At 44.0% G+C, this 144,179-nt stretch overlaps 1 non-coding gene across 1 annotated transcript; it reads left to right on the plus strand.

The window, feature by feature from the left end:
- The first annotated feature begins 123,009 nt into the window (after positions 1–123,009).
- LOC115029296 (small nucleolar RNA SNORA17) lies at positions 123,010–123,141 on the plus strand. Its single transcript, XR_003834871.1, has one exon. It is a non-coding gene; the product is annotated as a small nucleolar RNA SNORA17 (small nucleolar RNA).
- Positions 123,142–144,179: the final 21,038 nt, after the last annotated feature.

A 144,179-nucleotide genomic window follows, 5' to 3' on the forward strand; every position in this document is an offset into this window, starting at 1 on the left:
CTCCTCCTCCTCCTCCTCCTCCTCCTCTTCTTCTTCTTCTTCTTCTTCTTCTTCTTCTTCTTCTTCTTCTTCTTCTTCTTCCTACTACTACAACAAATAAAGCTAAGGAAGAGAATCATTTTCCATGAAGTGTAGTTGGTGAGGAATAAGTGACCCAGGAAAACTCACTTCAGGCATGTAACATATAAGCAAACCCTGGAAGAATATTGGATTCTAGTCTTATCATTTCATTCTAATGCAACTCACATGCAAACATCATTTATTATAGTGGATGACATTATAGTGTTTAGTAGACACCCATTCATTTGCAAGAATCACAACCCCTGGAGGTTGCTGCTATGCCAGCCCTATACGCTGACTTTCTCAAATGAAATATTTAAACATGTCTTTGTTTTAAAACCAGCTTTAAAGTAATTGCTTTGGAAGTATTGGTTGAGATTTATTTTTTATTTTTAATTATATGTGTGTGTGTGTGTGTGTGTGTGTGTGTGTGTGTTCATGAGTGCAGAAGCCCAGGAAGACCAGAGGTGACAGACCCTCCAGAGCTGTAGTTAGTTACACACAGTTTTGAGCCACCAAATGGACCTGGTCCTCTGCAAGAGTAGCAAGTGCTCTTAACTGCCAAACCATATCTCTAGCCCAATCTTGGCATCTTAGATGACAACTATAGGACTAATTCTGATTTGCTATATAGATGATAAATTAGATCAACTCATTTTCTATTATCAAATCATTTTTCCCAGTCCTGATTACACTGTTGCTCTTTATTTAAAATAATATGCTTGCATTGGTTAGCTAGTTGAAACCCAAAGTAAAATTGGTTTACATAATATTTTTATTTTTAGCAGTACTAAGCTTGTTTTTTTTAAGGCATGAAGCATGTTGAGATAAATTGGAATAATTTTATTATTTTTGTAGCTTATGTAACAGGAGAAGATTGTTTTCCTTGAAGAAACCTAAACCTGGCTCGTGAACTCTTTCAGGCTTAGTGCATGGTATGAGATAATCCTTTGACAGCTTTTCTGTTTTACTGATGGTTACTGGTTGTGGAGTTTTATTTCATCTTATGTCAACTTTATTAGTTCAAACTTTTCTCCATAAACAGTCATTGTGCTGAGCAGTTCAGGTTGATTAGCACAGAATCGCACACAGTCCTAGTTTTCGTCTTTTAAACTAATTTAGTATATATTTTGTTACGCTCTAAGTGACTTGATTCTTTTTCCCCCTGAAAAAACAATTCTTGGATTTATGACTAATTTTCCATTAGTATGCCAAATTTAGCTTTTGTCTTCCTTTTTTTTTTCCTCACAGATGTTCTTTTAAAGGGTGGCACAATGATGGTTTTCTATTTTAATTCAACTGGAATTTGTTTATGTTTTACATGTTAGTAGTGTAGTGATCTGAGATATTTATCCTCTCGCTGATTACAGATTTTTACCACAACCTACTCATTCAAAAAAAATTTAAGTGTGTGTGTGTGTGTGTGTGTGTGTGTGTGTGTGTGTGTAGCATAATATGCATGTAGTAGTCAGAGGACAACTTGCAGATGTGGGTTCTATCCTTCTATCATTTGGGGGCTCAAATTCAGGTCACCTGGTTGGTAACAAGAATCCTTTTTCCCAGTAAGCTGGCTCACTCAACTGTTTTTTAGTGGTGATTCTCTCTACCTGAGATGGACCCTTCCTGGTTCATGGATGCTGTCTTCTCTCTGTCTTCATATGATGGAAGAAATAAGGACATCAAATCTCCTTTACCAAAACACTTATACTACTCCCAAACTCCTAGCACCATCATTGTGTTGTAGGACCCTACATACAAACTCATAATTCAATGGGAAAGATGATGTTTCCTTAAGATACAGTCTACTATTAAAGTCAATGTAATTCCATCATTGAGACTCTCCAGTCATACATCTTTTCTACTAACCAATCACATCAAGGACTGAGACAGCTATGATCTCCATTCTACTCAGCTGTTGACTCCTGTGTTGTAGAAGAGCTCTGTGGTCCTACTGAGATTTACTCTGTCTGCAATGGCTTTGGACTTTTCTGGCTATTTCTGGGATTCCCAGGACAGCTGATTCTGAATTTCGCTGAAACAGAAGTGACTGAAGAACCTCCAATGAGAGCTAAACTACTGCCCTCATGTCTACCTTCCTCTCCTCAGTACCTGTCCTCCTTAGTTAGTTCTTATTGTCAACTTGACAAAACTTTGAGTCACCTGGGAAGAGGAAATCTCAACTGAGGAATTGCTAAGATCAGATTGTCCTTTTCCCTGTCTCTAGGAGACTGTCTTGATTGGTAATTGATGTGGGAAGGCTCAGCCCACTGTGGGCGGCATCGTCCCTAGGCAGTTAGGATTGGGCTGTATAAGAAAGCCATCTGAACAGGAAACATGGTTTCAATTCCTGCTCCAACTTCCTCTGTGATGGTCTGTGACCAAAGAGTGTAAAAGAAACTTCCTCAAGCTACCTTTGGTCAAAATTTGAACTGTGTCCTGTGTTTTAGCAATGGTTCAAGTTTTTTGGTTTTTTTATTTTTTATTTTTCTAGTTCCCTTTGCTCTGTATTCCTTTGGCTGAAACAGTTCAAGTTAAAAATAGGAAACAAATTTTAATGCAATGACCACTGTTTCAGAAGGTCAGGCAGTTTTCTAAGGAAGATGAACCTACAGTGTCTAATTCTGTAAATACCACACTCTCTCGCCTGTTAGCACATTGTTCTCTGCATGTGGGGACTTGGTGATTTCTTTTCTTTTTTTTTTTTTTTTTAAGATTTATTTATTACATGTAAGTACACTGTAGCTGTCTTCAGACACACCAGAAGAGGGAGTCAGATCTTGTTCAGGATGGTTGTGAGCCACCATGTGGTTGCTGGGATTTGAACTAAGGACCTTTGGAAGAGCAGTCGGGTGCTCTTACCTGCTGAGCCATCTCACCAGCCCCTGGTGATTTCTTTGTTTCCTGTTTGATGCTGTGCCTTGTGAATTCTTTTTCTCCAGGACTGAGAAGTTACTGTATCCTGTTGTTGATTATATACTGTGTAGCTCTGTCTGTCAACTGTCTAGTTACTTTTCTTCTATTATGTTTTTAACAGTTCATTTCCACTTGCTCTCTTTTTAAGACAGAGTTGTCCTGGCTTGAGGTTCTGTAATATATCAATCATATTGGTAATTTTTTGCCTGTTTTTCTTTTTTTATTAGATATTTTCTTTATATACATTTCAAATGCTATCCTGAAAGTTCCCTATTACCCCCCCCCCCGCCCTGCTCCCCTACCCACCCACTCCCACTTCTTGGCCCTGGCATTCCCTTGTACTAGGGCATATAAAGTTTGCAGTACCAAGGGGCCTCTCTTCCCAGTGATGGCCAACTAGCCCATCTTCTGCTACATATGCAGCTAGAGATACGAGCTCTGGAGGTACTGGCTATTTCATATTGTTGTTCCACCTATAGGGTTGCAGACCCTTGGTGCTTTCTCTAGCTTCTCCATTGGGGGCCCTTCTATATTTGCCAGGCACTGGCATAGCCTCATACGAGAAAGCTATAACAGGGTCCCTTCAGCAAAATCTTTCTGGCATATGCAATCATGTCTGGGTTTGGTGGCTGATTATGGGATGGATCCCCGGGTGGGGTAGTCTCTGGATGGTCCATCCTTTCATCTTAGCTCCAAACTTCGTCTCTGTAACTCCTTTCATGGGTGTTTTGTTCCCTATTCTAAGGAGGAATGAAGTATCCACCCGTTGGTCTTCCCTTTTCTTGATTTTCTTGTGTTTTACAAATTGTATCTTGGGTGTTCTATGTTTCTGGGCTAATATCCACTTATCAGTGAGTGCTTATCTAATGACTTCTTTCCTCATCTTTCCATCTAGTCTCTAACTATTCCTCTAGTTTACAGAATATATTTTGCACAGTCTCCCTCCTCTTCACCTTTTTTACTTATAAAATAATTATGCTCAATCATGACTTAATAACATGCATCCAGTTGGCATATACAGTTTGATAGGTTTTACTGACTCTCTATCACTAAGTCAAGACATGTAGAAAGTTTCCCTTGCCACCAAACACACTCTCGTGCCCCTTGTTGCCAATTTCTTCACCCCCATGTGAAAACAAAAGACATCAGTTTTATGCCTCTATAATTAACTTGCCTCTTCAAAATTATATATTAATTATTTGTTTATTTATGAGCACAGGCATCATAAGTTTCAGCCACATTTTTCTATTAGTAGCTCATTCCTTTTTCTTGAAGAGTAGTAGTCCTGGTATGAGTGTACAATTTAGCTCCCCCTCCACCTGCCAATAGACATTTGTACTTTTTCAAATTTTGACTATTATGAATCAAGCTCTATGGATAGACACACACACACACATATATATGGCGGTCATTTTTTTTTTATTTCTCTTGAGTACAAATCTAGAGATGGTATTTCTAGATAATATAAGAAATACATGCTTACTTTTCTAAAACAACTATCAAATTGTTATACCAGCTTCATTCCTACCAGCAACACATGGAATTTTGAGTTGTTCTTTTCCCAACCAACTTCATATTATCAACTGAGTGCCTCAGTGTAGCCAGGTCAGTAGCTACACAGTCTATCATATTGTGGCTTTAGTTTGTGTCGTCTTCATGATGATGATGATGATGATGAGGAGGAGGAGGAGGAAAGATGATAAGAAGGAGGAGGGAGAAGAAGAGGAGGAGGAGGAGAAGGAGAAGAAGAGGAAGAGGAAGAAGTAGTGGTGGAAGAAGAAGAGGAAAAGAAGAAAGAAGAAGAAAACGAAGTTCCCCTTCCTTGTGGCTCTATTGATCATTTATCTTTTTTTTTTTTTTCAAACAAAGCGCCTGGTCAGTTCAAGTCCCATTTTAATGGAGTGTTTTATCTCTTTATTGTTGTGTTCTTCACGTTTTTATTCATCCCAAATGCAAGCCTATTATCAGCCACGTAATTAGACATATTTTCTTGTAGGTTGTGTGGCTTACCTTTTCGTTTTCTTGATGCACTATTTTCTATTTTGAGATTAAATGTAGAATGCCACTGGAAGAAATGTACTCAGTTTCTCCCAGTGCCAACACCTTGGAAAAGCTGCAGGACACTAGACAACCAAAACACAGGCATCAATATAACCCATCATCTTATTCCCTCCCTACAAATCTCCATCGCATGTACGAATACATAGTTTTGTGCAATTCTATCCATGTAAATGTTTGTGTCTCCATCCCTGCAGGTGAGAGACAGAACATCAGGACCCTTTGTGTTGCCTCTTAAAGCCTCACCCCCTCAGCACCCCCGTGCACACACTCTGACGACCACTAAGGTCGTCTGATATCTCGTGTGCCATGGCAACAGAGTTATGGAGATGAGTTCCAGTGCCTCAGCTTTGGGGATTCTTTTCCCACCTGGTGTGGTTCCCCCTGAGGTTCACTTAAGTGGTTGTGTGCATCAACAGTTTGTTAATTTTTAATGCTGAGTAGTATTCTATATTGGTTGTTTTATTATTCGCTCATTAAAAGCCACACAACTTATTTCCAGTTTGTGCCACTATGAAGGACACTACTATGGTAATTCATGTACACATCTTATAAAAATGCACGCCCCTCCCCCTTTCTAAGATTAGTTCCCTGGGAACACAGTTGTCCAGTTGTAGGAAATCATGTCTACTAGTATAAGGCTCTCCCCAGCTGTGCTCCAATGTGCCTGTACTCTCCATTTTACACTCCTACTAGCAACACCCCAGAGAAGCAGTTTCTCTGTAACACTGCAAGAACTTGCCACTGGCTTTTCTTTTAGATATTACGGTAGGTATGTGATGGTTTCCACTCTGTCTCTAATTTACACCACCCTAACTGCTAATAAGGTTAAATTTCCTTCATGTTCTCAGTCGCCATAGAAATACTATCTTCAGTATACTGTTTCTTCATGGTATTTGCTTATTATCTAAGTTTTTTGTTCTTATTTGTTGGTTTTTGTGTGTGTTTGCTTTGAGAGTTCTTCATATATGCTAACTAGCAACACTTTGCTGTGTAAATGGCTTCCAAGTGTCCTCTGTCAGTTTGTCAGTCTGCACCTGTCTTTTCACAGAATATTTTATGGAGCAAAAGTTCTAACTTTAATAGGATCCAGTGTTTCCAGTCTTCTTTAAGGATTATAACTATGATGTAATGCTTAAGGGTACTCCATCTAGCAAGGATATTAAAATTCTGCCCTACATTTTGTCCATAGCTCATTTCCTACTTTCAGGCCTATAATCCATTTTGAATTCATGTTTGTGAAGGGTGTGGATTTAGGTCAGGGACAGTTTTTCCACCTGTGGATAGCCCGTGGAAATGTTCCTTGAAGGGGGGATGTTTTCATCTTTGGTGAAATATACTTTATAAATCCATCTTAGATTTGTGGACAGGGTTTTCTGCATCCTGAGCAATCAGTGGGCCTATTCAGTGGTTCCCTTTGTTTTTAGTCTCTGAGGTTTCATGCATGTATTACAATGAAATATGATTCCATCCACTGCCATTTCCCCTAGCTCCCTCGTGCCCCTCCAACTTGCCCCACCCAACTGTACTTGGGGTAATACATTGGAAGTTCTGAGAGATCTCTGATTGATTCTTACGCCTCCCCTTTCCCTCCTTAGAACAGTAATTTTCCTTAACTGCTTGAACCTTTTACAATAGCTACTCTGAAGTTCTTTCAACTTCAGGTTTCCTAAAGCTTCGGGTCCTTTTCCGCAGACCGACTTCTTCCTGATGATGGCTCATCTCCCTGCTTCTGTGTACCCTGTAAGTTAGCAGATTCTAAACGTTGTAACTACCGCATTGCTGAGGGTTTGGATTTTGATATCTTCCGTTAAAGAGTGTTGATTTCTGTTTTAAAAGTCAGAATTACCGGCTAATCTATTTGATCCGTTGTGAATTTATTTGAACCTTGCAAGGGAAAATCTGGAATAGTTTTTACTCTGGGGTCAAGTCATGTTTCTAAGACTCTGTGTATGTGTGTGTGTGTGTGTGTGTGTGTGTGTGTGTGTGTGTGTGTGTATAGTGTGTATTGTGTGCATATTGTATGTGTATGGGGTGTATGTGAATGTGGTATATATGGTATGTGTGTGGTGTGGAGCGATGTGTACATGTGTACGTGTATGTGTGTGTTTGTGTGTGTGGTGTGTATGGTGTGTATGGTGTGTATGGTGTGTATGGTGTGTATGGTGTGGCATATTGTGTGTATGTGGTGTGTATGTATGTGTATGTGGTCTATGTGGGGTGTGTGATGTGTATGTGTGGTGTGGAGTGATGTGTGTGCATGTGTGTGTGTTGTATGTATATGTATGGTATGTATATGTGTGCATATTGTGTGTGTGGCGTGTATGTATGTGTATGTGGTATATATGGTATGTGTATGTGCGCACGTGGGGCAGAGGGTATAGGGGAGGGGGGAATAAAGGGAGTGAGAGAAAACCCCTGTCCCGTCAGTTTCGGTGCTCTGGGCCGATGGACATGGAAGGACTGCAGCATGCTTTCCACATGGCCCAGAGTAGGTGTCTGGCTGTGTGAAGCCACTAAACCCCAGCTTGGCAGGGGGTGGACAAGGGGCAGCCCCAGGCACCAGGTTCTCAGCCTTGGGCATCCCACGCTGGATACCACGGCAAAGCTGAGAACAGAAAGGGGGTCCCTGGGGAGAACCCACAGCAAAGGGGATCTGGGCTTTGACTGCTGCACAGAATAAGAAAGAAAAACAAGGCACAGCGACTTCACTGGCCAGTCCTGACTCACAGTGCCTGTCAGCAGTCCAGCCAGGACTGGGTGCTACAGTCATCTCAATGTAAATCCTGCCACACAGGGTTCTAGGAAGAGGTCTCTTTTCAATCAGGAACATAAACTTCCCTCACAAACAGCAGCCTTTCTACTGGTTGGCAATAATGACCAACACCCCAGGCTGGGTTTTTGGGTGAGAACTGCTTCCAAAAGGAATGTGTTAGTAGGGAGAAGGAAGAGAGGTTGTAGCAAAAATGATTTTGCCATCTGCGACGCATGTCTTGGGACCCTGTGGGCAATTCCTTCAGAATAGACCAAGATATGATGCCCACCTACAAAAAGCTACAGCCTCCTTCCCGTCCCTGAAGAAGAAAGGACCCATATGACCCAAACAAGCACCAGGCTGGGTGAAACCTATAGTGCTTTTCTCTCTCATATCCCTTTCTCTTGTAGTTTCAACTGACAACTTATAAACCTGTAGGGATGAAGAAGGAAGGTCATGACAGCGAGAGGCAGAAGAGCAGCTATGCCACCTATGAGTCTATTCTCCTCGTTATGGCCAGAAGGCTCCTCCTCCTCCTTCCTCTCCTCTCCCCTGCCATGCCCTCCCCTCCCCTGCCATGCCCTCCCCTTCCCTGCCCACCCTTCCTCTTCTCTCCCCTCCCTATACCTTTCCAATGCCTCTGTCAAGGGATGAGGAACCCTCAGGCTGGGATCTGGAAAGGATGTCTTGTGATAGTCACCTTCAGTCAGCCAGCCCCAGAAGACCCCTTCCTGCAAAGGCTAGGGTGACACAGGAGAGCAACAAATCAGGGAGAGCTGACAAGGACAAGGGCCACAAGACCTGTGCATTGTTTTCCTCTACCTCCATCAAAATCCACCTGAACCCCAGAGGCCAGTCTTCTGGACATCACCACATCTATCTGTTTTTACTTCTGAATTTAAAAATGTGACAACTGATCATCCTCTCTTTTCCCATTCCTCCTACATACAACACGTGAAAGAATTCGGGTGCTGTGTAGCCACAGAGCCCTTCCCATCCTACCTACATGAAAATAAACAGAGCCCTGTACCTCTGTAAAGATTAAAATGTATATCTGACAAACGCTTTCATCTACAAGGGAATTCATATCTCTCTGTGTCTCTCTGTCTGTCTCTGTATCTCTGTCTCTCTGTCTCTGTCTCTGTGTGTGTGTGTGTGTGTGTGTGTGTGTGTGTATCTGTCTGTCTGTGCACATGTGCTTGCATAGGGATGAATGTGCACAGACCCACGCAGAGGCTTAACCTTGGGTGCTAGTGTCTAAACCAGATGATTTTTTTCTTTTTGGTTGTTTTGTTTTTTCAAATATGGCTTCTGCAAGATTCAAACTCAACATGCTGTGCATGTTAATCCAGGCTAGGAATTAATTTGTATTTACTTGTTGGTCTATTTATTAGGCAGTGTTTTTGTTTTAGAGGTCAGACTGTTCTTGAACTCACTATGTAGCAGGCTGGCCTCAAACTCGAGACCATCCTCCTGCCTCAGTGTCATGAGTGCTAGGGTTACCAGCATAGATTACCACCTCCAGCTGAAACTTCTTTCTTTCTTGGGGTTCTGGTGAAGGAACACAGAGTCTTGCACACGCAGGAGGCAAGAATTCAACCATTGGCTATGGCCTTGGCATGTGACTTTATCATTGAGAAATGTTTCTGCCAAAGCTTCATAATTAAATTCTACTTAGTTAAGAATGCAACAAAGCATCTTGGCTGTAATGAATGAAATTATGTAAAATTCATGACACCTTGGAAGAGATAGGCCAAGGTCACTGTAGATGCAGGGAACAGGATTCGAAAGAAGGCGCTCTGTACACTTGCCAATTACTACCTAGTTTTAATTAAGTGTGTAGGTTACGTTAAAGAGGAAAGCCTTTCCTGTGTAAGGCTAATAACAGCAACAAGCAATACACTGGACAGCCCTCTGATCATCTCAGAGAGCTTTTGCATAAATTACCTTACTTAATCCAAGCCATATGTGTAACAACAGTCATACATACCAAGGCAGAAATGTCAGGATTAATCAAGTTCAAATTCTCTCAAATGGTGCTCCTTGGCCCAGCCAGGTCCTGATCTTCTCATACACATGTTCCCAGCCCACAGAGGAAGGTGACCCAGGACTGAGGGAGGGGAGAGGTCAGTGGGACCTCTCACACCTCAGGGGAATGTCTCCAGTTTCAGGTCAGCAGGCTGGACTCCCTATGGTTAACTTGTTCCCTCTGCTCCAGATAACTGTGGATAGAGCAGCAACCAGGGCACTATGAAGGGGCATGGGAGTTGGGGGTGGGGGAATGAAGGTGGGAGCTAGGGGGTTGGGGGTGGTGGTAGTGGTGATGGTGGTGGTGTGTGCTTTTAATGGAGGGTGAGGTAAAAGTGAGGAACTTTGACACCGGCAGATTCAGCTAAAGAAGCAGAAGTCCCCTGCAGTTCAGACCCAGTAAGAGCCAGGGGCAATGGAGAGAGCCAGGGGCTGTCCCTGAGGCCCACAGCCAACCTCAGCTGTGCAGGGGAAGCCCAGGGGTGAGCTGCTTTGGAAAACTAGACAAAGGGGGACTGTTTCGTGCAGGAGAGACCTAGAAGTCAGGCTTTGGCCAAGCTCAGGGGTTGTAGGCAAGGTTCTAATTACACTTTGGGTCAGCAAGGCAGAAGCAGGTGACATGGTTCATGGAAAGAGGCTTGCAGAAGGCAGGATGCAGCCCTGTAGGTATGTAGTAGCTGGGAGAACTCTGCTGTCTGTTTACTGGACTGCGATCTTCAGATTTAGGAGCTATCAGAGCTTCAAACACTGTCTTTCTGCACACAGTAAGACATCTATGGATATCTCTCACCAAGACTTCTGTTTTGAACAGCAAACTTCTCTAAGGTCCTGCACTGGCTGGTTTTGTGTGTCAACTTGACACAAGCTGAAGTTATCACAGAGAAAGGAGCCTCCCTTGAGGAAATGCCTCCATGAGATCCAGCTGTAAGGCATTTTCTCAATTAGTGATCAAGGGGGGAGGGCCCAACCCATTGTGGGTGGTGCCATCCCTGGGCTGGTAGTCCTGGGTTCTATTGGAAAGCAAGCTGAGAAAGCCAGGGGAAGCAAGCCAGGAAGCAGCACCCCTCCATGGCTTATGCATCAGCTCCCGCTTTCAAGTTCCTGCCCTGCTTGAGTTCCAGTCCTGACTTCCTTTGGTGAAGAACAGCAGTATGAAAGTATAAACTGAATCCTTTCCTCCCCAACTTGCTTCTTGGTCATGATGTGTTGTGCAGGAATACAAACTGACTAAGACAAGTCCTTTCTCTTTGTGGGATTCTGTTGTATATATCTATCTCTACCTCTATCTCTATCTCCGTATCTGTATATACCTACGTATATATCTATATCTGTATATATCTATATAGAGAGAGCTATAATAATATAGAACATATATACTATATATATCATTATAGAACACATATACTATATATTATGATATATAGTATATATGTTCTATATTATTATAGTATAATTGTTCTATTTTTAAGAAGACCTATTTATTTGTATGTTATGTGTATGACTATTTTGTTCACATGTATGTATATATATATATATGAAGTGTGTGTGTGTATATATATATATATATATATATATATATATATATATATATATATATTTCATGCATGCAGTGCCTGAAGAGGCCAGAAGAGAGAGCCCGTGGAGTTACAGGCTGTTGTGAGCCACACGTGGGAGCTAAGAAACAAACCCAGGTCCTCTGAAAGAACAGCAAGTATTATCAATTGCTGAGGCCCCTCTCCACCTCCTATAGCTGCTCTATGTTACTAGTTGCTTTTGTTTCTCCTTTACTGTGCCCAGTTTACCAACAAAAGCTTACCAAAAGTGAGTGGAGAAAAGAAATGGTTCCTTTTAAGGCCCAGGACTTTGGAATCTTAAACCATGCCCCCTGTGGATACAGTGCTTCTGTAAGGACATTTGACATTACTATCTGGGATGGCTAAGGAGATTTCAAGTTTAGTGCACCCCGAAGGAACTTGTGTGCGTTGTGTAATTGTGTGTGTGTGGACTCATTCAGGAAGGTATGTGTGGCAGACAGAAATTGACATTGCAATGCGTTGCTCAATTAATTTTTTTTTGGGGGGGGGGGAGGGGCAGGATCTCTTAATGTACCTGGAGCGTGCTGTTTTGGATAAGGTGGCTGGCCAGTGGCCCTTGGTATTCGCATGCCCACACACACAAATATCGGGGTTATATGCACAACCAAACCTGGCTTTTGCATGGATGCTGGGGATTTGAACTCAAGTCCTTGGGCTTGCATAGCAACCACTGACCCATTCACCTTCTTCATTTGTTCCTCCCGTATTATTATTATTATCATCATTGCATCAAACACAATATCTAAGTATTGAAAGTCATCCTTGATGCTTCCTCTTCCTTGACTCCACATAACTTCTCACCATAAAAGTGTGTGGGGGTCCTGCCACTGCCTATCTAGAGTCTGTCACTCTCTCCTCATTTCCTCAGCCACTCATCAAGACACACCTCTGCTCGATCTCAGCCACTCTTGAGGACATCTAAGATATCTTCTTGCTTCTTCTCTCCTTTGCCCAGACACCCTTCACAGATCAGTGGGGATGGCTCTCTTAACACTGTAGACCGGGTGGGATCTTATTCCCTTCCCACACATTCTATTACATCCCACTGCATTTAGGATCAAATCCAAAATTCTCCCTACTGCTTCTCAGGCCTGGGAACCACTGACACTCCAGTGTGCGGAGTTTCCCTCCTGCTGTCTACTTCTTTAACTCAGCAACTGTAACTAGTCAGTGTATATCTTTATGGCTTCCAAACACTATAGGCTTTTCCTACCCCTGGGTCTTTTCACATGTGATTATGTGGCCTTAAATATAGTTTCCTCCCATCTTTGGTCAACTTCAACATATGATTCGTTTGTCATCAAAAAATGCCACACCCTCTCAGAGAGGCCTCATCTAAGTCTCATAATCTAAATCGTGCCTCAGTAACCATGGAGGCTTGGGGCTACAAGCACATAACAGAGCTGACTGACCCAGGGGGAAAGAGAGTTGATTGAAATGTGCTGTGATGTCACTCCCAGATCCCCAGGAAAGCTGGAAAACAGGCTCATGAAGGTCAGAGGCCTGGATACATGAGTACAGATGGCAGTAACTGTTGATGTTTATATGGAGACAGGAATGTGACCGAAATCCCATGGATATATAGAATGAGATGGATGGACAGACAGATGATAGGTAGATGGATAAAAGGATGGAAGAACACATAGATGGGAGACAGACAGACAGACAGGTAGATGGGTGAATCTTTTGTTTTGATTTCACTCCAAGGGTAGTGTCCAGGGAGAGAGTTTGATTGGTTAGACTCAGACCACGTGATAAGAGTGAGCTGCAGGAAGCTTTGAAGGAGCACTGCTTACAATGAAGTAGGCCATCTCATAACTTGATGGACAGGCATTCAGGCAGAAGAGAAAAGGGAGTTTGATGTGGATCCAGTGACCATTTCTATTACAAGGTGGCATTGTGTCATCTCTTCCCTCTGTAGCACTAGCCACCATGTGTAACACACAGTGTGTCAGGCAATGGACAAGCCCATTTTTTTCTTTTCCCTTTTCCCTTCCAGCATCTCTTGTATCGAGAAAGGAGATCCATTTTAGTCAGTGGAATATGGGAAAATGACAGGCACTCCTTCATCTCTCCGTCACTATAGTGTCCCACATGATCTGTGTCTCATTCTTTTGGCCACACAGCTGAAGACTGAGTCTAGAGCCACGGAACAGCCTGTTTGGCTTAGCACATGGAAACATCAGGAGTCTAACTGGAACATAGATGGGTGGATGGATGGATGGATGGATGGAGAGACAGACAGATGGATAAAAAACATAGATAAGAGTCAGAGAGATGGGCGATAGACTGACATATCTATAGACTAAATGCAAAGATGCCAACATTGGAAATGGATTTCTTATAACCAAGTTGGTGCTAACAGGCACCAACTACCCTGCCTGTTACAAAGATTCATTTGACTTATTGTGGTTTAACTTCTGTTTCCTACAAAGCCTGTGAGTAGCATGGCATCCTCAGCCAGAGTGAGACAGTGGTGTCCAATAAACAGTCACTGAATAAATAAATTCTCTTTCTCAAGAAAAAAGCTAAGAGGGTAAAGAGACTTCACCTCCCACTTTGTCCCTCCCTTCATGAAAGGCTTACTGCTGGCCACTGGGGTCATAGGCAAGAAGCTCTAGGCCATTTCTTCACTTCTATGTCATCACAAGAGCCACATGGATTTGCTTAGCACATCGGGCAAGCATTAAGGATGTGATTGAAACCTAACAGCAGGCTACCTGTGACGCTACAATCACTCCAGTCATTTCTTTGTCTTTAAAATGCCATATAATTGCTAATGTAATTAGTAATGTATACAGAGGGGCTTGTGCAATTACTGAGTCCTAAGATCAAGTAATTAATGTTCTGTCAACAAAACAGCAACTGTTTCATTAACAACTGCTTGGATCTGGAAACAAGCATAATCAGATGCAGGCAGACCAACCTAAACGCTATCAACCCAGCTGATTTTGTTAGCCACTAAAATGTCAGCCCCACCACAATGAACATAATGGATCTTTCGTGACATATTTTTTGCAGCTTCAACACACACAATTTAATGGATATAATAAAATAGACCAGAGGTGGATTAATAGACAGATTCACAAATATATAAGAGATAATACAGAGATATAAGATAGATAGATAAGCAGATAGATAGGTAGATGATAGGTAGGTAGGTAGGTAGGTAGGTAGGTAGGTAGGTAGGTAAATAGGTAGACAGATAGATGGTAGGTAGGTAGATAGATGATAGCTAGGTAGGAACGTAGATAGATAGCTAGATAGACAGACAGACAGATAGATGGTAGATAGGCATATAGATAATAGGTAGGTAGGTAGATAGATGGTAGATACCCAGTTATCCGATAGATAGAAATGGTAGATGTAGATAGATAGATAGATAATAGATATAGACAGATCAATAGATGATAAATAGTTATATACACACGCATACGGAATAGATGGATAGACACACAGAAAATAGACAAGTGATAGTTAGGGATCAGGCAGGCAAACCCAAATTGCCCTGCTTTGTTTTCAGTCCCCGTTATCAAAGGAAACTGAATTCTGAGTCATGGAGGATAAATGGATTTTAACTTCGGCTGTGCCTCTGTCTTCCCCAAAATGACTTTATATATAATCATTTCCTCTAACTGGGTCAGTCTTCTCACCTGGTAAGCAGACTGGCAGTCAAGGGGTCGGGGGTGACTTGAACACCTTCACTTCGTTTCAGTAACCCTGAAGCATAAGAGACTTCACAAATCCCCATGGGGTTCCGCTCAACCCGAACCCTCCATCCTTGCCCTTGGGTCTGTAGGTCTGCACTCTGACAACTCTGCCCCAGGCTGGGCTCTGGATGTACTGCATCTGTCTTAGAAACTGGCCTCAAGTGGCCAGAAGTGGGAGCAGCTTCCTCTCTGGCAGAAGGAAGGCGCCTAGGAGCCAATCCCAACAGCCCACCCAGGGCTCAGTGCTACTTTCCTGTGTGCTCATACTTCATTGGCCAGATAGGTCACGTGGCTCAGCCCACCCACGATGCAGGGAAGGTACCCCTTCAGTATGAGGCTACTGTCCCACCACAAGGTTTCAATGTAACATAACTTTCAACTTCTCAGTTGTATGGTACATTTCAAATTCCCTATTTTCGGCGGGGGGGGGGGGGGGAGGGAAGGGACCAAACTAGTCAAAATAGTTTGTTATTGATATTGCTGTCATTTATTCCTCTTATTCCTTAGTCCAAGAAAGATGATGCAATCTCTGAAACAATGGGAATAGAACTATATTGGAAGGTGGAAGACCTCTGACATTTCACTTTTACTCTTAGCTAATTATGTGACCTTAACTGAACCATTACTGGCTTCAGTTTCTTCACTTACTTTTAAGTAAGACAAGTTGACCAAGTGACTATGTGTGCATATAAGGGTACGGGTACACACCTGCATCACGTCTGTGTGGACACCAGAGAACAACCTCTAATGTCAAGAATTAGGCTCCTTCCTTCTTTTGTTAAGGGTCTCTCACTGGCCTAGAACTTCACCAAGTAAGCCAGGCCGTGAACTTCTAGGGATCTGACTGCCTCTTCCTCCCATCTCTATCTCCAGGAGTACAGTGATGTTGGGCTTCTTAGATGGGGTTTAGGGATCAGAAACCCAGGGTCTCATGTGTACAAAGCAAGCACTATACCGACTGAACCATCTCCCCCTCTCCCCAATATCTGTAGTATGGAGTGACTGTTTGCCATGGAAGAGACCAATGCAACAGCAGCAGATATGAAAGAGATTCTGCTTTGCTGGAGAAAAATAAATAAATTTAATGAAATGTGTGTGGTGTGTTTTTTAAAATCAGATTGCCTTACATGAAGTCCACCCCCAATACTACTTTATAAGGCTTAATACAATGTGAATGCTATACAAATTATTGCTGTGCTATAGATTATATAGGAGTCTATATGTCTTCAGTAGAAATGCAAGATTCTTTTTTGATATTTTCATTTTGATGTTTGCCTAAATCCATGGGTGTCTTAGTCAGGGTTTCTATTCCTGGACAAAACATCATGACCAAGAAGCAAGTTGGGGAGGAAAGGGTTTCTTCGGCTTACACTTCCACACTGCTGTTCATCACCAAAGGAAGTCAGGACTGAAACTCAAGCAGGTCAGAAAGCAAGAGCTGATGCAGAAGCTATGGAGGGATGTTCTTTACTGGCTTGCTTCCCCTGGCTTGCTCAGCCTGCTCTCTTATAGAACCATGACTACCAGCCCAGAGACGGCACCACCCACAAGGGGACCTCCCCACTAATCACTAATTGAGAAAATACCCCACAGCTGGATCTCATGGAGACATTTCCCCAACTGAAGCTCCTTTCTCTGTGATAACTCCAGTCTGTGTCAAGTTGACACAAAACTAGCCGGTACAATGGGCATGCTGCTGTAGAGGTCTCACTGAGCTTCCAGAGGGGTATCTTTGGAACATGTAATGGGATGTGGCACAGGGTGTGTCATGGGATAGAAAACATCCAATTGTTCTGGGGGACCAATAGTTTTAGCATATTTAACTAATCAAGTGATTCTATTTGCCTATTCTCTCTTTAGAACTGGAGAGGACGGCATCACAATCCAGGACTGACACCTACACATCCTTGGATACTACTTTAGACAGTCATGGATCCACTCAAGCAGACCTCAAGCCTTTGAGAGCCACCCCTGTGAACAAAGATTTTCACCCAAGAACCTGCTAACCCTGCTTTGGGATGGGAGTTAGGAGCTCAGCCTTTGAAAGCCTGCCATGGTGCATATTCTCTTTGCAGATGTTCACCGACTGAAATGTTAAGTATAAGTTGCATCCAGTCTGTTTAAAAAAATTTAACTCTCCCCTACAAAATGAGTAAATGAAGTCAAGACAGCTAAGCATCTCACTTACCATGCCCTTCTTTCATCTAGCCGGGTACACAGGGTACACAGTCTGAATTGAACAAGTCAGATTATGCCAGTCAGAACTGGCTTCCTGATCTGCATCCTGAGGACAGAAGATACTGTGTGTGTGTGTGTGTGTGTGTGTGTGTGTGTGTGTGTGTATAAGTGTATATGTATGTGCAAGTGTGTGTTGTAAGCATGTGTATGTATGTGTGTGCATGTATGTGTGTGAGTGTGTATATGTGAGTGCATATGTATATGTGTGAGTGAGTGTGTGTGTATGTGTGTGTGTGTGTGTAGGTGTAGGTGTGTATGTATGTGTGAGTGTGCGTGTTATATGAGTCAGCCAGCAGAACACACCAACAAATCACCAGGATCAGGGAGAGTCATGGCTGCATGTCCATCCTGTCACATGCATCCAGCCCACAGCTGTCAGCCCCACGGGAATGTTGGTTTTCAGAGTTGGAGAGCAGCAGCTAAACGGTGACTCCCATGTCAGCCCGGATTTTCTCCCAGGAAATACCGAGCCTGCTCAAAGCAAAACAGAGACTAGAGAGACTCTACTCCACAAACCAGCTCCTGGCCCACATCACCACCTCTTCCTTTCCTCGAGGACCACTCAGAACACACCCACCAGCCCACAAGTTAATACCCTACAGAGGGAAATCTGACTTTCTCCCTGAGGAGGAGGGGCAGGATTCACTCCCAGAGCAAACTAGAGAGCCTTGTTCATGGAGTCTCTGCTTCCAGTGAACCAGTGTCAGGAGGCAGCTGGCTAGAGAGTCTGCAACATCACCGCTTAGGATCTGAGAGAAAGGAGTAGAGGCTGTGTTAGTTACCCTCATGAAGCCCTAGGTTCAGTCTCCTGTACCACACAAAAATAGGCATAAACCAGGCATGGTGGTGCATACCTGTGATCCTATCACCAAGGAGATGGAGGTGGGAGGATCAGAAGTTTGGGGCCATCTTCACTTGCATGATGAGTTAAAGACCAATACAAAATAGAGAGCAAGGGAGAATGACATCAGCCGAGACATCAACAGGACGATTATACCTAGACTATAAGCAGAGTACCCATCCACTTATTGAAATTGAGCATTTATTAAAACTCATTTTATGCCAGCCATGTGCTAGTAAGATATAAGAAATGCTACCCTAAGTAAAACTTCCCAGCTCTTATGCAAAAAGCCAAGCAGGGTGCTAGTCACATGTTATCCAGCTCAGGGTGGCAAAGACTTGAGGATCCCTGGCCAGCTAGTCTATAGGAATCACAAGCTCCAGGTTCATCGAAACAGTAAATAAGCAGAAAGTTATCAAAGTTATCAAAGAGAACACCTGACACCAACCTCCAGACCTGGGCACGGACACATGCATGTATAACTGTGCATGAGCACATGCACACACACAGAGATGCATGGAGAGAGAGAGAGAGAGAGATACACACAGAGAGACATGCACACACAAAGACATGCATGCACAGAGAGAGACAGAGAGATAGGCACACAGAGACATGCACGCACACACACACATAGAGACAAGCACACACAGAGAGATGCACACACAGAGACATGAATAGACACACAGAAAGAGAGAGACATGCACACAGAGACATGCACACACACAGATGTACACACACATACAGAGACATGCAGACAGACAGAGATGCACACACAGAGACATGCACACACACACAAAAACACACACAGATGTACACACACATACACAGAGACATGCAGACAGACAGAGATGCACACACAGAGACATGCACACACACACACAAAGACATGCAGACAGAGAGAGAGAGATGCACACACACAGAGATGCACATACAGAGACATGCACACACACACAGCTGCACACACAGACATACACACACACACACACACACACACACACACACACAGCTGCATACACAGACATGCACACCCAGAGAAAGAGAGAAAGAGAAATGCACAGAGAGAGAGAGAGAAAGGAAAAGAGAGATGCATACACATGCACACAAAGAAACATGCACACACACATAGAGGGAGAAAGACATGCACGCACATACAGAGACATGCATGCACATACAGAGACATGCACACACAAGGAGAGAGATGGGGGGGCTGTCTCCTCAAACACCAGCACACTGTCAGTACACACAAGATGATGTATTAGGGTTTCACTTTGTGTCTATCTGCTTTGGTGATGGGGTCTCTGGGTCATCTCCGATTTTCCATTGTAAAAGCAATAACACCTTACTGCTAACTCTGTAACTCCCTTTTACATCTTTTCCTTTGCAAGAACTTGAGGTTTGGGGTTTGTTTGTTTGGTTGTTTTGGTCATAACTGGAATGCAAGATCCACCACTACAGTTCCAACCAAGACTCCTCATGAGTGGCTTTGTCTTGCTCAAAACAAAAGGAACAACCCCCGTAGTCAGCTAATACTCAGTGACCAAGAAACTCCAACATCCTATGTACTACCGACACCAGCCAGCCAGCGTGTAGCTCAGTACATTCCGGCATCATTGTCACATAAAATGTAAGTTATAGTACTCAGAGACATGAGGTAAGCGAGGGAGCGCAGAGGGGTTGGGGACATCCATGCTGTCCTGACTGGTCCTCGATAGATAATAAGCCCATAACCTTCGCAACAAGCGTCTGTCTTGTTGGCCTTCCAGCCTCCTCTTCAGCACACTGGACAGATTCAAAGGTTTGCTAAGTAGATAAATGAATGGACAGACACCGCCAGGGAGGGCTCAGAGGCTGAGGACGGAATGTGATTTATTTGACCAACAAAGCAGAGCTAACTTGGGAAATCTGACCCAGGTCTTCAAACCCCTAATTTGGTACATATCACAGGGGATCAATGGTTGAAACCATGGTCAGATTTTTCGAAGAATCTCAGCCTCGCTGCTTTGCAACCAGACTGGATAAACTTATAACAACATCCATCCTGTCCCTGGACATGGCTGACTGTATAATTAGCTTATTTCCTACCCATATGGAGCAGCCCAGCTCCCGCACCTCAGTGGGGAATTCCTCATCTGTTGCTAGGGTCGCCTTCTGGGAGTACATCTTCAGAGGTGTGCGGGAGGAGGAGCCCGCAGTGCTGATAAATGAATCAGAGAGACAGGAGGGAAGCTGGCAGGGTCCCTGCAGGCAATGATGGGGGCCCGGATCACATGCTCGAGCCAGCCTCCTGCCTCTTACCTGTGGGGGACTGAGCCTGGTCTCTGGGCCTTAATGCTCAGGGGTAAATCTCCATTTGCAAGCTGTGCAATGGGGGTGGGCAATGTGAGGGAGAAGAGAGGAGGACCAGGAAGAACATGGGAGGAGGAAGAAAAAGAGACAAAGATGTCTGTCTGGTAAAAGTTGAAGGGGCAGCAAAACCTCTTTAACTCGGGCTCCGTAAGTCGAGAAATATTTTATCATCCTTGCAAAGAGAAACCTGAAAATCAATAGGGCTTGAGAGTTGCCTATATTGATCTGAGAGCCCTAGATGTATTGAAATATTCATGGCTGGATGTATGTGTTCAGAGGAGATGCTGGGGGTGGGGCCTGGCTCGGAGAGCGGGAGGTGGGTAGGTAGATTTCTAAGTAAAAGCTGTTCGCATTTTCATTAAAAATACATTAATTCTATTAGTTGGACTAAAACCTCACACTTAAAAGGAAATGAGCTTGTTTGTCAGGAAAACAAGCCACTGGCAAATTTAGAAGAAGAAGAAAGAAAAAAAACCCTGCATTTATTTATTGCTATTTAATAGCAGAAGAGCCAGGGGGAGTTGATAAAATTAGCACTGTGTCCCCAGGGGGTGGGCAGGGGGCTGCTTTGTTTGCAAAGCCAATTTGGTCACCACAGCTTTGATCTTCACTTTGAACATTTGAACAGGCACAGCTATAGCTCATTTCACAGGAGAATTGGGATTCAAGTTTCCCCAACAACCTAAAAAGTGGTACATGAGAGGGGGATTGTCTGCCTGTAGTCTCCAGATCTGAATACCCTTGATACTAATTTGATATGATACTTTCCACCAGATGTGTCTACCTGAACGATATCCGAGGCCCAGGAGACCGTGGTCCTGCTTGAGAGTATTAGACTTGGATTTCCAACCCCCTTGGAAAATGGTTGGATGAAGGCATTCATAATTTAAAATCTGCATATAGCTATGACATATGTTACAAATATTTGAGAAAATTCATGCAAGGAATTGAACAACAACAACATATGGGAACTTGGTTCCAAATAACAAGGCAGAATTAAAAATAATCTGTTACCTGTAGCTACCCTCTCCTTATACTCCAGGGCAACCACAGAGATGGTGACAAACCAAACCATTGGAAAAAAAAAACCAAAAACCAAAAACCAAAAAACTCCAACCAAGTCTAACAAAGTGTCTTTCTCTATGGAGCAAGCACTGGATGTCCGAAGGGAATGTGGCATGGGCCTGCCTTCCAAAGAGGCTCATCATTTCTTTCTGATCCAGGTGTAGGGCTGATTCCAAAGACAAAGCAACAGTCACGGAAATGCATGGGTGAGCGTGTCCATTCTCTCTGGGGAGCTACTGCCTTGCAGAGCAGCTTGCGCCCACTTTGAAAAGACGGCAGGCACCCTTGGTTGGTTTGGCGTCAATAAAAATCAGGCGAACTGAAAGTATACATTGCACAGCGGCAGACCATTTCCATAGCAAGACACTGGGTCCCATCCCCAGACCACAAAATCAAATAAGTAATATGTCCCCTTAAATCGACAGGGCTAGCCATGCTAGTTCAGTCATGAGGACCTGAGTTTGATTCCCCAGAACCTATGTTTTTAAAAAAGCCACACAGGATGGCACACACTTATAATTCCAGCATGTGGGAGGTGGGGATAGGTAGATAGGATCACTTTGGGGCTTGCTGGACAGTCAGATGAGCCTTGGGAGTCCTAAACCAATGAGAGACCATGTCCCAAGCAACGAGGTTGATGGTGCCTTAAGGAACAAGCTCCATTTGACCTGTCCCTCTCCCTCCCCCGCTCTGTTAACACACACACACACACACACACACACACACACACACACACACACACACCACGCAGCCAGCTCTGGCTTCCACAGGCAGTTGTTTCCAAGTGGTGGTGAGGCTAGCTCCCTCTCATCATTCTATTCTCCCTCTGATTTCCACAGTATGGCTGTCATGTAACATCAAGAAGGGATGTGGAGTTCCCTCCCTGCTCAGAGATTCTTGGAGGGCTTCTCCTTGTGGAAGAAGTCAAAAATCTGCCAGAAAGCCAAGGACGGCTGTAATTCTGCTGCCCCTTCCTGTCTGTGAATGCAGCCATCCGTCATGGCTGCACCTCCTTCCAGTGGTATTTACAAAGTGCTCTATAATCCCCTGCCTGGCCCTCCTTCCACAGCAGGGTAGCGTTTTTTGATTGTTACTCCCATGTAATAGCTGAAGGAAGAACAGCATAGAGATACTTTCCCAGGGTCTCACAGGAAGAGCCTGGATTATACTCAGATTGCCCAAATCCCTAAACCATTGCTAAAACAACACACTCTTCCTTCCCTGGCCTCGCTCCCCTTCCCAAACACAGAAGATCCAGCAGGGACCATCACCCCAGGCCTTCCTGTCTTGCTTGCAAGATCCCACAAGGTGGGGGGTGTTGGGGAGGGACACAGTCATGGGTGAATGTCTGTAGTAAATGTGAGCAGCCTATGGCCTGGGCCAATGACTCTATTGTACCAGTACGTGGTGCCTGGGACCTTACACACTTCAGCTATGTTGCCTTCTCTTACAGCCGGGTTTAAGGCCAGGGCATCTTCCCCAAAAGAGGCAAATAGTACTCTGAATCCTTAAGATGTTTTTGTTTGGCTTTGATTGTTTGTTGTTTTTGTTTTTAGAGACAGGGTTTCTTTGCATAGCTCTGGCTGTCCTGGAACTCACTCTGTAGACCAGGGTGGCCCTGGAAACTCACAGAGATCTGCCTGCCTCTAGAGCACTGGGATTAAAGGCTTGGTCACCAATGCCAAGCTTGATTTTCATTAAAACAAAAAACAAAAACAAACAAACAAAAACAGGGTTTTGCTTTGCAGCCCAACATAGCCTTCAATTCAGTATCTTCCTTTCTTGCTTCTCCAGTGCTGGAATCACAGTCCTGAGCCCAGCTAATAAATATGTTTTATATTGTATACAGTGGGGACATGGCTGCTCCACGGTATGGCTGAGGAGACAATTTTTATTGTAGATCCCGAGTGAAGAGTGCATCCAGAGGCATATGAAGAGTCCAGAGCAGGGAGGGTGGGACACTGAACATAGCCCGTAGACTGAAAGGGGTCATGAGAGGAGAGAGGCAGGGTGGGGGGGTTAGGAGTGGAAGAGAAGAGTGTGGGCTAAGGAGACCCAGAGAGGAGAGAGAAGAGAGGGGAGCAATAGAGAGCATGTGACTGAAATGGCAGGTTTTACAGGAAGGAGAAGCTGGGGAAGGAAATCCCAGGCCAGCATGCACTTTGGTATGCTAATGGGCACCACAGATGTGTCCTGCCCCTGTGTTCCCGCTGACAGATAAGGCAATGTTCCGATGGTAGAGGCAACCAGGCCCCAGAATTTGGGAGGGTGGAGTTTTCTTTAGACCTGGCGTACATCATACATCTCATCTGTCATCTAAGTACTGAAGATGATGAAGAAGGGTCTGGGAAAAACCAAGCATTGTTTGCTGTGCGCTGTTACAGGAGACTCCATCTGCTACGTTTTGAGATCAGCATCTTCTCATCTATCGTCCTGGACAGGGCTTCAGGATTTGGACGGACAACGATTTGATGGATCCAACATCACCCAGCTTAAAAACTACCACTTACTTCCTGCTGCGTTGAACACGGATAACAGGTGTCAGAGCATCAACAACTCTCCCTAAAGATGAATGTCAAACGCATTGTGTACATGTGCCACAGTGCATTCTTCCCCTGAGGAAACGAGCATCCGTCCCCCCCTGTGATCTGCATGCCGGAGAAGGAGAGCTGGCTGTGAACAGCACAACACTCAAGCTCCTTGTGGGGGCCTTGTGGTTATGACTTTCCTTGTCTCAGGCCTCATACGTGTGCTTCTAATTTTCACGCCCAGAGTAAATTCTGAGTCAGGCCATATACTGCTTTTGGTTTCTCATCTGTCTGTCTGTCTGTCTGTCTGTCTGTCTGTCTGTCTGCCTGCCTATCTATCTTTCTTTCTTTCTATCTATCTATCTATCTATCTATCTATCTATCTATCTATCTATCTATCTATCTATCTATGGTCCCATGTCCCTCTGTCTGTCTGTCTATCTATCTATCTATCTATCTATCTATCTATCTATCTATCTATCTATCAAGGCCCCATGTAGCACATGCTGGCCTCAAACTCACTATATAGTAAGGATAGCCTTGAACTCCCAATCCTCCTGCCTCCACTTCCTAGGTCCAAGGGTCCCTGCTGTCCATCACCACACTCAAGAACAGTGATAGAGACGAAACCAGGGATTCCTGCAGGCTAGCCAAGCACTCTGCCCACTGAACTGGACCCCAACTTCTTTCTTCAGCTGACATGCCCTCTGAGCGGGGGAGAGGGGGCTCTCACATGTTCCCTACAGTCACAAAGCATTTCTTACTTCCCACCGTGGAAGCTTTTCTCATCCCTTATCCTGATTTGTGGCTTATCTGATTGTCTCATTATAGAACTACGCACTCCCAGAAGATAGGACTACTATGCTTATTGGTTTGTCTCTGAACTCCCCCAAATAGTAGACATCTGGCACATTTGACAATGTCCACCATGACATAGTAAGAGCTGACCACTAAATGCAGCCCCCGTCCACCTGAGGCTAACTGCATGAGAGGTGGCTTCTGCATGCATTATTTGGGTGATTCCTGGTGATATCTGCAGAGGGGACCCAAATCTTAGTCCAGGCTACGGTTTGGAGTCATGTAGGGCACTCACTCATTTACACTAGCTACAATATTGAATGAGATGTTCTTGGTCTGCACACTCTGAAGTTTCCAAGGCTGTGCAAAAGAATCCTGTTGGTTGGTCACCTAACATAAGTACTCTGGTTGGAAGAATGTTGGGTCCTAGGAATTCACAGTCTACCATGACCTAGGGTCTCTCTGGCTACTTCTAACGCTGGTCTCTCCTGCTTCATCCCATCCAGACCTTCTTCCAAGAAGGTAAAAATTCCAGGTTCCATTTCAGATGGCTGGCTGGACAGAGGATATGAGCAAACCCATTCTGATAGAGTTAAACGTGTGCAAGCTGCGGGGGTGCTTTACTCTGTTTGAAGAGCGCTCGTGGAAGAGGGTAAGCAGAGTGGCTAAGCACTTGAAAGTGCTTGCTGGCCATCTGAGCTTGATCTCAGATCCCAGGGTGGAAGGAGAGAACTTACAACACACATATTCATGGTGCATGCATGAGATAGTACATGCACACACTAACAAGAGCTATGAGGATGATGATGACGACGATGATGATATTATGATGAAGATGATATGATGATTATTATGTACAAAGGATCAGCAGTGGGCATAGTTTAACGTCATATCATTTTCTTTTCTTAGGCATATCACCACTGGTGAGAGCATCTAAGGGCCAGAGAACAGACTCCTGAGTCCCTAATCCTTGGCATCCCCATCCCCCACTCTGTGATTCAGTGTGACACACTCAGCTGACACTGGGCCAAAGTCCCGACTCAAGCCTCATGTGTCATATCCCGTTGTAGTGACCCTAAAGGAAAAATGATGTAGCTGCAGGGTCATTGCCCCTATTTTGTGTTCTGTCCTTTCACATTTGCGCGTGTGATCCACACAGAACTTCTGGGAGCTAACTACGTTTATTAATATATTTTGTAGATTCAATGGAACAGCGGTGCAGACACATGCAGGGTTTACCCGTAGACTGATTTGCTTACACAGTTTACTCTCGGTTTGGAGAAATGGGGTATGTGTGTCTGAAGGCTGTTCATCTGACTGTGCACTTGTACTGGGGGGGGGGGGGGTAAAAATCTGTGCATCTATGTTTGTATGCATACAGAAGCCACAGGTGCTGTGTCTCAAAAGCGACCACTTTTCACTAATTTATTTATTTACTTATTCCTTTACTTATGTTTATTTATTTATTTATTGTATGTGCTTGTGCATGTGTGTGCACCCATGCCTACATGTGCACATGTGTAAGACGGCTCATGTTTGGAGGTCAGAGGACACTGTTCAGGAGTCAGTTCTTGCCTTCTAGCATGGGTTTCAGGGCTCCAGCTCAGGCCTTTCAGTTTGGCAGCAAGTGCTTTGCCTGCTGAGTCTTCCCACTGATCCTTGCCTTGATTTTCTGAGACAAGAGTCTCTCAGCCCTCAGACTCACCAGTTATCTAGGGTGGTTGGTCACTGGGCCCCGCCATCTGCCTGCCTCTGGAATTACAGGCACATGCCTGGGTTTTTACTATGGTCTAGGTGATTAAGTTATGTTTTCATGCTTATAAAGCATAGCACCGTGTGCCATGTCTTCAGTCCCAAGGAACGGGAGTCTGTATCTACCCCTAGCATCTTCACTCAACGCTGGGCAGCCAGGGCCCTGGACTGAGGCTTCTGGGAGTGGATACAGCCTCCCCCACCCATGTGCTGTGTGAACCTGAACACCTGGTGACTATTTTCCTGGGTAGGATGGAGACCGGTGACTCTTTCACAGCAGTACAGAGAAAGCCACAGGAGTCGCTGCAGGTCCTGTTGTGGCTTTCTCAGTGGAAGCCACTTGTTTACCACAATCACTTGGTGTCTGGTTGCTCCAAGTGAAAGGTGGCACAACAGAAAGGAAATTCAGGTGTTGGGCTGAGCGACATCCCAGAATAGTCAGCTCTACCAGGACTCCAAGAAGGAGCATCCATGGCTCGGGTTTTGGAACCTTTGATTGACAGTCTCCTTCCGCTTGCGACACATCCATAGATTCACTTCTGAAGCTACAGAGAAACATTAGGATAATAACTTGAACCAGTTTCCCCCTACAAAGCCCTCTAAATCCCCTTCTTCATCAGTATGCTGGTAGGCACCTCTACTTAATATGGATTCTTTCTCCTTCTCCCTCCCGGTGCCTCTCCCCCACGCTCAGGTGGATTCTTCTGTGTTTTCATTAAGAAGCTTTCCACTCCAAAGCCAGCCCCCAAACCCAACTTCTCCATATGACGGCATAATTTCTCACAGAGGATACTCTTCCCACTCACGACCATTCGCAAGGCCCAGTTCAACCAAGAATTAACTTCCAACCTTTTTGCCTCAAACATAAACAGAAAGGTCAAAAAACTGACACTGGAGACAGCGTCCTGTCTGCTTCTGCATATAAATTCTGAAGATCTTGAAGTCGTCTTGCTGGAAATTTTTTTTTCCATTTGTTTTATTCCTCTTGTGTTCTAATTTGGTTAAGAAAAAAATTCCAGCAGCTTAATAAATGTCTCTTGGATATCTCAGAAGAATAACATTAGAGGTTGTGTCTGAGGAGTATGGTCAGGTGACTAGTTTTTTTATTATTATTAGGGTGCATTATTTCGGTGTAGAAAGAGAAAACTTATTTAACCAACTTTTATTCAGTTTGTGGGCTAGAGCAAAGGATGAATAAAGTTAGGCCCTCGCCTTTGAGAAGATCAAGCGGAGATATTTGTGGAGTAAATCAATATTTTCGGTGTGTTATGGGAGCCATAAAAACTGCAAAGGACAGGAGAGAAAAAAAAGAGTAATTTGCTGCTTCAAGAGAGAAAGGAAGAGGGGCTGGGGTGACATCTCAGGTGACATTTCTTGTGCAAGCATGAGGACCTGAGTTTGATCCCCAACACCAACTCTCAAAGCCAGGCGTGGGGACACACGCTTGTAAACCCAACTCGGGGGTCAGCCAAGATGAGACAACCAGTGAGCTCTACTAGTGAGAGAGCCTATGTCAAAAAAGACAAGGTGGGGCCTGGAGAGATGGCTCAGTGGTTAAGAGCACTGACTACTCTTCCAGAGGTCCTGAGTTCAATTCCCAGCAACCACATGGTGCTCACAACCATCTGCAATGGGGTCTGATGCCCTCTTCTGGTGTGGCTGAAGGAGCAATGGTGTACTCATATACATAAAATAAATAAATAAATCTTTAAAAAAGGGACAAAGTGGACAGCTTTTCTTAACATCTAAGACTGATCTCTGAACCTTACATGAATGTGGACATATGTGAAACCATATGAACATGCATCTATGTGCTCTTATACATACCTACACATGTACATATCAGAAGGGAAATGGAAGGTAAAGGGAGTAGAGGGAAGGAAGGAAGCTGAACAGAGTGGTACCCCAGAGTGGTAATCCCAGCACTCAAGAGGTTGATCACGAGTTGGAAGCCACCCTAGAAGACAGCAAGATAACTCCCTCCTGTCACCAAAAAAAGAACAGGGACCTCACAGACAAGGAAGACTCTCTCACAAGCTGAAGCCTGAAGACTGGACAAAGCTTTCATTGTGATGATCAGGGACACTGATGGGTGCAGAGAGAGAGGAATAAACAAAGGAAGAGGGAAAGAGTCAGTACACACTCGGAAGAAAGAAGGATCTAGCTTTAAGTGGACAAGATGGCTGAGTTTTCTTTGGACAGAGTATGGAGGTCCTGACACCAAGACATAGCCATAAAACACCAGAGAACCATTTCCTTAAATGACAGCGATTCCCTGGATTCAGCCTTGCTCCAGGGTAAGCTGTGGACAGACTTCTTTTAATGGGAAAAATATCTTGGCAGGCCCACAGTGTTGACTTAACACATTTTTATTATGTTTTGCACAAACATAAAACTGGGTAGGACATTTTGTGAGTACCAAGCATCTGTAAAGTCAAGTTCATTTAAGTAGACGGAAACGAAACTCATAAGGCAATAAAGCCCATCAACTGAAACTAACCAACAGTGTTTTTTGGCAGTGGCTGGACTGCTCTTCCCAGCAGGAGCTGGGTGCTGAGGACGGCCGCCCAGTTGCTTTGGAGTTTGGTATGTCTACGCTTCTATGTGATGTGATGACTAAATTTTCCTATCACTTTCTTCTTTTCAAAATGACTGGAAACTTAAATTCAGACAGCATGCCTGACAGTATTTAATGTCAACTTTATGAAATGCATAATTTATCTATTAAGCCCGACTCTGTTCTTCCAGCCATCTGTTGGGGTACGTCATTTTCATGACGTGAAATCAAAGTCTTCATTTATTTAAAAACATGAGAAATAAACAGCAGAGCCAATGACTGTCTTTCAGTTATAAACTATCACTGGAAAATGTTATCATTGTGTTTATGAGTGCTATTGATTTTAATAGGAATACAAAGAGGGCTGGGGGGTCAAAGCTGTCATTATTACATAAGGCCTCCTCCTCTAACTCAGAGGAGCCCAGCACAGGCTCCTTGTGTTTCCTCCTCCATCGGCAGAAACACAGTTCTGGCATCATGTGACCCTATGTGTTAATTTAAATGCTGTGAATATTCTGATAATTACCTGAATAATATAATATCAGAATGTTATCAGAAAATAATTGTAACAGCATTAAAATAAAATGTAAACTTAAAATTTCATAAAGAACTTGTAGACCCTTATTTGATATTTAGCCATCCCGGGATGGTTAGATGTACTGTGAGAAGGGGTGGATTATAGTAAGGATCCTCTCCTCGTCTAAATCTCTCTTATAATGCAAACTGGTGATGGGGCTGAGGTGATGGGTCAGTAAGTACAGAATCTGCCTCACAAAGATGAGAAACAGAGTTCCATTCTCAGAACTCATGTACCTGTAACCTCAGCTATGTTGACATGGAAGGAGGGGGAGGAGGAAGAGGAGGAGGGGGAGGAGGAGGAGATGAGCAGATCTCCGGGAATTTGCTGGCTGGCTCACCTAGCCTACAAGGCAAGGCTCTAGGACAATGAGAGGCCTTGTCTCAAACCAAAGATGGAAGGAGCCTGAGGAATAACACCCAAAGTTGTGCACCGACACCCCCCCCACACACACATACACATACACACATGCACAGAGCAGTAATGATGACCATCAAAGACAACTGGAGTGTGCACCTCAAAAGATGGAGAGAGCTTATTGGTCTATGTGTTGTGTACACTCTTCTTGCTCCTCCTCCTCCCCTGTTAGCCCTGAACCCTGTCTTCACAAAATCTACTCTTGGAAAAGAACAGGGTCTTGGCGCATCAAGGGGGACCGCCACCCTGCTTCCTCCAAGGGCAGTTTGCAGTGTACCATGCTCTGCCTTCTTATGCATTTCTTTTTGTTCCCTATTTTCAATCCCTCACACAGGTATTCCAGATATTAATAAATAAGTCCAGGGGGTGGGGAAATGTTTGGGGGGCGGGGGGAGAAAGAGAAGCTCAGGGCACACCAGGGAGGTGGTGAGCCCTCGGGACATTTCAACCCCGAACATCTGGAGCTTGAGTCACAGGAGTGATGACAGCAAGAGTCGCACAATTATAAGCTGGGCAGATTTGAAAATTGATCCCGAATCAAACAACCGCTAATTTTCCTGGTCCCCTCTGGCAATCATCCTTTCAAACTACTCAGGGTTTTAAAATATGAAAATAATGAACCTCTGGCAAGCCTCCTTCCTTCCCTCTTCTTCCCCCTTCACCGGCTTCCCTCCCCTCCTGGACTCCCTTCTGGTTGGCTATCTATATTCAAATTACATGCTCCAAGCTGCTCCCTCACGAAGTTCAAGAAGAGTTCCCCCTCCCCACAGTTGCTGCTAACCTGTAATTGCCTGCTGTATCTTTTGCTCCATTTGGAATAAGTGTTGTTAGCTTTGCCACTTGGGCTAACCCTCAGGAATGTGACCTGTCATTAAAGAAACTTCTAAAAATATCGTCTTGCACCTCACAGTTTCCGTTCTGGCTTGGTGTAATTCTCTACAATATGTTTTATTTGAACCTGCTAACCTGCTCTGAAGGGGGTTGGGGGGGGGGTAGGATGGCTGCCGGCATTGCCTGTCACTTGCAGTATTTGTCTCCTATAGAATGCAGGTCCCTAGGTAGTTGAATAAAAATGAGGAGGAAGAAATGAAGGGACAGTGTATTGACACTCACATCCTCCTCTGGTCTCCTGTGGTTGTAGCTGAGAATTTGTTTCTCTGTCTTTTTTTTTTCAAGTAGGCACTCAGGAAGGGCCACCTTTACTGAAAAACATCCAGCATGCAATACTGCCTTTGTCTGCTTCGAGACACTGTAACGGAACAGCCAAGAGTGGGTGATGTGCAAACATTGGAGGTATGTGTGTCTCCATACTGGAGATGGGGAAGTTCAGGACGGAGGGGGATCGCATATGGCTGGGCCTTCCTGCTGTGTCATCACATGGTAGAAAGCAGGAGGCAGAAAGGGGGACGGACACTCACTCTATGATGAGAAATCTTTTCCCACCAGAAGCTCCCTTAATAATAGCATTAACCTGTCCGTGAAAGGAGGTTTCTCGTGACCTAGTGACCTCTTAGAGGCTTCGATGTCAATAGTCTTACCCTGGGGGCTCAGTGCTGTGGCAGTGAGTTTAAGCCATGGCAAGTGCCTATCTATCAAACACCCCATAGGACCAGATACTGCGCTGTCTGGTTAGAGCTGATGGCTTAGGAAGACTGTGGTACCTATCATGGGTGTGCCTACTGTACCTCCATGACTTACATCACACTGCAGATGTAACCATGTCCCACACAGGTCACCTCCTGCCTTCTGGAATCTGCCTTGGAACAAACCCTGCCGTGGAGATCTAGGCTCTGCAACAGAGGCCTTATTACTGCTGCCTTCACTTCCTGGTCCCTTCTTGGGAAATCAGGCTGAGATGGGGTTTCCACAGGGCAGAAGGGACCAGTGTTTTTTCTCTTTTGATTCATCCCGATAGACACGTCAGCATAGGGAGGATCTGGATGGACTAGATAGCGGGGGGAGGGTGAATGCAGAAATATTGTCAATGGAGGAAGAGGAAAGGGAGTTTGAAGATGGCTGGTGGTCCTGCCTATAAACCAGTGAAAGATTTACCTAGTTACACTAAGAGGTGTATGTGAAAATGGTGAAGACATTTTACACATTTTACACTGTGTGCATGTCACCACGATTAAACTACTTCAACTTTACTAGGTAAATTTAAATTTGTATAGACCTGTAATAGCCTCAATTTATTGGTTACATCCAGAGTTCTAAAAGACATAGTGAACCAACATTGACCCAGTGTAGGCTAAGTTGAGACAAGCTTCCGCAACAGTGTAAAGCTGCTGTGATATTATAGTTGTGCATGGACTCTTAGACAACATGCTCTATAACTAGGGAAAAATTGGGAGAGGGGTCTTTTAAATGGGGACATTTAGAACCAGAGTGATTGAATATCTTGGTGTCAGATTATCCACACATTTCCAGTGACTTTGCCCTTGAGCAGGAGGCATTAGCATAATGTGATGGTTAATCTCCTTTGTCACCTTGACTGACTTTGGAGTCACCTAGGAGACACCTAGGAGAATGTGTCTTTGAGGACACTTCCATAGAGGTTTAACTGAGCAGGGGACCCACATTCAGTGCAGGTGGCACCATCACATAGGCTGGGGGTCCCATACTAAACACAAAAGGACAAGGAGAGGCTCAACTGAACACCTGGCATAGAGATTCCAGGACTCCCTGCCTCTGTTTACTCTGCCACACCCTCCCCACCATGATGGATCTTAAACCATGAGCCGAGGGTGACAGTGACCAGTATCTAGCACACACAGCATTCGTGGTACTTCAGACTGAAAAGAGAGAGTATTAATTTAGGACCAGATATTTAAACGCTACATCTCAATCAAAAATCAACAGCACTCACTGAGGGAGGCATCTCTATTTACCTGCTCAGCTGAACTTCAGGCATTTTCTAGAAGATTCTCTACTGTTCTAGTTTGAAATCCACAAACATTAGAATACACTAGACAGCTGGGAGGGTGCAGGGTTCAGGCACTTCATTCATACTGCATGTGTGATACTGGCCTGTTTTACTACAAGAAAACGCTTAAAGGATGGGTAGTGCCCAGTATGAGGCAGGAGGGCAATTTGGAGGTCAGTCTGGGCAACTTATCCAAACTTTGTGAAAAGGTCTGGAGGTATGGTTTAGTGGTAGACTACTTGCTCAGTGTCATTTAATTCTAGTTCACACATTCAGTACTGAAACAAACAAGTAAATAAATATAACAATAGATGTTAAAACACTCTTATTTTCTCAGTGTGGTCTGATGAGGAAAAAGCATGACAGATTTGCAAATATCAACTTAATCACGTATCCAAAGATAGAAAGTATTTTGTTCACTAGCATAACGAACAAGACAAAGAGGCACTGTTATAACTTAACTGGAGACAGGAAGTTTTAGAAAATGTTAAATGTGGACTCTTAGGAAATTTTCATAGCTTACATTGAGGTTGTTATGCTAATTAAATAATAGTGAGATTCAGAATCCCTGGCCTGCTTATTTTAGAGAAACTAGGAGAATAATTGTACTAATAACTGGATAATTATTGAGTGATTTCTATGACTGATACATATGCATATATATTAAGACATATGTAGATAATACATAATATATGTGTTTTAAATTGATCTAGTACCCAGAAGGAAAGGCCTAAGAGATGCTGGTGTTATTCTTTTTATTCCCAACGCACAAACAGAAATTCTAATGTGGCCGTTAGCTTTCTGTTACTGTAACAAACGCCTGGAATTAACCACTGACAGGGAGGAAATGTTTCCCGAGCTCAGAGCTTCAATCCACTGTTGCTCGGCCTTGCTGCCTTTGCACCTGAGACAAGGCAGTGTGTGAAGGGAGAAGCACGAGCAGGAGGAAGATGCTCCCATCATGGCAGCTAAGCCTCAAGATGAAATGAAGTTACGGAGCTGGACGCTCTCTACTCCCCTGGAGGGCATGACCACACTGACTTAACTTCCTCTCCTTGGCCCTAAATCCTAAAGACTCCACTAACCTTCCAATAGCATATTAAATCCCAAGCCCCAGCTGGTAACTATTCTCCCATAATGTGCGTGTGTGTGTGTGTGTGTGTGTGTGTGTGTGTGTGTGTGTGTGTGATAAATTTCTCACACAGGACACCAAAAAAGCATGTCCACTGTTCATTTAACCCCCCCCCCCAGTTCTTTAATCGACCCTGAGGTGCTAAATTGTACCTCTGTGATCAAACACAACTTCTCTGAAACTTGTAACCACTAAATATAGGTGCCTACGGCTCTCCAACAAGTTAAAAACACTGCACAAATGTTGGTATTACTAATTTTACTGGCTTGAAATAGCATTCTTTTAAAACAGTCCCTAAATAGATGATATTGATACCTCCAATTAGAGCTGAGTTTTGCCCCTCCAAATAACACCTAGCATGAAGTGCTGTTGGAACACCTTACGTAATTCCTCCTAGCCCTTCCAAAGCCCAAAATATTACTCTATGATGTCAGCCAGAAAAATGATATTAGAGAGAAAAAAGGTTTTATAACTATTTTTACTAAAGAAAAAACAATAACTCTATCAAGTCATCTACCATTTGAAGGTGAAGTTGCTTTCTCAAATCAAATACATCATCCAAGAACAAAGTCTCACCATGAAGGCATGCACCAAAAGGCACAAAGTCTCCCAAGAATGCTTTTCAACAGGATCACTCACATGGTGCCTCAAGCAAGAATCAAGCCAGTACCTGGACGCAGCTTCCATAAGAAAACTACAGTGTCCACCCAACCGTGTTCTTTCCCTAAGTGTTTCTCTTTTTAAAGTTCACCATGCTTAATAATCTTATCTCAGACATTTCCCCCCAAGTGGATCCACTCTGTGTGAAAACTCTAGAGTGGTCCCATCCTTCTGTTCAGAGCCTCTTGGCACACAGTTGGCACTCAGCTACACTTGGAGTCAGAGCTGCAAGCTGACCTGGTGAACTCTCATGCCGCCCCTAGTGCCCCCAACATTTAATATCCTGAGCTACAGGACAGCGAATGATGCTTGTGTTAGAAACAGTCAGGACAAAGGTCAGCTGCTGAGGAATGTCCCCAGGACCCCTCTCAGCCAGCTCAGTGGGGCTGATGCAGGAGGGCGTGATGAGAACAGAGACCAAGGCCTGCAACTGTAGGAGCCCTGTTATCCGAGCCAATGTAAACACCGAACCACAAATACTTCCCCTTCCTCCTCCAGGATCCAAATGTCAATTGCTTCCAGCTTCAAAGTTCGGAATCTCCACCACACCTCCCTTTGATTCAGACTTGCTTGGAAGGAGAACAACAGGACTGACTCCATCTGTGTGGTAGAGAGTTTGCTAGCTGAATAATCAGAAGATTCAAGGCGCGCCCCAAACCTGGATCTCTAACTCACCCTAGAGAAAAATCTGGCCATCTACCAAACGACCACACAAACAACAGGTCAACCTCACAAAAGGCCATCCTCTAGGTGGGTGGGACCCAAGACAGGCTTTTCTGGGATGGTTTAAGGGGTGCAACTGTGCCATAGTAAGGAGGCTGGTGGCTGCGGGGAACAGGGGCTGAAGGTCAGAGCAGCATCTCAGTTTTTCCTTGCTCGCCTTCCCAGTCGGCACATTCTTTTGGCCAACCACACTGGACCCTATTTTACCACCCCTTTTTATTAGCAAACACATCCCAGCCCTTCAGTGTAAAAGCAGCTGACCTAATGATCCACTGTGATCAGTCAGCCAAGCGCTCAGCCCGCTCCAAGCACTTTTTGGCTTTGGTATGAGTGGTCTGAACAAATATTTTCGGTCGTCTATATTAATCTGCGTCACGTGACTCTTCCTGGGAAGACGTAAAGAAACAGCTACTCCTGCCAGAAAGGGCACTCACTGGCAGACCAAATGAGCGGTCCAATCCAGATCCAGCTTAGAGAGCCAATGAGTTTCTTGGGGTTACTTATAGAAGCATGGGAGACTCTTGAAGAGCTGCATCACCAAAAAATCTTCCTCCAAGTATAGATGACTCATGAACAGCTGTGCCAGGGGAGTCCCAACCCTCAGCCACCTTCCAACTCATATACTTTAGCTCAGCCACCGCACACACCCAAGTCCATGAGGAACTGAAGTAGGATTATATTCAGCTGGAGTGGCTAAAAGAAGGGGTGGGTGACTGGACTCTCAGGTGACAGTCTAGTCATCTTCCCCTCCGCCCTCAAAGAAGGAATGTTGGCAGCCTCGGCACCATTACTACAGACCTAGCCTGGACTGCCAGGTTCTACTTCATCACCATGACTGCAAGGTCCTTGGTAGGTTATTATAGTTACTGCCTTGTGGTGACTATGGTCCTCTTGTGCCCACGGGAAACAGCTCCATCCTGTCTTCTGTTATTATAACAAAATACACAAAGCAGGGAGGTCAAATATCCAAAAGGCATGGCACTTGCCCTGAGACGGGACCCCTCGGTTGTATCATGCATGTAATGGTGAATGTCCTTATGGTAGTGTGCATGAGGAAGGGAGATGTCACAGACATGAAGTCAGCGACAGTCGGGGTTCAGACTTGCTCTTTTATAGCAACCGTCCTATGAGAACTAGCAAGGATGCCATCGTTTCTCCTGAGGACAGCGGCCCCTCCCCCACCTAACCAACTCCAACCAGGAGCCACTCATTAAAGGTTCTCCAACATTACTGTATGTGTATGAATGTTTTCTCTGTGTGTAAGTCTGTACACCACTTTTGTACAGTGCCCGAGGCCAGAAGGAGGTGTCAGGCTCCCTGTGACTGGAGCTACACAGATAGTTGTGAGTCTGTCACATGGGTGCTAGATTTGGAAGTCCAGTCCTCTGGAAGAGCAGAGGATGCTCTAACCACTGGGAAGTCTCATTATCTCTTGTGTGTTTTCAGAGTTGTAACACTTAAGCGCAACACTTGCTTTTAGCTGTCTAAGATCCCTTCTTCTACCCTGCTCCAGCAACCATGACTCCAGCACACCAAAGCACACTCTCGATGACTTTTTAGGTGCATTCTAGCTAGGTCTGCCCGGCTTCCATTGCTTTTTGTAGCACTTGCTGTTTTGTGCTGGTAGAGGAGGAGAATATAAGGAGCAGGCAGAATCCCTTAAACACCAAGTTGAGCAACCCTAGGCTCATTCCGGTGGTCGGTGGCGCTTCCCATCCCCCCACACCCCCAGTCGGGCTCTGCCTCCAACCCTGCCTTTCTCTGACCAGCTCTGATTCCGGCCTCATTTCCATAACAGGCTTTTGTGTTGTTTTTCCCTCTCCCGGACCATACTTTCGTGATACATAATTTCCCTCGGGTTCATAGGTTGGAATCTGACCTCTGTTTTCGCAGGGCTCTGTTCCTGGCAAGAAAGAGAGAGGGCCTTTTTATTTTTTTATTTTTTATTTTTATTTTTTGTGCGAGCTACTTGGAGCTCATCGGTGGCCTCTGCACTGACCCTTCCAGGCACCGGTGCTGATCCACAGGCTAGCTCGCCCCAAATTCCTTTCAGGAGTGAGAAAGTGCTTGGCCACGGCCTCCTCAGGATTCATAGGCTAGTGAGAAGTGTATGCAGAAGAGAGGATGCAGGTTTTAGGGTCTGATGGGTCTGGATTCCAAGCTTGTTTTAATCACAAACTTGCTGAGCGGCAGGGGAAAGACTGTGGGAGCCTTGATTTCTTCATCTGTGGAAGGGAAGATACACATCTCCATCCCCGCCTCCACCCTTGACCTTAACCCATCATCAGTCCAGGGTCGCTTTCCCCAGCTTCTCTGCTGTAGAGGTGAGCGGTTGTGATTAAAGCAGGTGGGTGGTTTAAGATGTAAACCAGTTTACTGTTCTTATCAGACACATTTATCTATATGTGCGTTCTTTCTCCTTTGTCAAAACCTTTCCAGTCTTGTTCCCAACTCAGAGCCATCCTGGTCTCACTCTTACTAGTCAAGCTTTAATTTACATATTATTTGCATAACCTCCAAGAATCTGTCTCCACCTCACCACACTACCTCAAACACCTCTCTTTGAATGGTTGGGGTATCTAGGTATTTCCATAAGTTAGTCCCATTTCTTATTACTTTGTGTCCTGCCCTAGGCTGTCCCATCACAGCAGCTCTGTCTGGTTCCTTAGGCTTTTCTGTCTGTGGGTTTCTCAGACTTTCCTTGTTTTTCATGACCTTGACAGCATTGAGGCCATGGATTTAGTAGTTTATTAGCCACTCTATAATTTGCATTATGTCCAGTGATAAGTTTATCGAGCTGAAGTTATGAGTTTTCATCACACCTCCTCAAGGGTACTGTATGACTGTCCACCTGACCATATTGAAGTTGACCTTGGCCATCTGTCCAGGGCCGCTTCCCCCTTGTTTCTCAGCTGTAGAGATTTTTTTCCCCTTCCCCATGTTGTTCTCTTGAGAAATCAGTCGTCATGTGCAGAGGAGTTAAGCTCCTTGAATAGGATGCTTCAAAAGGAAAGATTTGGGAAAATTAAAATTCTACGTGGGACAATCATCTTCTCTGTTTATTAACCAATTTATATAAGCTTGCACTATTGACTATTTACCCTTTGTTTTAGATCTATAACTTAAACCACTGGCGTGGGTTATCATATTGCTTAAATTCCTCCAGTTTTGAACCTAGGAAACTCCTTCAGTTTAGCTCTTGTGTTCCTTTAGTATTGCGGTTAGCCGTGTTTGTATATATGAGAGGTGTGCACGCACATGTGTGTACATGCACACAGTTCAGTCCTTTGGGTAGCTATTAGACTTCCCCAGTCACATCTCCTCTACCCACGTCTAAACCCTAAAACCAGCCATTTCTCCTCAGAGCTCCGATTCTTCCTATTGGAGGGGGTATTAAAAACACTGCTTGTCACTGTTCTCCCTGCCGCTGGGGGATCTCAGCATCAAGCAACCGGCACACCCACACATACTGATACATAGTGCTAGGTGTGTTCTTTTATATTTAAAGATGTTAAAACTGTTTTAATCATGTGTAGGTATGCAGGTATGAACACAGGCACTCACCACAGAGGTCAGAGGAGCTGGAGTTATAGGCAGTTATAGAACTGAATTTAAGTGTTCTGGAGGAGAAGCAAGAGCTCTTAACTACTGAACTATCTCTCCAGCCCCGTTACTTTATATTTATACTGCAGTAAACAAAATTTGTACTTCAGTATTGAGGTTGACCATGAGCATCCGACTGAGGTAGATTTTACCATGTTTCTCCATTTACCATGTTTCTCCATTCTACATATGTCTCTCTATAAATATTAGGGAGATTTATAAATATATAATGAATAGATAGGTAGGTAGATAGATAGATGATAGATAGATAGATAGATAGATAGATAGATAGATAGATAGATAGATAGATTGATGGAACCTCTCCCCAAGCAGAGGCAACAGCAGACACAGGACCCTAACAAAGAAAAGTGGTCATATAAGGGCACTGGCGTTGGTGCAGTGGCATTGGTTAGACAAACCATGCTAAGCCAACTGGGCCTTTTCTACAGATCCTGTGAAAGCACTCGGGGGTCTTAAAGCTGGACAGCAACACTCAGACTCTAAGCAGATCACTGAGCCTCCAAAGGAAGACTAGAGCACGCATGCCTGAAAGAGGGAGAGCAGTGGGGATCTGCCACTGTGGCCCAAACAAGAGGTGATGGTGCTTTAAACCTCCCCCTCATTGGAGAGAAGTGGATAGAGGCCAGCTGTGGTTTTGTAGATACTCTGATGAATCAATTAGACAGATGTTAAGGACAGAAGAAAATGATCAAAAATTCCTTTCTAGATTATGATTCATTCTACTGCATGACAGAATTGTTTGTTACTGAAGCGAGGGAAGAATTGATATAGTTTAATACGTATTAACTAAGGTAACAGCTAAGGTTTTATGTTTTATTCTATCTTAAACATGTTAAATGGAAAACATCTACTGTGGACATCAAGCAGACAGTTAGACCTGTGAGTTAGGAGAAAGAGTTTAGAGCTGAGAGGCAGTTTTGGGCATCCTCATTACTCAATATTTAAAGCTATGGATCTTGGCAAGATTTTATAATAGGGGGGATAGTGGTAAAAAAAAAATTACGTAGTAATAAGCCTTGTAACCCTGATAGTGTTTAGTCAGAGAGTAGAGGAGTTGCCAGGAAACCAGGAGGATGAATAGAAACTGGTCTCATCAAAACTAAGGACAACATTTTAAGAAAACCAAGTGAATGCTGAACAGGTGGCCAGAGATCAAGAGTGCTTGACATTTTCCCAGAAGACTTGAGTTCAATTCCCATGTCAGACAACTCCAACTGCTGTAAATCCAGCTACAGAGGATCCAGTGCCTCTGGTCTCCAGGGCACACTGGCTCACTCATGCACACACACACACACACACACACACACACACACACACACACATACCTACATTACGACAATTAACTTCTCAGGCCAGGAGGAGGAGCGCTTAAGCTTTACAAAGGGAAACTGTGCAACGTCGTCTTCAGAAAAGTTTCCTAACAAAGGTCCGACATGGAGACAAACCAAGAGAGCTAATCAAGATCCAGCGAGAATGTTGAATAAAAGAGAAACTTATAAAATGTGTGAGAGACAAAAAATAATAGCATAAGAAAATGCTGCTTATGAGTGGCTGTGCTGTAGAAATCGGAGGACTCAGGCAAATAAGGCAGCAAATGGCCTCCTAAATACATCTGCTGGCTCTGAGGCCAGTGACAGGTCACCCATGTGAGTGTGTTGATAGGAAAAGAGAGGCTGGCGAGATAGCACACTGGTGAAGAGTGTATAGTTCCCTCGTAGACGACCCAAGTTCAGTTCCGAGCACATCATGTTGCAAATAATTCCTATACCTCCTACTGCAGGGCATTAGATTTCTTCCAGCCTCTGCACACAAGCACAGTGTACATTCAGATTCGTACATATAAATTAAAAAAAAAAACAAATCTTTAAAAATAAATAATATAAAAGTGAAAGAATTCAGTTAATGACTTGAGTAAAAGCATACGACTATTTTTTTTTAAAGGTTTATAATAGAGAACTCTCCCAGAAGACTTCTTTTGTTGCTCCTGTTTTTTGAGACAGGGTTTCTCTGTGTACCTCTGGTTGTCCTGGAATTCACTCTGTAGACCAGGCTGGCCTCGAACTCAGAGGTCAGACTGCCTCTGCTTCCTGAGTGCTGGGATTAAAGTTGTGTGCCACCACAATTGGCTCAGAGGACATTTTAAAAGTATCAATAAAAGTGAAAATGTATAGCTGGGTAGTGGTGGCACACACCTTTAATTCTGGCAAGGCAGGGGGCAGGGGGCAGGGGGCAGAGGGCAGGGGGCAGCAGGAGGCAAGAGGCAGGAGGCAAGAAGCAGGAGGCAGGAGGCAGTGAAAGAACCTAGTGGGGAAACCCCTACTCAACTCCTGATTCAGCGCGCACCCAAGAATCACGAACAGATGACCAACTTGATGTAAGAACACAAAGTAGTTTAATGACGGAGCTCCAGGCCGACACATATCTCCCGCAGGAGACAGAGGTGTTGACCACATGGTGGAGCCATAATGGTGGAGCTCCGGGTCGAACCGTATCTCACGCAGGAGACAGTGGATTCGACCACGAGGCTTGGAAGCTAGCGGTTTTTATAGAAAAGGGGTGGGGCTGGGGGAGGAATTGGCGAGGTTTCACATGATTGGTCCATTTAAACATCAACAGACTGTCAGAAGGGCGGGAGATAGGGAGGCACTAGGCCAGTCAGGACATGTAACCACGGGCCTGCCCGGGCATGTCCTGGCCTGTTCTGCTATGTTCTCAGCCTGAGGTTTCAAAGCTTACAAACAACTCTTTGGGCTATTTGACATAAATTATATGCATCACAGATCTCAAGTTTTATTTCCTTTCAGCAGGAGGCAGGAGGGAGATCTCTGAGTTCTTGAGCCCAGCTTGGTGTATAGAGTGAGTTCCAGGGCAGCCATTGTTACATGGTAAGAAATGCTAAAAGAAGGGAGAAAAAAAGAATGGAAACTCTGGTCTAGAAACCCACATCATAAATTGGGACATTTTAAGGTATAAAGACCAAAAGTAGTATTTACAAAGTTTTCCAGAAATAAAAACTAAGCTGGGGCCAGTGAGGTGTCTCCAAGGCTAAAGGCTTCCTGTGCCAGCCAACCTGAACGAAATCCCAAGGACAAGGAGAAAACAAACACCGGCAAGTCATTCTCTGACCTCCGTACGTGCCACGAGAGGCTGCATTGCCTCTGAAGAAATGAGAATCCATCTGACGCCAGACTTAAATCACATCACCAAAGGCAGATGGTAACAGAGAAATATTTTCAAAATGTTGAAAGAAATTATCTTGAAGCCTAGAGTCTTCTATCAACAGCAACATTCTTTTACATGTAAGCATGTAATAACGCTATTTTGTGCACACACAGCCTTGCTGCAGATATCTCGTTGGAAACACTCCGGAGAAAGCATTCAAGCCAGAAACAGTCAAGGAACTGGTGTTGTATAACGTAAATGAAGAACCATAGATTCATCCAATTTTAAATGCCAACTGGAATTAAAATTCTAGATTATAACAACAAAATAAAGAAGTGGGAAAGGAAGGTGAAAAAAAGACAGTTTTATGTGTGCACTGAGATGCACAAATTCTAATGAGAAAGTTAGTTAAGCAGAGTCAATGCGTACATTCTGATAGCTGTGACATTACCAATTTATTCCTGTTGTTTATTACATGACAGATAGATATGGAGGCAAACACATTAAGTTAAATTAAGATATTATTTTAAAGTCTTTCAAAGAATTGGAAATAAAAGGTGATATCTGTTTCTGTATTTTTAAGATTTATTTTATTTGTTGTATATGAGTGCTTGTTTGCATGTGTGTATAAGCACCACTTGTATGGTCCAAAGGAAAGCACTGGACGTCTGGACCAGGAGCTCTGGACCACCACTGTGGGTGCTGGGAACCAAGCCAGGTCTTCAACCAGAGCAACAATGCTCTTAACCACGGAAATATCTCTCCAGCTCCTTATCTTCATAAAACTCTAAAACAAACATTACATACAATGTTTGTATGTAACTTTTGGAATTTTATGAACACACCTCTTTTAAGACCTAGAGTAAAGTACACACTTTCCCCATTATTTGTGCTTTAAACAGCATTTACTATAAAATGTTGAAGATTAGAAAGGAAAAAAAATCAAATTTATCATTATTTGTCGGTCACCTCTATGGAAAAAAACTAATAGGATCTGCTAGAGTAGGTGTGAGCCCCAAGTCAGAGTCCTTCAGTGTGAAATCAGTGCCACCAATTGGAAATAACATAGAGCTGGTTATGGTGGCACACACCTTTAATCCCAGCACTTGGGAGGCAGACACAGTCAGATCTCTGTGAATCTGAGGTCAGCTAGGTCTGCATAATGAGAGTGACCCTGTTTCCAAAAGAGAAAAGAGGAGGAGGAGGAAGAGCAGGAAAAACAAGAGGAGGAGAAGGAAGAGGAGGAGGAGGAAGAGGAAAAAGAGGAAGAAGAGGAGGAGGAAAAAGAAGAGGAGGAAGAAGAGGAGCAGGAAGAAGAAAGAGAAGAAGAAAATTAATTAGAAAAGTGGACAATAATTAACTGACAACATGCAAAATGGGAGAAAGCTTGGACATATAAAGGATTAATATCTAGAAATATATTTAAAAAACTCAAAAAGTTAACTCCAAACAATATATAATCTAATCAGTTACTGAGATAAACTAGGCACAGTGGCATACATATGTATACCAGCAATGAGGAAGCTGAGGCAGGAGACCCTAAGTTTGAGGTTAGTCTGGATTGCATAATAAGCTTAGGGCCAGCCTGGGCTATGTAACAAGAGTCTGTCATAACCAAACAAGTAAGTATTTCAACAGAAATTACTAAAAAGAAATACAGATGGCCAATAAATATATTTTAAAATGCTCAACCACTTTAGCCATCAGGAAATCCAATATACACTAAGGTTCCATCCTATGCCAGTCAGCTCTCAGCACAAAAACAAAGGGCTAAGGAAGGCATGGGAAAAGGAGACCTTTATATATGGTGGGTGTCTTAGTTCCTGTTCCATTGCTGGGAAGATTCACCAGGACCAAGGCAGCTTTTATAAAAGAAGACATTAACTGGGACCTTGCTTACTGTTGTGGAGTCCATTACCATCACTGTGGGAAGAGGCAGGCACGGAGCTGGAGCAGTAGCTGAGAGGTAGAGAGAGAGAGACAGAGAGACAAAGAGACAGACAGAGACAGAGGGGAAAAGGGCATGGAGGGAGGGGGGAAGGGGGAGACTGGATGTGCCTGAGAGAGGGTGTGGGCTTTTGAAACCTCAAAGATCACTCCCAGTGACACACCTCCTCCAAGAAGCCCACACCTCCTAATCCTTCTCACACAGTTCTGCTCTCTAGTAACTAAGCATTCAAATACGCGAGTCTGTGGGAGCCATTTTTATTCAAACTAGTACACAGGGTAGGAAGGTAAATTATTCTAGCTATTATGGAAATCAGTATGGAAGGGGCTTAAAAACTTAAAAACAGACCTAACATGAGCTAGCAACACCTTCTTTGGTGTATACTTGAAGGAAGCGTTTTCATACAGATGAGAAAACTGAATACTCTCACTTGATTATGGTGCTAGTGACAATACTAAAATAGAGAATCAACCTAGAGACCTATTAACAAATAAATGGATAAAGAGATGGAAGATATAAATAAAATGGAGTAGTTTGGGACCATAATGAAGAATGGAACCATGTCATTGGTTGGACAATGATTACAACCATTAAGTGAACTAAGCTAAACATGTTTTATGTCATGTGTGGAAACTTAAAATGATGACCTGAATAAGATGTCCTTGTAATCTTGGCACTTTGGAGGCTGAAGCAGGAATTTGACCATGTCTCAAAGTCACTATATGCTAAGTGATAGTTCCAGGACATCCAGGGCTGCATCACAAGTATGCTGTTTCAAAACAACAACAACAACAAAAGACATGGATAAATTGAATAGTTCAGATGGAGGAGGAGGAGGAGGAGGTGGAGGAGGGGGAGGAGGGGGAGGGGGAGGGGAGGAGGAAGAAGAGGAGGAGGAGAAATTATGGATGGCTTAAAAACAAAACAATGACCTAGCAAAATAAAATCCCTTCTATGAAGCCATAGCCGCCTCTGAGAGAAACCTGTAAGACTGTAGTATTCTTGGATGCATCAATTCCATAACAAGAATGTCGTACGACATGTGACAGAAGCTATGCACAGGGATACTGCTTGCTGAGTTCTGAATAATTATAAATTGTTAAAAATAAGGTAGCAGCCAACCACCAGGGGGTTGACTCGTGGTTTGTGGGAATGACAGAGGGTACAATAGTTTATTCTCTTGGCTATTTTTCTCATGCCAACTTAAGGAAGGTTTATTTCAGCTCAAGTTTGGGGTTACAGTCCATCTTGGCAGCAGGAACAGGGCTGGATGATGACCCTGCATCCACAGTCAGGAGGCAGAGAGTGACATGAATAGTGAGCTGCTACACAACTAATTCAACCTAGGACCCCACCCCAAAGGACGGCTCCACCCATATTCAGGATGAGTCAGTCTCCATTAAACACTCTCATATACATACCCAGAGATGCGTCTCCTGGGTGATTCCAAATCTATCTAGTTGACACTGAGGATAAAAATGTTCTAAAGATACTTGGAGAAAGAAAGCACATTAGAAGATTCTGAAATACCAAAGTGCAAAGAAAAAAATCTAAAAGAATATATGCCAAAACATTAAAATATTTCTGTTACAGAAGGGACCTTATAAATGATTTTAATTTCAACTTCATTCTTTCCACCACTGCAAATTTGCTACGTGAACATATACTTGTTTTATGATAAAAATATGTGATACATTAATTTTATAAATTATATTGGAGAGATGGAAATATAAATTTACTGTCTCCTTCCTCCAATGTATTCATATTTAAATGTATTCAAGGAAAACGTAGTATGAGGAAGCATTAATAATTTATATATAGTGAGCCTGGTGAGTATAAGGATTTTACCGGGCTTCTATTTTTATTCCAGTCTTCTAATTGGCACAGGTGTTCTAGCTGGAACCAACAGCCCTCAACTCCAGCTATGGATCCAATGGCCCAAACTCTTCAGATTTGCTCAAGCAAGCTGAGTTGCTCATCATCGTGATTATACTGGGAGGATGGTGCTGGGAGCACTGGATTTCCATGTGTCAAGGACATAGATGCATACTTAATTCACTCTGGCACGCTCAGTGTAGTTATCAAGAAGTGACTGGTGGGAGGGTGGGTGAGTCTGCAAAAACAACCCAAGGATCATTATTCTCAAGTTGTTCACCCACTAATCCATTCTTTCCTCTCCAATACAGTTTTTATCTTTATGATTATGTATTATGTCACACAAGAGGCTAATTACTTGGAGATGGTGAAAACAAAGAAAATACAATCCCCAGTCCATGGGAGTCTTGAATATGTGAGTATGTATGTATGTATGTATATACACATATGCACATGTATATATAACTGGCCCTCCTCCCTCCATACCTAAGAGTGTCCCAACAGGAGATTCAACCAATGTAGATAGAAGTTACTAAAAATTTAAGAAATTATTTTTTAAAGTAGGGGCTGGGGATGTTTCTCAGTCAGCAGAGTGAGTGAGTGGCATGGATGAAGCCCTAGGTTCAGTTTCCAATGCTGAGTAAACTGGGCATAGTGGCGCATGCCTGTGATCCCAGCACTCGGGAGGCAGAGGCATGGGTATCAGAAACTCAGGTCAGCTCCAGCTACCTGGTGAGTCTGAGGCTGGTACAGGCCACATGAGCTTGTCTAAATATAAATATGTAAAGAACATAATGTAACAATGATTCACATAGTATTAGGTGGTATAAATAATCAAGAGGTAATGTCAAGTATATGTGAACACAAAAGCGGGGGTATGTGCACATATCAGAAACATCTTATGCAAGAGACTTGAACACCTGCAGGTTTTAGTGTCCTTGTGAAGAGACCTGCAACCAAGCCCCTGGGGACACAGGGCACAGCTGTAAGGGACTGACTTGCACCCAGGTGAGAGGTGATGCTGTGTGACCTGAGGACACAAGCATGACAGCAGTCTCTCTGTGTGACAGCTGGAGAGAGTGACACTATTTCAGCTTCTGCCTCTCTTCATCCCAGCATTCCCCATGGCTCTTGCTTTCGTCTCCAGTTCCTGGATTTCCCCATCGATGATCCTCATCTCCTCATCCATCCAATCCGGTGTTTTTTTCCCCCTGAAAATTGTTTAACATATGTCTTTAATATGAAGGAAAACTTTCCTTTTATAATCCTTTAAAACACAATTTACCACTTACATATTCTGGGATTTATAAAGTCTAGAGGAGTAAAATATATAATGACATATCAAAAAAGGACACTGGCACGTTTAACACATTTAACAACCTCTATTTTAATAATTTTGGGAATTCCAGCATCTTGGCCCCACTCACTCATTTTCTATGTCTTTGAGTCGCACGTCCCGGCTTGTTGCCAGATTCTATCATGTTTTGCTGTGTGTTGAACACTGGGTTTGAAAGAGCAACAGAAACAAAGGAAACAAGCAGGTATAAGCTGAGGAGAGGCGGGGCCACTTGACACAAACAGGAAAAAATTGTTTGGAGGCTGCAGAGTTGGCTCAGAGGTTAAGAGCACTGACTGCTCTTCCAAAGGTCCTGAGTTCAATTCCCAGCAACCACATGATGGTTTGTAACTATCCATAATGAGGTCTGGTATCCTCTTCTGGAGTGTCTGAAGACAGCTACAGTGTACTTACATATATATAATAAATAAATACATCTTTTAGAAAAGAGGAGAGAAGGGAGGGGAGGGGAGGGGAGGGGAGGGGAGGGGAGGGGAGGGGAGGGGAGGGGAGGGGAGAGGAGAGGAGAGGAGAGGAGAGGAGAGGAGAGGAGAGGAGAGGAGAGGAGAGGAGAGGAGAGGAGAGGAGAGGAGAGGAGAGGAGAGGAGAGGAGAGGAGAGGAGAGGAGAGGAGAGGAGAGGAGAGGAGAGGAGAGGAGAGGAGAGAAATTGCTCAGGGGCATGGCAGGCTGTTGTATGAACTTCTCTAGAAGGCACTGGGATTTGAATGTGAGGGATCCAGGGATATTGAGCTCTGACTGATCTGAAGCCTCTACTTCCTGGCTCCAGCCTCCCTTCGTACAGTCTTGTCTCCACGGACTCCACTGTGCTTCTCTCACTATGATGGACTGTATTCTTTCAAACATGAACCAAGATAAATCCTTCCTCCATTAAGTCATATACTTGGTCACAGAGGAGAAAAGTAGCTCAGATAGTCTTTATAATCTTAAAGAAAGACAACTGTGGGCATAATAAGAATTCATGGTGGTGGACGCCTTTAATCCCAGCACTTGGGACACTTGGGAGGCAGAGGCAGGCAGATCTCTGAGTTCGAGACCAGCCTGGTCTACAGAGTGGGTTCCAGGACAGCCAGGGCTACACAGAGAAACCCTGTCTCAGAAAAAAAAAAAAAAAAAAGAAGAATTCATGGTCAGGACTGGGCTGATGGCTCAGTTGGTAAAGCCAACCAGACTACCTAGCCAAAAAGATGACCCCAGGTTCAGTAAGAGGTCCTATGAAAAAGTAACTTGGAGGGTGATCGGGAAAGATATCAGAATAACATAGATTTCTGGCCCTCCACAAGTATGACATACAGATCACACACACTTCTACACATATGTACACATACCCACAAAAATATGTACATATACCCCCACACATACACACTCACACACACTCACATACACTCACACAGACACAGGCACACACACAGACACACACACACATGAACTTGAGATAATCATAGAGTTAATGAATTGAGAGGTGTTATGGTTTGAATGTCCCCCCCCCGACCCCCTGCCTCCCATGCTCATGTGGACAGCTTGGTTCCAGAAGATTGAAGCAATGACTGACAATGCAGAAGGAGGAGCTAGCTGGAAGAAGCCAGTGACTGGAAGCATGTCCTTCAGACGTATCTCTGCCTAGCCCTCTTCTTGACCCTGTTTCCTGATGGCCAAGAGGTAAACAGCCCCCGCCAAGCCTCAGGCCCACAGCAATGGAACCAACCTCCCATGTTTCAAATCCTTTGGGACAATGAGCCCAGATAAACCACTCCTCCTTTTAGGTGTTTTGATTTCTTTTTTTTTGTCATTATTTTATGTGTATGAATGTTTTGTCTGCATGTATGTGCTGCACCACATGCGTTCAGCACCTGAGAAGGCAAGAGGAAGGCTTCAGATCCTCTGGGACTGGAATTACTGGAGATGGTTGTGAATATCCATGTGGGTGCTAGCATTGAAGTCTCTGCAAGAGAAGCCAACGTGCTTAACCATTGAATAATCTCTCCTTTAAGCAACCTTTAAGCTGTTTTAAGAGATACTTGTCATAGAGAAAGAAAAGGGGAGTGACAAGAGAGCTGACAATACGCCCCTTATTCTAACGTAGAAGCGTATTGACCTATCTCAAGCACACATGAGAGCAATTCCTTGTGATGCCACACTTCAGTGGCCATTGAAGGACAGAAACAGGTCAGTTAATAGGTTAAACACAGGAAGAAAGCAGAGACCAGTAGTATAGACCTTGCTAGCTAAGATAACGACTCATTGCATGGGTTTCTATGTTCTAACTCATTGCATGGGGGTGCTATGTTCTAACTACAGCAACCAGCAAAGCCCAGTTCTAAGATCTGGCACAGAGCTGAACAACTAGCAGAGCAGAAAAGCATACCTTCTATGAGTTCCTGCTGTCAGGCTTTCCCTGGGTTCCCACTGGCTGGCCTAACATGGAACACTGAAGACCCATGAGCTCAACTGTTAACTAATGAATTCTTGGTTTTAATGCACATCGTACTGGGCCAGAAGTGGGATCGGCATTCAGAGACAGGTGATAATACTTATGATGCAACAATCAAATCCCTCTTTATAGTCCTATGGCTCAGCAACACATCAAGTGATGCAAATATATTATTAACATCGAAATAAACCAGGACGAAAGCTGTCAGGATGAGGTGGGAAAGAAACAAGGATGTTTTAAGACACTGCCAATTTTGAAAGACTTTGAAATAAAAAATTTTCCCCTTTTTCAGGTTCAACAGTCAAATCCATCAGGAACCAAAATAATTTGAGCTTCCAACTTCCCGATGAGGGTCCTTCTAGAAGCCCTGGGTGGGCATTTTCACCGTATCACTTACTGCTTGTCTCCTGGCATTTAAACTGGTAACATAAAACTCAGGGAAGGGGGCCTGTTTTTAATATCTAAACCACCAAGTCTAAATCTGGGTTTGTGAGCCTCCAAGGCTTCATTAAAGGGGAGGATAATATCAGCTTAGGCCTCACCTCAACCCTCGAGACATCTGAATTCTGATTTATGACCTAGGCTGGACCAGCAGAGGCAAGCAGGAAGTCTCGTGTTCCGTTGCTTTTCAAAAGTATAAAGTAATAGTGAAAGGACCAACCTTGCTCAGTTGCTGATGGGATTGCCCATGGGGTCATGGAGGTCACTGGAGGTCAAAGGAAGAGTCTAGAACAAGCTGTTTCTTCCTCTCGAATTTGTTGCTGAATGATCAAGTGATCGCATTTAGAGTCCCCCAACTTTCTGAAAGTCTCAGGTGACAAAGAACAATGTACCCTGCATTTCGAGCACCTGCTTTATGTCTCCTCAATGGAGGGGTGCCGGGGGCAGCAAGGGGACATGCCTGCCTTAAAGCAGGGGACAGGAAACAGTGGTGATGCCCAGTATGCACAGACTGTGTTATACAAGCTGCTGGGAGGTGAGGATCCCTTCCAACTATGAACAGGCATACCCGATAAAACCTCCATTCAGTGTTTAAAGGGTCATTTTTAAGGTTCCATTGGGGAGGGGTGTTAATAAGTGGGCTGTCCTGGGTAAGAGTCAACATGCTTAAAGGTAAACAATATCTTACAGTATAAAAAGGATTTTCACATGCACAAGCTAATTAATGCAGAGCCTTTCTGTGAAGGGGCTTTCTTTTCTATAGAAGCACATTCAGGTACAGGGATGGCCAGGACATCCTGAGTCCATGTATCCTGGCTCAAAGCCCTTTCTCTGTGGCCTGGCTTGACCCCGGAATACAGAAAACTGAGCCCAAGGATGCCACAAGGATGCCCTTCTAGGGTATCAACACAGTGTAGTTACATGGGGTTAGAGTTGAGTGAGTTGTTAAGAAAACACAACTTGACCCTTTTCATTGCACCTATAAGAAATGAAGAGTTCAAGAATGATGCTGCAGAGCTGGGAATACAGCTCAGGTGGTAAGTACCTGGGTTTGACCACCCCTCCCCGCCACTCCCCAGCGCCCACATAAAGATAGGTCTTGTACTCTACGTGAGTGTTCCACACTTGGAAATAAGCACAGAGGAGGTGGGAACAGGTTGGTTTAGGGGCTCATTGACTCTTTAGACTAAACTAGCTGGCAAGCTTCAGATCTTCAGGAGCAACTTTATCTCAAAGAGTAAGAGGGTGCTGAAGGGACAATTCAGCTATTAAGAGCACATATCCAACCATGAGGATGAATGTTCAGTTTCTAGCCCATACAGAACATGCTAGACATGCCACGAACTTGTGTCACTACTGCTCCAAGTCGTTCAATGCCCTATTTTGGCTTCCATATGCAGTATGCACAGGTGCACACACTTGTGCACACATCCATGCCTGTATTCCCTTGATGTGCTTTAGTCCAAATTTGGGAGGGGGGTGGTTCTGCATAGCCCTGGCTATCCTGGACCAGGCTAGCTTTGAACTCAGAGATTCACCTGCTTCTGCCTCCCTGTTGGAGACAATACCATGAGAAAGCGAGCCTTTCACAGTCTCCCACCCTGACAAGTCAAATGGCCTTGCGCTAAGGACCGGTCGTCACTCCCTCCTCCCTGTTCCCTTCCTGGCACCTGAGACTGTAAAAGCTGAATTATAGTCCCCTCTTCCTTATCTCTTCCTGACTCCCACGACATCCAAGGACATGAGTTACATGCTGAGCCCGGCCTGACACCCAAGGCTATTAAGGAGGATACCACATTCCGGAGATAAGATGCCTGAGTGCCTGCTGCTTGGAGCCTGACTTTGGCCCTCATGTCCCCTGATGCCCACTTCCTTGTTCTTTGTTAATTCCCCCTTAATCCCTCCCTATTTTCCCCTTGTTGTATGCTTAAAACCTGGCGTTTCAGCCTAATAAACTGAGACCTTGATAGGAATCTTCTACTTGGTCTTCACTCCGTTTTTCTCTCCCTCCCATTTTGTCGCAGGTTTGCACCCTCGCACCCACGAATAACTGAGTCCTGCTGGACAGGACACCTCCCCAGTGATGGGATTAAAGGGATGCAGCACCACTGGTCTGCAGGTTAGACTTTTTATGCCATTCTGACTGGTAGGACCTACTTTTATTTCACCAACGTGAAAATGAGGCCAGTGGAGATGACATACTCAGCCTGGATCCCATACACCAATGCAGTAGCTTTCAGTGAATTGCCTTGGGGGAAGGGTCCTATGGACTCTGTAAGGTCAAAGAAGGTGAGTTGTCCTACATCAGCCTTGTCCCTTAAACATCACTTGCCCTTCGTGAGGACAGATTATAGGGATCCCCTTATGGTATTCAATCCAATTCTATTTCCGAATGGACACACACAGCGAAAGGAAATCTTTACCCTGTTCGGTACCTCTCATTCTCAAGATGGCCTTCCAGCCTGGGGCTCCCAAAGCATTTAAACCGACGTGGCCCCACTGTTTTCTACTGTTAAGAACTATCTTGGGACCAGGTCCAGCTGAAACTTCCATCTGTACAAAGATCCATGAAAAGTTTATCTTGCTAGCAGTGCACATGACTTTGCAAACAAGTAGGCTTGGTTTTTTTTTTTCAGGTCAATTGAAGTTGTGTTAAATAGAGTCGCATCAGAGATGAGAGGGCTGGGAACCGGGGGTTATTGATTACATGTTGGTGACACCTGGGGGAGAGGCTCTCCTTGTTGAACTTGAAAAAAATCACTTCCAAATCTGAATTTCCACAGAACCACATCATTTCCCAGGATCCCCATCCCATCGCTCTCCCCTCCCCATCTGCCCTCCCCCCTCCCTACCCGCCACCCCTCCAATCTTGCTGAAGACTTTGCAAGTGGTAGCGAATTTAATTCAAAGACCGCCTGTGCTGGGTATGGACCAGGCACCACTACAGAAAGTGGTGTTTTATTTCTTGTGAAGTGAAAGAAAAAAAATACCGTTAAAGAACAGCAGCACCTGATTTAACTAACATCGTGGCAGGAAGAAGTCTTCAGTCTAAGTGCTATTTTTCAGTATGTTAAACCTAGTTGGGTTTCTTGGCTCACAGAAGTTACTTGATCTCCTAGAGCCTCCTTTTCTCTGCTTTAAAATGGAGATAATGAAGTTTGTCTCGCCCAGCCCTGTACCAAATGAGGCTGGCCTCACTTGTTAGTGAGACAATAGTTTCACAACCACAGATAGAATAATACTCCAGCTACCCAGATCAGCTTCACAGAACTTAATTATTGAACAAATTTGAGCTTAAAACACCCCTGTTTTGGTTAGGGCTTTACTGCTGTGAACAGATACCATGACCAAGGCAGGTCTTATAAAAAACAACATTTACTTGGGGCTGGCTTACAGATTCAGAGGTTCAGTCCATTATCATCGAGGTGAGAACATGGCAGTATCCAGGCAGGCATGGCACAGGCAGAGCTGAGAGTTCTATGTCTTCATCCAAAGGCTGCTAGTGGAAGACTGACTTCCAGGCAACTAGGGTAAGGATATTATACCCACACCCACAGTGACACACCCATTCCAACCAGGTCTCACCTATTCCAACAAGGCCACACCTTCAGATGGTGGCACTCCCTGGTCCAAGGATATACAAACCATCACAACCCCCAAATTCCATACATTTTACAGAAAACATGTAGACATAAGAATTAAAAAAAAAAATGTTGTAGGTTTGGTTGTATTGCAAGGAAACTAAGAGACATGTCTGTAACCATGACCTAGCTTTACCAGCCTCAAATAGTGAAGCTCAGAACTTAGGAGCCTGAGACAGATCAATGAGGAGTTTTAGCATAGTCTGGGCAACATACGGGGCTCAAAGCTAGCCTGGGCTCTATAGTGAGACTCTGTCTCAAAACAAGGAAGGAAACAAAAACACCACTGAAACCAGAAGCAAACAAATATTCAAATGTAAAAACAGAAGATCTGGGTTGGGATCCTGACTCCCCCCAATCCTCCCCCCCCTGGCCTCCCCCCCCCCCGCCCCCCACTCCCCGCCCCTGTAACCCTGAGGACTACATTCAAGTCTCTTCCTGGTCTCTTTATCTGGCAAAAGAACATGGTGATGCCTTCCTTTCTTAAAGAGCAAGCCTCATTTTCACACCAAGTCAACATGTGGCAGTGGTCATTTTCATTCATAATTGTCATTGCTGGGAGGGAGGCTTATTGGACTCATCAAAAATCACAAGAAAAAGACAGAAGACATTAAAGCTATCCTGGCTCCTCTCAAAAAATAACAGGTGCTTCCTCAGACCTTTTACCCTCGTGAAAACGGGGTTGTTTCCACAGGCACGTTCTCCAAAAATGCCCCATTATGTCCTTCCATTGATCATTTATGCCTGTCGAGTTCACACCACTGGATGGCCCTACAGGAAAGACAGAAGGCATACCAGGATTTTGCATCTATTCCGTTTGAGGCACTGCATTAACTACGTTAGCGTACGTCAATTATGTCTGCGGCTGCTTCTGAACATTAGACTGCCATGTTTAACACCCAAGGAAACTGAGGCACACAGTTTGCTGACAGTAAAGAGCAAAGCTTGGACTCAGACCCTCCCATGCAGGCTGCAACACCCAGACCCTCCCCTACAGGCTGCAACGCCCAGACTCGCCCATTCACACACTATGGAGGCTTCCTACAGGATCACAGAGGAGAGCCAGTCTGTATCGTAAGATTACTTTTTCTTTGTGGAATGTTAGGTCAAAGCAAGACATGACAGTTCTAATCAAAATGATGCTATGCATCCTAGTTTACTAGTTCCCTTTCTGCATCTCCCAAGGCCTTGAGAAAGGGATGAAGATCAGAGCATCGCCTAGTTGACTGAGAGACGTACCCTGGGATGCATGGCACAGATTATAATTTTTGTTGAATATATCATCTGGAAAGTGTTGCCTTTTTCCTCCCTTCCTTCCTAACTTTCTCACTTCCTTCCTCCCTAATTACTTCCTCTCTCCCCTTTTTATTTCCTTCCTTCTTAACCTCCCTCTTTCCTAATTTACTTCCTTATGACTTCCTCCCCTGCTTCCTAGCTCCCTTCTTTCCTGACCTCTCTTCTCTCTTCCTAATTCTCCCCCTGACTTCTTTCCATCCTAACTTCCTTCCCTCCCTCATTTCTTCCTTCTTTCCTTCTTCACCCCCCTTCTCTCCCTCACTTCTTCTCTCTTCACCCCTCACTTGGTCTCTCTCTTTCATATCTCCATTCCTTCTTTCCCTACTTAAATGGCACCCTAATGCTAACTCAGGTACACACTTTATATATAGAGAAAAACAGAAACATATTGTGACAACACAGTCCTGTTGGCCAGGAGGAATGGACTCTGCTTTCCGAAGAAGCCGAAGTTGGGTGTTCTACTGAGGGAGACAGACACCTTGCACCCAACGTGGCACCTGGCTTGTTTTGTAAACATCTGCACACATGCACACATTTCAGATGAGGGTCAGACACGTCCTTCACAGAACAATTCTGCCCAGAAAGTGTAAGAGAAAGAATGTTTGTGGGAAGCATGTAGAACCCTCTCATTTAATTGATTATGCCTTCCAAGAAATCCTCCAAGATCAGGACTCATGGTCTCATTTTAAAAAGGCACTAAACTCCGTTTTTAAAAGTCTCAATAATGGGAGGTGGGAGTGGGTGGGTGAGTGGATGGAAGAACACCCGCATAGCAGTAGGGGGAGGGAGGGTGTGATAGGGTGTTTCTGGGAGGGAGGGAAACCGGGAAAAGAGATGATATTTGAAATGTAAATAAAGAAAATATTTAATTTAAAAAAAGTATATCCTTTGGTTCTCTGGGGGGAAAAGTCTGAATAAGGGCTAGAGAAATAGCTCAGCAGTTAAGAGCACTGACTGCTCTTCCAGAGGTCCTCAGTTCAATTCCCACAAAACACGTGGTGGCTTATAACCATCTTTAATGGGATCCTATGCCCTCTTTTAGTGTGTCTGGGATAGTGAGTGACATTATACACATATACATAAAATAGGTAAACGTTTTTTAAAAAGTCAGTCTCAATAAATAGAACTAAGCTGAATTTTATCTTTGGATGATTTAAAATGAAAACATTTCTCATTTATAATTACTATACCTGGAGTGCTGGTTGCCTCTCCTGTCACCCTGACAAAATCCCTGACCAAAATAACCTGAAGGAGAAAATACTGACTTGAGACTCATATATGGCTTCCGATGGTTCAGCCCATTATGACAGAGAAGTAGTCTGAAGAGGGAGGCTTAGTCCACAGAGTGAGAGGATGAGGCAGGTACAGCTCACACAGCACGGGTGAGGAGACCGAGATCACAGGCCAGAACCAGAGGCCAGGATAGCCATCAAAGGCCCGCAGGTTCCTCCTCTAGGTTAGCCTGTCTCCCATGACAGCCTCACCAACAGAGGACCACATGTCAAAATACGTGACCTGTGAGGAACTCTCACCTGTCACCACAGCACCTGTCACAGGCCTGCCATGGGCACGTGGTCTCTACTCTCACAATTGACCCACAGGTAGGGCCGTTCCCGCTACCTTTCATCCTCAAAAGGTTACGTTTAGGCAGGCCAAGCAATATTTTTAAAGCTATACACCTAGTAAGAACTGGAGACCCAGTTTTAACCCAGGCCTCTAGCCACGACTCTCAGGACTCTGTGATATGTACTAACAGAGAGCAACCACACCAAACATAATACGTGTAGACCCAGCAGTGGGTGTGAACATTTCCATGGTACAGCTGTGATGGTTGAGTCACAGACAAGCTAAACAGGAAAACATGCACCTCTCTGAAGTTAAAAACAAAACAAAACAACAACAACAAACCAGGAACAAAAGGACCCACAGAGGACCTAGGGTATCAAAGACACTAAAGAACTAAAGATGAGAAAGGTATTTCTGGATGTAATTTTGAAGCGATGTCTTTAAAATGAAGAAAAAAGAGTTAAGAAGAGTGAATTACAGCCGGTCATGGCCACATCTGCCTCAGTTTGTCCACACCTGTGTGTTGCCGTCGCACAGACAGGGCTTCTGGGTTTCTGACTGACTTGAACGAGGGGACCCTGGCAGCCCCACACTGAGCTGAGGGAGGCAGGATACAATTCCCAAAGCTGCTGCTAGCCTTGAGGCTGATGCTAAACTATTTTGTGAGAAAAATCAGATGAGCAGAAGCAAACGGGTACAGAAGCGTGGGGCAGGTGGCAGGAAAGATGTCCGAATGATGGGGAGGAGAGGGAATGTGTAAAGTGCATCTGTACCTACATATGGCTGAAACTGGAGTTGGATTAGAAATTACTCAGAAGCTAATTAGTGCTGGGAGAGCATCCCTTTGTCACAGGCTTGATCGAAGCACTTTATCTCCGGGAACAATGGGGGCCCGGGCTGCGCTGCCTTAGGCTAGTGAGTAATGGCCTCAGCCATCTGGGACTGTTCTCCAGGACCTGAACCCATGGGAAGTCTCTCTGGATGGCACTAGCACCCCATGGAAACTCCTCTGCTGCCCCCCAGGCCCCTTGACAGTCAGGAGCCTTGATTTTAGCATGAGGAACAAGATGTCCCTGAAAGAACCTGAAGTTCTTTCCTTACCTTAAGCCTTGCCCTCCTCTGCCTTGCCCTCCTCTGCCTTGCCCTCCTCTGCCTTGCCCTCCTCTGCCTTGCTCTTTTTTTTTTTCCTTCCTTTGTTTTTAAAGCTGTAAAATGGTAACGGATACTACACTGCTGGTTTAAAGGAGGAGGAGAAGACAGTACTGTGGGGTGGAGCTGCTTAGGAATGAGCAGAGCAAAGAAGGGCCAAGCAGCCACCAATGAGGTCTCCATTGGTGGAGCAGGGGACAACCCTTTGCTTTGGCTCACAGTGTTAGAGGTTTCAGGCCACGATGGGTTTCAGGCCCATTGTTTTGGGGGCAAACAGTGAGGGAGAATATCCTGTCTGAAGTATGAGGGTGGGGTGGGGTGGACACATGACACAACTTGGACTGTTCATCTCAGGGCCACCAGGAGGTAAAGAACGGAAGAAGGAAAGACCACAACCCCACAACCACCTTCCAAGGAATCCCCGCAATGAGTTACCTGCCTCTCAGGAGACCCCACCCTTTAGTGGCTAAACCCTCTACCTACCTCAGTAGTACCATGGACTGGTGACACATGGACCCTCAGAGGACATGCAATCAAAGCCTAGAGAGTGGCCAACGCTTGCTGCTGCCTCCATTCTGTGAACTACTTTACACACATTAACTGTCTTTCTCCCAACAGTGCTGTGAGTCACGTCCTGTTTTACTCTCGCCCTGAAGGCCAAATACAGCCACCTGTAGCCATATAAGGGGCAAGAATGAAATTGGAGTCTTCACATCAAGAATCCTGGGGCTGATTTTCCTGTCAATGCAGTTTCTAACTGTCTTCTAAGCATTTATTTTTATACTCCCAGAAAAGTGTAGCTTTCACCTCTCTTCAAAGAAGCCTCCTTTTGCCAGAGGCAATGAGCCACAGAAATCTACAGCTGGTCAAATGCATAGCTTAAGCTTCCATGGGGTCCTCAGTCCCAATTGGTAAATCTACAGTGCAAGCCCTATATCTATGTCTCAGAGAATATCAAATCATTATTTCCTGCTTTTCATTTTAATCATGAAGATATTACACACCAAGTCAGGTAAAGTGGTCCTGTCACAGTGTTCCTCCTCACATCCTACTTCCTGTCACAGTGTTCCTCCTCACATCCTACTTCCTGTCACAGTGCTCCTCCTCCTCACATCTTCCTGTCACAGTGCTCCTCCTCACATCCTACTTCCTGTCACAGTGCTCCTCCTCCTCACATCCTACTTCCTGTCACAGTGCTCCTCCTCACATACTACTTCCTGTCACAGTGCTCCTCCTCCTCACATCCTACTTCCTGTCACAGTGCTCCTCCTCACATACTACTTCCTGTCACAGTGCTCCTCCTCCTCACATCTTCCTGTCACAGTGCTCCTCCTCACATCCTACTTCCTGTCACAGTGCTCCTCCTCACATACTACTTCCTGTCACAGTGCTCCTCCTCACATAATACTTCCTGTCACAATGCTCCTCCCTTCCTTCCGGAGTTCATTTGTTTTCCATTGGATTTATTTGTCTAGCTTTCTACGAATCACTCATGAATTAAGCTCCTATTTCCCACTAGACTTAATGTCCACTTAATATAGCCAAACTTATCCATTATGCTCATTATTTTATTTTTTTCATGAAAATACCCTACTTAATGTAATATATTTTATTAGTCCTTTGAAAATTCATGAATGTATGCAATGTATTTTGATCATATTCACACACACACACACACACTCACACACACACACACACTTCTTACCTAACTCTTCCCAGATCCACTTTCACACACTTCTCCCAACTTCATGGCCTCCTTTTTTTTTTTTTTTTTTTTTTTTTCCTTTTTTTAATTAACCTTTTGGAAATATCTTGATACTCTGCTACTTCCTGCTTCACGCTAGAAAGATTTCCTTCTAGATATTTTCCCCACATAAACCTCTTCACCCTAATACCAAGGCCTCCTCAGTTCCTCCCTGGACCTTGCAGTCTTTGTTATTTATCCTCTCTCCTGGGACTAGAACCCAAGTGACTTCCTGAGACTGTCAGGAAAATATGAGGCCCCTGAAAATGCACTTTCTCTAGTTTGTGTTTTCTCTAGACAAAATAAATCATCACGAATGAGTATGAAATCCAGGTTACAAATAACTTTACCTCAAAAAGCCTGAGACAATTCTATGCCTTTCTGATGGTTTGTTTCAGAGTGAGTTTCCTAATCTTGGTATTTCTAATGCTTAGCCAACATTCATTATTTCTATTATCTTATTTTAATGCCCAACAACTGTGGGGTTTTGGTTGGTTGGGTTTTTGTTTTGTTTTGTTTTGTTTTGTTTTGGGGGGTTTTGGGTTTTTTTTGTTTGTTTGTTTTTTTCCCGAGACAGGGTTTCTCTGTGTAGCCCTGGCTGTCTCTGGAACTCCTGTCTGTCCTGGCTGTCCTGGAACTCCTGGCTGTCCTGGCTGGAACTCACTCTATAGACCAGGCTGACCTGGAAATCAGAAATCCGCCTGCCTCTGCCTCCCAAGTACTGGGATTAAAGGCGTGGGCCACCACCACCTGGCAGCAGTTGTGTTTTAATCTGTCAACACACACACACACACACACACACACACACACACACACACTTAATGTAGTCCCAGGTACAGCAAACTAGCTCACCTTTCCTCTTGAACAACATTGCAGTAATTATGTTTTCACACTTTCTTGGGGTTTGTCAGTTTCCTCTGAGTAACATTCTTTCTGTTTATTGATGCCTTTTCCATATTGTTTTTGTTGTTATTGGTGAGATTGGTGGTGGTTTTTATTTATTAGATTGGTTGGTTGGTTTTTGGTTTTTTTGTTAGGTTGGTTTTCGGCTTTGTTTTTTGTTTTTGTTGTTGTTGTTGTTTGTTTTTGCTTTTGTTTTGTTGAGACAGGGTTTGTCTCTGTAGCCCTAGGCGTCCTGGAACTCACTCTGTAGATCAGGCTGGCCTCCAATTCTTAGAGATCCCTACTGCCTCTGTTTCCCAAGTGCTAGAATTAAAGGCACGCGCCACCACCACTTAGCTTCCACATTGCTTGTAATGTGTCTATTATTTTAATTAGACTTTCAGAGGAGGCTGGGTGAGATAAACTCAGTGTGTTTAGTTTGCCCTGCTTAATCAAGAGTTCAGTGGTAGCATTTCATATCGGTGAGAAAAACCTCTATTATTCAATTAGTATCATGGAAGTGAGAGGGAAACAAATTTGGATTTCTATGTACCAATTATCAAAAATGAATATTTCAGTTGAAAAACGGAAAGATGCATAATTATGTTAACTCAGTCTTTTGATTGGGAACATGTTTTAGGGATGCTATCTAATACAAAACACATGAAGGGAAGCTACTACCTGAATGACAAAAAAAAAAAAAAACAGCTCATAAGCAGTTACATTTGTTTCTAATATATATGGTCAACATAGGATTAGTATAATTGAAACACAAGAAACTTCAATGAATGGCACAGAAAAAGAACCCAGCTTAAAAGTAGGCAAAAGACACAGAAGGAGTGTAAAGGAATGGAAAGGAATGTAAATGATAAATAAGATGATTACAAATATTATTACTGGTACTTCCTGATTAACAATGCATAGTTCTGTCCTAAGGACTAGTATTTTGTTTTCCTTAAGGTTAATATCAATGGCTGACACACACAGGATAATGATTATTTTCAGGCCATTGTATTTGGCTCATCTTCCTACAGAGCAAAATGCTAATCTATCTAACAGGACAATCTATTGAATTTTAAATGTTTAATACACCCAATAATTAGAAAATCAATTTCTAGAATTTTTTTTGTTAGGAAATTATGTGTCTACAAGGGTTTTTCATTACAAAATTATTGGGTTGTTTTTATTCACACTACATCTCAATTGCAGGTCCACCACCCTCCTCTCCTCCCAGTCCCACACCCAACAAACCGCTCCTCCGACAATACCCCCCCTCCTCCCTCAGGTGCCATTCAAAAAATTATTATTATTAACAATGATATTTTTATATGCATTCGTGTCTTATGTGCAAGTATGTCTGTGTTGGGGTATCAGTTCCTTCGAACTGAAGTTACAGACAGTTGAGAGCTACCATGAGGGTGCTGGGAATTGAACCCAGGTCCTCTGGAGGAGCAACTGGTATTCTTAACCACTGGGCTGTCTCTCCAGCCCCGTCATTACAAAATTATAAATGGAAATGTTATTTATCAAAATAAAACATTCTTTTTCTTGCATTCTTTCCTTATTTATTTTGTGGTGGTGTTGTGACTCCAGGCCTTATGCATACTAGTTGGTGCCCTTCCCCAGCCTTGAGCAGGCTGAACAGACCTTGAGTGCTTGCCACCCTGGGCTTACCAACCCAGGTGGAGTCTTGCACCTGCAATTTCCTACAGAAATCTGGAAGAATAGACTGCCCACTGAGCTGGCTTTGCAACCTAATCCAGCTGAAACAAAAGATGGGTCTTGTAGTCTTCCCTTTATAAACTGGAGCTGCAGAATTAAACTTTGAGCCTTGATCAAAACCTTGTCTTGGCTTCTTCCTTCTCTCACACCCATCCTTTTCATTTCCAGCCCCCCTTTCAGGTAACCCAGTTCATCCATGGCCGCCTGTGGACGGCTAAGCTAGACAGGAGTCTTTTAAGATTCCTTTCCCTTCCCCTCCACTCCCCTCCCCTTCTCTTCTCTTGACTTCTTAGAATCCCATCTCTTAGGATCTCTAGGATTTTACCATGATTCCCAGACCACTAATCTTTAGTCTTTTAATATTGCAATTAAACACTTTTTTGCCATAGGAAAATATTGGTTATATAGTGCAAATGAAACTAATAGAACTATATTTTTCCTATAAAGCATAAAGCCACTCCGACAAGGAAGAGAAAGAAGCATTTGCTCACGTGCACAGCGGAAATGTGTTATTTATTCTCACCGCTGTGAAAACACCTGAGAGGGAATCTTGGGGAGGAAGGATTTATCTGGGCTCACAGTTTTGGAAACTATCAGTCCATCACAGCAGGAAAACACAGTGGAGGAACAGGTAGAGGGGCTCCTCGAATATCAAAGATCAAGAAATAGCAAGCTCAGACTTAGAGAGGGCCTGGGCTGTAGCTCTCAAAGGCCCTGCCCTGGAAGCCTACTGGCAAGGCCACATGTCTCAAACATTGCCCTCACCTAAGAGACAGCCATTAACTGTGGATCCAGCATTTGAATGCATGAGCCAACAATGGAGGGTATTTCTAGAATGTTCTAGAAACAAGTTCAAGGAACTCCATAGATTAGCTCTCTCTGGATATCAAGGGCATTTTAACTTTCTCTAATTTATCATCACTTTTGGAATTTCTCTAAAATAAGTACATTCCTTTTTAAATTAGCAGAGAAATGAAAATTTTTAATAAAAGTACACCTTATCTAAAATAGCACCAAAGTATAAAATACTTAGGAATAAGCTGAAGAAGAAATATAAAGAGCATATATGAACAAACTTTAAGGGAAGGACACATGAAAGATTTAGGTCAGGATTCCGTTGAGAAATGCTTGACTATATGGGAAGTCAGTTCTTAAAACAATCCTTTATAGAGCATCCTTTCGTCTATTCGCATGGAAAGTTTTTACTTCTTGTTTTTCAATGAAGTCCCTGGGAATACTGAGACACGGGAAGAATTTACAAACTCAAGAGTGAAAACAAAAGTGTGTCATCGTCTTTTTGGAGACCAACTTCAAAAACTTAACAAAAGCTCCAAGCTTGGCTTGGCATGGGACACGTGCTTATGTAACTGTTGGGAGCCTGGCGGGTGGGGGGGAGTTCAAGGTCAGCATTCACTAAATAGCTAATTTCTAGGCCAGCTTGGGATACTTGTGAACCTATGTATTAGTTGTTTTAAACCACCAAGTTCATGGCAGCTTAGAGAAGGAAGGATTTATTTGTGTTTACTGCTCCAAAGCACAAGAGACCATCACCGTCATGGTGGGTGAGCATGGCAGCTGGCAGGCCTGGTGGCTGAAACAGGAAGCTGAGAGTTCACATCTTGAACCAGAATCCGGAAGCCAAGAAAGCAAACTGGGAATGGTACTTGACGTTTGAAGCCTCAAAGCTTGCCCCCAAAGGGCCCCCATTTGTCATAAGCCTCTCCAAACAGCACCACCAAATGGGGACCACTTTCCATCCCTCATAGTCCTCTTACCATTCATAATGCAAAATGCATTAGTCCAATGTCAGCAGTCGCCATAGCCTTTCCACCTCGATATTGTCCAAAGTCTCAAGCACTGTCTAAAGACTCAAGACAATCTACTTACTGTAATCTTGTGTGAAATAAAAAAATTACAAATTATATACTTCCAACATACATTGGCACAGAATATACATTATTATTCCAAAAGAGATTAGTGGGGCATAATAAGAAAATAAGGATAAAAGTGAGTCGAAGACCCAGCAGGGCTTGCTCCCAATCTCGTAGTTCCACGTCTGCAGTCAGTTTGGATGACTCCACCCTTCCAGGCAGCATTAATGCCTTTCTTCAGCTGTTTCCACTTCCTGTGTCCAGCTCTCCCTGAAAAAATCTTTTTTTATAAATGTTTCATTGATTCTCTGTGAGTTTTACATCATGCACCCCAGTCCCACTCATCTCCCCTTACAGTCACCCCCAAAAAAAGAAAGAAAAAAAATTTCACCACGGAAGCCATAGTATGTCACAGTGTATCCCACAGTATATACCCTTTTAGCCAAACGTGTTTAATTGTAAATGTTCATTGCAATGAATCATTGGTCTGGTTCAAGGCCTCTGGCTTCTGCTACACCATTAATACTAGATCCTTGTAGGGACTCCCCTCAGATGTCCTCTTGTTGTCCTGAGTCATGGAGATCCTGCAGCTTTGGTTCTGCAGGACCGGCCCCTTCACACACTCCCACAGTTTATAGATGGGATAGATTCTGGGGTGGAACAACTCAAAGCCCTGGATCTGGGCCCGGGTCATAGCTGTGTTTGTCAGTACAACACCTCTCCTGCACCCACACCACCAGGTCAAGCTTTCCAGCACTGTCCTGGCTAGCTCACTCAAGTGCCGCAGCTGGTAAGGGGAAGGGCCAGCTCTCCCAGTCTCATACCCTCAGGGCTGTCTCACCTGGGCCCACTCACTCTACCAGGGCCATCTTTGCTGTGCTGCCAAGGCAAGGTGTACACATCCCTAATCCTCCAGAATAGCATCTCTAACTGATGCCTGACACTGTAGGTGACATCTTATTCTAACACCCCCCCTCCCTGTGTGAAAACAAACAATAACCGGTGCTCTAATATTTGGATCAATTCATCCCATATGAAGAATTTGTTTTAAGAAATAGCTTTTGAGCTGGGCAGTGGTGGTGCATGCCTTTAATCCCAGCACTTGGGAGGCAGAGGCAGGCAGATTTCTGAGTTCGAGGCCAGTCAGCCTGGTTTCCAGGATAGCCAGGGCTATACAGAGAAACCCTGTCTCCAAAAAATCCACAAAAAAAGAAAGAAGAAAAGAAAGAAAAGAAGAGAAGAGAAGAGAAGAGAAGAGAGAAGAGGAGAAAAGAAAAAAGAAGAGAAGAGAAGAGAAAGAAAAGAAAAGAAGAGAAGAGAAGAGAAAAGAAAAGAAAAGAAGAGAAGAGAAAAGAAAAATAATAGTTTTTGAGAAAATAATTGAAGATTTGTGTATTTCTGTACTGGCTGGTTTTGTGTGTCAAATTGACACAGGCTAGAATTATCACAGAGAAAGGAGCTTCAGTTGGGGAAGCGCCTCCATGAAATCCAGCTGTGGGGCATTTTTTTCAATTAGTGAACAAGGGGGAAAGGCCCCTTGTGGGTGGTGCCATCTCTGGGCTGGTAGTCTTGGGTTCTATAAGAGAGCAGGCTGAGCAAGCCAAGGGAAGCAAGCCAGTAAAGAACATCCCTCCATGGCCTCTGCATCAGCTCCTGCTTCCTGACCTGCTTGAGTTCCAATCCGGACTTCCTTTAGTGATGAACAGCAACATGGAAGTGTAAGCTGAATTTCCTCCCCAACTTGCTTTTTGGTCAAGATGTTTATGCAGCAATAGAAACCCTGACTAAGACAATTTCATTTTTCACCACTAACTGTATGATAAGGAAAACAAATAATCCATGATAGTTGCATTAAATCTATAGAATACCTAAATAGTGTCACATCCACACATGATAACATAATTGGAAACTAGATCTCCAAACATTTTTATTACATTAGGAAAGACAGGGTTTTTTGGGTTTGTTTGTTTATTTATTTATTTATTGGTTTGGGTTTGGCCTTTGGTAGGTAATCTATATTTTACAAAAGATAGACAACCAGCACAAATTATACCAAATGTCTTTTTGTTTGTTTTTAATGAGGATACAAAGTTGATTGGGTATAAAGAAAGACGGGATCAGTAGACAACTTACAATACTCCAGTCTCTGTTTCAGCCATGTGGCTCCTGGGGGTCAATGGATGTTGTCATGCTTGGCAGTTGAGTGCCTTTCCCCACTGAACCCTCTCACGATCCTCTGCAGAGTTAAGATGGAGTCAAGAAAACAGAAATCAAGCAAGGGATTCTTAGGAGACATAATTGATTCTCACAGAATTGCTTCCATAGATTTAGGAGAAATGAGGAACTGCTACTAAACTTGACTCACTCAGCCCTTTGGCCCAAACCAACTCATCTTGGTACCCCCCGCCCCCACCCCGAATGCATACATCCTAAAGTGGCAAGCTCCCTAACTCAAATTGCCCTTTGCCCAAGAATTTTGATCCCCAAATACTAGGAACTGGTAACCTCAAACTTAAAAAGGCCCAGGAGGCAGCAGAAGCCCAGCCCCTCAGTGACAGAGATGTGAGAAAGAGTCTATGCGTTCCCTAGCCTGCTTGTGTCTTGGACCCCACGCCCCATATTATGTTGGGATTGGAACAAGCCAAGCAATAAGCTCCACTCCCAACCCTAGCAGCTATAATGGGACCAACCTAAGCTCACCCTGGGGGAGCTCCAAGGGAAGTCCTCAAGAGTTCTCCCTATGCAGTTTTCTGAAGCCACACACAGCAGATCAACCCCAGAAATGACGACCCCCACGTTCTTTCCAGGTCTCCAAGATGACCTGAAGCTTAACCAAGTATGGTTCTTCTGAGTTGTTTGTACTGGAGAAGGTCCCCCTCCTTTGTGTTCTTGTGTTAGCCACACTCCAGATGTTCATCTTTAACAGAGAAGAGGGTCCGTTTAAATCTAGATTCTGGGCTTCCCTGTGAGCCAGCCTTACTTTTACTCAGTCTATTCTGAATGAAGGGTTGCAGGCTCCAGGGCAGTTGGAACTTCAGCCCTAGTCCTGGGGGAGAAAAACTTTAAGAAACTCAGTGCACAAGGAAACATCGCCCTGGGCCATCTAGAAAGTTCCGCTTCCTGAATTCAGCTTCTTGTCTAGAACCCTAGTTAAGAGTCCTCAGCTTGGGGGGAGGTGAGGTTAAAAAAAAAAATGATTCCTCAGCTTGAGGCTTCAGAATCACAGAGAACTAGATGTCTTTTTTTTTTTTTTTCCCCGAGACAGGGTTTCTCTGTATAGCCCTGGCTGTCCTAAAACTCACTTTGTAGACCAGGCTGGCCTCGAACTCAGAAATCAGTCTGCCTCTGCCTCCCAAGTACTGGGATTAAAGGCATGCGTCACCATGCCCGGCTTTGGATCTCTTCTTTATGAAACAAGATCTCTGTGTGGCACTGGGAGAAACTTGTTGATTCTGTGTCTAGCAGCCTCTGGGGTAATTCCAGAGGCTTAGCCATGGTAAAATAACAACAACAACAACAATAACAACAAAAACAACAATAACCTTCAACAATAACCTTCAAGGGGTGTGGGGGGAGACAAAGACTCTAACAACTGGTACAAATCCTGGTCCCTCTGGTTAACTGTTCTACTTATAGCCATTGCTGGGCCATTAATCCTTTTGCTCCTAAGAGCTGGGAAAGTCCCTACTAGGGATGGTCTTTGATGGACTAGATCTTTGTTTCCACTTTGGATTCTAAGGTCAAAATGGTGCCTCTAACATGGTGCCAGTTGTGAGAAGGTCTAAAGGACTTCTAAAGTCTGGGGACCTGTTACATTCCCCACTGGGCATGAGTTAAATGAATCTTGGATTCATCTTAGGGCAGGGGATTGTATTCTCTCTTTAGTACCAGTTGTTTAACAGAATGTAGTCTCTGGTTTACATAGTTAAGTAGGCAGTTGAGCAAGCCCCTATGGGTACTAACCTTGCTTTTTGGTTTCTATAGTTTCACTTCTTGCTAGTTGCAGTATGTCAACCAGGATATAGTTTTTGTGCATAACAGGCAAAGAGCAGTGAGGCTTAGAGCTGTATGATTTAGGCTAATTCCCTAAGTAGCCTGGGGCCAGCCCATACAAGCTTCCTATTGGCTTTAAGTGCCTAAATGTTCTCCAAAGGAGTCACACTTCACAACACAACATCAGGTTCACTTTCAAATATGCACATCAAACAAAAACAAACCGTTCTAGTATTTGGGAACAGCTAAAGCATTAATATGTTAAAGAATTAAGTGGAAGACTCTTAAGTATTGATATTTTTCATTAAAAACCATCTATGCAAGGCCAGGGAGCCTGATCAGCAGTTAAGAACACTTGTTGCTCTTGCAGAACCAGGTGTTGTTCCCAGCTCCAAGATGGTGGCTTGCAAGCATCTATAATTCCAGTTCCAGGAGACACAACATCCTCTTCTGACCTCCATGGGCACCAGGCATTTATTATATTTATCTAGTACACAGACTTATATTCAGGCAAATGCTTATACACACACATAAAAATAAAATAAAATAAAGAACTTTTGTTGTTGTTTTCTTTTCTTGTTTTTTGTTTTGTTTTGTTTTGTTTTTTAATGGCGCTCCTACTGACAGGGAAATCCCAGCAGTAAATATAGAGATATCGGGCTGGTGAGATGGCTCAGTGGGTAAGAGCACCCGACTGCTCTTCCGAAGGTCCGGAGTTCAAATCCCAGCAACCACATGGTGGCTCACAACCATCCGTAACGAGATCTGACTCCCTCTTCTGGAGTGTCTGAAGACAGCTACAGTGTACTTACATATAATAAATAAATAAATCTTTAAAAAAAAATATAGAGATATCAGCAACAGAGGACAGTCACCACAGCTTTGGAAGAATAGGTGTCTTTTCAATGTGTGGTGTGTTAAAGGTTCTCCATTGACAATCCAAGTTGCTATAAACTCCTTGCAGTGGGAGAATGGAATGCAGGAGTAAGTGTATGTCTTGACGGACAGACCGTGCCAGCTCTTCACTAAGTTGACAGTGTGGTTACTGTCTACTAGCCAATGATTCATATTTAGTCCAAGTTTACACATTTGGGGCCAAGACGAGGGTCAGCTGTTGGAAACTTTTGGAGTGGTACATGGTGAGGAAACAGACAAAAATCCAACAATATTCTCTGTTTGGAGCTAGGAAGCAGCCATAGTTGCAGACACCCTGTGAGTTATGAGACCATTGTTTGTGCTGTTGTGAGAAGTTCAGAATTCCCCTCCCTTAGAAAGATACTAAGATATAAGAAGTTAATGGCCTTAAGGTCAGCATGACATCACCCTGTTGACTTGAAAAAGAGTGTGGAGTTAGTTCAAAAACAAGAAGATCAAGAGCTTTAAACTTAAAATCAAAGATAATGTGATCCTTCTAAAGGACATTATTTATTAGGTACAGGATCCAAACTGATAGAAACCAAGGTTGGCAAGTTGTGGGGTTAATACAGCAGATTGATATACAGCACATATTAAGAAGACCTATTCTTCTAAGGCTGTGGTACCCACACTCTGTTGCTGATGACTCCGTGGTCAGGATGAAGGCATGACACTAACCATGGAGGATGGGTTATAATTTTGCCTGGACACTAGGCTCTCATTTCCTCTAGAAATCTAATGGAGGAAGTTTATACAAGGAAAAGAAAGACCAAGGGAAAAGAAAACCAGTCATGTCTTCTAACTGTGTATCATGCAGCTTTTATGTAGAAATGATGCTCAATAGCTGTGAAAAGAAAAAGTCTAACCCTGAAATCTTAACGAATTTTAACAAGATGGAAGCCGGGTAGCAAGCAGGAAGGAAAGGGAGAGGAAGAAAAACCAGAGGAAAGGAAGAGAGAAAGGGAGGGAGGGGGGAGGGAGGGAAAAGGGGGGAAGAAACCATGTATTCTGAGAATACAGCCTCAGTTGGGCTACAATGTGCACAGCAGCCTTTTCTTTCCCACAGATAGCAACAGGCACCCTACTGAGACCCTGTCTGTGAGTTCTTAGCTAACAGACATGCTGGGGCCAGGATCTCTCACTGGCTGAGTGAAATCCTATCAAAAGGAGTACTGGTGGCTACACACCCTGCTCTCAACCCCCTTCCCTGCCTCCTTGCTGGGAATCAGAGAGCCAAGAAGCAGGCTTGTACCATGAGACCATCCCTGTCCTTAGAAACTCCACATAGGAGCCTGGTTTCCTTCCTTCAGAATCTCCACCATGCTGTCTGTTGGTACTGGGGCCTGAAACACTCCTTAGAGTCTCTGCTACGTGCTTCTCTATCCGGCTGTCTGTCCATAGCATTAATAACTTTTCTAATCAACTCATTCCTCAGAAATCTGTCTTGGTGTTGCTCTTGAACCCTCCCCACCAGACAAAACCCTTTAGGAAACAAGTTAACTAATTTACCACACTCTAGGAATGGATACCAGATTTTTTTTGGATAGATTATTAACTCATACTGAAATTTTTATCAAAACAAAAAACAAGAACCCTGAAACTTCGATCATCTTTGTCATTTCCATTTTTTTAGGTGAGATATGACATGTACTGCTATGCCTAAAATCAAGCAGTTTCTAAAGTATCAGACACGGATTTAATCTGAGCCTATGTGACTTGGGAAGCTGTGTCTATCCCACTGCATGTTGGTGTGGAATTAGAATGCTAGAGCTGAGGCTATGAGCTAGGACTGGGTAGGAAGACAGAGCTTCACACAGGAAGCAAAATCTGACCTGAGCCTTGGAAATGGGGTCTGATGTGATCAGATAACAATGGATGAGGAGTCCATTAAAAGTGGTGCCGCAAGCAAACACTACACCCTTCACACCAGGTCTGCCTGCGCAGCGCCCTGTTCACTGTCCATGAGGATAATGGACTAAATAAAGCTCTGAAACTGCAAGCCAGCCCCAGTTCAATGTTGTCCTTTATGAGAAAAGAGAGTATGTGATGGTTTGTATATGCTTGGCCCAGAGAGTGGCACGTGGTCTTGTTGGAATAGGTGTGTCACTGTGGGCATCGGCTTTAATACCCTAGTCCTAGCTGCCTGGGAGTCAGTCTTCCATTAGCAGCCTTCAGATGAAAATGTAGAAGTCTCAGCTCCTCCTGCACCATGCCTGCCTGGATGCTGCTGTGCTCTTGCCTTGACAATAATGGACTGACCCTCTGAACCTGTAAGCCAGCCCCAATTAAATGTTGTTCTTTTTAGAGTTGCCTTGGGCTGGACATTGGTGGTGCTCGCCTTTAATCCCAGCACTCGGGAGGCAGAGGCAGGCAGATTTCTAAGTTGGAGGCCAGCCTGGACTACAGAGTGAGTTCCAGGACAGCTAGGGCTACACAGAGAAACCCTGTCTCAAAAAGCCATAAATAAATAAATAAATAAATAAATAAATAAATAAATAAATAAAATGGTGTCTGTTCACAGCAGTAAAATCATAACTAAGACAGACAGACAGACAACTCTATAGCTTTCATTTCACTGGATATGAAGAAAGATGTAAAAGTAATGTTCATATTGAGAAGTTATAATAATAAACAATAAAATAAACTCAAAGAAAATAGAAAGCCATGATTAATGGAAGAACAGAAATGAAGACTCCCTTTCCTTCTCCCCCCCAAAAAAAAGAAGCAAAATAAGTAAATAAATAAATAAAAATAATCAATAAAGTTGAAAGTCTATTCTTTGAAACTAAAGATAAGATTTGAGGGTGTAGGTTGGGGGATAAAACTTTTCAAGAAAATAAGAAAGCCATAAATAAATAAATAAATCATAAACTGCAAAGGGACTATCAGTATAATATACTAATATTTTTAAACTTACATAATGTACTGGCTAGTTTTGTGTCAACTTGACACAGCTGAAGTTATCACAGAGAAAAGAGCTTCAGTTGGGGAGATGCCTCCATGAGATCCAGCTGTAAGGCATTTTCTCAATTAGTGATCAAGGGGGAAATGGCCCTTGTGGGTGGTGCCATCTCTGGGCTGGTAGTCTTGGGTTCTATAAGAGAGCAGGCTGAGCAAGCCAGGGGAAGCAAGCCAGTAAGAAACATCCCTCTATGGCCTCTGCATCAGCTCCTGCTTCCTTACCTGCTTGAGTTCCAGTCCTGACTTCCTTTGATGATGAACAGCAATGTGGAAGTATAAGCTGAATAAACCCTTTCCTTCCCAACTTGTTTCTTGGTCATGATGTTTATGCAGGAATAGAAACCCTGACTAAGACACATAAAATGGGCAAATTCATAGAAAAGTTTACCTAACTACAAGTTACTTAAGAAGAAGTTGAAAGTGTTAAAAAAAAATCTACATTTAATCGCTTCTCAGCCTTTTGGCTAAGATCAAGTGTAAAAAAAAAAAAAAAAAAAAAAAAAAAAAAAAAAAATCGGCATTAGTTAGGGAAGCAGAAACCGGCCTGAGTAGGGCCACAGGCCTCATCCAGCCCGATCAGCGCCGGGGTAGCGGGAGCGCAGGGTTGCCTGACACCCGCCAGCTACCCACAACACCCGCCACAGGATCTTAAGACTTCTGGTGAGTGGAGCACAGCTTCTGCTCCAATCCAATTGCACGGGACCTGAGACTGCATTAGTTAGGGAAGCAGAAACCGGCCTGAGTAGGGCCACAGGCCTCATCCGGCCGGATCAGCGCCGGGGTAGCGGGAGCGCAGGGTTGCCTGACACCCGCCAGCTACCCACGACCCCCGCCGCAGGATTTTGGGACTGCTGGTGAGTGGAACACAGCTTCTGCTCCAGTCCAATCACGCGGGACCTGAGACTGCTCTGGTTGGGGAGAGAGAAATCCGGCCTACATAGGGCCACAACCCTCTTCCGGGCAGAGGAGCGCCGGAGCAGCTGGGGCGCAGGGTCAGCTGACACTCGCCAGCTACCCACAACACCCGCCACAGGATCTTAAGACTTCTGGTGAGTGGAGCACAGCTTCTGCTCCAATCCAATTGCGCGGGACCTGAGACTGCATTAGTTAGGGAAGCAGAAACAGGCCTGAGTAGGGCCACAGGCCTCATCCAGCCCGATCAGCGCCGGGGTAGCGGGAGCGCAGGGTTGCCTGACACCCGCCAGCTACCCACGACCCCCGCCGCAGGATTTTGGGACTGCTGGTGAGTGGAACACAGCTTCTGCTCCAGTCCAATCACGCGGGACCTGAGACTGCTCTGGTTGGGGAGAGAGAAATCCGGCCTACATAGGACCACAACCCTCATCCGGTCAGAAAAGCACCTGGGCAGCTGGGGCGCAGGGTCGGCTGACACTCACCAGCTACCCACAACACCCACCACAGGATCTTAAGACTTCTGGAGAGTGGAACACAGCTTCTGCTCCAATCCAATTGCACGCGGGACCAGAGACTGCATTAGTTAGGGAAGCAGAAAAACGGCCTGAGTAGGACCACAGGCCTCTTCCGGCTGGACCAGCACCGGGGTACCACCAGCTACCCACGACCCCCGCCGCAGGATTTAGAGACTGCTGGTGAGTGGAACACAGCTTCTGCTCCAATCTTTAAACAGTGACAACGATAACAACTAACCCCAGAGATTACCAGATGGCCAAAGGTAAACGTAATAATCTTACTAACAGAAACCAAGACCACTCACCATCATCAGAACCCAGCACCCCCACTTCGCCCAGTCCAGGGCACCCCAACACACCGGAAAAGCTAGACACGGATTTAAAAGCATATCTCCTGATGATGATAGAGGACGTCAAGAAGGACTTTAATAACGAACTTAAAGAATTACAGGAGAACACTGCTAAACAGGCAGAAGACAATAAAGAGGAAGCACAAAAATCCCTTAAAGAATTGCAGGAGAACACTGCTAAAGAGTTACAAATCCTTAAAGAAAAACAGGATAACATAATCAAACAGGTAGAAGTCCTTACAGAAAAACAGGAAAACACATCCAAACAGATGATGGAAATGAACAAAACCATACTAGACCTAAAAAGGGAAGTAGACACAATAAAGAAAACCCAAAATGAGGCAACACTGGAGATAGAAACCCTAGGAAAGAAATCTGGAACCATAGATACGAGCATCAGCAACAGAATACAAGAGATGGAAGAGAGAATCTCAGGTGCAGAAGATTCCATAGAGAACATCGGCACAACAATCAAGGAAAATGTAAAATGCAAAAAGATCCTAACTCAAAACATCCAAGAAATACAGGACACAATGAGAAGACCAAACCTACGGATAATAGGAGTGGATGAGAATGAAGATTTTCAACTCAAAGGACCAGCAAACATCTTCAACAAAATTATAGAAGAAAACTTCCCAAATCTAAAGAAAGAGATGCCCATGAACATACAAGAAGCCTACAGAACTCCAAATAGACTGGACCAGAAAAGAAATACCTCCCGACACATAATAATCAGAGCAACAAATGCTCTAAATAAAGATAGAATACTAAAAGCAGTAAGAGAAAAAGGCCAAGTAACATATAAAGGCAAGCCTATCAGAATTACACCAGATTTTTCACCAGAGACTATGAAAGCCAGAAGATCCTGGACGGAGGTTATACAGACACTAAAAGAACACAAATTCCAGCCCAGGCTACTATACCCAGCCAAACTCTCAATTAACATAGATGGAGAAACCAAAGTATTCCACGACAAAACCAAATTCACACATTATCTCTCCACGAATCCAGCCCTTCAAAGGATAATAACAGAAAAAAAACAATACAAGGACAGGAACCACGCCCTAGAAACAACAAGAAGGTAATCCCTCAACAAACCTAAAAGAAGACAGCCACAAGAACAGAATGCCAACTTTAACAACAAAAATAACAGGAAACAACAATTACTTTTCCTTAATATCTCTTAATATCAATGGACTCAACTCCCCGATAAAAAGACATAGACTAACAAACTGGCTACACAAACAAGACCCAACATTTTGCTGCTTACAGGAAACTCATCTCAGAGAAAAGGATAGACACTACCTCAGAATGAAAGGCTGGAAAACAATTTTCCAAGCAAATGGCATGAAGAAACAAGCTGGAGTAGCCATTCTAATATCTGATAAGATTGACTTCCAACCCAAAGTCATTAAAAAAGACAGGGAGGGACACTTCATACTCATCAAAGGTAAAATCCTCCAAGAGGAACTATCAATCCTGAATATCTATGCTCCAAATACAAAGGCAGCCACATTCATTAAAGAAACTTTAGTAAAGCTCAAAGCACACATTGCACCTCATACAATAATAATGGGAGACTTCAACACACCACTTTCACCAATGGACAGATCATGGAAACAGAAACTAAACAGGGACACAGTGAAACTAAGAGAAATTATGAATCAAATGGATCTGGCAGATATCTACAGAACATTCTATCCTAAAACAAAAGGATATACCTTCTTCTCAGCACCTCATGGTACCTTCTCCAAAATTGACCACATAATTGGTCACAAAGCAGGCCTCAACAGATACAAAAATATTGAAATTGTCCCATGCATCCTATCAGATCACCATGGACTAAGGCTGATCTTCAATAACAAAATAAATAATAGAAAGCCAACCTTCACGTGGAAACTGAACAACACTCTTCTCAATGATACCTTGGTCAAGGAAGGAATAAAGAAAGAAATTAAGGACTTTTTAGAGTTCAATGAAAATGAAGCCACAACATACCCAAACTTATGGGACGCAATGAAAGCATTTCTTAGAGGAAAACTCATAGCTCTGAGTGCCTCCAAAAGGAAACTAGAGAGAGCACACATTAGCAGCTTGACAACACACCTAAAAGCACTAGAACAAAAGGAAGCAAATTCACCCAAGAGGAGTAGACGGCAGGAAATAATCAAACTCAGGGGTGAAATCAACCAAGTGGAAACAAGAAAAACTATTCAAAGAATCAACCAATCAAGGAGCTGGTTCTTTGAGAAAATCAACAAGATAGATAAACCCTTAGCCAGACTCACTAGAGGGCACAGGGAAAGCATCCTAATTAACAAAATCAGAAATGAAAAAGGAGACATAACAACAGATCCTGAAGACATCCAAAACACCATCAGATCCTTCTACCAAAGGCTATACTCAACAAAACTGGAGAACCTGGATGAAATGGAGAAGTTCCTAGACAAATACCAGGTACCAAAGTTGAATCAAGATCAGGTTAATGATCTAAACAGCCCTATATCCCCCAAAGAAATAGAAGCAGTCATTAATAGTCTCCCAACTAAAAAAAGCCCAGGACCAGATGGGTTTAGTGCAGAGTTCTATCAGACCTTCAAAGAAGATCTAATCCCAGTTCTTCACAAACTATTCCACAAAATAGAAACAGAAGGTACTCTACCCAACTCATTCTATGAAGCCACAATTACTCTGATACCTAAACCACAAAAAGACCCAACAAAGATAGAAAACTTCAGACCAATATCCCTTATGAATATTGATGCAAAAATCCTCAATAAAGTTCTTGCTAACTGAATCCAAGAACACATCAAAACAATCATCCATCCTGACCAAGTAGGTTTCATCCCAGGGATGCAGGGATGGTTCAATATACGGAAATCCATCAACGTAATCCAGTATATAAACAAACTCAAAGACAAAAACCACATGGTCATCTCGTTAGATGCGGAAAAAGCATTCGACAAGATCCAACACCCATTCATGATAAAAGTCTTGGAAAGATCAGGAATTCAAGGCCCATACCTAAACATGATAAAAGCAATCTACAGCAAACCAGTAGCCAACATCAAAGTAAATGGTCAGAAGCTTGAAGCAATCCCTCTAAAATCAGGGACTAGACAAGGCTGTCCACTTTCTCCATACCTATTCAACATTGTACTTGAAGTCCTAGCCAGAGCAATTCGACAACAAAAGGAGATCAAAGGGATACAAATTGGAAAAGATGAAGTCAAAATATCACTTTTTGCAGATGATATGATAGTATATCTAAGTGACCCTAAAAATTCCACCAGAGAACTCCTAAGCCTGATAAACAGCTTTGGTGAAGTAGCTGGATATAAAATTAACTCAAACAAATCAATGGCCTTTCTCTACACAAAGAATAAACAGGCTGAGAAAGAAATTAGGGAAACAACACCCTTCTCAATAGTCACAAATAATATAAAATATCTTGGCGTGACTCTAACTAAGGAAGTGAAAGATCTGTATAATAAAAACTTCAAGTCTCTGAAGAAAGAAATTATAGAAGATCTCAGAAGATGGAAAGATCTCCCATGCTCATGGATTGGCAGGATCAACATTGTAAAAATGGCTATCTTGCCAAAAGCAATCTACAGATTCAATGCAATCCCCATCAAAATTCCAACTCAATTCTTCAACGAATTAGAAAGTGCAATCTGCAAATTCATCTGGAATAACAAAAAACCTAGGATAGCAAAAACTCTTCTCAAGGATAAAAGAACCTCTGGTGGAATCACCATGCCGGACCTAAAGCTCTACTACAGAGCAATTGTGATAAAAACTGCATGGTACTGGTATAGTGACAGAAAAATAGACCAATGGAATAGAATTGAAGACCCAGAAATGAACCCACACACCTATGGTCACTTGATCTTCGACAAGGGAGCTAAAAACATCCAGTGGAAGAAAGACAGCATTTTCAACAAATGGTGCTGGCACAACTGGTTGTTAACATGTAGAAGAATGCGAATTGATCCATTCCTATCTCCTTGTACTAAGGTCAAGTCTAAGTGGATCAAGGAACTTCACATAAAACCAGAGACACTGAAACTTATAGAGGAGAAAGTGGGGAAAAGCCTTGAAGATATGGGCACAGGGGAAAAATTCCTGAATAGAACAGTAATGGCTTGTGCTGTAAGATCGAGGATTGACAAGTGGGACCTCATGAAACTACAAAGCTTCTGCAAGGCTAAAGACACCATCAATAAGACAAAAAAAACACCAACAGATTGGGAAAGGATCTTCACCTATCCTAAATCAGATAAGGGACTAATATCCAATATATATAAAGAACTCAAGAAGGTGGACTCCAGAAAGTCAAATAACCCCATTAAAAAATGGGGCTCAGAATTGAACAAAGAATTCTCACCTGAGGAATACCGAATGGCAGAGAAGCACCTGAAAAAATGTTCAACATCCTTAATCATCAGGGAAATGCAAATCAAAACAACCCTGAGATTCCACCTCACACCAGTCAGAATGGCTAAGATCAAAAATTCAGGTGACAGCAGATGCTGGCGAGGATGTGGAGAAAGAGGAACACTCCTCCATTGTTGGTGGGATTGCAAGCTTGTACAACCACTCTGGAAATCAGTCTGGCGGTTCCTCAGAAAATTGGACATAGTACTACCGGAGGATCCAGCAATACCTCTCCTGGGCATATATCCAGAAGATGTCCCAACCAGTAAAAAGGACACATGCTCCACTATGTTCATAGCAGCCCTATTTATAATAGCCAGAAGCTGGAAAGAACCCAGATGTCCCTCAACAGAGGAATGGATAGAGAAATTATGGTACATTTACACAATGGAGTACTACTCAGCTATTAAAAAGAATGAATTTATGAAATTCCTAGCCAAATGGATGGACCTGGAGGGCATCATCTTGAGTGAGGTAACACAATCACAAAAGAACTCACACAATATGTATTCATTGATAAGTGGATATTAGCCCAAAACTTAGGATACCCAAGATATAAGATACAATTTGATAAACGCATGAAACTCAAGAAGAATGAAGACCAAAGTGTGGACACTGTGCACCTTCTTAGAATTGGGAACAAAACACCCAGGGAAGGAGTTACAGAGACAAAGTTCATAGCTGTGATGAAAGGATGGACCATTTAGAGACTGCTGTATCCAGGGATCCGTCCCATAATCAGCTTCTAAACGCTGACACCATTGCATACACTAGCAAGATTTTGCTGAAAGGACCCAAATATAGCTGTCTCTTGTGAGACGATGCCGGGGCCTAGCAAACACAGGAGTGGATGTTCACAGTCAGCTATTGGATGTATCACAGGGCTCCCAATGGAGAAGCTAGAGAAAGTACCCAAGGAGCTAAAGGGATCTGCAACCCTATTGTTGGAACAACATGATGTACTAACCAGAACCCTGGAGCTCTTGTCTCTAGCTGCATATGTATCGAAAGATGGCCTAGTCGGCCATCAATGGAAAGAGAGGCCCATTGGACTTGCAAACTTTATATGCCCCAATATAGGGGAATGCCAGGGCCAAAAGAATGGGAATGGGTGGGTAGGGAAGTGGGGGGCGCTATGGGGGACTTTTGGGATAGTATTGGAAATGTAATTGAGGAAAATATGTAATAAAAATATTAAAAAAATCTACATTTATTAAAGATATTTAGACAATGATTTAAAAAGAAATTGCCCACACTAAAAGTGCTAGGCCTGGGCTGGAGAGATGGCTCAGCAGTAAAGAGCACTGACTGCTCTTCCAGAGGTCCTGAGTTCAATTCCCAGCAACCACATGGTGGCTCACAACCATCTGTAGTAGGATACAATGCTCTCTTCTGGAGTGTCTGAAGACACCCACAATATACTCATATAACTAAAATAAAAATTTTTTAAAGTGCTAGGCCCAGGTAATTTTACAGGAAACTTCCACAGACCCTGTCTTAACAGTAAAAGCATAATGCAGAGAAATGGTTCATATTTTAATTCTGTCAGAACAGCAAAATTCTCATTCCATACATGGTTTAACATGTTTGGAGAAAGAACTACCACACTTATGAATAAAAATGCAGACCTTGTAAATGGAAGGATTTGAAAAATAAATTCAACAATACACATAGACAATTAGAGTGGAGACAATTGGGGCTTCACATAACAAAGCAAGTGGGTTTAATGATTTAAGAAACCAGGGCTAACAAGATGGCTCAGCAGGAAAAGGTGCTTGCTGCCAAGCCTGACAACCTGAGTTCAATCCCTGGAACCCACATGATGAAAGGAGAGAAATAACCTTGTGGTCATCCTCTGTTCTCTATACATGTGTGTGTGCTCGCATGTGCGCGGGCACACACACACACACACACACACATACACAAATAAATAAATAAATCTTAAATAAGTCCCTACATAAAAGGAAGTTTTCTTTAATTATATCATCTGGTGATAATTAAAATATACCCAATAGGATCCAATACCAACATATTACAAACTCTCAGTGAACTAAAATAGAACTTCATGTAAGCAGATAAATGATTTAATATTTTTAAAAGCCCCAGAACAAACATCACCCTAAATTAGAAAGCTCTAGAATTATTTTCTTTATGATCACAATATCTTACTGTGGGTAATATTGAATAAGCTAGCTTAGCCAATGTACTGAGGCATAGAAAAGGAACTGCAAAAATTGAAGACAGAACAAAAACTTAGCATTGTTTACAGACATTAAGAAGTAAATCTTTTCAATGACAGAACTGGTTAAAACTGACTACTATATAGATGGTTGAGCATATTTTTGTATGTGTTTGCATTTGTTCACCGAGAGTCAAAGGTGACTTGCATTTCTTGACAGTGAGAGCAAACTAAAAAGTCTAAGTAAAAAGAAGGTAACTCTTTAATGTTTTCTTAAAAGGAGAAGTTCACCATGGAAATTACTGTTCCAGATTGAAATGTGAACTCAAAGCAACTCCAGTTAGCAGGACAAGATTGGGCCGTAAGGGTATGGGGAATTTGATAACATGGTGAAATGTATGTTTTTTTAAAAAGCAATGTGGATACTTTTGAGTAAGAATTATCAGGAGTGGGCACATGCATTCTTCAGTCAGCTGGGATTATTATGAAATCCAGACCATGCATGCATTTCCATTACCACTGGAATAGACAAAAATGCTTACAGACAGAATAAACTCGAAGAACTAGAAAGGATTAGGAAAGAAAACTGTCGAGAGGTTGATCAATGAAGAGAACTAAGACTTATCTAATAGCACTGAGCTCATATATATATATATACACATATACACATATGCATATGCATACATGTGCACATGTGCATGTGTACGTGCACACAAACACACTCTCACACACACACATACATATATATCTGTAAGCCAATGAACAAAGCAGTTTGTGACACAAAAGTGGGTGAAAGATGCAAACAGGCATTCCAGAGCAGGATGTCACTGATGCACATTAAAGTTCATCGCTGGTGATCCTGGGGATGTCAATCAAGGCCCCAAGGAGAGACCATTAAACACTCACTTAATTAGCTAAAAATGTCAAAAACCAACACCGGAGAGAATTCGAGGTCATACAATCTCCATATACTGCTGTAGGAGTAAGCTGACAGATGCATTGTGAGAAAACTATCTCTAAAGCTAAACACTCATGTGTCTTATGACCAATAACTTTACTCCCCAGAACTCCCCAAGAGAAAGCCTTGTACATCTACAATGTAAAACACACACACACACACTATTCACAATAGCAAAAGCCTGAGCTAATTACAAACCCTCTCAACAGAAAGGTAGGTGAATAAACTGGTCTGGTTCGTCTCCACAAGGAAGAACATACTACACATCCAGTGATATAAGTTATTATAAACTAAATTTCAGAAGGTTTCTAAAATTACATTTACTGTGATGCCATTTTTATAAAATCAGAACCAACAAAAACTTTATATGTGGAGAGATGGACACTGTACATGGATTCTTATGATGGACAAGGAAAGCCATGACATAACTCAACATGGGAGACATGCTATCAAACAGTACACAACAGAATGGGAAGGGACACGGGACTGACTGGCTATGTGTGGGTAATATTTAACATTCTGACTTTAGTTCTGAGCTGTACTTTCAGAGATGTTCATTGCAGAATGGAAGCTAACAAATAAATATACACCGGGCCACCCAGGGATCCATGTCAAGGCTGTACCGCAAACTCCAGACAATTACCATTCCATCTGATCATAAATGGGAAAGAATTCTGAGGCTTTAGAAGTCTGTGAAACAGTTGTAGCCACGAAGTCTGAGATGAAGGAATCGCTCTACATCTGAAAAAGTAGCCACTTTCCCATACCAAACACAGTGTGGCCAGTGGGACAGAGAATGGACATTTTTCAGTTGTGTTTAATGTAAGCTCAACAACTTGGGTGTTTAAACAGATTCGTGGTTATGAAGGACTTTCAGCAGGGAAGAAAATAGTAACATTCGGGGATTGACAAGAAAGTTGGCCTGACTTAAAGAATCAGGAAGTCTCCAAAAATAAAATTGACCAAAGGCATAAGTTACTGATCTTGTGGAAAATCCAGCCCAACATCCCCAACAATGTAGCTTTTTTTCTTTCTTTCTTCCTACTGCCTTTCTATTCAGAGGGCATGAAAGCTTTTGAGCTCATACACCCAAACTTCCCACTTACAGTATCCACCCACCTACCATCTGTTCTCATCCATTCACCCACTCATCCATACATCCACCCACCTATCCATACATCTACCCACCCACTCATCCATCCACCCACCTATCCATACACCTAACCACCCACTCATCCATTCACCCACCCATCCATCTACCCACCCACTCATCTATACATCCACCCACCTATACATCCATACACTCACACACTTACTCATCCACCCATCCACCTACCCACCATCTGTTCTCATCCATCCACCCATTCATCCATCTGTCTGTCCCTCTATCCATCATCCATCCATCCATCCATCCATCCATCCATCCATCTACCCACTCACTGGTCTATCCATTCACTCATCCATTTATCCACCCATCCACCCATCTACTTACTCACCCACCCACCCACCCACCCACCCATCTATGTATCCACCTACCTACCCATCTATCTATCCATTCACTCATCCATCCATCCATCCACCCACCTACCTAAATCTATTCATCTATCCATCCATCCACCCATTTATTCATTCATGTATCCATCCAACGATCCACCCATCCATCCACCACTTATCCACCAGCCATCACTTAATTTTATCCCATTTCAGTAAACAAGCAAGAGTCTTGACAAACAAGACAGTTTCTTTTCTTTCTTTCTTTCTTCCTTTTTTTTTAAATTATTATTATTCTAGCAGCAACTGCACGTTTGAATGTATTTGCCTCCTCTTGATAATGGCATCTTTCAATCACCGTTTAGTAGCTTCCAAGGGAGAAGATTAGAAGTGCCAAGGGAATTGCTCACTCCAACCAGGAAATGTGGGGTTTTTAGTTCAAACAGGATTGGAGGGAAGCTGGTAAGCAACAGCTGAGAAGATGAAAGATCAGATCAACGCCTCCCTTTGAAGTAAAGACTCCTCAGACTGTGAGAATCACAGTCTTCATTACTGCCAGAACTCCAAGTGGCTGCTCCTGCCACATGCTTTAGGATGCATCATAAAATCCATAAAAATATCAACAAGATGCTTTCAAGTGACACAAAACAGCTAGAGTGCCCTATTTGCAGGGACACTGCTGTTTAAAGGCAATTTGCTGGATTGCTTCCCATCTGGGACTGAGGCAAGTGTCTTCCCATCTCTTTTCTTCCCCTCCTTTTCTTGCTTTCTCCCTCCCACCCAGCCTCAAGTAGGAACTCTGATTTTTAATGTTTCGTTTCTGCCTTCCTTTGAGGGCCAGAAAGAGAAAATGAAGCTTTTCTTGGCTTGCTTTTCAACTCCCCTCAGAGATTCACAGACAAAAAGATTGCTTTGGGAAAATAATAATGCCAAATGAGCATTAAAATAATAAATGGGTTTTCTGGAAATTAGGTTCTCAGAGGTCATGCAATTAAAAGTTAGGAGGAAAACACACCTCAGGCTTGATTGGAGGAGACAACGGAGAGCCAGGGCAAATATTTCCACCACACTTAAAAGTTCCATTCAAGGTTTTAAGTGTGGGAGCAAGTTGATTAATCTATTTGCATACTTCCAAGATTTGATAACAAGCCAGAATGCGGCATAATTTCATAGGCCTTGATTATTAATAATAACGTGGAGTGTGATTAGAGACTGAATTTCCAGGGTTCACAGCAGGGCACCAGGCGGACATGAGTAAGCAAGGCAACATTATTTGAAAAATAACAAACAAAGGCTTTTCCCACCTGAGCTGTGTAGGTGCCCTTCAATTCCTTGACTGTGGATCTGTCAGCCTTTGCCGGCTCAGTTAAAATTGTGGAACATATTTCTTCATATGGGCTACATCTTCAGATGGGCTACAAGAAAATTCAGGACCCTTGGCAACAAACTGAGCTCTCTTCTGGGCTAAGTTTAGTCATAGCTCTGTCTGTGAGATGATTCTTTGCAATATATTGGTCATGGTGTCTCTTCACAGCAATAGAACCTTAACTAAAACACCTGGGCTCTCTTTCAGTGGCCTAGTGAGTCACCTGGCCAAACCTGACATCAATGGGGCTTGAGCCTCACTGGGTCCCTACAGGAGAACTACGTATTAGACACTCCATGCAATTTCTTCAGTCTATACTGGGCCTTGGATCTATTCCTGAACTCAATCTCAACATTGGATCCTTACATCAATAGGGCATATCCTTTAATCTGTGGTCAGATCCCCAAAATCCTCCTTCTTAAAATTGGGAGATTTTGAAGAATAAAATGCAGTGTCCAACATACTTGACATTCAAGCTCTTGCATGTTTTATTCCAAAACTAAAATTCCAGCCCTAATCTTCGGGTCTCTCGCCCTCCAACAAATGTCTTCATCCAGAGACACATCTCTGACCTCTGCAGGGATGGCCTCCTGCCCCGGGCATGACTTGTCTCTTCAGGAACCTCTCTCTTGACCTTGTCATCTACTGCCATTAATTCTTCTTTACTCTCTAATACCATAGATGCACAGAATTTGAGATATGCAAGACCCTTAAAGAGAACTTAGTTGAGCACTTTCTAAAATCAAGGCTCATACTCTTTTAGATACTTTGTCCCTTTGACAGAAAGGTGATTGAAGAGACAGTGAGAAGCCACCTATGTGAGTTATCTCTCTTGGTTATTAATAATGTTCACTAGCAACTTTATGAGAGTTTTTTAAGAACATGTGGTTAAACTATTAATCATTTTTATAACAAATGCATGCATCATAATATAAATCTGTAAAAGAAATTAGTGTGTGACCAACAAAGTTGTAAGTGGGAAATAAATTAATAATTTATTCATAATTAATAAATTATTAAGCTATTAGAATTTGTATTTCTGAGTCAAGTTTACCTCTGGTTAATGTTCTACACAATTATTATTCCCTACTCCTCTCTTTGGAAGATGTTGGTGTAAGCTAGACCCTGCATGTTGTAAATCATATGACTGAGACCTAGAAGAATCTGGTGGTTTGTCCAAGATCACCCAGTAATTGTGGCTGAATGGAAAGAGATGAAGATTCAGTGTGAGAACAATTTCTTTCATGTAACAAGGTATTTGAAAGTAGATAACCAAAAATCATTTGGAACATCAATGTCCTCATGTGTGTGGTGAGGACTATGCTGCCTTTGTCTCATTGTTCTGAGGTTATAATTATAATTTTATACAGATGCATTGTTATTGCACTTGGGGAATTGGGACTACCCGCATACCTACTCTGTAGGCTATGAGTCCAGCGATCAGTGTCTTGCCTCACCCTGCCTTCCAAGCTTCCCCTTCTGTTAGTCACATCAGCCTTGTGCCACCTTACCAGCTCCAAGTCATTTCATTTCTGCGTCATTTTCGAGGTAGATAATGTACCTTCTTTCTTCACAGCTCCAAGCACAGTGAGATGTCTATAGGAAGTGCCTGTAAAGCAATAAATTGATTTATTTTTCTAAAGCCATTTTGGAAAATGGTATTCAGTATACAGAAAGCAAAAAATTACAAAAAGTCCTAAGACAGAAGTCAAGGCAATCCGTGGCCCTAGACACATCTATTCATGCAAAAGAGTTTCTAAGAAAAGGAGATGATAGCAAGATTTTGCTGAAAGGACCCAGATATAGTTGTCTCTTGTGAGGCTACGCCGGGGCCTAGCAAACACAGAAGTGGATGCTCACAGTCAGCTATTGGATGGATCACAGGCCCCCCAATGGAGGAGCTAGAGAAAGTACCCAAGGAGCTAAAGGGGTCTGCAACCCTATAGGTGGAACAACAATGTGAACTAACCAGTACCCCCCAGAGCTCATGTCTCTAGCTGCATATGTATCAGAAGATGGCCTAATCGGTCATTAGTGGAAAGAGAGGTCCATTGGTCTTGCAAACTTTATATGCCTCAGTAAAGGGGAACGCCAGGGCCAAGAAGTGGGAGAGGTGGGTAGGGGAGTGGGGGGGGGGGAGGATATGGGGGACTTTTGGGATAGCATTGGAAATGTAAATGAGGAAAATACCTAATTAAAAATTTTTTTAAAAAAAGAAAAGAAAAGAAGATGATTTAAAGTTTGACCCATGGGGTAAAGAAATAAGAATGGAGGGGAATATTTTTTGGTTCTCTTTCTGAAAATTTTTAATTGTATTTCATGAGAAGTCTTCAAAATGTGAACTCTCTAAATATAGCTCCAACATCCTTTAAGTAAATATACATTTGCATGTATATGCTCTATAAAAAGATTCATGTTGACAGCTATAAATCCCAGGAGGGCTGGGAAATATTGAGCTTTCTTGTTTCCTTGGGAAGACATGAGCAAATGTCTATTTACCTCAGCTAGGGATCTGAGAATAGACCAGAGAAACAGATCCACCCTAGTGAATCAGTGAGTTTATTGGGGTTACTTACAGGATCATGGTGACACAAAGACAGCTGCATCACCAAAATGTTATCCTAGTATGGGTGACAACCCATGAAAACTGCATCCCCAGAGCTCCCTGCACAATTTAGAGTCCCAGATGCTTAGAGTCTGCTACCATGGTAATCCTTCCTCCTTATATAACCTTTGCAAGGGCCTTGTGATCCTTGAAAGCTTAGCAACTATCTGAGACTTGTAAGTTTTGTTTACTTCCTGAGCCTTGTAAGTTTCTTTCCAGTTTGTAGGAAATAGCTCAAAACAATGACAAAGGGGCCAGAGAAATAAACTGTCTTAGGGAGAATAGACAATCAATGTTTAGGGGTCTGGAGACATAGTTTTGTGGTAAAGCACTCTCCAGTGCATGCAAGGCTCGCTCAGTCTAAAAAACCTATTTGGTCCATTTGTTACTCTTACACATGTATGAATTACATTGCTACGGGAATAAGCGTCTGATCTCAACTACTCAAAGCCTGTCTTGTCCCTCTTGGCACTTTGAAATGCTCTAAAATGTGTGAATAAAGAACATAGCCAGGCAGATTAATACTTTGATGGAGGCTTGGCTCAAAACCACTCAGAACCCAGGCTCAAGGAAGCAGAGTTGGGACACCCACTGCCCTTTGACTCTAGGAAACAAAACCCAGTTCTACCTTCTTACAGGCAGATGAGTATCCCATACATGTCAGCTGGAGGAAAGCTGAGTCTCCTGAGGTGGCAACCGTTCTGCTTTCTACACTTCATGAATTCTATTAATAGGAAGTTAATTCCAAGGCAAAGAGGTGTGAGTGAGTGTGAACAGCATTTACTAGCGGTTCCTCTATTCCTGCTACTAATGTGCCTTCAACCGATAATCTTGCCCAACAGTCCTACGCAGTGAACTCAGGTTTGTCTGCATTGTAAAGTTCTGCCTTTGTGTGGGTGGAGGTGGAGATCACCCACCTCCTTCTATGTCAAAGGGCCTAACAAAGTTTTTTGTTCACTTCTAGATGGCAGGCAAATCAGCTTGGTCCCGAGAACCCCCCAAATTCTTGGAATTCCCAACAATGGATAGAAGTTGGAATAAGGTAGCAAACCTATTTATAATTATAATATGTCCTAGGGGATCAAGAAGATCCTCCATGACCTCTTTGGGGATCTATCCCTATAACCATCAGATAACACAAATATTTACATCATGATTCATAACAGTAGCAAAATTACAGTTATGAAGTAGCAGTAAAAATAATTTTATAGCTGGGAATTTCCACAACATAAGGAACTGTATTAAAGGGTCACAGCATCAGCAAGGTTGACAGCCACTGTGCTATAGGGTCATATTTCAAACTGACCAGTTGATATATGCAAGAGGACTTCACTGGTACCAACCTATCCCCTGCATCTTACCAGTGAACTTTGCTAGTGCCAGAAGAGTCAGTTATCCCACATCCTAGAGAAGATGGGATGAGTCCAATACTCAGAATTCCATTGCTATCTTGACATTGGCATTGAGGAACCTGGAATATCCTTTAAATATGTTCACCCCCAAAATCTTGTCAAGCTAGTATATTAACTAGAGGCAATAGATTGGATCAATTTCAAGTTAACTGGCTACTCTCAATGACAGTAGATTTGGCAAGAACAGGTCTTAAAATTGTTAGAATGAGGGGGAGAGACTGTACAGGTGAAAACACTGAGCCTTAGAGTCACATCCCAGAAGTTGATGGAGATCACAAAGCCATTCAGTGGCCATGCTCAGCCTGGACCCAGGTATCTGCTCCTGGGCTGAGATTAATAAAGCCAAGAGCAGACTCTTCTGATGGATCTGGGGATACTGATGTTGTTCAGGTTCTGAGCTGAAGGGCTATCTCACCCCATAGTTCTCTTCTGTCAGTCCCTGAAAATGGGACATGAAAATAGATTTGTTCAAGTGATAACCCTATTATTCTAAATCTTAGCACCTTTTAAAATGAGCAAGTGACACAGGAACAGGTATGATGCAACCTCTGCAAATGAATTCATTAGACTTTTCAAAAAGAGCAAGGAGGTATGCTGTGGTGTTTTATTACAGTTTCCTAAGTGGTAATAGAAAAAGAATCACTTGATTTTAAATTCTTTTCCCCGAGGTATATAAGAAACAAGCAAGACAGAGACTCCTATCCCACTCCACCACTGCAAAATAATTTGTTCTTCTTGTTCAAGAATCTGTGTACTTAGAGACCTCAAGACTTGCTCTGGGAAGTTGAAAGGGAGATGAATTTGTAGGGTGGAGAGCCCCACCCATACCATAATTGAGAAATTTGGACGGATCATCCTCAGACAGTGCTGTGCTTCTACATTACTGTAGATCAGAAGGTCGAACCACACAGGAGAAGACACTGAACTTGACCTTGGGACAACTTTCTGGGTAACCTACCACCTCCTTGCATAAGAAGCTTGGTCTTGGAAATGAGTGATGATAATCCTGATTGCCAATTTGATTGGACTAGAGTCAATGAGACTTGTTAGGCAGACTTCTGGAAGTACTTTCTGGGATGACTGGCATATGGAATAGCGCCTAAAATGGAGAGACATGAATGTGGGCAGCACTATCTGGTAGGCTGGGGGAACCAAGGGAGCAAATACAAGTGTAGGAGGAAACCCACTAGCTCAGGCTTGCCCTATGTGTCCCTCTGCTTCCTGGCTGCCACAAGGTGAGTAGCACTGCTCCACTCCAGGTTCCCATTAATGGAGCCAAATGATCAAGGATTTGGTTCAAGGATTTCTCTGAAGCCAGGGGCCAAGATGAATCCTTTCTTTCATTTCCTTGGGCAGACAAAAGCTAACTAAGAAAGCCAGACCCAAGTCTAAGCACAACATTCACATCCTTTCCCACATACATCTAATGTGGATAATCTGAAGGTAATTTCATTTGTATTTTGAGCAAACTGAGCCCTATCACATGAGATCAGGTGAGGAAGTCTCCTCTTACGACATCATGCAAGCTTCTGAAAATGTTTCAGATTTTTGGAGTATTTCAGACTTTTAAGATTTCAGACTAAGGATACTCAATCATATACCCAGCCTAGTAAATCAACAAAGGCAAGTAAGACAATCTAGCATTCGGGAGATGATGCTAGACTCTATCATGGGGAGCAGAGCTATAGCCTCGGGTATGTAACAAATGAGGAAGGCAGGATCAATAGCAAGTCATAGACTCATAAGGACATACACACATGTTATCAGCCCACAAGGTGCTAGGAAACACAACCAGATATGAAAGCACTCCTATATAGTTTCTTCCTTGATACAGTCATGCCCTAACTTAATGTGGGTCTAGATGTCAGAGTCACAATTTGAGTTTTGACATCATGGAGTGACCTTGGGCAAGTTATTTATTCTCTGTGAGCTTCCCTGGCCTCATCTGTAAAATGGGGGTGATGTCAATAGCCACCTCTTAGGTTTCTCACAAGGACTCGATGAGTAGACACAGAAAGCCATCATGAGGAAGCCAGCATGGAAAATGTTCTTCTCTGAGGGGGAAGCAGGCTGTGCCACCAGACAGAATTGTAAGGTTGAAGCAGGTTTTAAAAGCCTGGTGCATCTCATAATTGAGAACGGCAGGCTTTGGAACCAGCTCCAGGCCAGGCGGTAGCAATCCTGGAACACGTAACCATGACACCCTACTGATAGAACCATGACAACCAGTCAGGCATGTAGCAAAAAACCCTAGAGTTCTCCATACTAATGAGGTATCTACATAGGCTCTCGAGTTTTTAGTCATGTATTTCCCTTCCTGAGCATCCTTTCCAGAACAGGTATTTAATCCCTGAGTAAGATATATGCATTCATATCCACCATGAATAAAGCAGTTTGGAAAAGCAAGGGCCCATCTCTGGTGTGGGGATGGGGGTGGGAGCTTCATTGTAAAGAGCCACACCTGAATCTCCCAAAGAAGGCCTTCTTTCTTCCAGTCCTTCTGTACTCTCAACACTCACATGGAACTAAACCAGATTCTACCCTGTCCCTGGACCATAGGGGAAGCCTAGACTCGACTTGCAGACCACTGCTCTTGAAGAGATCAGCTCAGGGCCTTTGGAAAATTCCACCAGGCCCCAGAACATGAAGGCATCCCTCCCCTTCTGGAAGAGAGAGGTCATGAAACACGTAGGCACCCCTCCTCTCCGGAAGGGAAAGGCTGATTACATAGCTGCCTGCAGATATGGGAAGCCCCTACTACCTCATTCCCTAAAGACCAGCCAGTTTAAAGGGCGCATTATTCCACCAATCATATTGTGCCTAGTTGCTGATGCTCTAATCTGCCCCTGGAAACTGTATAAAAACTCTCTGAATGGGTGCCCAGGGTTGTTGCTTCTCCTCCGGTTGCAGGACAGCCCCAGGGTGCTGGGACAATAAATTCCTCTTGCTTTTGCATTGATCCCTGGCTCTGCTTGGTTCACTCAAGGGATCCCTGGTAGTTAAGGCTCATCAGAGTCTTACATTCTCAACTCCTCAAGGTCCCCAGGAGCATCTGGGTACACAGGAGATTGAGAACCACAGCATCAATCCCAGCCCTTGCTGTTTCTCACTGGGGAAACACAGGCTGGGACCCCCTACTTGGACTCTGTCCTATCTTCCCTGAGCAACGTGCTCTGGGATCCTAGTGGTGAGGTGGACAGATAGCCTGATACCTCTCTAGGTACAGGTGGTCCTCCACTTACAACAGAGTTGTGTCATCAATAGAAGATGTTCTAACTTAGAAAACCATTAATATACCTAGTCTACGGGGTAAAATAGCTGACCATAACGCACTCTCAATTAGCTGCTATGTTTGGGAGCCCAGTGTCACCAGAAAATGTCACATACCAACATCTCAAGAAAAGGTAAAAATGCAACATTCAGTTCCTACTGAATGCACACACTTTTTCACTGTTGTGAACTTGGAAATTTCTAAAGGTAACCATCAAAAGTCAGGGGCCATGTGTATTTTCTTTGGACTGGCTGAAGAATTTGTAGAACCTGTCAGAGAGAGAGGGTGACAGAGACAGATAGAGAAGGTTGTATTCTGTTGTAGAGCGATTTCAAGGGCACCTCATAGGATCAAGTCACGAGAGTACACTGTGGTCAAATGGACACATGTACACACAGACACACACAAAGTGACAAGAAGCCCACACATCACCCCCAGCCCTCTTTGGTACATGGGGAAAGAGAAGGAAGAGGAAGAAGCTTGCATCAATTGAGCACACCAAAGACACCAGGAAAGAAAAAAAAAAAAAAAAGAACAAAACAAAAGCCTTCTGGAAGTGATTGCATTTATCTGAAAGTAATTAAGTAAATTTTTACTGTGGGCACAAGAGAGGGCTTAAGAGCTAAATCCAGCTCAATTGCTGAGGAAATAAAAAAAGAAAGAGTTCTGTTTTGCACAACTGAGTTTGTGACTGTGCATGTCATACCCATTAAGCAGGAACAAGGTTCTCACTGCCTTTCTGATTTCAGATCCTGCAGCCCCTTCCTCTGACTGACCTTCTGTCCTGACTGCACCTCTCCTCTGCTGCATCTTACCCTCAACTGTGCCATGGTGGTCAGTAATGCCCTTCCTTTTGAATCTTAAAATGGACCCAAGATCTCTTCCTCTAGTCTAGATCAGCTCTGGGTCCTACACAGCATTCAAGAATGGTGATCTTGAGGCCAGCCTTAAACCTCATGAATAAAGTACGCACGATGGTACCAAACTTCATGAAAACAGAAATGGAAACAAGAGTCTCTTTCCTAAGGATTAGAGACGCACCTGTTTTGTAGGGATTTGTAATGCATAAATGAGGTAACATTTGTAAAGTACCAGAGATTGGTGGCCAGAAATCCATGGCAGGGATATGTTTGATCACACTTATTCTTTGGGGCAAGTCCTATCAATCAATCCCAGAGCTCACAGACACAGCGAGTCACTTTGCTCCAGGGATATAGGGTTATGAGTTGTTGCCATGTCCACCCTAGAGCACGTGTGTGCTTCTAGGAAACTCTAGTTTACTCACTTTGGTGGCAAATGCTTTAACCACTGGCTCATTTCCCAGTCCCTTATTTCCATCTCAAATAATAAAATAAAAGGCTGGCATGGTGGTAAATACTTCTAATCTCAAAATTCAGGAGACTGAGACAGAAAGATCCAAGTTCAAGGCTAGCCTAGGCTATATAATGAGACCTAGTTTTTAATAACATCATCATCATCATCAACAACAACAATGGGTGCTCAGGAAAACATTATTCCTTTGCAGTAGTTATTTCTTTGATTCTAAGCTTCCTAATGCTGTAAGATGCATGCACAAATGGAGCTGCATAAAGAGATCTCTGAGCAAATGAATTTACACTGACCCAACTTGGGAAGGCTCAGGTGAGCTGTAGTAATAGGAATTTCCCTCCCCCGAGCCCCCACCCCCTGTAGAACTGATGTGCTTTGAAAGAAGCTTCTGGAATGAGGTCAGAATTCTCATTGTCAAGAGTGTTCCAGAGTTATCTCAAACTTTTGAGACTGTCCCTAACCATCAATTCTTTTTTTAAAAAAAAATCTCCAATGATTCCATTGTTCTAGCAAAGTCAGAACCCTGCATAGTGTTAATGCCCTCCTTCTCAAAGTGTGTTCTTGGCCGTGCAGAGTCACCATCTCTCTGAACATTCATTTTGGAAGCACAGGGTCTCTGGCCTGGCCGACATCTGCCAAATCTGAGTCTGCAATGAAATATGGTCTCTGACACAGGCTGTGCCTCTCAGGTTTATATTGCGAAGCTCCACAGAGCCTATACTCAGTAAGACATGCTGGAGAATGCCTTGGCTGGTAACCAGGAACTCCTCTCTCTATGACTGCAAAACCTTTGGCAGTTACTAGACCTCAGTTTCCCCTCTGGCAAAACAGGATTTTAGGCTAGATAGTCCCCAGCTTCATTCTGAGTAGATACATGTGGCTTCCATCCAACCCGGCTTCAGCTTCTTGTAAGCCTCGTCCCCCCCCCCCTCCCCATCCCCAGCTGGGATCCCCAGGGCGTCCTGCTGAGGAGTCCAACCCAGGAGTGACTGAATCTGGCAAGGGCTAAAAAATTAATTCCCTTCAAATCAATAATTTGCAATTAAGCATGGAAGACACTAAAGCCAAGGGGGGCAGGCTTCTGGAAAGAGGACAGCTGAGCACTCCCTGCCTTTGGAAAGGGGGTGGGGCAAGCCCTAGCTCCAAGCAAACAAATGAACATTCAGTTCCATTGTTCAGGAGGAAGCTTGCACGAGGGACTAAGTGGTACTGAGGAGTGAGAAAACAATCAAGATGTCAGCAGGAGTCAATGCCAGGAGCTAATTTGGTTTCCACTGGGCTCCTTGCTTCTCCACTGCCTGTGGCTCAGTGTCCCATCCCAGGACTCCAGGACACTCTCAATTCTCTAGACCAGGGCTTTCCAGTGTGCTGGCTGTAGACAGCACCCAGCTCGTCAAAGAATTGGAAACCTGCCTGGGTTCCCTCCCCATCCTCAGCAGCAAGTGTCAGACCAGCCTGGGCGAACGCCAGGCCGGCAGTGCCAATGTGGAGTGCAGAAGACAGAAGCAGGCAGCCTCACAGAGCCAGGATTGCATGGTGTTTGATGCTACACAGTGATAGCTTCAATCCAGGGCTCAGAGCCATCCTGCAGGTCTCTAGAGATGTGCAGAGAAATGCTGAGATTCTTGAAACAAAATTGAAGAGTGCTTAATTTTAGCAGTAAATGAGTGCTGAGCAGGGCTACGGGTGAGGGTTGTGGTGGGGGTGAGGGTTGGGGTGAGAGTGTGGGTGGGAGTTGGGTAGGGGTTAGGGTTGGGGTGAGGGTTGAGGTAGGAGGGTGAGGGTAAGTTTGGGGCGGGGTAGATAGGGATTAAAACCAGTGCTGCAGCTCTGAAGAGGCAGGAAATTCGATGCATAGGGACTGGGAAACACAACACAGACCTTCTGCATTTCCCCAAAACCACAGTAAAATGAAGGCAGGGATGCCATTTTTTTCTCCCGTAAGAGTTAACAAATGATCCATCTGTGAGTTGTTATAAGTCAGTATGACTCCAGAACAGAAATGACAAGAGAAAGGAATAACGTTTATTAAGACCTGCTGTAGGGGCCTAGGAGATGGCTCAGTTGGTAAAGTGCCTGCTTTGCAAGCATCAGGACCTGAGTTTGAGCCCTAGAACCCAAAACAAAAGCAGGGCATGGTAGCTTATGCTGGTAATCCCAGCACCACCGGAAAGATGGAGACAGGCAGGTCCCTGTAATACGTGGGGCAGCCTGTCTAGAATACTATACAAGCTTCAGGCCAGTGAGAGACTCTGTCTCAAAAAAGAGTGGACAGTGCCAAGGGGACAGAATGAGGTTGACATGTGGCTGACATGTGGCCTCTACACTCACAAATGCATACATGCACCTCCACAATCACACACACACAGTCACTACAGGGTCCAGTGCTCTACAGGGGCACTTCCTCTGTCTTCACGGGACTTGAAGACAGACTGGAGCACCACCTCTTCTTCTCATGGTGAGAATGTTTTTCGGCAACTGCTTGCTCAATTCCAAAAAGCCAATCGAGCTCTGCTTCTTGTAAAGTGCCCACTTCAACATGGAGCTGAAGCAAAACACAAAACAAACAAACAAAGCCTGTGAGACAGAACTTTGATTTTAAAATCAAGTCAGGAAAGCAAAATGTGCAGATAGAACACCAGGCTTACGACGGCGAGTGTCAAGCATCAGATGGGTAGAAGGCCAGGGCACTAAGGGAAGTTACAGTCAGAAGAAGGCTCAGGAGCCGTGCGTGATGAATCCAGTGTTGAGTCAGTGTGGTTTGAAAGGCATTAGGGAGTGGGAAGGCTGCTCCAGCAGCAGAGGGCAGCTAGGCCAAAAAGTATGTCAGTCATGAGAGCCCTGTAACAGGTAGAGACTGAGGTACCAAGAGATCCTGGTGGCCAGCATCTGCTCTGATATGTTAAAGAGGCACCCCAGCCTTAGCCATTTGTCCTGGTTTGAAACCTAACAATATTATGATGATCTTTTTTTTTTTTTGGTTTTTTTTTTCGAGACAGGGTTTCTCTGTATAGACCTGGTTGTCCTGGAACTCACTCTGTAGACCAGGCTGGCCTCGAACTCAGAAATCCGCCTGCCTCTGCCTCCTGAGTGCTGGGATTAAAGGCGTGCGCCACCACGCCCGGCTTATTATGATGATCTTAAATGAAAAAAAAAAGTTGGCTCTGAAGACCCATGGTTTAAACCTTTTCCATTCTGAAAGTATTTCTAACTCTAGAGTATCTTTTTAAAGAACTTGTAATACCCAGTCACTCAGCAGTCACTTTCTTGTTTGCCTTGGACGGACGACTGCAAGGTATCTACACTAGCTTGGCCCATCGCTGAGACATCTGCCCTTCCCAGAAGACCTAGTACCTGGCTCCAGTCTCTTAGTGTGCCATAAGGAGCCCTAGGCTGAGCCTTTCGCCAACCATGTTCGATTAGATCATGGCTACGGCTTATATTCACCAAAGGCATTCTTGAGAAAGCTCCTAGGCATTTCCTTCTAATTAACTGGAGTTGTTTCTTTTGCTGCCTGTTGTGGACCCCTGAGGCACCATGACTCACCTGCACATCTGCCCAAATCCAAACCCAGTGTCGCAATAGCGAAGAAGAAAGAAACGGGGCCAGAAGTCACAGCCCTCTGTGTTTAAGTTCCACATCTCTTTTCCTGGTTGGATAGAGAAGAAGGTAGGAAAGACCTAGAAAAGGAGAGAGAGAGAGAGAGAGAGAGAGAGAGAGAGAGAGAGAGAGAGAGAGAGAGAGAGAGAGAGAGAGAGAGATTCCATCTTCAAGGAGAAAGCCTGCTATGAATTGCTTACACTCCAGAACATTCTATTAGACCATTGTTCTAGATGAAGTGTTGACTAGAACAGAAGGTCACGGGGCACATGAATGTTGTCTTAGCATCCGTACACCCATGTTGTAAGGTGGTCCAGGATCAAGGTCCGTCTTCTTTCCTTCTCTCCTCTCGCTTCCAGGGATCACAGCTGAGTCAAAGAAGCTGCATTAATCAGCTCCATGCTCACCTCCAAAGCATTTTTTTCTCTGGCTTTTTTCCTGCTAAGACTCCTGCTGTCCCATTTCAGAGGTGAGTTCTAAGACTTATATTTGCATGTTGAAATGAAAACAGGGGTTCACACATTGTGTGTGTGTTTTTTGTTTTGTTTTGGTTTTTTGTTGTTTTGTTTTGTTTTTGAGACCATGAGGCTCTGACTGAAACAGGCAAAAGAATCCAGAAAAGAGACTTAAGCTGGTCGTGGGAGTCCTACATCAGGGCTTGTGGGAGAACTGATTGGTCGTATAGGTCAAGGCAGAATTGAAGTATTTCTGCATACACTAACCATATATAACGACGACTGTTTTCTAACACGGTCTCTTAATGAGACCCAGCCTCCATAATGTCCAGTACTCACCTGGAATAATCAACTCCCAGGACATTGAGGAAAATGAGGGTTCTGTGAAAATCCTATTCCCAAGACTCTCTGGTCCCCTTCAGTGACTGGAATCACAGAACCATAGACATACAGACACAGGGACATACACAGACAGACAGACAGACAGACAGACACACACACACACACACACACACACACACACACACACCAGCCTCCTCACACATATTAGATTGAGACATTTCTGGAAAAACAATCCCCGGTTCTGTTTCCATGGAAGCAATCTCATGTCCCCAGTGGCAGCAAATGGCAGGCAGCCGGCGGTAAGGGAACTCCTGGGGCTGCTGTGGGCCTTCCCTCCTTTGCCAAGCCAGCAGAGTGGGCTATAGGAAGGAGAGTGGGAGGCAGGGCTGAGTCTCACCAACAAACCCAAACCTCTGGGGAGACAGTGGACCCCAGCTGTGCCCCCTCTTTTGGGGCAAATGTACATCTGGGTATTCTGGGCACAGCTCCAGCCAATCAGCCAGGCTGATCCCCCTTCAGCTTACCACAAAAGGCTGCTCGCTCAGAGCAGATGGTTGTGCTGAGCCTGTGCCTAAACCAAGATGGAGGCCACCCATGGGGCTGGAGCTGTAAAAACAGACACTGCTCCAAGCAATACCCCCTGGCTTGGAGAATGCCCATCCTCCCCTCAGCTTCCAGAGCACCCTAAATGTGCTTCACATTCTACCGGTGGTACCCAGGACAAGTTCAGGTAGCTCGTGGAAGAATGCCTTTAAGAAGTGTTGGCTACATAGTGACTGTGCCTATTTTATGATGTATGATTTCATGTGTAATTACAGCTTGGTTTAAAACTTAAGGAGATGTTAATGAAATTTCTCCATTTCTTAAAATTAAATAAATGATAGAATAGATATTTATAGATATGGACAAAAACAATGGAAATATGCACAAATAGGGCTGGTGAAATTGCTTAGCCAGTAAAGGTGCTTGCCACCAAGTCTGACTACCTGAGTTCAGTTCCCAAGACCCACATGGTTAAAAGAAAGAACCTATTTCTGAAAGTTGTCCTATGACTTCCACGTGTGCTCCATGGTAAACATTATTATGTATGCGTGCACACACATGCGCACACATACACACACACACACACTGTAATAAAAGTAGAATATTTTTAAAAGAATTCAAACTGTGTAGAAATATAACTCGAGAAATGTTAAAACTCTGAATGCCTTCTTTTAGGGTCAGACAACTGTCTGCAAGGAAAAGTACTACAAGTGTCAGGGTGCAAGATGGAAGGACTGGATAGGGAGGGGACCCTATCTTACACAACCATCAGCATGATTCCCAGGACTTTGCTGAGGCTCTCGACAGCTACACCAGCTTGGATGCAGACTCGATTGACCTCCAGTTCTAACCAGGGTCACTTCACCTAAGTTAACATCTTAGTTGCTTTTCTATTGCTATGATAAAACAACATGACAAAGGCAACTTATAGAAGACAGGGCTTATGGTCATCTGGCTTATGGTCCTAGAGGGATGAAAGTCCATAATTTCAGAGTGGAGGCAGCAGATGGTAAGAAGCTGGAACAGTAGCTGAGAGCTCACATCTCAAACCACAAGCAGGAAGCAGAGATTATGCACTAGAAACAGCACATAGCTTTTGATTCTCAAAATCTGTTCCGAGTGACATGTTTTCCCCAGCAAGGACATACCTCCTAAACCTACCCACATACTATCACCAACTGGAGGCAAAGTTTTCAGATGCCCAAGAATATGGTACAAATCTCATTGAAACCACTACATTTCACTTCCTAACCCTTATAGTCTCACAGCCATATCATACTGTAAAATGGGCTTAGTCCAACTTCAAAACTTCCCAACTCTTTCACTGTCTCAACATTAAAGCCAAAATTTCCTTCTGTGACTCAAGGCCATCTCTTAACTGCAATCCCTTATAAAATCAAAATGCAGACTATATACTTCCAGTGTACAATGGCACAGAATATTCATTACCACACCAAAAGGAGGGAATGGGACACAGTGAGGAAATACTGAACCTAAGCAAGACCAATCCATCAAGGCAGACTCCAAGTCAAAGGGCTTAGATGCCTCTGCCCCTCCAACTTGCTCCTACCTCTCAGCTGGGCTACTTGTAGCTTCTCTTGGAAGATATCTCACAGTTCAGCTCCCAGGTTGGGGAAGAGCCAGGGCCCTTGAATCATGTTTACAGTAACATTTGTGCATCTTTTCTAGGAGCAGAAAATGCCTTAGGCCTTTTCTTTTCAAAAGTTGGAAACTTAGTGGGGTGGGGTCTTCCCTTTCTGGCAGATCTGGCCTCTCCTGAATGGTGCTATCCTTCTTCACAACTGCAGCCTTTCTTCCAGCACACATCGTGCCAGTAACACCAATCTTGCCAGTGTCCTTTCCCTCTACAAACTGTACATTTTGTATTTCTTTCTGCCCCCACTTGTTCTTTTTCATTATAGAATTCATGGGCATGATTGCTAATGACCAGAGGGCAAAGCCAATATTGGGCTGTTCTGAAATCTCCTCTACCAAAGAAATTAGTCTATTACTTCTAAATTTAGTCTCAGGCAAGTTCTGAGGACAAGGGCAGAAAGCAGCTACATCCCTTGCCAAAATATCAAAAGAACAGTCTCTGGCCTGGCTCCTAATGTTGTTCCCTCTGAAACTTCTTAAGCTGGGCCCCTATGATCTCCATCACTCTTAGCACTTCTGTCTTCTACGTTCCTATTCTGGTGGTTCATCAAGCCCTGCTTACACCATTCATCTGCTTTTCTAGTCTAAAGTCCTAAATTTTTCATATTCCTCCAAAAACATCACAGGACCAGGTTCTTCACAGCAACACCCCACTCCCTGGTACCAAGTTGTATCTTGGTGACTTTTCTGTTGCTGTGATAAAACACCATGACCAAAGTTACTTATAGGAGAGAGGCTTTATTTGGCTTATGGTTCAAGAGAGATAACAGTTCACAGTGGTGGAGTAGAAGTAGCAAGCCATTGGAGGAGCTGAGAGCTCATATCTCAAACCACAACCAGGGAGCACAGAGAGTGCACTGAAAACAGGCACCCATGACAAACTTCCTCCAGGAGGGACACACCTCCTAAGCCTACCCAAACAGTGTCACCAAGTGGTGACTAAGTATTCAAATGCTTGATTATCTGAGGGACATCTCATTCAAATCACTACAGTCCATGATCCTAGCAAGCCAGGCCACACAAAACAGAATGCTCCTATTGAGCCCTCCCCTGGAGCCAGCTCTAAACATCCAGGGGTCAGCCCCTCTCATCTCACATATAACTTCTAAGAAGAAGTCATCTCCTAGCCACGAGCATCCTCCTCAAGGCCTTGACACACCCAAAATACCATAACAATAAATGTACAAAGGAAAGTGATGCTTCTATTCCTCTGTCCACTTCCACCCTGGGTTAAGTAGTTATTTAGGACAGTAGAACAGGGTACCACCCACTGAGCGGCTTAATCATGGACTTCATTTATTTCTCATAGCTGAAATTCAGGATGCAAGGGTTCGAATGATGCCTTCCTTATGATTTCCAAACTGTCAACCTCTCTGTGTGTCCTTATAAAGCACAGAAACAGCAAGCTCTCAGGTGGCTTTTCTCATAAGGACAAAAATATCCCCATGAGGGGCCCATGTCATAGCTCAGATAAGCCAACCATCTTCCAAAGGCTTCAGTTCGAGACACTGGGGTTGGCAGTCTAAGGCGGCAGAGTATGTGTTTTCGGAGAATACAACTCAGGTCATAGCAAGTGACTTCTCACCACCGAGGCCCCCTGGTAGATCTTAACAACAAAAGCGAAACCCAGCAGCAACATGACTCACTGACTATGTGAATTCACTACAGATCCACAAAGTCAATATTGCTCTTCCCCTCTTGGCAGCATCCAGGCTGAAACTCAGAGGCTAAATGACCAGGAACTTGAGCAGCAGCAACAGCCCTCAAACCCAAGTCTCTGTCTGGGACTCCAAATCTTGTTCTATTCTAGCCCCTCAGCTGCCTCCCCTTCCATGTTCTTCCTCAAGCTCCACTGTGTCCTTTGCTGCCCGCTCAGACCCCTCCCTACTTCCTCTGTGCATGTATTCAGAGGGATCCCCAGAGACACCATCAACCTGAACCCCTGTAAAAGGCCACTTCCTCCTAACACACCCTGAACATCTGTGAAAACAATTTTTCCTCAAGCCCACAAATGAACCTCGTAATAAAAACTCACCGTCCAATATAGCCTTAACAAATGTCCTGGTGGCATTTTAACTACTGGAGGGACCTGGTGATGTTTCTTCCTTAATTGTTCTGGGAAGGTCCTTGCCTCTGTTGGACAGGCTATCTTTGAGATGGTGGGACTTTATTTTTCCAGGTCGGACAATTTCTTTGGTCTTCAGCTCTCTAGATTAGACTATGTTGCTGCAATAGATGCCTCATATTGAGCAGTTAAGTTTATTTCTCACCTATAAATGATCTATTCCAGGTTTAGGGGACTTTTGAGGCAGCTTGCCTTGTGCTGTCGATAAAGCCAGCAGCTTCCATCCAATGGCTTCCAAGATTGCCAGTGTTAAAGATCATGGGGACTGTATAGCAGCTCACACCACACTGTTCAAAGCAAGTCACAGGTCATCTGTGTTCTGGTGACAGGAGACCCAGAGTCATAGGAGAAGGACAGACCATCCAAGCTTTCTTCTTGTGCACTTGGGAAGGAGGATGGAGCACTGACAGCAAAGAGGTTCTGGGTGAGGAGATGGGGTGTAGGGGTTGGAGGTTCTGAGATATTATAGAAGCCACTCTACATCTCTGAGTGACAGGATGAGGAGAACACTTTTTGTACCAACCTCACAGTTTTGCTGTAGTGGATAATTTGAATCAATGAATGTATTGCTTTTTTTTTTTAAAGCTACTCTTTCAAATCTTATCTCACAGGTACAAGGCAAAGAATAAAACAAAAACAGAACCTAAAAACCAAGCCAGTTTAGGCACCCTAAGGTCCCTATTCCAGCTCTCTCATCCTCCATAAAGGTGTCTGACACATCTGAGGTCCAGGCAAGTCTACTTTAGGATAGTGATGCTGTCCTGACCACCCTCTTGTGGGACACCGGACCTAAGAGCACCATTCACTGTAGTGTTTACAAGAAGTGATTTTTATGACAGAGTATATGCTTCTGCTTGTTTTGCCTTTTGAGATAGTGTCACGCTATGTAGATCAAGCTGGCCTCTTACTTGCAGTGATCCCCCTGCCTCTGCCTCAGCAAGGGCTGGGGTTGCAGTTGTAAGCCACCATGCCTGGCTAATAAGACTTTTCATCTCTTCTCCTTAGTAGTTAGAGCCTTTCCTCCTCTTCTCTCCTTCCATTCTTTCAAGTTCTTAGCATGCTCAAGTCTGCCAGCCTTCAGAGGACCTCTCCTCCAAACTTAAGGTCCTCCACTTCTCTCCCACCAGCCAGATCCCTAACATTCCTTACAAGCTTTGTTAACTTCACCATAAAACTTCCTGGAAACAAGACCACACCACGCATGTGCCCAGTCCCATTCTTACCTTCCTTTTACTATTCTTGACCCTTCTAATTGAGCCTATGCTCCTACCATCAGTGGAAAAGGACATTGGGAAGGTCATGTGACCTGTTCATTACATTTCTGTCAGTCTCCCATTTCTGAGACACCTAGGACGTTCACCCTACCTAACGGGACTGACTCCATGTGCACCATTGCTGCTCAGATTCCATTGGCTGTTTCTATACAATGCCTCTGCTTACTTGGCCCTGTTGCTGAGACTTTTTTTCATACCCTCCCTGGTCTTCCTCCTTCCCCTCTCCACATCCTATTGAGCCCACCTGTTCCTGGCTCCAGTCACAAACTTACCCGTCTCTCATGTCACCTCATCTCCATACTCTGCTCCTGCTCTGGCCTCAGACTCCAGTTCTCTCTACTGTGTATTATTCCCTTAGCAACTTGACAGGTCTTTCTTCATTCAGCTACAATATCTAGCTTTAAGGCTTGTAAGAAGAAAATTAATTTTTCGATGTGTGATGGTTTGTATATATGCTCTGGCCAGGGAGTGGCACTACTAGGAGGTGTGGCTTTGTTGGAGTAAGTGTGTCACTGTGGGTGTGGACTTTAAGACCCTCATCCTAGCTGCCTGGAAGTCAGTCTTCCCCTAGCAGCCTTCAGGGGAAGATGTAGAACTCTCAGCTCCTCCTGTACCATGCCTGCCTGGATGCTGCCATGCTCCCACCTTGATGATAATGGACTGAACCACTGAACCTGTAAGCCAGTCCCAATTAAATGTTGTCCTTTATAAGACTTGCCTTGGTCATGGTATCTGTTCACAGAAGTAAAACCCTAAGACACGATTGTCAAGGAAGCAGTATAGCTGGTTATATACTAAATATTGCTCCTTTTTCTTTGCCTGCTTATTACACCGTCTCATTTGCTTCCTTAGACTTGACTGGCCACCATTCACCTCTAAAATCCTTCAGAGTTTCTCCATGGTTTCAAACTCTAGACCTCATACCCCTGCCAGACTCTCATGTCATTTCTTCATCCCCTATCATAATGGATGGTTTGCTGTTCCCTAAGTGTGCCACCCACCGGCAGTCAGATGCTTGATCTCCTCTGCCGGGAATGTGTTTCTTCTTTTCATTGCCTAGAACATGAACCAGCCAACAAATGACCTTTTTTGCCTCATATCAAGTAAGCAATAACTCCTTTGAGAAAGATTTCCCAGCCCAACATTCCTAGCCCAGATTCTCTGATCCAGCAGTTCTCACTTGTGGGTTGAAATCCCCTTTGGGGGTCGCATATCAGATATCCTGTATATCAGAGATTTATGTTGTGATTCATAACAGCAGCAAAATTACAGTTATGAAGTAGGAATGAAAATAATTTTATAGTTGGGGCTTACCACAGCATGAGAAACTGTATTAAAGGATTGCAGCATTAGGAAGGTTGAGAACCACTGCTCTAGGCAGACGCTTCTCCACACTGGCTCCACCTTCGTCTTGTCAGTTAGGGGCGTAACTTAGATAGTATGACTAGATCAATCAGATCCATTAGAAAGACAGATCATGTCCCAGGACTCACAAGGGGCTTCTTCTAGAAGGTGAGCACTCCAGAGCCTAATTCTTTCCAGATTCCTCCCCCTTCCCCCCCCAACTAATCTATCTCTAGCTTGCATTCCACTCCACCCCAGCATTCCAGAAGAAATGATGCCATTTATAAGAGAATGGCAAGCACCCATTGATAGTGAATGAAATGGTGTTCAACCATAATGTGTAGTCTGCTGATTAAACATGGTCACAAAACTTGCTGTTTTTTTGTTTGTTTGTTTGTTTGTTTGTTTCAATATAGAGTCTCAATTTATAGCTCTGGCTGGCCTGGAACTATATAGACTAAGCCAGTCTCAAACTCACAGAGCTCTACCTGCTTCTGCCTCTACTTCTAAAAAGGTTGACATCATAGTACATAATTAAAAATATTAAAAAAAAAAGTGATTTGAGACTTAATAAAAGCAAAACCAAACAAACAGAAAACAAAAACCACCATGGCAGAATTATCCCGGAACAGCTAGGTCAATAAGACTGCATCTAGTGCTGAAACCACGAAGCATGAGCCCTGCGTCTTTGAAAATGCCACAATGAAATACATTAACCTGCATGCTGACATAAAACTCTAATTTGTGAGGCTGAAGAGATGGCTCAGCAACTAAGAAGACGGTTGTTCCTCTAAAGGACCTTGGTTTGAGTCCCAGCGCTCAGAAGGCAACCAACTCACCACCAGCTGTAACGCCAGTCCCACAGGATCTGGCGCCCTCTTCTGGGCTTCTCTGGTACTAGGTGTGCATGCAGTATACAAATAGACATGACAGCAAAATACTCAAAGTCATAAAATAAGAAAACATTTCTAGCTGAAAATAAATTGTAGAAGATATTAATCGAAAAAAATTAAAAGTGTAAAATAGCATGTGGCAATGATCTAACCCCTTTACGCAAATTCCACAATCACCATCTCTATGTTTCCTGACTCTTATTTTGTAGACATTTACAGATGCTTTCTGACAAAAATAGGACCATGGAAAGCAAAGACCTGTTCACACTTACATCAACAATGTTCTCACTGCTGATAGAGGAAATCAACTCGGAAATAGGTAATGCCAAACGGGAGACTAAGCAACCTGTTGAATAAACAAGAGCCCGGCTTCTCTATCCCTTCCCTTCTTACACACACACACACACACACACACACACACACACACACACACCATCTCTCCTTAATAATTCAGAGGTTTCTTTGCATTCTTTCTCCGAGCTCAGGCCTCAAACTATATTTTTTTCTTGCTGCAATCTTTCCAGGGTATACTTTTATCACCATTTCAAAGGAGCATCACTTGGGTAATTTTCAGTTGATAGTTGATTCCACTTTTTATGTGGGTTAGAGGTCACTAGCTTACTAAAACATATTCCTTATTTCTAGTTGTCCTGTGAGGGGTGGGTTTTCTATTCTTTGTTAGTTTGAATCATTTAAAAAAAATGATAAAAAGACAAACGTGTCCTTTTATGAAGTCCCTACTCTGTAAGACACATAAGTCTCATCGTCTCACTGGTAGAACTACCCTGCCATGGGACTCTGAGGAGTAAGGTTGGGGCAGCTGGTGGGAATGCATCTCATTGGCTGAAATTTCTAATGTGTGCTATAAAGGGCTCTCGTTGGCTAAAGGTTGGTGGCAGCCTTCCCCAAACGCAGTTCAGACCCTAAAGATTCAGCAAACCCCTTTTGGTGCCAGAAGATTCTGAATTTGAACAAGAGTTGGTTGCCCTGAGTTCGAGGCCAGCCTGGTCTACAGAGTGAGTTCCAGGACAGCCAGGCCTATACAGAGGAACCCTGTCTCGAAAAACAAACAAACAAACAAAAACCCCAAACAACAACAAAAAAGAGCTGGTTGCCTCTTTCTAATGTGTCAATAATAAATGCATTGCACTGACGTTTCTCCAGCAGGGGGCGCGACAAAGAGCAGAGGTGGGGCACGATGAAGCTAGGTGGCAGACCTTTCTCTGACTCCTGACCATGCCCTTCCCTCTAGCACCTACACGTCCCACCCAAACAACTCTGAAAAAGAACCAAACCAACCAAACCAACTAACCAACCAAAATGCCAACCAACCAACCAACCAAACCAACCAACCAACCAAAACCCCAAAACTCCCTAACGTGGCACTGTCTGAAGCCAACAGAACTTTTTTTTGCCTTAAAACTCCCTGTACCCCAAAGGGTAATACTTTGTCTCTATTTATATCCACCTAGAAAGGTATAGGTATTATGTATATCTACTATCTCAACGTACAATCATCACGTGATTTTTTTTCCCTGTTATGAAATCTCTGTGGATTTTTTTTTCCTTGATATTCTGGAGAGATGAGCGCGAGGATGCGGTCATAGCAGCTGTTGGGGAAATATTGCCTCCTCTTTGTTCTGAATGCTGTTTAAACATTGGCAGGGGGCCTCATTAAAGATGAATCGTTGAATTAGCAAGTAGCATTGTAGCTTGAGGAGGCAGCATGTGCTCCTGTGGTGAAAACAGATTTGCACAAAGGAGGGAGGGTTAGGGGGATGTGGGGGTGGGAGGTGGACAGAGGATGAAAAGACAGAGACAGAGCAATGTCAAGTGCTTTGCAATGGCTCCCTAGCCTGCCCAGGGCAGCAGTGGCCGTGCAGAAAGGATCCCCAGCAGAGTCCTGGCTTTTTGGGGCGTGAATGTGAAAAGGAACCCCTTCATAAGGGGGCAACTGGGTTATTCATAACCTTTTCCTTCCTTCAAACTGTGGTGAATGAGTGCCCTGTGGCCTTTGATGATGGAAACCTTGGGTACCAACAGCCCTTGAGCTGTCAGCATTATTTAGCCAGTGACTAACTCTGTCCCTATTCCATGCCTCCTGTCATAGAGGCAGCAAAGAGGCAGGAGCAGTTTGCTTGTTTTGAATGTCTTTTTCCTATGTTTAAGTCCTTTCTCACGTTCATGATGGTTTCCATCTGATTTGGAGTTTAGTGATACCGCAGACAAGTGGAACCAACTGGTCCCATTCAGGAGGTGAGCATCCCCACGTCTCCTGAGGCTCTGACTCATTACTCAAGGAGGCTGTCTTGTGTGTGGTTGCCTGCCATCCTATTCTTTCTCCTGAGTTCTGATGCATTAAATTTGGGAAGTGAAAAGAAAGAGAACAGAGAGCAGAGAGACAAAAGAATATAAGGTAATATAAAGTGATATAAACTCTACTACATATCAGACACTATGCTAAGTGCAGTGGCCCAAGTCATATTAATTATCTAGAGTAGTAGCCCAGGGGTTTTATCCCCATTTTACATGTAAAGAAACCAAGTCTCATAGAGAATAACGCGCCTTCAGTGGCATGACTGATAAACGGCCCAGCTAGAATTCAAACCACATCTAACTGACTGCAAACCCGAGTCCTGGATCTACTACTCTCAATGTACATTTGCATGCACGGTAGGAAACAGGATTTGTGTGTAAGAGTCAACAGTCTAAAGTGGGATCCTGAAAGGCTTTGTCTCCAATTAACTCTCTGCCTTGGATCTGAAGACATTCCTGGCTCAATTCCCTTCAGGAAATCATCTCCTCTCCTTTAGTTCTTGCCCAGCTCCTGAGTCACCACCTTTGGAGGCAAAAAGGACCAAGGAGTCAAGATCCCAACAAACAGGGCTTCAGAATCTTGTCCTTCTGAGCTGTTCAGTTGGCGAAGGTCACATTCCTTGCCTGAGGGCTCAACGCAGATCTGCTAGCTCGCTCCCTTACCAAGCAGCCCCCAACCCTTCCTTCTAAGAACCTGGAGACTTTGTTTATATACAACAAAAACTGATTTACAAACAGCTCAGTGGGTAATTTACCCACCATTGGAGCTGAGAGAATGGTGGACAGAGTTTCCGGTCCCAAGACACCAACCACATCATCACACTCCTTCCCTCTTGCATGGGTTGGAGGACAGACAGACATCACGGTGACATCAAGGATCTCATTATGACAATAAAACAGAGCTATGAAGTGGCTCACATTGGTTTTTATCCAGGTTTTTGAGTCACCAGAACAGAGCTGGCATCACTGGATTGTTGGATAGCAGAGACACATGAACCGAAAGACAGTCTGATTTACAAGCACACACAAGGCTGGTTTCTGCGCATGTGCATGAACACGGCTGTGTGTTTGTGTGTATATGACCTAAATCATATTAATTATCCGCAGCAGCAACCCTGGGGGAGTTTTATTCCCATTTTACATGTAAAGAAACTAAGTCTCAGAGAGAATAATGCACCTTCAATGGCATGGGTGATAAACGGCCCAGCTGGAATTCAAATCACACCTAATTGACTGCAGACTGGAGTCCTGGATCTGCTATTCTTAATGTACGTTAGCATACTGGGTAAGAAAAGGTATTTGTGTGTGAGAGTCAAGAGGCTAAAGTGGGATCCTGAAAGGCTTTGTCTCCAATTAACTCTCCCCCGGGGGAGCTAAAGAGTTCCTGGGTCCTCTCAACACTGTGTTGTGTATTTGTTGTGATGTCAGGTGTGTCATCTGAGTGATACAATGACACAATGTACCCTCTTGATCAAAGCAGGCAGGTTTCTGTCATCTCAGTCTGCCTTTCTGAGCTGTATGATCTTAGTCAACCTCACTGGCCTCGGTCTCATTTTTGACACTTTCAAAATGGGAATATCGAGGGTTAATTTTTGATCAGGTCAAGAAATGACTAAGGTACTTGTGAAACATGTACAAGAAGGTGATTCTAGAGACATCTAACTGATGGGGTTGATGGAAGGATCTGTCCTGGATGTTGGCAACACCATCTAACCGGCTGAGGTATGTGACTATGTAAAAAAGGAAAGAAGAAAGCCAGCACTCCCCTTTCTCTGCATCTTGATCTGCCCAGATGTGAGCAAGCTTCCATGGCTTCCCTGTTGTGATAAGCCCAAATTTCCTGCTTGAAATTGCTTTAGGGCAGGTATCAGGCCATAGCAACAAAGATACAGTAACTGATGCAGGTGGAGACTGTTATAAAATACCCAAGATAAGCCACTTAGGCCGGAAGGACTGGTTCTGGCCCACAGTATGAGAGCTACAGTCACAAGGGTGAGAGGAGCATGGAGAGAGGGTACTTCATGGCGGTGGAGGTGTGCAACATCTATCTACTTATTACACGATGCCAGTCAGGGAGCAGAGGCCTGGGCTAGCACTGGAGCAGGCTCTAGCCTCTGTGACCCACCCCACCATGAGCCACTTCTTCCAGCTATGACCACTTCCCAATGGCACCACAGCTTCCCAAAACCACCATCCATGGACCAAATATTCAAACACATGAGTCTCTGCAGGACTTGCACATTCAAAGCATCAAGCATGAATCTATTTAAAGCTGGCATCCAGTAAACAGCCAACTGAAATGTTCTTCCTAAAACCTCAAGGAAACAAAACAAAACAGAAACAGAAACAAACAGTAGCAAAACAAACAAACAAACAAAAAACAAACAAACAAAACAACAAGAATAAAACAACAACAAACCAGGCTCAGGCTGTCATTCCAAGTGGACAAAAGACACAGTTGAAAAAGTTTACATTGGCAAGTCAACACGGAGAACACGCAAACAAGAAGCACTATATACATACACAGACACACGTGTTCATATATGTGCAAGTACACATGTGAACCTGTGCATGTGGAGGCCCAAGGACAACCCTGGGTGTCATTACTTAATATACATTTTTTTCTTCTTCCTTTCTCATTTCCTTTTCTTCTGTGTTCCTTCCTTCCTTCTTCTCTCCCTCCCTCCCTCCCTCCCTCCCTCCCTCCCTCCCTCCCTTCCTTCCTTCTTCCTTTCTTTCTTTCAAGACAAGTTCTCTCATTGTCCTGGAGGTCTGAGTAGGCTAGCCTTACCGGCCAGTGAAGCCCAGGGATTCAACTCTCTCCACCCGCATCCTCCCGCCCCTGGCTCTGGGATGATGCGCGAACACAGATCCTTATGCTTGCTCAGAAAGCACTTGACTCCCTGAGCTCTCTCCCCACACCCCAGGAAATATTTTTAAAAGTACAATACACTCTTAAAAATGTGGCTGTGGCTATGGAGTCAAAATAAGTGACCATTTGCTGCGGTCTATCTGGTTGGTAGAAGGTGGCAAGCATAGGCTGTCCCCTGATTTCTTTACCTGAAAGTACTTAGACTCACTGTGCCTGGTTCTCTGATGATTAAATTTGCTGTGTTTCAACTCACGCTTGCTCATCTTTTTATCTGCATCGAGTACAACAAAATCACAGTTTGTCCACTCAGAGAAAGGAGACAAAAACAGCCAATCACCTAGAAGAAGGACCTACAGAGTCATCTTTTTTTTTTCTTTAAAGATGTAATAGCACATAACTTGATAGGCACAAATGCATGGGGCCACTGCCCTAGTCAGAGGACACAGAAGGGCCAGCTGGAGCATCCTGGGGCCAGGATCTATTGCAGCTGCACGACGGTTGTTTGGATGAAGGTCATGTTTTTCATAAGCTGACACTACATGACACCTCTAAACAGACAGGCCCTCTGCTAAGGAGGTTTTGTTTCCTACCGTACAGCATCCCGGCCATTCCTGTACTTTCTCAGGTTGGGTCATAAAAAAAAAAAGTACTAGAAACTATTGATTTCTGTTGTGCTAAAGCCCCTGACATTGCGGTGCGATGAAGATATTGCTGTGGACCCTGCGAGCCTCTTCATGCTTCTCTTCTACTTATGAGGGTCTCTACGGACGGTATTAAGGATATTGTAGTTCCCACTCTCTGACTGTGGGATATCAGCAGGGTCTCTCCTGTGTAAAGAATAATTATCAGCACTGCTGTTACCTCTAGTAAGTGTGTAATTACATGCTCAGTTCTGTGGGCTCCAGGCTGGGCAATTTTAAATTATACAATAATGTCAAATTCTCTCCTGCTCTCTCGCGCTTTCTCCCTCTCCACTTTTTCTTTCTTTCTTTTTTTTAAATTGAAATGGGAGGTGGGTTTACGGTTTTGTTTTTTTTTTGTGTGTGTGTGTTTTAACAGAAGGGAGAGTGTGAGAGCCTTTTCAGATAGACTAACAGACCTGACAGTGGGTGAGAAGGGAAGGTCACACGCTGCCTCTTCATGCCTGGATACTAACTTAGTGGAGGCTCTCAAACCAAGATGGATTTGGCAGATAGGAAAAGAGGAGAAACTGAGGCAGAAGGGCTAGTGAAATAAAAACTGCTGATGGAGACGCAGGTCCAGGAAGGAAGAGAGGAAGGGAGGGAGGGAGGGAGGGAGGGAGGGAGGGAGGGAGGGAGGGAGGGAGAGAGGGGAGGAAGGAAGGAGGGAGGGAGGAAGGAAGGAAGGAAGGAAGGAAGGAAGGAAGGAAGGAAGGAAGGAAGGAAGGAAGGAAGGTAGGTGAGAGTTAGGGTGGAGGTGAGGCCTGGAGGTGTTAGCATTATCAGCAGGGAATAAACAAGTACTGGCTGGGGTTGACTTATCATCCATCCCTAGCCAGAAGTTAAAACATGGCAGCTCGCAGCCCTGTGAGGCATGCAGGTCAGTCAGTCACACCTCTCAACTGAGGAAACTGCATGTGGTGAACTACTAGTCTATAACCTCAGGTGTGGGGCTATGGAGCTGTCAACCCCTGCCAGATCTGCTGGCTCACCTGTCATACTGTGGAAACCCCTCCAAGGGGTGGGTGTGCTCCCCTGGAACCATCCAGAGAGTGTTCTTGGTCCAATCTCTAACTTTCAGATGTTTGTTTCACATTATACTTAGCCTTCCAGGGATTGAGTCTTCCAGAAGTCTTTAAACAAGTGTGCTGAACCCTGTTCATTACCATATCCTGGATCCTCCATTTTCTCCCTCACCCTGGATCTCCCATTCCCATCCAGAACTCCTGTCTCACAGCAGTACCGGCAGTACCCGGGAGCACCTGGCAGCACCACCCCACCCCATCACTAGAGTCTTATATGAAAGACCTCAGCAAATTCCCATCTTCCCCTGTCTGCAGTGGGTGTAGCTTCTGCACCGTCCACTCTGTCTCACCTCACTCCATTCTGGAGTTTCATAGATAGCAACTCCTATTGTGTCCACGCACGCTCCACTCATTTCTCAGACCAGTGAAACAAGACCGAAGGTCACAAAGCTGTGTGGTGACAGGTTCACCGGAATCCAGTCTTCATGTCTGCAGTCCACCATGCTATTTGGAGACCACTGGGATATGAAAGCAACAATAATTTCAAGCAACCTCAAAAGAGGTTGACCCACTATCAAAGTATAGTTTAAAAATTATAGCTTCTAACATTCTCTGGGCATCATCCACTATTCATCTGATCCTCCCAGTCACCACTGGAGGTAGGGATTTTATTCCCAAACCCCCCATACACACACGAGAGAGAGAGAGAGAGAGAGAGAGAGAGAGAGAGAGAGAGAGAGAGAGAGAGAGAGAGAGAGAGAGAGAGAGAAACTGGTCCCTAGGTAGAGCCATGATTTGAACTCAGAGCATCCTGACTACTGTGTCTCCATGTTGAACTTCTCTGCTTGGGGCTTCCCACAAGAGACATCGTAAGAGTGTTGCTGATGCTTTAGGCCAAGTTCACCGCCTTCAGTGATCATCCGTCTCCTTTCTGTCCTGCTCTCTTCCACCACACAATGGAATTGAACATTTCTCTCAGGCACAGTGTCAGATTAATCTTCAGTTGAGGCCATGTTAAGCCGGTGGCTGCCAAATCTTCCTCCATGACAAGGGCTCATTCAGCAGCACTGCTAAGGTAAGGCTTCCCTCTCAGAAGGCACAGCCTGCCATCCGCCCTCGCAGGCCTCCTCCTCACAGCTCATCCATAAACCTTCACCCGAGTCAAGAGAACGGCCTCGAGAGACCAGCAGCAGAAACAGCCCTGGCTTCAGACTGAGTTTGGGAATTCACTCATCACGTTTTGTGGTTGTTTGGGTCCCCATGGCTTCTGTGGAATGTGCTGGAGGTGGGCAACCAGAGCAGGGCGAGTATCAGCTGAAGGCTGCAAATAACCCCCTGTGCTTGAATAGATGTTTTCATTTCAGGTTTTTTTTTTAACGTGTATTATTCCAGCCCATTCCTCTTCAGCCCCGAGGAGAGAAGTCTTCTCTCTCTCTTCCTCTCTACCCGGGCCCCACCACAATCTTTGCAGAAAAGAGAAACCAAACTATTTAAAGACTTGATCCAAATCCAAAATGGAATGAAATCCCAGAGCCCCAAACCCTAGTAAGTGTGGAATATGAGCAACAACCACCATGGACCCGACAGGAGCAATCTGCAGCTTCTTGGGTCCTGCCACCCCCGCTGTGCACACTGAAGGAAAATGATTGATGTGTAGGGAAACGGATTGTAACCCACCCCCCATGGTGAAGATGGTGTAACCTTCCCCAAACCCCAAGACAAATACTTTCCCATGATCCCATTGCCCTAACACAGCCTTTAGTCAAGGTCTTGCTTTGAGGAGCTCCTGTGATTTTCAATGTCAGAGAACTTGACTCCTCTAACTTGCCACTTCTCTAAGTCCGACTCATGGAGATCACGTCTCCTCCCTCTTCACAGCCAGAGCCACTCAATAATCACCTCATAGCTAAAATGGGAATACAGAGCTAATCTGTGTTTATTAAGAATTCTACAGGAGACATGGAAGTAACACCAAAGTGGTGGGATGATGTGTTCTGCCCTCAAGAAAGCTGGAGATTGCATGACCACCAAGGAGAGCCTTAGTAGACCTGGATATAAGATAGTCTTATCTCCAGCTATGCTCTCCAGGAAGGTGACAATTCCTTGCAGCAGACCTGAGACTCTGGCCAGAAATTCCGGCCCCGAGAGAATAGCAGAAACTGATAGACTCAAACAGGCCTGAAGCCAGCCAACCTTCCTCATGGAGGCATATGTGCTAGGTAAGTATAATGACATGCAATGCAGCCTCCATGGGTGCTCAGACCACAGGGGCTCTCTCAAAGCACTCCCTGGTTCTTGTTCCAGCCCTGGGGCCTTTAGAGATCAATGGCTGCTCTACTTTTTGCTCTCTCGTGGAAAGACAGAAGTCCAGCGATGTTCAGTCACTTGGCAAGGTCACACAGCTAATTAGCCACTGAGAGCTGAGATGAAAACTCAAGTCTCTGGACTCCTAATCCACTTCTCTTCCCACGATGTACTTCTAATTTTTCCTTTGAATGAAGTTTAAATTAGAAAAGGAAGTGATCTCCGACCAGTCCCATGATGACCAGTGGGTTTTCTCCTCAACACTGTCGGGTGTCTCTGCTCTGAGACTTGTTCACTCCTTACTCTGTGATCCCTGTGTTTCGTTTTATCAAACGGTACAGAAGACTTGTCCTAGTTAGCAATAGGATTGCTATTCGATACCATTTCAGTCTGCCTCTCTATCCATGACATCAATGAAAGTTTTGTTTTCTCGTAACTCTAGACAACGAAACAGAGATGCCATCTAGTCACACATGCTCACCTCATACATTCAAGTCGTGGCTGTTGTGTGACCTTTCCAGGAATATGCCAACAAACAATTCTCCCCCACACAGGTCAAAGAAACAGTTTCATTTAAGACTAGCTTAGCGCACCACTGAATTTACTGGGCTTACTTACAAGGGCATGAACAAACCAAGGGCGTATGCATCCCCTAAAAAGTCCCCCTAACCATGGTAGCAGCTGACAAGAGCTGCACCTCAGGAGCTCACCATATTACATACAAGCAGCTCAGTCGTCAGAGAGTATCTCCTCTCGCCAGCAACTGTCCCTGCTTAGAATTTAAGGAGGGGGTGGGGCCTTGTAGGTCCTGATGGTTCAGGATCTTCCTGAGATTTGTGAGTTCTGTTTTCTTCCTGAGCCTTAACATAACTTTTCAATTCAGAGGTAATAGTTACAAACAGGGTGAGAGGAGGTGGCAAAAACAGGCTCAACTGATCCACCACCATGGGATCGATCCATCTTTGAATCTGGCTTTGCCACCTTGACCTGTGGAGAATATCTGCGTAACTCACTTACCCTGTCTGCCACAGAGTCTTAGTTCCCCTCACTACTAAATGGTGATATGAGTCTCTGCCCTGATAGTTCATGGTTTTAGGCCTGAGGTTTGTTTTTTAAGAAATAGATACTTGACCACAGTTCTCTTGCCCTTTGGGGCATCTCATCTCAATCTCTGTCAATGAGCTCAGAGAAGCCTTAGTTAGGAGCAATAGCATCCTTGGTGCCTGCAGAGCAACAGAGGGCCATCCATTCCCAATTTGAAGACATTCAGAGATGGATCTCAGCCTTGGCTCTATTGCTATCCTTCCAGAAAATACCAGACCTCCTGTGGGAAAGGGAAGAGAAGAAATAAAGGGGAGAGAGGTTTAAGTTGGGAGATGGATAGAAGTGTAGAGCACAGAACATTGGGAAAAGAGATAACACTAAGAATGTTTGGGAAAAATGGAAAGCTATGTTATAAAACCAGAGTCCTTCCTAGCCCACCATAAAGAACAACAATAGTGCTAGGGGTGGAAAAACTACACACAAACTGTGGTCAGGGGTGTTTTGGAAGGTCTCCAACAATATAGCTATTGACATTGCTCTTGGTTGCCCACCAGAATTTAACGGGAAGATTGTTCATAGCACTGCCTACTTTAGGCACAGAACATGGAGAAATAAAGTTGGTACAGATCAGGAGGCTTCCTAAATACAGTCTAGCTTTCATACTACCAGAAGATGATATCTTCAATAGTTTTGTTCAGTTGTAAACTGTGTGAACTACAGTGATGACCAATGTGGCACAGATGTAATGGGGAGCAACCAACCAATTTCTGACTGAGGTTAAAACCTGCTCTGTAGGAGGAAGTATATGTCTAACGCTATAAATCAGCTCAAGAACCAATGGCCAGGGAGCTCACAGGTCTAAAGGGTGAACCTACTATTATTATTTTGCTATATGGGGGTAGTATTGAATTGCCATCTAAATTCATAGCTCTCAGCTCTCATCAGAAAAGTGTCTTAATGCCGTGGATGGCAGTTAATGCAAAACCTCACAATTGACCCAATTGTGATCGTACAGAGAGTACATGTCAATAAACACTTCAGCTACAAATGGGACATGACTTTCCACCCCTTCTTCCAAAGACAAGAATTTGGGAGCAGGAAGACTGTAAGGGACCAGAGGCTGGGGAGAGTTGAACTGTGTCTTCTGGATGTGACAGAATGGCTTTCACTCACAAATTCCCAAAAGCTGTGGTTGCCTGAACAAAAGTCACACAAGATCAAGCTTGTCAATGTTCCAGCATGAAGAGGGGAGGAGCTCTCAAGTCCCTCCCTCTAGTGGAGGAGACACTGACTCATGATGGCTTCTGAAGGAGAATCAGTCTCCTTTAAGGTTATGGCCCCTGGTAGCTCAATCACAGCTAATGGATAACCACACAACAGTGAATATTCGGGCTTCACAAATTGCAATCAGTGACTTAGTCATAGAGGAAAAAAGAAGTGGATCATCAAGTCGGGTAAATATGATCAAAGTAACACTGTATGCATGTGTAAAGTTCTCAAAAATTAATAAAATATTATACTAAAAAGGAAAAAACTTTTTAGATGTGAACTTCAGCAGAAACTGAAGATATTTTTGGCAGAAAATATCTCTGAGTTTGGTAACTGCTGTGTTAATTTCTATCAGGATATTTTATACTATCTTACCCAAACCCATGAGACACAGAAAAGCACACTAAAAGACAACTCAGGTTCTTTTCCTGTAAAATGTTTAAAAGAGAGAGAAAGAGAGAGAGTGTGTGTGTGTCTGTCTGTCTGTCTGTCTTCTATGAGGGTGTATGTACCTACAAGTGCAGGTGCCCATGGAGACCAGAAGAAATTTGATCCCCTAACTAGAGATAAAAACAGTTATGAGCCATTTAACATAGGCTCTGGCAACTGAACTCCGGCTTTCTTGAAGAACACTATATGCTCATAATCACTGAGATATCTCTCCAAACCCAATTCAGATTCTTGGTTCCAGGCCCCAAGAGAAGAGTATGTCCCCATCTGTTAAGTGACGCTATTCCTGAGGGGTCAAGAACAAATTTCTACTCACTCCAGATAAACCAACAACAGACCAAAGTGTTGGGTACCACCAAAGTCCAACTTGGTGAACTAATGAGTTTTATTAGGATTACTTATAAGAATATGGGTGAAGGACTACTTATAGGAACAGGAATGTCTCAAAGATAGTTACAAAACAAAAGCTCACTCCAATGTGAGTGACAGTTCATAGAAGCTGGAAACCTGTAGCACAATCAACAACCTTGGCAGCTCCAGAGACTGGAGAGTGTCCTTTCTTAGAAGCTCAGATGAGCTAAGATTCTGCTAGGTAGTTCAGCTCGTCTGAGAGTGACTTGTGACTCTTAGTAATGTTTATTACACACATCCTCTTGGGGAAGGGGGAGCCTACTGAATCTGTTTTGCTTCAGGGTCTTCCTGGAGTTATCTTGTGTTGTTTACTTCCTGTATTAACCGAGCTTCCAAGCCAGGCGTGGTGCCGCACACCTTTAATCCCAGCACTCAGGAGGCAGAGGCAGGTGGATTTCTGAGTTCGGGGCCAGCCTGGTCTACAAAGTGAGCTCCAGGACAGCCAGGGCTATACAGAGAAGCAAAGCTTCCCTGCAGGATGAAGTGTTTCAACTTCCCCTGCAAAATCCTGTTCTTTTACCTCCTTGTAAATAGCTTGTCCTAAAATATCCTGTTGTTTCAATTCCTTTTACATCAGTGGTTCTTAACCTTCTTAAGGCTGTGGCTCTTTAATACAGTTCCTCATGTCGTGGTGGCCCCCTCCCCCAACTATAAAATTATTTTTGTTGCTACTTCATAGCTGCAATTTTGCTACTGTTATGAATTGAAGATAACTGATATGCAAACCCTTTGAAAGGGTTGTTCAACACCCGCAAAAGGGTCACAAACCGTGGCTTGAGAACTGCTGCTTAGAGCTGGAGAGATGGCTCAGGGGTTAAGAGCACTGACTGTTCTTCCAGAGGTCCTGAGTTCAAATCCCAGCAACCACATGGTGGCTCACAACTGTCTGTAATGAGATCTGATGCCCTCTTCTGGTGCGTCTGAAGACAGCTACAGTGTACTCAAATATAATAAATAAATAGATCTTAAAAAAAAAGAACTGCTGCTTTATATCCTATGTCTTAATAAATTTCCCTCCAAGATGGAAGATTTTAGCCTCAGAGGAAACTGCTACAAAGCACTGCTTACTACAGATGTCCAATGCGGCAGCTGCTTACAGCAGGAACTCACAAGGTTTACTTAAGGATATTAAGTCACTAAAATACTTGGGGGCTTGGCCCCATATTCCTCATATCTTGGGGCAGTGTTCTGGATTAAGTTTGAGCTTAAAGGCTCTTAAAATCTGATTAGAGTCAGATTTTAAGGATTTGTTTCACATCTCCATTCCATCCATCCAGCACTTAATACCAGAACATGTTCTGTGGAAAGGAACACGGGTCTGCGGCATTTTAGTGAAAAACATCTTTGTGGTCTAAAGCGATTTTTTTTCACATACTTTTAAATCTACTCAGTAAATATTTGTTCTTCCACTACTGTGTTCCAGGAATTATTTGAAGTGATGGACAGACCTCTGTACAGCACCTAAATATGTCTGATAAAGGCAAACAAGTGCACGTAGACTGAAGTATATTCATCTGGCCTTCAGCATGCCCTTGAAGAAAAGATATCCTATATACCATTGTTTTAGTTAGTTGGTTTTCCAAAGCTAAATGCAGTTTGCCAGAATTATCCTCCAGAACTATATCGCATGGGAGAAGAGAGAAGCCACGGGGACCTGTGGGAAGAAAATCATTAAAGAAAGAGATGTACCCTGGCCATCTTTCTTTCTACATGAATCCTCACTGGGGGAAGCGGGTCACTGGGGGTGGGCCTTGAGGCTTTAAAGTTCGATCACACTTCCTGTTTGTGCTGGACTTGTGTGTGTGAGTGCAGTGTGACCAGCTGGCCTTCTGCTCCTGCCATCATGCCTTCCCTTCCTGCTACCATGTCTTCCCTAGCGTGGCAGACAGACTATCCCTCTGGAACTATGAGTCAAAGAAGTCCCCTTCCTCTTAAGTTATCACGGTATTTTATGGTGGAAAAGAGAAACTAAGACAATTGCTTCCCTTTTCATGGGGTGGGGCAATCATTTCTACCTACCTTGCCTCAGACACCGTTCCACTAGTGAGGTTTTTCTCCCTTTGCCTTATTATTATTGTTATTATTATTAGTTATTATTATTATTGCCTTCATTGGCTTTCCTATTAGATCTTCTGGCTTGTAGCTATGAAGAGTCCCATCTTCTTTGGATCCCACTGTTCTATATTTCTTTAAGGATTTCTAACCACAGACTCTGTTTCATCTTGTACTGTACAGGGTGGGCATCATCAGTTCTGTACTCAAGAGTCCCAGAGCTATGGAACACCCAAGCATGTCCTAGACCACCAGGGTACTCAGTGTCATGGGCCCACCAAGTCTCCTCCAACTGTCTTGTAGCCACTTAAATTGTAGCCTTGTGAGGAGAGTTTTCAAAGACAGGCTGAGCTATGTCTGTTCAGTAGGTAGTAGGTGTTCTACACTAGGGTTCTCTACCCACCTCTCCTCTCTTCTCTACCACTCTGCAGTGGCCCTAAAGTTTGCAATAGAGCCCCATCCTCTGTCCAAAGCTTTCTTTTTTGCCTTAGTGACACATCCTCTTAGGAAACACTACTTGTGTGCATGTATCTCTGTGGATGTAAGTATGTGTATAGGGGGCAATGGCAGGTGTCTTCCTCAACTGTTCTTAATCCAATTTCTTATTTTCATTTATTTGGAATTTTTTTGAGACGGGATCTGTGTGGCACTAATTAGCCTGGAACTCTCTTTGAATACCAAACTGGTCTCAAATTCACAGGGATCCACCTGAGCCTGCCTCCTGAGTTCTGGGAGTAAAGGTATGTGCCACCATGCCCAGCCAAAGCTACTGGGATGTCCACCCTTGTTTGTGAGACTGGGCCTCTCACTGAGCCTGGATCTCACTAGTTGGTTGGAATGACTGGATAACAGACTCCAGAGATCGTTAGTCTCTGTTTCTCCTTCACTGTGGTTCCAGATGTCTGCCACCATGCCTGGCTTTTAACCTGGATCCTCAGGATCCTTGGGTTTTTATGCTTGCATGGCAGGCACTTTCCCCACTGAGTCATCTCCCTAATCTTGTAAATTAAACCTTGCCATAAGTATTTATGTAGAGACAAAAACATGTCAGTGGTTTCTACAGTCACTGGGTCTCGGAGCTTATCCCAGCTGACTGTTGATAATCCCACTGTATGCATCCGGGAACCTGAACACAGGTGGCTAGGAGCAGAACTTCATTCCCATCCGGATGCCATCTCTAAATGTCATCTCCTAGCCCCATGATACTATCCATAGGCAGTGAGTCACCTGCCTGGGGTGATGCTTTGCTGCAAGGTCCCAGCATGCTGAGCCCACTGGGACATAGACACCATCTCCATGCTCCCTCTTTCTAAGCTAATTCTCAGCAGAGTGAACGACTGTCTGTTGCTCATGAGAGACTGTCAAGCTGCCACAATGACTTCCCAGGAGAAATCCCAGGGAGTCCCACTGACTTGTGTATTGAAAGTGGGGTAAGAGAATGTTTCCAGAAACACTCCCAGGGAACAAATTAGTAATTGGGAAAGAAAGAAACAACCAAAATGTTCTTTCTAAACTCACATGCCTGTCATTAAATGTCTCCAGGGGGACAAGGGCAGAGAAACCAGGACAGATTTGGGGAAAGGTTGGTCTAATTCTTTTTATTTCCTCATTACAGAAGTTGACTCGTTCTGAGTCAGTGGAGAGATACCACTGTTAATTGCCAGTACACACTTGCTCATCATGGTATGCCTTCCGTGTGTCGTCTCCAAAAACAGTCATAGTGAAGAAAAGATTGCACACTAAGAGAAGGCAAAGGTTCCCCAGCCTGGACCAGACTCATAGGATGGTCTACTGTGGGTCGAGGAAGTAGTAATTGAGAATACTCATTAGGACTTACAAATAATTGTTCCTATGGATTAGAGAGAATGTTTAGTGTTCCCATCTTTCTCACTTAACTATATTTCAAAAAGCAGAACGAAGGAAGCAGAGATCAATAGTGAGATGGAGGGCCACAGCTTTGCCCGGGACCAGAGTTGAAAGTGTGAACTCATCAGATCCACAGAGCAAGGGACACACCTAAGAACTTCCTTGTGTTAGAACCACTTCTTGGGACTGGAGAGGTTGCCCAATAAATAAATAAAAGTTCTTGCTTCAGAAGCAAAGATTTGGGGATGATCCCCAGCACCCACAAAAAATTAAAAATAAAAATAGAAACATAAAAATGCTGAGCACTGTTAGAAGATGTTTGTAAACCCAGTGCTGGGGAGATAGAGATAGAAGAATCCTTGGGGCTCAGTGGCTTACCTAGCCTAGCCAAACTGATAAGACCCAAAGTGGACAGCTCCTGAGGAATGACATCTAAAGTTGACCTCTGGCAACCACATACACATAGGATCATATTCACTCAAACATGGTTATTCATACATACACAGTCTCTATCACCTATCTATCTATCTACCTACTACCTATCTATCTACCTACCTATCATCTACCTGTCTGTCTGTCTATCTGTCTATCTACCTACCTACCTACCTACCTACCTACCAGTACTGCTGGTTTTGTGTGTCAACTTGACACAAGCTGGAGTTATCACAGAGAAGGGAGCTTCAGGTGAGGAAATGCCTCCACGAGATCCAGCTGTGGGGCATTTTCTCAACTAGTGATCATGGGGAAAGACCCCTTGTGGGTGGTGCCATACCTGGTCTGGTGGTCCTGGGTTCTATAAGAGAGTAAGCTTTATAAGAGAGAGAGCAAGCCAGGGGAAGCAAGCCAGTAAGTAACATCCCTCCATGGCCTCTGCATCAGCTCCTGCTTCCTGACCTGCTTAAGTTCAAGTCCTGACATCCTTTGGTGATGAACAGCAATGTGAATGTGTAAGCTGAATAAACCCTTTCCTCCCCAACTTACTTCTTGGTCATGATGTTTGTGCAGGAATAGAAACCCTGACACTACCTATCATCTACTATCTACCTGTTGTCATTTATCATCTGTCTATCTGTCTGTCTATCTATCTATCTATCTATCTATCTATCTATCTATCTATCTATCTATCTATTTTCTTATCTAAGCATAAGGACTTACAGTTGTAATCTCCATTTAAGAGATAGTAGGAGAAAGAATGTCCCCAGTTCAAAGCCGGTGCTACGGTGTTAGACTCTGTCTCAAACATTTTCCTCCTAAACAAATAACAAACAAACAGACCCCTCTTCTTTTCCTAACACCAACAGAAGTCTTCCTGAAGTTCTCAAGCTTGGTTAGAATTTGTATTTGGGGTATTAACTTCTTTTTATCTTAATACATAAAAATTACAAGATGAAATATCCATCAATCTCCTGCCTCTAGAAGCATTGCAGGGGTGGCTGCTGTATCACTGTGTGTCAGTAGGTGGGCAGAGAGGAGAGAGGCTATGTCTATGCTCAGTGCTCTGACCTGGGAACATCTGAGTAATGAGTAGCCTAACACTCCCTGAACAAATCGAGCCTGAAACAACCACCATCCTGGTGCCAGGTGACTGGAAGGGTCTCCAGGTTGAGGGGCAAGGTGGAGACTAGAAGAGCCCTACCTGGGACTGTAGGCCTGGGTGGGAGTGAGTCTAAGATAGACAGGCCACTTGGGTGGGCAGGGTGAGGAGTGATCTGGAGACAAACATCAGACCTGATGGCTTGGACAGGGAGCTAGCCTGAGATGACCACCAGTTTGGCACTGCACAGGTCTGGGGGGGGGGGGTGAGAAACTATGTTCGAGATGAGCCATGCCTGGTGTCATAATGCATGGCAGGGCCTAGTACTCCTGAGACCACTCCTGAACTGACCCCAATTACTCAGAGAGTAAGTGGTGGAGAAACGGAAGAGAAAGAGAAAGATGTGGGCACAATGAAGAGAGGCAGAACTCGAGACTCGAGGGTAGTGAGGAAAGGCCTGATGTGGGTAGCCAGTGATGCCACCTGGGACAATGGCCTGTGCTGTCACCAGGTACCATGTCTAGGTCCATGGCCTTGCAGTAGCAGGGGTCTGTTACCATCAAAGACAGGTCCGGGCTGCCTCCTAGGAATATCTGAGGGTTGTGCAGAACTGACCTCACCCCTTACCTGGGTATTGTGGGAGAGCTGTCTTTGGGGACATGAGAGCAGGAGAGCTGACCCCACCCCTATCCAGCTGTAGTACTCAGGAGAGTGGCCTGCACATATAGGAGTTGTGGGCGCGGGCACGCACTCACGCGCGCACAAACACACACACACACACACCAGGATACAAGCACAGGAGAGCTGACCCTATAGGGTCATGAGATCAGGAGCACTGGTCCAGTCTCTGACCTGCTCCAGCACTCAGGGGAGCAGGTCCTGCATCTCACCTGGGCAGTAGAGTAGAGCTGACCCTGATGGCAAGGGTGCGGGTGAGCTGGCCCTAAGGGTGTGAGCATGGGAGAACTGGTCCTTACAACTTGTCTGCCATGCAGTGATACGAGCGAGGGAAAGATGCCCTTGCGGTAACCCCTTGCAACAGAAGAGCTGGCCCCGAGGTCATCAGAGCAGGAGAGCTTGCCCTACCCCTCACTGGCTGTAACACTCAGGAGAGCAGGCCTCCACCTCACCTGGGCAGCAGGGTAGAGCTGGCCCTGGTTGCAGGGGTTGCTAGTGAGCCAGCCCAAGAGCAGGAGAGCAGGAAAACCCACAGGCTGGCCAGCTCAGATACCTCTCAGGTTCAGATCCAGGGCAGGGCATTGTTCCACCCCAACATCTACCTCATCAATGAACTGCTGGAGTGTATGAAGGAACGGGTCCTACAGATTCAAAACTACAGGATCTCCACCACACAGGCCAACAACAGGTCATCAGAGGGGATTCCCAGGGAGGATCCAGTATTAATAATATAGCAGAAGCCAGAGTCCTTGACCTAGACCAACAAGTCACTGCAATGAACATTTGCAAGCAAAGAAGTGTGGACAACAGGGTATACTGTGGGACACGCTGTGATACACTACAGCTTCTGCAACAAGATATTTTTCCTCTGTTGGGGGCAGGCCATAAGAGTGGAAGGGAGTGTACAGGGGAAGGGGAGATAAGCGGGACTGGGGTGCATGATATGAGATTCACAAATAGAAAAACAACAATAAAAAGCTTTTTTAAAAATGAAATTTCCATCAGTTGAATAAGAACCATGGAGGCATGTACTTTTGCTGCATTACCCGTGCAGGTTCAGTGGATCACTTCCAGCAAGTCGCCGACCGCCACTGACCACAGGTATTTCACATACAAGATGGTGACAGTTTCTTGACCTGCTCTATGTAAGTTGTGGGGGGATCGTTCTGCTGCTCAATGCAGAATAACAGCTGCTGGTATGAGGCTCCTACCATGTGCTAAACGCAAAGCAGGCTTCATCTCAGTTAACCCACGCGAAGGGGATTCTTGCCAGATGAAGTTGTCATTTAGTCTTACAGGGAAATGAAGCTCAAACAGGTAACCCAAGCAAAAGTGCCCTGCATCATTATTAACACTGTCAATAGTAGCGTGGCCAAACAAATTAGAAGAAAATACTGAGCCAAACAGCTTGGACATGAAACGGGGTTCAGGAAAGCTTAGTCGCCAAGTGTGAGTGTACCCTTTTGGACGAATGGTGAGTGACTCCTTTGAGAATCTTTGGCAAAGCAGGAAACCTCCTTTCCAACCCAAAGCACGTTAGCATTCAAAGGAAAGCATCATCATATGGTTACCCAGCCAGTTCAGAGCTTGAGGGTCCCAGTAGTGGCCGGGCCACTGTCCCAGGCTACCTTCCTCCACGCTCAGCTGCTCCCTTGGCGGCCTCCACCCCCACTCCGTTATTAGGTATGCATTTCAGATTTTGAATGGATCTCCTTGTCTGGTGTTAATTGACAGTGAAAACCCGGTTTTCAAAGCCAAGGTCCGAGCGCTGAAGGTAAGTGATCAGAAGACTGCCCTTGCAATAAATCACAGCGGCACAGGTCACAGTTTGGAGTGTGAATGCAGTGTTCAATAAAGAAACACACCCCACCTTTCAGCTTCGAGCCGACCTGGCTAATTGACCCCATTGTCGTCCCTCCATTAATCATCCTGGCACATGGGGCAAGAGGCAGTTTCACTGCTTAGGCTCGCAGGGAGGGGGGGGGGAACCTCCTCCACGAGGGGGCGGGGAAGGGCAGAGGGGGCAGTTATAATGGAAAAGGAAATCATAGACAATTCTGCCTTAATTAACTCATTGGATTTCCAGGTTGGCCAGCCACACTTTAGTCTGCTGAAGGAATGTGGGGGATAATGCGGGGGCCTTCATTAACTTCACACCAGGATGCAGGAGTTTGGGTCTCTAACAAAAGCAGATGTGAGCATCTGTACCCCATCCAGAGAGCCGCTCTGCCGGAGGACCAGGGGGTTAGCCTAATGCTCCATCATCATTCAGTGTCATCGATCTCCCCAGACCCTGATTAATAAATTGCAGCACAGGTCTTTTACAGCGGTGACTACAATTTTATTTCGCCTATTAGAGGCGCGTCACAAAGTGTCCCAGCCATGTGGGACTGGCTTACGGTTCCCTTCAGCGCCTCCCACCCCCACCTTCCACCCCTCAGGGCCTGGGGATGGCTCTGAGTTTGCTTGTCTGGAGACAAGCATGGATCTATAGAGACTCCATGACAGGGGCTGGGGGTGGGGTGGGGTTGGGGTGGGAGGTTGGGGGTGGGGGTGGAGTGGGAGGCAGCACTTGTGTCAGGCTTCCCCCCATTTGCTAATCTCACCCTGCACTGACCACAGGGGACAGTTAGGGTACTTCAGCAGAGGCCGATCACAGAGGCATCTCAGGCAGGATTTGTTTCTTACCCAACAAATGTAACTTGGGCAACTGCAGTATGCCAACATTGTACTGCACTAGAAACAGACGCTTGTACATGCACATGCACAAAATACACCCATGTACATGTACGCACACAAAATGCATGCATGTACATGTACACACATACACACACACACACACACACACGAGAATCATTTGCTAGTGGTTGTCAGTGAACTTAGCATTTACATTGACCCATTTATACTTTCAAAATACAAGAGCTGCCCTTTTAGACCAAGCTGCTTCAAATTAGCTCTTATTAAAAGGTCTGTTTTCCCCAATGATTAACCACTATTATTCATGAACACAGTAGTTTCACGGTTCACATACAGCTCAGACAGTCAGAAACTTTTCATTTTGAGAGACGGAAGAAGGGAGGAGGAGACAGACAGACAGATAGACAGAGACGGAGAAAGACAGAGACAGAGAAAGGAGCCATTGCTCATTTTACACTGTGGTCCTCCCCGCTGCTCCTCCTCCACTCCTTGTTTCATTACTGTTAATGAACTTAATTGTGTGGTTTCAAAACGCCAGCCGGAGGCATCTTCCCTCTCTATCCCCCTTAGTGCTGAGATCCGGGTCTTGCTGCTCTCCAAATTAACTTGTAAGCAGATATTTCAAGTGTGTGCCCTGCTCTGACAGGCACCTGGAGGGGGAAATTTGGGCCAAAGATTCAGGGCAAAGTCAGATGACGTGTTGAGAAAGACAAAGTGGGTACCTTCAGACCCCCACCTAGTGCTGTGTGTAATTCAACCCCAGTTAACCATATTTATGGCTCGTCTACTCTGCGGCAGTCATTGTGCCAGTCACTACATTGAGAGAGTTGATAGAAGACAGCCACTGACCCACCTCAAGCGCCTGGTTTCTGACCAGCACATGAAATAGATCAAATTTCCTTGGTGTTTCTGTTAACTGCACAACCAGAACAATAGTATTGAAATGCTAAGGCAGCTTGGCTCAGAGGGGAAACCTCTGTCTTTGGAGTCATAGAAATGACAATAGACTCTGGACTGTCCAGTTATAGTGTGGGCAGTCTTGTTTGAGCGAAATAATCTTGCTAAAGCACAGCGATGGTGGTGCCCTTGTATATATGAACATAAAGATATATACATATCCGGAAAAATCTGCTTCCGCCAGAGATGAAGACAATGCTTTAGAGAGAAGTTTATTATCACATGTTGTTATTGTAATTATTACTATTATTTATGTGTGTTGGGGTCATGCTTATGGTATGTATACTTACTAGTGTGTTCACTGTGCATGCATCATGTGTGCATGTAGAAGTCAGATGTCGTTATTAAGTGTCTCCTGTCACTCTCCACCTTAGTTTTTGAGATGGTGTCTCTCACTAAACCTAAGTTTTAGAGATTCAGCTCGCCTGGGTGACTAAGGAGCCCCAGGGACCTGCCTGTCTCACTGCTCCAAGCACTGGGGTTAATGGTGTGCACCGCCACAGCTGACTTTCTATGAGGATGCAGGAATCCGGACTCAGGTCTTCATCACTGTGCAGGGGAGCAGGCACTTTATCAACTGAGCCACCTCTCCAGTCTATCACTTAAGAAACTTCGAGTCGGGTGGTGGTGGCGCATGCTTTAATTCCATCACTTAGAACACAGAGGCAGGCAGATCTCTGAGTTCAAGGCTAGCCTGGCCCACAGAGTGAGTTCCAGGACAGATAGGATCATACAGAGGAAAGCTGTATTGAACCCTGCTCCCCATCAAGAAGGAGAGAGAGAGAGAGAGAGAGAGAGAGAGAGAGAGAGAGAGAGAGAGAGAGAGAGAGAGAATAAAGAAAATTTAACAAATTACTGCAAAGACTGCCCATCTAAATAGTATTTAAGATTAGACTAAAATGTTTTGTAAAGATGCCCCTCAACAGAGGAATGGATACAAAAAATGTGGTACATTTACACAATGGAGTACTACTCAGCTATTAAAAAGAATGAATTTATGAAATTCCTAGGCAAATGGTTGGACCTGGAGGGCATCATCCTGAGTGAGGTAACACAATCACAAAAGAACTCAAACGATATGTACTCACTGATAAGTGGATATTAGCCCAGAAACTTAGTATATCCGAGATATAAGATACAATTTGCAAAACACATGAAACTGAAGAAGAACAAAGACCAAAGTGTGGACAGTTTGCCCCTTCTTAGAATTGGGAACAAAACACCCATGGAAGGAGTTACAGAGACAAAGTTTGGAGCTGAGACAAAAGGATGGACCATCTAGAGACTGCCATATCTAGGGATCCATCCCATAATCAGTTTCCAAACGATGACACCATTGCATTCACTAGCAAGATTTTGCTGAAAGAACCCAGATATAGCTGTCTCTTGTGAGACTATGCCGGGGCCTAGCAAACACATAAGTGGATGCTCACAGTCAGCTGTTGGATGGATCACAGGGCCCCCAATGGAGGAGCTAGAGAAAGTATCCAAGGAGCTAAAGGGATCTGCAACCCTATAGGTGCAACAACATTATGAACTAACCAGTACCCCGGAGCTCTTGACTCTAGCTGCATATGTATCAAAAGATGGCCTAATCGGCCATCACTGGAAAGAGAGGCCCATTGGACATGCAAACTTTATATGCCCCAGTACAGGGGAATGCCAGGGCCAAATGTGGGAGTGGGTGGGTGGGGGAATTGGGGGGAGGGTATGGGGGACTTTTGGAATAGCATTGGAAATGTAATTGAGGAAAATACCTAATAAAAAGTATTTTAAAAATGTTTTGTAAAAATGTAACTATGTCCTCTCTGTTACTTTTTCTGGATAAGCAGTAAACCCTGGCCTCTGAAGCAAATGCAGCATGCAGTGACACTCAGAAACCCTCTGGAAACAGCCCAGCCTTCTCCACCCAAACCTGACCTCCCTGCCTGTCATATGCTACACATGACAGTGACCAGGCTCTGACTGCACTCAGTGCCGATACCACTCACTTCACACACGGGATTACCTAAAGCCAAGACAGCATAGAGCAACAAGAATTAGAGATGACCCTCTACTTTGTCATATAAGCCGTTTCAAACGTCTCCCTAGAAACAGAAAAAAATGGGACATATAGATGCCACCCCCAATTTACATTAAAGTCGCTTCCCACTAAACTCATTGTAAGTTGAAGATGCGGTAAGTCAAAAGATGCATTCGGTAGCCCTAAGATTGGGAATGTGTAGAATGGTGTAGCGGATTGACAGGACACACAGAAAGACTCTTGTTTTCCCTCTGGATGAGGGCGTTGTAAAAAGAACTGGCATAAGATGGTTTTGCCCAGCATTGCAAGAATATTGCAGAGCATGACAGCAACCTGGGGAAAAAAAATAAAAATTGAAACCAGAAGTTCCATTTCTATAGAATGTGTACTGGGGAGTCATAATACATAAAAGTCAGGCCAACAGTAAGTGAGGACCATCTATCTGTAAAGATATATAACGGGGCAGTGGGGAGGGGGTTGCTGTGGGTATTAGCTCAGGTCATTTGAGAAGCAAAGTCTCAACGTTTGCTGCTGTATGCAAAGAAAGATCTGCAAAAGTTAGTGCTGGAAGTCGGTCCAGGTCCCAACACTTCAGAATCAGAGGAGCTAATGGCTTAACATTTAGTTCAAGGCCAAAGGGCCAAGAGGAGGAACCGCAATGTCTGAGGCTGGAGTCGATAGCTGCCCAGCATGAGGAGGGTGAACAAATCCATTTGCCTTCTGCCTCCTGTTCTAGCCGTTCCTTGGGGGATTGGGTGATACCCACCTACCTGGGCAAGAGCAAAGGGCGGGAAGTTTTTTTTTTTAGTGTGTGTGCGTGTCTTGCCTTCATATATGTCTGTGCACCACATTGTGAAGTGTACACAGAGGTCAGAAATGGGTATCAGATCCCCTGGAACTAGAATTACAGAAGGCTGTGAGCCACGCGTTGGTATTAGGAATCGAACCTGGATCTTCTGGAAGAATGGCCAGTGTACTTAACCACTGAGCCATCTCTTCAGCCCCAGATGGGCAGATCTGCACTGAGTGACAGATTCAGATGCTGCTCTCCTCTGAGACCTTCACATAAGGCACACACTCCAACATAATAACTTATCAGCTATGTGGGCATTCTTGGCCCAGTCAAGTTGACATATACAATGAACTGTCAGAAGTGAACCAAGACTTTGAGACGTTAAAAGAGTTGCCGGAGTTTGAACAGCTGGTTAGGATTAGTTAGTGCTAAGGTTAAAGCTCAGATCTCTTGATACCAAATCCCTCTGCTCTACAAGGTTGCTTATATCCAATTACATCCAGCTTAGTACCTTATTCTAGGCTGCATTAAAGTGTCCTCCAGCCCTTAAATGTGTTATCATAGCTTTCCTCCTAATCTCCAGGCTTCCTCCCTAATCTCCCTTAATCCGAATCTGCACATCACCCTCCTGATTAAGGCACACAGAAGGGGTAAAACAGGACCAGGCTTCTGAACTACATCCCCGGTTCACCGTGGTATCTGAAACCTCAACCCTGATGCATCGTCACCAACTTCACACTAAAGTGCCCTGCAGAAACCAAAGAAGGGAAACAGAAGCTCATATCCAAAGACACCGAAAGTCTTCCAGAGGTGACTGTGACACAAATCCAGGAGGAAGCCTATGCTCCAAGGCAAACTTTTGTTAAAGAAGGGCTGATGCTGCAGGGGGATAAGAAAGATCATTTTGCCAAGCAACGCGGACAGGCCTTAAATCACAGCTTTTAGGGAAGCTGAGGCAGCAGGATCACAATTTGAGTTCAAGGCCAGCCTGGGCTACTTAGTGAGACCCTGTTTCCAAAAATATGTTTAAAAAACACCTCTGTAATAGGTTTGTCTAGCATGTACCAGACCCCGGGTTCAATCCCCAGGAGTCCTATAAAAGTTGGACAGAAAGAAGGAAGACTTCATGGAATACAGTAGATGTAAGCACATGTGCACACACATGCGCGCGTGCACACACACACACACACACACCACATTATTATCAGCTGACTCAGAGACCTGCAGCACTGGCTGTCAACCAGGTTGGCTCTACCTCTTAGTCTTGGCAGCTTTCCACCCCCTTCTGTCATAGGCTCTGAACGTATATCTACCCTACAGCCACATAGACACAGCAACTCCCAAAAAACATCTAGAAAGAAACTGGAGGAGAGTAGTATCTATCGCTGGATGCCAGGTCAAGTCTCAGCCAAGAGACTCTGGGGGCAAGAGAGAGTTGAAGTAGAATAAACAGGCTAACTGTGTCCTTAGGAGGAGGACAGCTGTGGACTCCACGAGTTCAGAGAGTCATGGGTCACAGTGTAAGGGACACAGATGCAATCATTATAAAACAGCTCTGACCCTTGCTTTCAGTATGAGCAAATCCAGTGGTAGGCCTCTGTATCAACTAGCATCAACGGGGCCAACAAGATAAGCTGTTTGATTAATATCACAGAGAAGAAAAGAAGTCAAAATGCATTAATAATTCAGCATATATTTTCGCCAAAATTATGACAAAAAATGAGCACAAAATACATTTGTTGTGGGAATTCTTTTTAAACACTTTCGGTGCTTGCTTTGAGAAAAAGATTTACCCAAATTCCCAGATACGTGTATGTATAATATGTAAACTCCTAAGGACAGCCTTACTGTTAAATCTTGTGTGAGAAATGCACACTAAGAAAAGGAAAATCTTTCTGAAAACAGCCATAAATGATAAGTATAGCCAATGTGCCCTTGTAAATCAGGAGTAAGAAGGGGAAGGGAGAAATAAGAGAGGCCCCAGAGGAGGCAAATTAGAAGATGGTGTAGCCGTGTGCAGGTGTGAAAATGTACCAGCAAAGTCCCTTTCTTTGGAGGCTAACCAAAACACTAACAAAAATAAAATAAATCTCTGATCTGTCCAAAAATAATAATAAACTGAAATCAGGATCAGTTTAGATCAGATTAGAAAAAAAACCACATACATGCAGGAAGTTTGGGTTAATTTGGTCAAACATGCACTAAGGACCACACCCAGGTACATATGGTGAGTGATAATTGAACTCAGGGGTTGTTCACTGGGACTGGAGGCCTCCAAGAGGGGCTGGAAAGGAGGTAGTGAGTGTGAACAAGTTAAAATACATTGTGTGCATGAATGCAAATTTCAAAGAACAAATCAAAATACTATTTTATTTAACATCACATTAAAGAGGGGTATAAAAAATCATTTTCTGCCAGAGGCAGCACCGCTTCAGACATCTCCATGATTGGGCTTCACCGTGACTGTGTCTAGAAGACTCCAGAAGTGGCTTAGATCAGCCTTGGACTTTTACTTCACTTGAGAAACACCTGGGCAACTTTTGTGAATTATCAATACCTTGGGCTCACCCGAGAGACTCAGAGTAAAGCCTAGCCCTGAATGCTTTGTGAGAAGTTCCTGAGTCTGTAATACAGGCCCAAGCCTGAGGACCGCTGGAGCATCAGGTACCAACTACAAAATCTGGCGCACCGGAATCCCAACTAAGAACTACAGAACACAGTGTCCATAATATCAAGACCGCTATGTGTAATTCTGCTTCTATTCGTGCCTCAGGAAGGTAAAACAGTCTCAGGAGGATTCGCAATGAGTTCTCACAGGAGTGGTAGTCAGGACACCAAGAGGTAGCCGTAAGTGCGGTGTGCATAAGAGTGGGTGGGGAAACGGAGTGTGTTCTGCACACACTAGAACGTTTCCCATCCCATCTCCCAGAGGATGGAGTTCCCACAGGGCTGTAGCCTGTTGAACTCTAAGGACCCCCGTGCTCCGTGGAAGATCATGTTGGTGAGGAATGATTCCCCTGGGTTCTACTTGTTCACAGGCTCAGTACTCAGACGCCAGTGAGGACAGTGGCTGCCAAGGGCCTTCGTGGGTGTGAAACTGCAGTTTTACAGGGTGGCTGCCCAGGAGGGCTAATGTGCTCAGCCCTGCTGCCTTGTATTATTTAAACAGTCAGAAATTTTCACTTAAATGTTTTTTTAAGTTGAGGCTGGAGGGATAGATAGCTCAGTGGCTCAAAGCACTCACTGCTCTGCAGAAGACTTGGGTTCCGATTCTGACACCAATGTAGGGTGGGTCACAGTTATTTGTAACTCCAGTTGCAAGGAATCTGACACCCTCCTCTGGCCTCTGCAGACAACAGGCACACACAAACAAATGGAAGCACACACATGCACATAAAAGAAAAATTGAAAAAATAAAAAAAAATTAAATTCAATTAAAAGAAAAGCATAATAAATTTTATAAGAAGTGCTATATAAAAAAGAATGTAAATCTTTTTTAATTATATAAGATGAAAAAATTACTAAACAGAAAAACTTCTCAGATGGTTCACTTTTGTGAGGATATTTGTTGCTTTAAAATTAATTTACTCATATAATTCATTCTAATAAATCTCAAACATATTTTTGTGACTGAATAAAATAATTCTCTAGTTGATTGAAAAGAATAAATACCTATCATGAGGCGAGAACAAAATAGGATTATAAAGGAAATTAAACTACTCAATACTAGCACAGATTAAAAAGACACTATGTAATAGAATATGTTAATAATACAGGGTAGAAAAGCACATCATTTAACAAGGTAGAAAGCTGAGAAACTCACCCTGAAGATATATGGCTCACACCTTTAATCCCAGCCCACACCCAGGCAAAGACAGTGACTGTGAGTTCGAGGCCAGCCTGGTCTCAAATTGGATAAAAACCTGAGTGTGGAGCTGGGGAGATTCTTGTCATACAACTGAGGTCCTGAGCTTGAATCCCTAGTACCCACATAAGAGCTGGATTCACATCCAGCATGTGCCTGTAATCCCAGTGTTCCTCTGATGAGGTGGAGGGTGGAGACAAGTTAATACCCAGAAGCCCTTGGGCCAGCTACCCTGGTGAACTCAGGAGTGAGCAGTGAGCAAGGGTTTGCTTTGCTGAGTACGGTGTGCATGCCTCTAATCCTAGCAGTAAGAAGGCCGAAACAGACAGAGATGGATCTCTGTGAGCTCTAGACAAATATGGTCTACATAGGGAAACCCTATCTTACAAAAAAAAAAAAAAAGCCCTTATGAACAACAAGGTGAAAGTATGCATTTATAAATACACACAACACATTCATCATGGGTAGACACACAAATATTTTTAAAGGCATAATAGGGGGCTAGAGAAATGGCTCAGCAGTTAAAAGCACTTGCTGCCCTTGCAGAGGGTGAGGGGTTGGTTCTTAGCACCTATGTTAGGTGTCTCACAACCATTTGTAACTCCAGATCCAGGGAATCAAACACTCTCTTCTAAACTCTACAGGCACCTACAAGTCACACACACACACACACACACACACACACACACACCACCACCACCACCAACAACAACAACAACAACAACGACAAAATTAATTAGTTAACAGCCGCTTTTACTTTAAACTGAATTAACAGCAACTGAGCAAGTAGAGATGGATTCTTTAAGGAATCACACTCAGATCATGACCGACTGACAGGTATCTGGGCCTCAGGCCTTAGGGAGAGGATGGCACAGCCTGGGGTACAAGGGCTTCCTTGAAGGGCAGCAACCTAAGAGCTGGGCACTAACTCCCTCCATGAACCCTGCGCATAGGAGGAGCTCTGCAGTGGCTGTGCCTTCCGTTTGCAGAGGACTCAGAAACTGCGTTGACAGTGCAGAGTAGGACCAGCTTTACCACACAGTAGGTTTCTGGGGACAGCAGGTAAGGAAGACTCTTCAAAGTAAGTGAAAAGCCAACCCAGTGCCACACGTGGGTGGGACAAGTCCCAAGCTAATCTCACAGCATTCTTTAAAACACTGCTCCCTGAGAAGGAGCTCCCAACACCATTACACATCATCGTAGGAGAAAATAATCCCCCATGAGCAATGATCACAAGCTTAGGAAAAGTGGAGGTTTGCCATTCCCCAAACTCCAGGAAAAAAAAAGTTCTTCCAAATGAAGAATAACAACTAGATATGTTTTAAATTGTCAAAACGAATAAAGATGGTATAAAAAACCACACTGAAATAAAAGAGGCTATTTTAAAAATGGGCAGATGTGAATAAAGAATAAGACAGAACCTGAAAAAAAAATATGTAAAATATAGTCACTGGACTAAAACCTTAAAGAATAAATTAAGCAGCAAGCAAGTTTCAGATAAAATGAGCTTTAAAACATTGGAAGCAAGTTTGGAGTTAATAACTCAGACTGAAGGATGTGGAATTAAAGAAACAGATAATATTTAAAAAGCCATAAAGTGGTTAAGAGATACGGAAAATACAGTGCAATGAGCAAGTCCAGCATACATTTAGTAGGAGTTCTGAAAGGCTACAAGGAGGAGGCAGGGATAAAGGCCAAGAGTTTCCCAGCACAAGTTAATGCATATTACATACATTCTAGAGTTTTACCATGCTCTCTGCTCTGCGTTAGGGACTAGGGGAAAAGGAGCCAATGAAAAGAACAAAACATTCTTAATTTTATTTTTTAATTTTATATGCACGTGCCTGAGTATATATGAGAACCACATGCATGCAAGAGCCTCTGGAGGCCACAAGAGGGCATTGGAGCCCATGAAGCTGGAGTTAGAGGCAGTTGTAAGCTACTGGGTGGTTGCTGGGAACTGAACTTAGGTCCTCTGCAAGTAGCAAGAGCTCTTAACTGCTGAGAAATCTCTCCAGATCCAGAGAAAACTGAAGCACACTATGATGCATGATTGTAAGCATCTGCTCCTTCACGAGTTCTCCAGATCTCAGTGACTCACAATGCCTTGTTTGGTTTTCATATCATATGAGAGTTTCAGGTCCCCTGCAGATCTGCTCCAGACTGTGAGTTAAAGGCCAATACCTCATATATCCAAGGACAGACTGAAGAGTGGACTCCATTCAGGACATGCGCTTGGAGTGGCAAAGGGCAAACAAAAGAAAAACTGGATGTGGTGGCACGCACTTGCCATACTAGGGAGCCAGAGATGGGAGAATCCCTGCGGCTAGCTGGCTACTTACTGCAGCTTAGTCAGCAAGTTCCAGGCCAGTGAGAGACCCTGTCTCAAAAAAAAAAAAAAAAAAAAAAAAAAAACAAGGCAGGCAGCCTCAAAGGAACCATATTAAAATTGTCCTCTGGCTTCCACACACATATGTGCGCGTGCACGCGCGCGCGCGCACACACACACACACACACAAGAAAAATCCAGAAAGATCCAAATGTTCATCAGTTGATAAATGGGTAAATAAATAGGGTCTGCCTATGCAAAAGATCAGTATTCAGTCATGAAATAGTAACAAAGAATGAACCCATGGTACGGCATGATGAATCCTGAAAACCTTTGATTGAGTGAAAGATGACACAGTATGAAGCTGTTTATTTGAAATGTTCAGAATAGACAAGACTACAGAGATGGGAACTAGGTTAGTGGTTTGCAAGGGTCTATGGGACAGGGGGAGATTGGTAATGACTGTGGAGTTTTTCTGGGTGATTTAAAAAATATCTTGTTATTAACATGGATGGTGGTGATAGCTGAGTCACCCCTAGATACACTAAAACCACCGAATGGTCTATACTAAATGGGAGAACAGCAATAGCGAGTGAATTATATCTCATTAAAGCCATTAAAACATTCCAAGGGCAGCCACTAAAAGAGTAGAGATGAAGTATGTGTTTAACTTCTAAGCCAGCAGAGGTTAAGAGGCCACTAACTCACTGTTCCTTCCAGGGATGCTAAGCGAAGAATAAAGACAGCCAAGAAAGAGCATAGAAGTAAAGACAACCCAAAATAAGAGGGCTTTCGGGAACGCTGAAAGAAAGAGGCGGTGCCTTCACTCAGTGTGACACTGGCAGTCACTGCTATTCAAAGAACTATCTTCCCTTGCTGAGATATCTTAGTATCGGAAGTTGAGTATCCGCTTGAAGCATGCTGGGAAGGGGGTGATGGCTGTGATGGAGCACTAGCTGTGGGCTTCTTTTAGTCAATCAAATACATGCTTAACTTCCTTTTAAAAAATTAGAAACAGGCTGGCATGGTGACACATGTCTATAGGCCCAACACTCAGGAAGCCAAGGCAGAGGCATCATGCACTCAAGACCAGCAGTTGCTACAAAACCAAAACAAAACGACCTCCCCTCCCTCCATTAAAAACAAACAAACAAACAAACAAGCAAACAAACCAGTGAGGTCATTGTTATTACCTATTGAATCTGGGCTCTCTTTTCTGTACCATTTAGTACTTAAGATATCTCTTAATCAATAATCATAACAGCACCAGCAAGACTGTGAAAAGCCTGTACACACATACAGAGAGGAGATTCTGTTAACATGCAGCTGACGGTCTTTATTATGATTATTATTTGGATTGGATATTTTCTTTATTTGCATGTCAAACGTTTTCCCCTTTCCAGGTCTCCCCTTCAGAAACTCCCTACCCCATTCCCTCCGGCCCTGCCTCTATGAGGGTGCTCCCCTACCCACTCACTCCCATCCACCCTCCCTAGCATCTCCCTACACTGGGGCATCGAACACCCTCAGGTCCAAGGGCCTTTCCTCCCACTGATGTCCAACAAGGTCATCCTCTGCCACATATGCGGCCAGCACCATGGGTCCCTCCATGTGTATTCTTTGGTTGGAGGTCCAGAGCTGAAGGTCTTTACATGATCACATTGTTTAATTATGCAGAGCTGTGCTGTCCTTCCAGACGTACCTGTATGAAATCACAGTGTCTGAACATACAGCCATGTACTATGTCATGCTATGAGATTTGGCTAAGGGAGTCCCATACACAAGGTGGTCCTAAATCATCATATTGACTAGTAATGTCACAGCCATTTTAGTTTTCTAAGTACAAAATATGATATGTTCACAAAGCAACAAAGTCAGTCCTCTGGTGGCCCATTTCTAGAACACATCACTGCCGTGAAGTGGCACATGACTATATGTATAGACAGATAAAATGCCCATTAGTTAGACATGAGTTGGGTAGTAAAACTTGATGTAGTTAATTTATATAACTAATTAGAAAAAGAGAAGGCAGACTTTAACTTCCTAGCATTGTGTGAAAGTTATGCGCCCTCTTCCCGGAGAGGCACATTTGTCTAATGCACAGATTTGTAGACCTCTGAAGGGGCCCCAGGGTACTTAAAATTCATTGCTTTGGGCTGGGGAGACGGTTCAGTTCATAAAAGTGCTTGCTACTGCAGAGTTCAGATCCCAGGAATCCCGATGAAAGTGTTAGTACACATGCATCTGCAACCCCAGCTCACCCTGAGGAGAGCTAGAAGGCAGAGACAGGAGAATGCCTGTGAACTGGGGGCCCAGCTTAGGCAGCAGTGAAGAGGCCCTGCCCACACAAGACGGAAAGGGAGGACTGACTGTGGAAGGTTGACATCTGATACTCACACATGCGCCTACACACATACACAATTTTTAAACCAAAATGTCACCGCATTCATATTTACACGTGCACATGTGCAACAGCACATACAAATAATATATGCACATGCACACTCAAAATATGGGCACATACTTGTAGGCATGTGTGTGTACATGTGCACATACATGGGAGCACACGCACACACATACACGCACATGCACACACAGAGACTGAAGGCTGCAATGTCCTCTAGGATGCCGCCTAGTTAGATCTGACAGCCCACAGTACCTTAGACAGTCAAATTAGCAGCGGCTTGTTCTCATTCTGGAGGACAGGCTGGCCAATCTTTTCTGAAGTTCCTTTCCTTCTCCCTCACTGCTAGTCCCTGTTTTCATCAAGCAGAAAGCCTTGAATGCCTTTCCCTGCCAGCTATTCAAGAGGCCATTCCCTCTGGAGCTGGCGACACACAACCTATTAATAAGCAAGCAGAATGAACTGGCTCCCTCTCCTCATAGTTAAATTCCTCCGCTGCCTATTTCTCAAACACTTCCCTTTAGGGTTTTCCTGTGGAGTCCCATTCATTTAAAGGGAATGTGGAAAATTGTTTAATGCTTCTTGTTGTAAGCAAATGCTGATTCCACGTGGAGAATCAAACGCCTCCCTTCTCTGTGGCTTTCCAAACCCATCTGGTGGCCCTGGCAGAGCAGAAGCATTGCTGTGCACATATGTGCCTCCCTCGCTGGAGCGAGGAGACAGGACCACAGCATGCAAATCTGTAATTTCACTCACAGGCTTCACTTTTGCTTTGCACTTCAGCTAAACCATGCTCTTGTGCTTTGCCTCGGTTTCCCCAGCTGTGAAACCGTGACGAGAGTCTGCTGTGTGACAGAACTTTTTCCTGAGGAGACACAGTACACACATCTACTCAGCCCAGATAGGAAACCCATAGTCTACCTTGGTAAGCAATTGAGTTTTATTGGGGCTCCTTACAGAAATATGGGTGAAAGATTATTTACAAGAGCAGAAATGACTTTATAAAGGTAACTGCATCATCCAAACCCAGCCCAGCCCAGGTGACAACCCACACTGGGATCCTGAGGCACACTGCACAGCCTGCAGGCAGCTCAACAGGTTAGACCGGATCATTTCCAGGCAGGGTGGTTGGTTTCTGGTTCTTCCAAGAAGCCGATCTGGTCTTAAAGTCTTCTTTGTACCTTGACTTGTCTGAAGACTTGTCTCACCCTTCTTTATCCCTTATTCTGGCAGGGAGGGGCCGAGTGAACCTGGTCAGTTTCAGGAACTTCCTTAAGCCATTTGAGTTGTTGGTGGAATGGGGGCTCATTCATTACTGTTATGTATCTGGGGCTGGTGTCTATGGGGGTGGGGGGAGTCATGTTCATTAGTATTATAGCCACTGGTAAGTTGTTGTTCCTCGGGTAAATAACCCCTTACCCACACTCATGGAAGCACCATAATTAGATGCTGTGGGCTACAAAAGAAAGAGGAAGCAGGAGGGAGGACTTGCTGGGGAGAAGAAAGGATTCAGTGGGAGGGAGAAGGGGAAAAGAATATGGGTAATTGAGGGACTATGATCAAAGCACATCATGCGTGTGTGTGTGTGTGTGTGTGTGTGTGTGTGTGTGTGAGAGAGAGAGAGAGAGAGACAGAGACAGAGACAGAGAGAGACAGAGACAGAGAGACAAAGACAGAGAGAAAGAGAGAGAGAGACAGAGAGAAATGGAGAGACAGAGAGAGACAGAGAGACAGAGGCAAAGGGAAAAACAAAGATCGAGAGAGATTGTGAGAGAATAAATACAATTTTTAAATGAACTTTTAAAAATCCCAAAACAGAGCCTGCGGTAGTGGTGGACACTTTTAATCCCAGCACTTGGGAAAAAGAGGCAGGCAGATCTCTAGTTCAAAACCATCCTGGCCTACAGAGCAAGTTCTAAGACAGCCCAGACTACACAGAAATTCTCTGTCTTGAAAAAACAAAACAAAACAAAACAAACAAACAAACAAAAACAAGCAAACAAACAAGACAAAAACAACAAATCCAAAAACCTAAAGGAAGAAAAGGAAGTTCAGAGGAAAGGAGACGGTCAGTTTCTCAATTCTGAACGGTTGGTCAGCCTCGCCTTTTCTCAGTTTGGTTAAACGAGAAAACAGGGTTGATATTTCTTCCACTAGAAAGGAAGTGAATTCAGCCAGCAGAAAGCATCACATGTCGGTACTGTTGGGCGCATTTTGTCTTCTTATCTTGATTTCTGTTTTAATGATTTGTTTCAGGAATAAAAATCCCTCTGCATCCACTTGCTCATTTTCTGTCTTTGTTTCAGTTTCAGATGGGCCAGAGGCCCCTTTCTTCCTGGCATCATCACCAATAGCATCTGAGCATGTCTACCTTGGGGTGATTCGATCAGCAACAGCGCAGATGATCAGAAGAATAATGACCAGTTAGGTAGGCCCGTGTCATTTCCAGGATGACCTGGCTCCGTAATCTGCTAACCTCCCTTAATCAGCATCCTATGCCATAGCTCTTAGAACCTTTCTCCTTGCCAGGCTTCATTTTGGGAAAAACTACCTAGCATGTTTATTGCTTGAAGAAAGCACACATTTAATTGATTCCTTGGTATGAGTGGCTACTCTAACTTTCTAATCTAATGTAAACTATAAAGTAGAGTAAGCTCCATCAGGCTTCCTCACAAGGCAGTGATTTCTGAAGCAGTCATTGTGCTCCTGTGAGTCTGCTCGCTTGTACAGAGATGCCACAGTCCTCCTGCTGTTCCTCCTCCCAACACCACTAGGAAGAGAGAACGCTGCTCTTTTTTATACTCTGCTCATCTGATCTCACTTTGTGCAGTAGCAAAGGATCGGGAAAAAATGTCTTCCTTTGTGAATCCATGTAATTTGTTTGTTTGTTCGTTTTCTGTGCATGTGTGTCTGTGTGTCTGTGTGCTCTGTGTATGGCTAGTGCCCCCAGAGGCCAGGTTGGGCCTGGCAAATCAAACTCAGTTCTTAGTGGCAAGTATCTGTACCAGGTGAGCTATCTTGCCAGCCTGATACTTTTAAATAATTGATTTAATCTCCGTATTCATCATCAGCCTGTTTAAATGAAAACAGTCTGTGATTCAGTCTTTGTAGAGTGTGTGTTGTGTGTTGCTACAAATGTATCCCATTACTTCAAGGTTGTCCCACTTGACTGGTTTTTCAGTCATTTGCATTGCTGTGGCATTGGTTGTAATGTCTCTCTTTTCAGATTTGTTATTCAATTCATCTCACTTTTACTCCTAGTTAATTTTGGCAAGCGTGTATCAATTTTGTTGATCTTTCAAAACACAATGTTAGCGTGATTTTTCTTTTTGTTTTCCATTTTCTTAATTTCCACTCCAGTCTTTATCTTCCTTCTTTCCAACATCTGTAAGCTTAGCTTGTTTTCCTGGTTCTCGGAGATGTGAAGCTTCAACTAGTTTTCTAATTCCCTAGGAATTATTCTTTGACTTGTTGGTTGTTCAAAAAGTGCATTTTCCAATTTCCACCAACTTATAAATTTTCTGGCATGTCTTCTAGGTTCTCATTTTGTTCTATTGTGACTAGGAGGTACACTTTCTCTAACTGCAGTTCTTGGGGCTTTTATGGAGGGAGCTTGCATGCTTTTGCTTGTTTTGCTTTGCTTTTATTTACGGAGACTTTGTTTTCAGCCTCATATTTACTGTTTCTCAGAGAGTGGAAAACATCACTCGTTCCGTTCTGCTGATGTTGGGTAGGATACTCTGTGCACGTTACTTAGAGCCAATAGATCTTTGTTTCATTTTTGAGTCCAAGTCTCGGGTACACCAGGCTGGCAGTAAACTATGTGGCCAAGAGTGACCTTCAGCTTCTGATCCTCCTGCCTCCCCTTTCCAAGTTCTGTTATGGCAAACATGGGCCCTTATTTGATCAGTTTTATGCCATCCTGGAGACTGAACTCAGGGCCTAATGCATGTTTAGCAAGCACTCTAAAAGGTGAGCTATATTTACAGTCCCAGCGTCCTCCTTTTAGATTTTTCTTCTATTTGGTTGTTTTATCTACCTTTGAAAACAGGTGATCGAGGTACTTACTTTTCCTGTGTGGCTCAGTCTCCTTTAGATTGTGTCAAAGACTGCTTCATATAGTGAGACTCTTCAGTGCTCATACACATTGTTATATATAATGACAATGTTGTTACTGAGAATCTAAAAGAATAGCCCTGGCGTGGTGGCGCACGCCTTTAATCCCAGCACTTGGGAGGCAGAGGCAGGCGGATTTCTGGGTTCGAGGCCAGCCTGGTCTACAGAGTGAGTTCCAGGACAGCCAGGGCTAGAAAGAATAGCCCTTCCAGCCAAGAAAGAAAGAAAGAAAGAAAGAAAGAAAGAAAGAAAGAAAGAAAGAAAGGAAGGAAGGAAGGAAGGAAGGAAGGAAGGAAGGAAGGAAGGAAGGAAGAAAGAAAGAAAGAAAGAAAGAAAGAAAGAAAGAAAGAAAGAAAGAAAGAAAGAAAGAAAGAAAGAAAGAAAGAAAAAAGAATAGCCCTTCCAGCCCTATTTTAGTTATAATTTATTTCTGCCATAGCTAATCTTAACTGTCAACTCAGATTAAAAGCTCCCTAGGAGATTGGTAAGGTGCACTTCTGGTGTGGCTATGAGGCCATTTCTAAGACGAGTACGTCATGAGCACTTTGGTTCAATCAGTGATCTAACCCACTGATGGGTTAAAAATTAGATTTGACTATTGGGAGGTGGTAGAACCGTGTAAGGTATGGAAAGTGTGCCTTCGAAGAGTGTCATGTCCCTAGCCCAGTCCTCTCTTACCCTCCCCTTTGTGGCCTCCACAGGTGAGAGGGCCCCCATTCTACTTTGCATTGCCTCTGGCCCATTGTGATGCAACTGGAAGATCACATATCCGAATCTCAGAAACCATGAGCCTAAATAAATATTTGTTCCTTTTGAATCACTTTTCTCTGACACTTGTCACAGCACTAAGACTCTAACCTACTGTCCTTCTGCTGTGTGTATGCTGAAATTCTTCTTTTTTATTTTTGGTGGGGGTGGGGGTGGGGAAGGGAAGCGTAGAATAAATATCATATTTTCTTTCCTTTCATTGAAAATAGATTGTTCCATACAATGTGTTCTGACTAGTTTCCCCTCTCCCCAAGCCCCCAGCTTCTCTCCACCTCCCCTTCGGATCAACAACCTTCATCTGCCTCTATGCAGAAAACAAACAGGTTTCTAAAGAATAATAAATTCTTACGGAAAGTGTCAAGTTGGATGCTAGGTGGTTTGAAAGGGTCTGTTTCACTTTATCTGATCCTG

The sequence above is a fragment of the Mus caroli genome, unplaced genomic scaffold, assembly GCF_978045245.1.
Source record: "Mus caroli unplaced genomic scaffold, Mus_caroli_1 scaffold_12, whole genome shotgun sequence".
Lineage (NCBI taxonomy): Eukaryota > Metazoa > Chordata > Mammalia > Rodentia > Muridae > Mus > Mus caroli.